Raw genomic sequence first — 144,179 nt, forward strand, 5'->3', positions numbered from 1 at the left:
AGAGAAAATTTTATTGAGATGTTTCATAGTGGGGGAATCTCGGAACATATAGACAATGATTAATGTGCCGTAAAAAAGACAAACCACCACGAGATGAGAGGAGCAGGTTGAAAAAGCTTTTTGCCTTCCAAGGGTAGATTGAGTTGTTATGATGCTGCCAATGATGAAAATGTAAGAACTGAAGGTCAGTAAAAATGGAGGAATGGTAAAAATGAAGGACAAGAGAAGAACAATGAGTTTAAATAGTGTCGGGTCCCTGCAAGTCAGTTTTTCCAATGGAGTTAAGTCACAAATGTAATGATCTATTATATTGGATCCACAGAAAGAAAGTTGGGCTAGCAGAAACACAACAATGCTATTAACTATCAAACCATTTATCCATGCCCCAGCCATAAGCTGGAAACAAAACTTCCTGCTCATAATAGAAGCATAAAATAAAGGTCTACAAATTGCCAAGTAACGGTCATAAGACATTGCTGCAAGGAGAAATGTTTCTGTTGCTATGCAACAGCTAAAGAAAAAATACTGGGTTAGACAACAACTTACAGTTATTATTCTGTCTCCAGTAAACAAAGTGGCCAACATTTTTGGCAAGATAGTTGAGGAATAGCAGGTTTCAAGGCAAGACAAATTCCCCAGAAAGAAGTACATGGGGCTGTGAAGGTGTTGGTCAGCTACAACTAACATAATGATGAGAAGATTCCCAGTTACTGTCACAAGATAAATCACCAAGAAAAGCATGAAAAGAAAAGGCTGTAGTTCACCAGGATTTCCCAAACCTAAGAAGATAAATTCGGTGATGGCTGTCTCATTTTCTTTTTCTGCAACTAACATTTTTTTCAGTTCAGCAAATATCCAAAAATAAGAACATAATCAGGAAATCATGCAATTGTATCCTCCGCTGGATCAGTTATAATTAGAAATCCCAACTTTATTATTCAGAGTGACCTTACTCCATTTAGAACCAACAGTCTCATCCAAAATGAACCACCAGGGCTGTGTTATCTCTCCCTTTTTATCTAATGAATGAAAATTTCACAAGGATTGGTATAGGAAGGAAGCACTTTCCAACAGGTTTTGTCCAGCTATCAGTCTTGTTACCAGAAGCTCCATCTTGTGGTGAAACATAGATTACAAGAACTATTCTATCCATCTCTTTTAAAGTCTGAAACACCTGGAGACCCTGCCAGTAAGTGCATACTGCTTTGTACAAGGGATTATTATGTTATTATGAATTTACTTGTCACAAGTGATTTTCAACTCATAGGTATCCAGCTATCACTAACCTTAACACTAGCATTCTCCACAATAAACAGATGTGTCCCTAAAGTGACTTCCCCAGGCATTTCAGTGACCCACTGAGATTGCTTGCTGTTGATTATCTGACTTTCTATAAAGCTTTAATCTACAAACAAATTGCTAGCCTCAAAAAAGATTTCTCCATTAATTATTTTCCCCTGAATTGTTTCTTTTGCTTGTAGTTTATTACTTTGGAAGAATAATGTCCCCTCCCCCAAGAAAATAAATCCTGAAAATCTGCAGGATCACGCTTAGATACAGATGACACCAAGTGACCTATACTATCGGCTATATTTTTTATGTCCTTCTTTCTATATCAGGGGTGTCAAACTGAATTTCATTGAGGGCCACATCAGCATTGCGGTTATCCTTGGGAGGCTGGGTGGGTGCGGCCTACTGGGTGGGCGTGGATGGAGTGGGTGTGGCCTACTGGGTGGGCATGGCCAGCTCTACATCATTCACATCAAGGATGCCTGTGGGGGCCTGGGCAGGAGTGGGACAGATCTGAGGGTCTCTGGCAGAAAGGAGTGGGACCAGGGCAGAGCCCATCAAGTCGGATATGTGAAGTAAGCGAGGGCCATTTTCTGGCCACTTCCAGGCAATGGTGCATTTCTTCATTCCTCATAAAGGGGGACACCTCCCCAGCATGCACCCAGGGGGTGGGGCTGACGCGGCAGGGGCTGGTTCCTCGCTGTTTCCAGATGGTCTTGTGGAGCTAAGACTGAATGTATTTCAGCATAGATGGCCACCACAAAATTGTACATTGGCGCCCAGCCGGCCTAGGCCAGGGCCAAGACAGCGGGGGCCATTCCCTCACTGTTTCCAGGATGGCTTCGTGGGCCACATGAAACCATTTTGCGGGCCACATCTGGCCCCCGGGCCTTGTGTTTAACATGTCTGTTCTATATGTTCACTCTCCACCTCTTGGTCCTGGATTATCTTGAAGTTACTTCCAGTTATTGTAATTATCTTTTTTTTTAAAAAAAAAAAATCACAATTATTTATTTTTAAAAATCACTTTTTTTAAAGGCATGTGGATATATTCAGCAACTTATCGAGGCAGGTTTATTTGATTATATTTATTATTAACTCAGTGATTGATCATTTAGTTTTTGTGGAATTCAGGACATAATGTGGATTATAACTTCATTTTTGCACAAATAGGCTTAATCGTTTTAGGATTGTCACTGATGCTTCTTAACTAATAAGTGTTTTTGAACTTACATTAATTATTTAATATAGGGTGTTTAAATAAAGGGGGGGAAATATAATCATTTATCCTTTCATCATTCACCCCAAAAGAGATACAAGATATTATCAGTTAATTTTTTGTTTTGTTAATAAACCTGTTAGTAAACCAGACCCTCAAAAATGTTTTTTTTAAAGGCAACTGGGTTTTGGTTTTTTTCTTTGCAGACATTTCGCTTCTCATCCAAGAAGCTTCTTCAGTTCTCAGATGTGCTGAAGAAGCTTATTCTTCTGGATTAATCGCTTTTTTATTTTCTGATGCAACTCAATTATCAATTTTAAAGGAGATCTTATAATAATATTTCATCATGAGATTGTTGTGATGTTCAGAGTTTATTGTTGGAGGACTGATTGTTCTGTTTGCATTATTTTGTTAATTCTTCTTAAAAGTCATAGGGCGTTCATTGTCATGGATCTGCCTCCGGACCCTTCTCTGGACACAAGTTCAGAGGAGGAGAGTGAGTTTGAGTTGGCAGAGGGAAAGCATAGAGCTGAGTGTTGGTCAGGATCAGGGCTCAGAGAGTGCTAGCCTGATAGAGCAGCCTCACCTGGGTCAATTGGATGAGCAAAAGACTGAGGCAAGCCACAGCTGCAGCAAGGAGGCTCCAGAGAAGAATAGGAACAGCTGTCAACAGGAGAAGGAAGTAAAATCCACACCTCCTCCTGATCCAAGCACATGTAGAGCAGAGAGAAGACAGGCAGGACACTGGTCAGCTAGACTACTCACAAGAAGGCAACCTGACTTTTCATGAAGGGCTGCACTAATATCGCCTACTTAATGCCATTGTGAGGACTTGAGCATTGCTGGAGCAATGTGTGCTCATGTTGTGTATCCTGACCTGTTCGAATAGTGGACTGCCTTCCTAGACTTTGTGTGTGCCTGTTGGACTCAATTACCCAGTGATTCTTGCCACGTTGAGCTTGGAATCAGCACCTGTGCAATGGGGGTGCTTTCTGAGGACCTGTTGGGGGGGGGTTGAATAAACACCTGTAGAATTCTTGCAGTATGTGGGGGGGGGGAGTGGAGCAACACATTCATAGATAGTAAACATGCTATGTTTTGAAAACTCTATTAGCAGATGGAAAATTCATCTTTATTCATTATTTATTAGACTTTTCATTTCCTTCATTAACCAGAGGTCATATAAATTCAAATATTAAACTCTAAACAATATTTTTTATATGTTCTTATTTTCTCCAGAATTTTGTACTGCTCTCTTGGAAATCACAGAGAATTGGAAACGTCCTTATTTTTTCTTGGAATATCACTGAAGCTTTGAGCCATCATTCAGCAACAAATGATGTCATAATAACTCTTAATTAATTATACACCCTTCAAGATGGCTGCTGAGCAGTAGGAACTTTTCTTTTTCCTGGCGATGATCTGTTCATTTTGCTGCCAGAGCTGGTTTTCTGGCAATGCTGCTCCCTGGATTTGAATGGGAGCATCAAGGAATGATCCAGATGACTTTTGGATGGCCATAAACCCATCTAGGAAGGGGAGCAGTCGGAAAGTCAGGCCATCCATCTTCCTTTTAGCATTTCATTTTCTAAGCAAGCATGTATTTTCTCATCTGAAGGAAACAAGATATCTCCCCTTTACATTTTGTTAGAGAAAGACTGAATGAACTGTCAGTTATACTACCACAATACCCAAATCTCCATTTTCCATCTCCACATTCAAAATGAAGGCAAAACATTTCTTCTTGATTTTCAGATTTGTGAATAATGCAATTTTAACTAAATTGTGTAACATTTTATCATTAAGAAATATATTAATCTCAAATGGATGTCTTTATATCATTTGTGTAAGTCTTATGTTCCAAAACCACTCAATTTCTCAAGCTGTATTTTTTATTTTCTATTAATTCCTTTATTTGTAATAAAACTGAGGAGAAAAGTTAAGTTATTTGAAATGTTAATGTCATTATGAATATTGAGATCCTGTATCTTATTACTGTTCTTGTTAACATGCTATTTAATTTTTTTTCTGAAATTATGCAGCTTTTTTTTTTAAAAAAAGTGCTGTTGTGGTCTTTTTTTAACAGGCTAATATGAAGAATAAATGTTGGAATCAGTTGATCTCACATTTAGAAAACATTTCTGTATCATTTGTGTGTATATTTTTGTTTAATAGGGCATAAAGGATATTGGATCTTTATAACATCCCCTCAAATTCTGGAAGATAGCTTTCATGTTCCCCTTTATCCTTCTCTTTGATAGGCTGGACCTATCAACTGTTTGTCATACTATTTAATCTCCAGACCTTTATCATCTTTGTTATTCTGCTTTGTACACTTTCCAGAGTCTCATTTGGGGGGTGGGGGTGGAATCATGGTGACCAGAACTGGATGCAGTATTTGAAGTGTGGTTTCATCAGTATGATGTAAAGCAGTACTATCACTATAACAGTGCTATAATGGTTGCTGGCATCCAACAAGTGAATAGCTGAAGCAGAATAAAGCAGAACAGGTGAAATTGTTCCCACAGTCAAGAAATTCAGTGCTGTGACATGCTTGTGGTCATATCCAATAATAGTATGTTATGTATTTGTAGCAACTGCAAGATTGTAGTTGTATTTTGAGAAAAAGTCTGAGTACTGGAGGAACCATGATTCAATTCATAGCAGATAATAAACATTTATTAGAGTAAGGATATTATGATGTCATAATATCTTGCCTTGCGATGTTGGCTAAATTTCAAAAATAGAGAAATAATGAAAGTTTACTATTACTATTTTTTGTAATATTGTACAATTTAGTTTATAGCAATTTGGCATCTGTATTGGTTCTATCTGCCCTTATCTTTCAAGCCAATATTCAAGCTGGAGTGGAAGACATACCTCAGTGGCCTGATATAATATTATCCCATGGAAGATCAGGCATTAATTTCCAATTTGACCCATGATTCTTGGATAGAAATATCCTTAGTGTGGTGTTTTTGATAATGGTATTTATTATTACTTTACATTTTTTTCTAAAGAAAGCAGATGGATTCAGTAGCTACCTTGTTTATTTATTTGCATGTTTGAATCATTGTTGGTTTCTGGCAACTCTCTGAGTAATCCCTCCAGTTTTCCTGGCAAGATTTCAGTGGTTTAGTATTGCTTTCTTCCTAGGGTTGAGAAAGAATGAATTGCTAAAGTTCACCCAGCTGGCTATGTACCTAAAGTGGGACTAAAAGTTCTCCAATTTGCCAGCCTGGTGCCTTAACCAAAATGGCTTTTCTTCTATTAGTTTGCACTATGAAAACATATAGAAAACATAATAAAATGAGAGACACATGTACCCAGGCAATAGGTACCCATACAAATTAGCCCAGAGTAAACATTTGCAGTGTATTATAACAGTGTATGGGTAGAGGCACTCCTGTTAGCGGAAATATTATCAGTGATTGTTGATCAAAGGATGCTTCTGGATCCTTCAACATTTATGGAGGAAGACTTCATGCTAGAAAGAGAAAATGCTGTTGATGTGGCCAATAATGGGCAAATATCATTTAGTTTTAATCCTATTTATTTTAAATGTGCTTATATTTCTGACCTATTTTATATTTTTTACTTGCTCAGTGTTGAATGTTATAATTTGAAGGTGCTTTTGACACAAATGAAGGAAAGGATTGCTGAAAGAAATTTTTCAAAATCTTTCAAGGCAAATGATCTCTGATACTTATAGCTTATTAGAGATCGATAGTAGTTGGCATAGTAGTAAATTTAAGCCTCCAAGGCTTTATTAAAGATGGTTTTAGTGAATCATTTATTTTAGGATTACATGAAAAATCCAAGGTAAGTCAATAATATTAAAACAGCACACATAAATATAAAATTTGAGATAAGATATTACAGAGAAATGTGTACTTTCTAGTACTAATACAATACAACCTATGACTGTAAATGAGCCCAGCATTACAGTCCTGAGTCATGGCAATTGTTAAATGGGCCATCAGGTAACCATACCTAATGTTACATGCTTTTTTGCGATGGTTATTCAGTGAACACCACAATTATTAAGCAAACACTATGATTGTTAAATGAAGCCATTTTCTGCAATGGGCATTTTTTTTCCTGAAAAGTAGAAGTAAACATTGGAAACTGGCAAAAATGCTAAAAATCTTGGTCATGTGTCTGTGGGGTGCTGCAAATGGATGTAAATGTGAGCTAGTTGCCAACTGCATAAAATGCAATCACATGACCCACGAGAGTGTGTGGCCATCTGAACACTGAAACCAGGTCATATGTCGCTCTGGGAGGTCCCTTATAACTTCAAACAGCTGCTAAGCAACTAGTCATTGAGGACTATCTGTATAAACAAGTGCTATGCTGAAAGAATAAGCGCAGATGTAGTCAGAAAACAGGAAAGGTCAATAGGATATGGATTTTGTCATGAAGAAAAGCTACTAAACTTTGTATGGATTATGACCTCGCTCTGAATCCTTGGGCAATATAGCTAAACAAATTACATACCAGAGTTCTACTACACTTATATTCAAAAATATGAACTGAATGAACTGAAAATAAATGTACAGTTTTGGGTGATTCATGCCAAAAATTTACACTTTATTAAAAAGTCGTCCTAGGGCTTTGTGAATATCTTTGTTTCTTAAAGAATAGATAAGTGGATTAAGCAGAGGAGTTACAACAGTATAGAAAACAGAGATGATTTTGTTGAGGTGTTTTAGGAAGGAGGTGTCTGGCAATGTATAGACAATGACTGATGTGCCATAAAAAAGGCAGACTACCAAGAGATGAGAAGAGCAGGTTGAGAAAGCTTTTTGCCTTCCAATGGTGGAATTTATTTTGATGATACTGACAATGATGCAGATGTAAGAGGTGAGGGTCAAAAGAAATGGAGGAACTGTGAAAATGATGGTCATGCAAAAAGTAAAGAGTTCAAAAAGAGTTGTGTCACTACAAGACATTTTTGTCAGTGGATGTAAATCACAAAAATAATGGTCTATGACATTTGGTCCACAAAAAGATAACTGAGCCACCAGAGCCACCAGAACAGCATTAAATATCATACTACTTATCCAAGTCCCAGCAATAAGCTGGAAACAAAAATTCTTATTCATAATAGTAGGGTAGGACAGAGGTCTACAAATTGCTGAATAGCGATCATATGACATTGCAGCCAAAAGATACGCTTCTGTAGCTCCACTAAGACAGAAGAAATGATATTGGGCTAGACATCCATTCACAGTAATTGTTTTCTCAGCACTCAGAAAGTTTGCCAACATTTTAGGCAGCAAGGTAGAACTATAACAGGTATCCAGAAATGACAAATTTGCCAGGAAGAAGTACATTGGAGTATGAAGGAGCTGATCAGCCATAACAAGCAGGAAGATGAGGATATTTCCAATTATTGTCATCAGATAAATCACCAAGAAGAAGCAGAAAAGGAGAGGCTGCAGTTCCTGGAGATTCCCAAAACCCAGAAGGATAAATTCTGTGACACTTGTCTGATTTTCTTTTTTTGTATCCAAAATGTTTTCCATGCATCACATGTCAATCAGACCTACAATAAATAGCAATATAGCAGATGTACAATATATAGTAAGAAGCAGGTAACGAAAGAGTTAAGAAATATTATTTTCTTATTAGTTTCATGAAATTTTAGTAGCATCTTGAAAAGGTTAGTAGCTTTTATGTACCCTTATTTCATGCAGGATTTTAGCTATAGTTGAAATATTGCTGGTGCAAAATTATCCTTTCCCCTCATATCTGTTTTGGAAAAATAGGAGACACAGAACATGCAAATAATGCAGAACAGTTTGTGGGTTCAAGCATTTCCTTTTATTTTTCCACTCCCAAACATATCTCCTATCGATCCTACATAGATTTCTAAACTGTGCTCAAGATGAAATAAGTAATTCTATAATTCTAGGATCCCTTTCCTTGAAAGCCATATTCCTATATCCCAATAATAGTTCTGTCTCCATTCAAAAAATTAGCTAGCAGTTTTGATAAGATACTTGAGGAACAGCAGGTTTCTAAGCAGAACAAATTCTCCATGATAATTTTTTTTCATGTTGTGAAGATATGAGTCAGTCACAACCAGCACAATGATTAGAAGATTCCCAATTATTGTCACAAGACAATTCACCACAAAGAGGAAGAAACTCAAGAGACTGCAGTTCAACAGGATTCCTCAAACCTGAGGATGAATGCTGTGACAAGTGCTTGATTTCTTTCTCTGCAGCCAGCATTCTTTCAGTTCACCAGATCTCATGCAGAAGCAGAATATAAACAGAAAATCATGAATCTGAATTCTTAGCTAGATACTTATAATACCAATTCTACTTCAAAAAGCAGTTTGCAACTTAAATCAGAATGTCATCCTAAGTGAACCATCCAAACTTTCTACCTGCCTTTCTGGCTATTAGATAATAAATGAAATTATAAAAATGACTGAACTCAGAAGGCATCCTTTGTTCATCTTTTTTTTCTCCTGTGGGTATCTAAAGGCCTGAAAAAATGAACATTACATAAATATATTAATAGTTGTAATGATATAACTTCCACAAATCCTTCCAAGATAAAACAGAACTTCATATGCAGTGGATAGTGACAATGGTGATAATAGGGAAAAGTAATTCAGCTACAATTAGTTAAATAGGATTTTTTTAAAAAAAAATTGTACTCAAATGTTACTGCATTTTTTATAAAATAACACAAAGGTTGATTAAATGAACTAAATGTCTTGGGAACAGGGTGCTGTCCATCTCTCTCTCTCTCTCTCTCTCTCTCTCTCTCTCTCTCTCTCTCTCTCTCTCTCTCTCTCTCTCTCTCTCTCTCTCTCTCTCTCTTGTAGACACAACCTTTGGATTAAGTTTCTTAGTGAATCTAGTGCAACATGAAGACTAGCCTAACCCATGGTTTTATACAAATAGCATTCGTCCATATAGTCAAATTCACATAAACCAGTTTTCAAGATCCTCTTCCAAAAAGATATAGGGATCCAGGAGGACTACACTCAGTTGTTGTCATATGTATTTGTCCCATTTTTGGAAATAAGGTAATATAATGAACATGGACTGAATTCATACATGACAGTAAACCAAAACAATACAAATCATATTATTATTTAATGAATTATATAAGCCCATTTGATGTTTTCACATTCTAATTTCAGAAATAGTCCTGAAGTATCTGAGGATGTAACTTACCTGCCTCAAGTAAATATCAACTTCATAGCAGTTGTAGTCCTCGCTATTGCTATATCTCTAAATTATTGCAGAAAACGTGGCACACTGGAACATTCCCTAAGCACTTAAATAAGTGATGAGAGAGATTGGAAGATACAGAAGAAGTTATAAATGCAACAGTCTCCGAAACCCAAATGTGATTCTTGTGTTAATTAATTGTCCATGGGATTTCTGTCTTGCTTAGAACCTATTATTTTGGAAAATAATCAAAATCTTTTACAATAAATGCATCTTGTATGCAAAATAACATCATGCACACATGATAGCAAGTGACCTGTAGATACAAACTGGAAACTGTATTTGCAGATACAGTTAGATTTCATCAGATTTATATATTTACATATATACTTCTCTTTTTGATCCATGTTACACTAAAATCATTTTTAGATTGAAATGATCATTCTTTAACTCATTGATGACCCTATATATTGTCATAAAATCAGCCCAAAAGAAAAAATGTTCCCAGCCTTTGAATTCATATGTCCTGGATTGACTTTATGCATTGCATGAATGCTTTATTTGTTTGAATTGATTTCTTGAAGAAATCACAGTGTCTGAACTTACTGATAAGAGTAAACTATATCATTGTTATCAACCATTCAGTTGTGTCCAACTTCAGCCACTCTACTGATCAGCACTCTCCATACCCTTCTGTCTCACACCGCCTCCTTCACATCTACCATGGTCATCCTGGTATCAGCCTTTATAGTGTCCAGCCAATGGGTAGTAGGGCAACCCCTTCTTTTTCTGCTGATCACTCTCAGCATGATTGACTTTTTGAATGAATCAGCTCACATGATATGGCCCAAGTATGATAGCCTTTGTTTGGCAATTTTGGCTTCGAATGATATTTTTTGATAAAGCTCAGTCTAAGACCTTGTGATTTTTGTAATCCATGAGATATGTAATAGTCATCTCTAGTACCATAATTCAAAAGTGTCCTTCCCTCTCCTATCTGCCTTTTTCAGAGTCCAGGCTTCATAGCTATAAGTAGCAATTTTAAAAAATCATTGCATTGACTAATCTGCAATTGGTTAGGAGGATAGTATCTTCTGGATGTTATTCATACTGGACATTACAGGTCTTCCAAGTGCCACATGCCTTTTGATCTCAGGATTGCCATGATTATGCTGGTTGATTTTAGAGCCCAGGAAGTTGAACTCCTTTACTATTTCAATGTTCTCACTGTTAATGTGCACTCTGATCTGTGTGTTCTCTGCAGTCATCATTATCTTGGTTTTCTTGATGTTAAGATGTAATCCAAATTTTTCACTTTTATCTTTGACTTTCAAAATTAACCATTCCAGATCTATCTTGCTTTCTGCAAGCAATGTTGTATCATCTACATATCAGAGGTTGTTGATATTGCCTGCATCTTTGAGGCAATTCATAACATTTTTTGGCAAAGAAAACTGAAGTAGGTCACCAACTCTTTCTCCAGCCAGAGCCATGTTGGTCAGTATAATAGGCTTATATTGTTCAACCCCCTCTCTTCACTGTGAAATATGGTTGAACTTCGGAATGGAAACTATACAAATCACACAGACTATCTTCCTAAATGAAGTTGAAATAAAATGAATCCATATTATGGCTTAGTACAATCTGTAAAGCAGTCTAATCTTCTAATGGGAAAGAATGCCATGACAGAAGGCATCATCCTTCTACAAGTATAATTGTGTTTGATAGATTCTCCAAGAAATCAGTAATGTTGATCTCCAAATTATTGCTTGTTCATTAGTTAACTTGTCTGATAGAGATGCAAGAACCACAAAACTTGCATTTACTTCCCAACAGATCAGAGGAGAAGTAAATGCAAGATCTGAAGAAGCTGGCGACCCCCAGGGGGAGAGCCTTCTCTGTCGGAGCACCCACCCTCTGGAACGAGATGCCCCCAGAGATCCGGGTGATTCCGGATCTCCCCTCCTTCCGCCGCGCCCTCAAGACTTGGTTATTTCAGCGGGCAGGACTGGCCTAGGGGTATTTTAATTGGTTTTAAAATTTTAGTAGAAGCGGCCTATTCAAATATTTATTTTTAATCATTTTTAAATTTGTATGGTATTGTATTATTGTTTTTTAAACTGGCTGTAAGCCGCCCTGAGTCCTCCGGGAGAAGGGCGGGGTATAAATTTAATAATAAAATGAAAGCTTATGGTGATAAACTAGATTGAAATTGGGAAATAACTAAAAATAATTAATGTTTCTTTTCTGTTTGTGTGGCTCTAAAAATAGTGGTGATAAAATATAGGAATGTCAGCATTTTTTGAAACCAGACATTATCCCCAAAAGTGTGGTTGGAATGGGTAGAAGAGGAGATTCATATTATTTAAAAATATCTACATACAGGCTTCATGGAAAAAAATATCCAGGAACAAACATTTTACCTTGAATGAAACAAGATTTTTATGGTTGTTATGATTGCAGAAATGATAAATTAGCACACCACCATCTCTTCAAATGTATAGTATTGTTCAGGTAATAAGTAGTTAGACATCTAATAGTGCTTTTAAATGGATGAAAAGCCCATTAAAGAGATGTATTAGTGGTGGGAAAGAGAGAACACACTGCAAGCCAATGAGTTGTAGGGATCTACTAGAAGGCATACAAACAAGCAATGACTGATATGCTGGGTCGTAAATGATGGGCCAGAAAGACCCAGTTAGGTTTAGTGATTAAGATGCTGGCCTACAAACCAGTAAACTGTGATTTCTAAGTCTCCCTTAGGCATGAAAAGCCAATTGGTTAACCTTGGCTCAGTCACTTTCTCTCTTTTAGCCCAATCGACCTCATTGGATTGTTGCTGAGAAAATAGGAGACAAGAGAAGTAGGTATATTGACTAACTTGACATACTGTATATATTACAAAGGCAGGAAATATGGAAGAGGACAGGAAAGGGAAGGAGTTAAACTTAGTAACAAGAAAGAGGTGAAGTCTGTAAACTGGTTAGATCTCAGGGATGAAGCAGTCCCCTGTGAACAAATCACACGATATCTCTTGAGTGTGATTGCAACAAAGATAATATATTTGCATATTTTTTCCCAGGAAGGATGTTTTTCCTTTTTATATCTTGAATTGTTCATGAACCCAATATGAAATAAACACAACAAAAGCAGGAATGAATGAATTGGCTTGTCTGATGAACTGAAACATTTATGGCAAACAGACTGCTGTTTCCTTTTAGGAAGACAGTCATCAAAGAAATAGGAATAATTTTCCTTTTGCTCCTCACATTCTGTTGGTCCATAGGAACCATTAATAAGAGTATATTGATAATTCAGCTTCATAAAAACAAGGAATCTATTGATTTCTTGGAATAAAGGGAGCCCATTTTTCCTATATATACTTACCTGGAGATTAATAACAAGGTATTAATCAAGTTTTCTGTAGATATTTTACCCTCAATTCCAGCAAGCCTTCCTCAATTCATTATACACTACATCATTAAAATTAAAAAAAAAATCTGGCAAAATGGGAAAGCAGAAAGAACACAGCCAGAGCCTTAAAAAGGTGCCTATTTTGATATGGGGATTAAACAGAGCTTGGATTTTGGAACTGAGGATAGTTCATTTGATTTAATGGGCCATCATTAGATCAGTTACATAAAAAAAAATAAAAGCAAGTTTAAATCAGCTGTGAGCATAGCAACACAGCAGTTGAAATGACTAAAAAGACAGTGACCAATAGCTCAAGGTGAAAGGACTTTTCAAGTCCTGTAGCCAATCATAGCCATGACTTTAATTTATTGGGACAAAGCAGTGGAGTATATCCACTCTGAAAGGCACAGGTCAGAAAACAGAACTTTTGAATCAGTGCTTGAAAACAGGGACTGGGAAACTATTTGCAATGAGTTAGAAGGAAATTGGCATGTCTATTTTAATGAAAAGAAATACTAGGGTGGACATGATAGCAGTGTTTCAATATCTCAGGGGATGCCACAGAAAAGAGGGTGTCAACCTATTCTCCAAAGCACCTGAAGGCAGGACAAGAAGCAATGGATGGAAACTAAACAAGGAGAGAAGCAACCTAGAACTAAGGACAAATTTCCTGATGGTTAGAACAATTAATCAGTGGAATGACTTGCCTCCAGAAGTTGTGGGTGCTCCAACATTAGAAGTTTTTAAGAGATTGGACAACCATTTGTCTGAAATGGTATAGGGTTTCCTGCCTGAGTAGAGGGCTGGACTAGAAGACCATCAAGGTCTCCTCCAATTCTGTTGTTTTCCATTCCTGCCCTGAATGGCACCCGTGGTGGCGAACCTATGGCACATGTGCCACAGGTGGCACGCAGAGCCCTCTCTGTGGGCACGCGTGCTGTCGCCCCAGTCCTAGGCCTTCAGCTGGGTATTATAAAACCTTTTTGCTTTAGGCCTCCGCTGCCATGAGCAAAAAAAAAGGTTCAATCAATCAATCAATTTTAACTTCTCATGGGAAAAAAAAGATCTCACAAAGTTGGAATTGATTGATTGAACTTTTTAGTCCCACCCAGTCTGCTGTTACCACTGCAGCCGCACCCACCCAATAGGCCACACCCACTCAATGGGCCACGCCCACCCAGCACCTGATGATATATAAGTGGGTTTTGGGTTGCAGTTTGGGCACTCGGTCTCTAAAATGTTCACCATCACCGATATAGGCAATTAGTTAAATATAAATCTGGCTATACCAAAGAGAATAATTTTGATATTCTGTGACTTATCAATATACATGACACGTAAATGTGCACTGATTGGACTATCATATCATGAAATAGGCCCTCCACTGTGAATATTAATTACCAATTTGATAAAGCACCTTTGAACATTCAAGACCATTACTATTAAAATCTTTATTATTCTTTTGAGAAAGTATGAAATCAACAATGTTACATGAGGCAGATAATAAGCATCAATTATCAGTAAGAAGACAACACTATTATTAGAACAATTTTATTATTTTTATGAAAATATGTCACTGACATTTCTTTTTACATTTTCAATTTCCATTAAATTCCATGAGCTTAATAATAAATTTATTCTTATTAATACACATATATGAATAAATGAATGTATGAATATATACATTCAAGTTGTATGGATTGTAAAGGTCATAGGCTAGGCAGTAGGTCCAAATCCACTCTAGTGGTGACTTATCACTTATCCATTTTAAATTTCTGTTATGAATTATCAATAGGCTTGTGTAATATTAGAAGTTCTTTTATAACAAATGATAAACTAGATTACTAAAATTTTCAACAATATGAAATATTTTCAGTGAAAACTCCAAGGCAACCAATATTATAGGATACATTGGAAACAACAGTAAACCCATATGAAGAATATTAGAATGGTACTTTGGACATACAAAAGCCAAGGACTGGCTGAAACAGAGAGAAGCTAGGCTGAACTAGAATGTAATCTCTTTGCAAGCTTGCCCAGCAAATAACTCTAGTGATCAAAATGGGTATTGAGATTAATGAACACTATAAGGAACATTCAGTCTAAGACAATACATAGAGCCCACCTGACTGCATAACTACATAAAAGTGTAATTGTCTGATGTATAATCACAACAATGATCTGCCATAGATTAGGGGGTGGAAATCTAATATGACTGAAAGATAAGAGCAAGACATGAACTTCCAGGATCAAGAGCAACACATGAACAATTAACAACTCCCCAAAGTGGTTTTTGAATAGTAATAATATTTTATGACAATATTAATAAGATTTGTCTGGTTACTTTTGGATAAAAAGAAAGGAAAATCAGAAAATCAGGTTATAGATTGTAAGGGCTTCTCTATTCTACAATCAGCTACTATTTTATTTTCTCCACTTCTACTTTTCTCATTCCTTTTTCTATACTATTACTAAAATCAAGGAGCAACAAGACAACTTTTGGGAACTATCTAACTAGATACTAATTTAAGTAATCTCTCTGCAATAGACAGAAAGTCAGTTTAATCATGTGTTTGTATGAGTAGGAGAGACAGAGACAGACACAGACACAGAGACACAGAGACACAGAGACACAGACACAGACACAGACACACACACACACACACAGAGAGAGAGAGAGAGAGAGAGAGAGAGAGAGAGAGAGAGAGAGATTAGTTGTGTTGGAATTGAGAACAACAATAAAGGGATAACTGTATTCATATTTTTATACAACAAACTATGCAATTGTTGTACATGAACTGTTATTTTCTGGAGTGATTGTTTCAACAAGGAACAAAGATCACAACAGAATCGGAAATAAATTTTATGTATTTTCTTCAACAAGGAATTTAGATACAGAAAATAAATTAGTAAAAACAAATGCTGTGTGATGATCAAAACTATCAGAACTTGATAAGCCAAATAGCTAATTTTCTGCTCTCTGTTCTTCAAACTTATGGCTAACTTGCAGTGTTAAGCTTAAAATACAGTAATTATATGATAAGGCCCTTCAAACCTTGCAAAACACTTATGAGAAAAAATCAAGCTCTCTCTATAGATTAATTCATCTACTCCAATTATGTTGCTCTCTCACCAGCCACAGCCCTGCTATCCTATAAGAAGGAAAAACAGTCAAAATTGTATGGCAGCAAAAAAGATATCTTCTCTACTTTAGAAGCTCTTTTACAGATGTTGTGTCTGTAAACAAAAGAAATAACTTCTTCCAAAAATTCTCAATTTCTTTTGAACCCATCCTAAAGCTTTGTGAATATCTTTATTTCTTAAAGTATAAATGATGGGATTGAGCAAGGGAGTCAAAATTGTGTAAAATATGGAGAAAAATTTATTGAGATGTCTCAGAGCGGGGGTATCTGGCAACATATAGACAATGATAATGGTGCCATAAAAAAGACAAACCACCATGAGATGAGAGGAGCAGTTTGAGAAAGCCTTTTGTCTTCCAATGCTGGATTTGATTTTTATTATGACAATGATGATGCATATATAAGATGTGAATGTCAGAATAAATGGAATGACAGCATCAATGATGGAAAGAAGAGAGACAATGAGGTCAAGAAAACTTGTATCAGTACAGGATAGTTTTTCTACTGGAGTCAAGTCACAAAAGTAATGATCAATGACATTTGGGCCACAAAAGGATAGCTGAGCAAGGAGAAGCAAAGTGATGCCATTAGCTAGTAACCCATTTAGCCATGACCCAGCCATAAGATAAACACACAGCTTCCTACTCATAATCAAATTATAAAGGAAAGGTCTACATATAGCCAGATAGCGGTCATAAGACATTGCTGCAAGGAGATATGTTTCTACAGTTGCAAAAGAGCCAAAAAAATAATATTGGGCCAGACATTGACTCACAGTAATAGTTGCCTTTCCAGTTAACAAATTAGTCAACATTTTTGGCGATATACTTGAAGTATAGCATGTCTCCAGACAGGACAAATTCCCCAGAAAAAAGTACATGGGGGTGTGAAGACATGGGTCAGCCAAAACTAGCATAATAATGAGGAGGTTTCCAGTTATTGTCACAAGATAAATCAACAAGAAAAGTAAGAAAAGCAGAAATTGTAGCTGAACAGAATTCCCAAAACCCAAGAGAATGAATTCTACGATGTCTGATTGGTTCCCTTTCTCTGAAGCCAGCATTTTTTTTTAGTTGATTGCATCACATTCAAAAGTACAGTGTAATCAGAAAATCATGAGTCTGAGATTTCCACTGAATCCCTGAATCCACACTTCCAAAAGGTAGCCTGTATTGTGGGTGAAATCAAAGATATTGTCTACAATGAATCACTAAAACTCTCCATCTGTCTATGAAATTCTTAGTGATCGGTGGTATCGTTTCAATAATTAACCTCAGAAGGTTCTTCTACCTCAGAGTTCACCTATATTTTTCTCTGAATATCAAAAGACCTGAAAAATTGAGAATTACAAGAAACAAGACAACAATGAATGTTAGTGTTAGTCCCATCAACTACCTCCCCCAGCAAAAATTACAGCAAGAATAGAGAGACTTGATCTTTTGCAATTGTCCCTGATAATGATAATGTTAAAAAAAGATACTAACCAATTTTCTTAACACCATTGCATTATTTGTCTAGGATCCTTCCTCGTTCATATTTTCATTTTCTAATGCATAAATTGTACATCAACAGAAACAAGTTTATTATTAGAATAAACATAAAAGATTTTATCAAAGAACTAAGCAGAGGAAAGATAATCCTGAGTTATATTTTCTGTATGCAGGGACTAATATTTTTCATATTTTGCTACAGAATCCATTTTATTACAATCATGAATTCACTTAAAGCTTCTGTTGATTAACCATGTTGGCAAATGAAATAATGCAAATTCAACATATTCTTGAGTTGGTCAAAATTTGTCTGATTGACATTATTATAAGGGAACTATGGTTTAGCTAGTTTGGCTAGCTAGGAATGTATTCTGATTTGTGATCAAGTTTTAGATTAGATTTGGTTGAGAACTTATAAATTTCATCTTATTTTTATAATATTTTTCTTCTTATCTTGCTTGCTGAGTAAATTGAATTATATGTTGAGTAGATATTTATACATATTTATACATATGTAAAGATATAGGTAACTATCCTGCTCTGCTTACTGTTGGACTTTCTGCAAAAAGGATATTGTATTGCTTTGTATAAAATATTGCATTGTTATGTTTAATTAGCTACTTATCACCCCTCAATTTATTTCATCTTAATTTAAGAGGACTGAAATATTGTTTTATTAAAGTATTATCATTGATATGTTAAAATATCATTATTGGTCATCACCATAAATAATCATAGTCATTTTTAATTCTAAGTAGCATCTTTGGCAAACATCATTTGCCAAGATGAATAAGCCCAAATAGTAGACCAGATCATCTTCCAAAAATTCAAAGATAGGCAGGATAGCTTTGCTACCTAAATGCTAACTGAACACATTTCTTAATCATCAACTCAACATTTTTTTATTGAGAATCAGAATTTAGACAGTATTAATATGAAAATAATTTGAAATTGAATGAAGTTTAGATTATTGACATTTTGTTATACTTGTTTCTCCCAATTATGACCTTTAAAGAAATAAATTTAGAAAAAATACTTGGTCCTGAATCATAGCACAAACAAGCAAGAAGCATTGTTTATAAATCACAGTATACAAAAATGATCAAATTATACATACACACATATACATATTACATATACATATATATGAGTTAATTTGATGTCTTCATTTTCTAATTATAAGTCTTGAAGTCTGAGACTAAAACTTACCTGCCTTGAATGAGTATAAAATTCATAGATATTCTAACCTTCACTAGTGCTATATCTTTAAATTGTAGGGTAAAAAAAAAACACTTGGTATATACTGGAACATTATCCATTATTTAAAAAAAGCATCCTTAGAACTTCAAATGAGTACACTGGGGCATTTGAAATTAATCTGCGGGTTTTCTGGAAAACTATAAAATGCAACCAGTCTCCTAAATCCAAAAGGGATTTTACATTAATTATTTTCTCTTAAGATTTCTATCTTGTACACAGCTTATTATTTGAAAAAGTAATTTAAGTCTTTCTCAGGTAACACTTCTTGAGAGTCTGCAGTTGTATTGTCAGACATATAATAACAATTGAATTATAGCATAAGCCAAAGAAACTTTTGTCAGCCTTTTAAGCTAGTCCAGATAAGAAGCACACATAAAAGTATGAGCTGTGCTTTATTGTAAGGTTATTAAAAGAAACTTATAAACCTGAAATTACATTTTTCTACTGTCATCTTTATAGCTCAAGAAACTAGGGAGGGTGTCTTCTGAGATATTTGCCATGTCCACATTATCTGACTATTGCCCTCACTGCACTCTTCCCCCTGTCTCCCAAGGTCCTTTCCACATACATTACAGATTTCATCCAATCCATATATGTATTTACTCCCCCCTCTTTGGTTCTATGTTACAGCCTCCTAGAATATCACCAAATAATTATAATGATAATTCTTATACAATAGCCACACATTTCAATTTCCAAGGATAGAAGCTACTGGAAGGTGTTTATTTGACTTCAATATTACAAAATGTGCACTCACACAAGACCAGACCATTAATTTTGGGTGATAATACATCTTCCCACTATGTGGTCAAATTAAATTCACATTTATGTGATTCATATTCAAAGAGAATGTAATATTCAAGTCTCAATTCTGAAGTCCTAATGAAGATAAATATTTTCTGTTTTAGATAGACAATACCCACTACAAAAATCATACTGGACAATTCCTCATTAGAAGAGAAATTGACAGAGCCTCCCATTTTATTCTGGTGGGGAGCATCAAGACTCAGTGGTTAGTTTGGAATTAATCCCAGCCTCAGTCTCAGGAATTAATAGAATATTGTGATAGACAAAGAGACAGTGATTCCATTAGTGAAGAATGACTCAAAGACTGAATCAATAAAGTCCCAAGTCCTCAATGCAAATTCCTTTATTTAATAAATATGTACAAAATTATATTCCTGAAAAATCTAAATGATGGAACTCACTGAAATAATTATATGTGATAGTATCATATTATAATAATAATGACATAAATAATATCTCAAGGCTAAGAGACTGTAAAGAAGTTTCTACATCCTGGTGACAAAAGATGTAAAATATCAACAACTTTTAATAAATGTCCACTTATTTACATCAGATTTTAAAATCTACAATTAAAATTTTGTAAACTAATGAAATGAAGAGATATTGTAAATTTCAGATGATTCATGTGATGCATTATTTTTTTATTAAAAAGCCTTTTTATGGCTTTGTGAACTTCTTTGTTTCTCAAAGTATAGATAAGAGGATTGAACAAGGATGTCATAACCGTATAGAAAATGGAGAAGATTTTATTCAAGGGTCTGAGGGAGGGAGTGTCTGGCAGCACATACACAATTATTAATGTGCTATAAAAGAGGGAAACCACCAAGAGATGAGAAGAGCATGTTGAAAAGGCTTTTTGCCTTCCAGTGGCAGATTTTATTTTGATGATGGTTCCAATTATGCAAACATAGGAGGTGATGGTCAATAGAAATGGAACAATTATGAAAATAACAGCTTCACAAAAAGCAATTAATTCAATGAGACTTGTGTCAGTACATGATAATTTCTGCAATGGGCGAAAGTCACAAAAGTAATCATCTATGATGTTAGGTCCACAGAAGAATAACTGAGTGGTAAAACCCACCAGAATCACATCAAATATCAAACTATTTATCCATGCCCCAGCCATAAGCTGGAAACAGAGTTTCTTATTCATAATAGAAGCATAGTGTAAAGGTCTACAAATTGCCAAATAGCGATCATAAGACATTGCAGCCAAAATATATGTTTCTGTAGTTCCACAAAGGCACACAAAATGATATTGTATTAGGCATCCATGGATAGAAATGGTTCTTTCACCAGTCAGCAAGCTGACCAACATTTTAGGCAGCAAGATACAGCTATAGCAAGTGTCCAGGAAAGACAAATTTGCCAGGAAGAAGTACATTGGTGTGTGAAGTTGCTGATCAACCAGAACTAGCAGAAAGATGAAGATGTTTCCAGTTATTGTGATCAGATAAATTACCAAGAAGAATGTGAAAAGGAAAGGCTGCAGTTGAGGGGAATTGCCAAAACCCAGAAGGATAAATTCTTTGACACTCGTCTCATTTCCACTTTCAATATGCAGAATTTCTTCCATGTATCAAATGTCAATCAAATCTAGAACATATATCAAGCAGGCATGTTTAAAGGCAGAGTTATGCTAAATTTCCTTATGACTTCTTAAATTTTGCTAAAAGTATTTTGTAAATTTTATTAGCTGATATTCATTATTATTTCACTCAAATAGCAGAGTGACTGGGATTTTACACTACAAGTAGCAAAATCGTACTTCTATCTCAGGCCTATGATTGAGGACAATATAATTGGATCAAACATTTCCATTTCTCTTTCCTTTCCGAAATTCTAAATTCTAAAATGTGATCAATTTGAAATAAATAATTCTATAACATTGGGATCGCTTTCTTTGAAAGCTACATTTTTTTCTAGAGTATTTGTTGTGATATGCACATAATTCTGGTTATAGATATAGTTGTCTCCAAACGAGTCACAATCTTTCTATTTTTTGTAGTAATTTGATCTTGGAATTTAAAAAAACAGATAGATTATTGACCAAGAAAAGTACCAAAGGAAAGATGACTGGACTTAATGACATACCTAATATATTTCAGAAGATATGTGGAACATTAACACATTGTAATTATGTTTATTTGAAAAAGGGAAAACTGTGCAACATAATTACAGTATATAATGTAGTATTAATGAAATAATATTGTATTTACCACAATAATAATATTGTATTTACCACAAATAAAACTTTTTAATAGGAATTCACTCAAGCAGTAACCATGAGTCAAGACTGAATCAAAGACATAAAGAATATAATGTAATACTCACAGAATATTTATTTTTCAACTCTTATTCTCGAAAAATCTGCATTGTATTACCACACTATCTCATAATTTCCTTATCAATAATCAAACTTTAGACAGGAATGAAAATGACAAACTAATCTCTTACTATATGAAGAATAAATATTTTTCTTCAGTCATTCCTGAAATAAATTCTACATTATGCTATCAATCCAGAAGTTGAAACTGCATAGTAAATCATATCTAAAGTCAGCTGTAGCACAAGAAATTATCTTTTTAAGCACTAGAAGTTATTTTCTCCAAAGAAAAATATCATATATTTTCACAAAGAGAAAAAGAGTCCCAATGATTTGTATTCTTTTTTCCCTGGGATGGCTTTATACATTGCATGAATGCATGTTGCGTTTTAACAGAAGGTGGGCTTACACATGTGGTAAAAGTTTACAAACCACAAAGACCAAAATTAAAATATATTATGATTTAGTGCAATCTGCTAAGCTGCTCAAGCAGCTAATGGAAAAGACTGCTATGAAAAAGTGCATCAGTCTTCTCCAATGTATAATTGCTTTGAAACTGGAATTTCTCTCCACTATATTAATGACTGATTGTCCAAATATTTGGTATAGATTTTTATCCTAATGACTTGTGAAGGACCTGTTCTCTGGGCAAGCTGGAGCTTTTCTTGCTATAAATAGAAGTGTTTCTACCAATATATAATTAATTAATCCTGGGAGATTTGGCATTGATTTTCTGGTTTACTGATGCAACTCAGTTACACATCCAAAAGGAGATTTCTCTGCTAATTTTTCTTCCCTGGGATTTCTGTGTTATTTAGCACTTCCTGGTTTTGAGGATTGATTGACTCATTTGAAATCTTTTTTAGACATGCCTTCCTGAAGTATAAAGTGTCATATTTATTCATGAAAATAAAACCCTTTATATTTCTGCCCTCAGTATGTTGAAAAATTGATTTATTCATTAGTCATCCTGTGCCATGGGAAAGGTAAGGACCATAGATCTTGCACAGACTCATTAATTGAAGTCCTTGCCCCCCCCAAAATAGCATGAAATCAAATGCAATATGGAGGATAGTACAATAAGAATTCTGCAAATTCAATATATGCATTTGGATGTTTCTTCTACTGAAAGTAGAGATTCAATACTGATTTTTCTCTAAATAAATTGGACAAGCTGGAGGCTTTTCTGCTATGCTTCAGAAATGTTTCTAAGTATATATAATTAATTAATTTGTTGTTGATTTTCTGGTTTACTGAGGCAACTCAGTAAACACCGCAAAGGAGATATCTCCGTTAATTTTTCATCCCTGGGATTGCTGTGTTATTTAGAGCTTCCTGCTTCTGAACATTTGAAAATTTTCAGGCAGCTCATTCTGAGAGTACAAAGAATTCAGGTCATCCTGAGAGTACAAAGACTGAATTCACATTCAGTCAAAAAAATAAAATCCATCTATACTTTCTGTCATCAGCATTTTGAAAATTTGGCTTGTCATTAGTCATCCTGTATCAAGGAAAAGGCAAGCACAATAGATATTGCATTTATTTTCCTCAGTTAGATTATACACTATCCACAGAGACCATATTGTTTGTGCTATAATTCAATTTTAGAAATTATTGCTGATTTTTCTCTCCAAATTTTCTTATATATTACATTTTGAGCTTCCTGTATTTTTCTATAGATCATGTTTTTTTTTAAAAAGTATTTTTATTTGGAATTTTCACTGAAACTTTGAATCATTAACCTGATGTAGTGTATAGTGACTGGAGCTGTAGTAAGAACTCACTTTTTTAAAAAAAAAATTATCAAGCACACTTTCACTTATTTTTCTTAAAATTATTAAAACTACTAAAGCACATTTAAACCAGGAGATACATATATTATACAATGAAAAACTGAATATAGGAAAAATATCTGTATATTGGCAACAAAAGAAGATGAAAACTAACAACAATTTTTCAAATCAAGCGTCCATTGAAAAATAAATTTCTCAAATAGAAGACTTTGGTGAAGGCATGGTGAATTAAATGAGACTCTGGAGAATAGGGACAACAAAGACCAAAGAACCAGTGAGTAGACTGGTTCTTTGGAAACTTTAAGAACTTTGGAGAGGATGGGAAATCACTTACATGTGCTCTGGACAGCTGTTCCTCATTCTATCAGTTTTGAGTGCTAGGAAACAAAGGGATTAATCAGCAAGCTCTCAACAACAGCAGAGTCATTTAAAGGACACTATGTTTGCTAGCTTCACTTCTAATCATTTTTAGAAATTGTTTATCTAACACAAGGGTGTCAAACTACTGGCGGCCGGTTACATCATGCTGAGACCGCACCCACCCCAGCGCTGGCAATGTAAAAAAGTTGTGATATGTTGCGACACATCATGTGACGCAGCGAGTTTGGCACCTGTGATCTAACATCTTAAAATTAGAAGAGTTTTTCAAAAATGACAAGTTTGAAAAACCACAGTGAATTCATCTTCATCTTCATTCTTCATTTCTGAACAAAAAAATATCAACTATAAGTGTCCAGACAAATTTGGAATACTGAAATTTTTACTGTAAATTGCGCTAGCTAATAAATAAACTATATAAAATAAACAGCTTTTCATGCAATCATATTATTTTGTCTATTAGAAACCTTATGATTTAAATCAGACACTAGAGGGGACTAAAGATGACAGCAAAAAGAGGGGGGGAAATCACTCCTTTTGAGTTTTACAAATGAACAAAGCACTGTAACAGTTGCTCCAAAGGTGCTTTTCAAAAGGCAATTGGACTTTGTTTTTTCCTTGAAGACATTTGCTTCTCATCCAAGAAGCTTCTTCAGTTTGTGAAATGTCTTCAAACAAAAAACAAAGAACATCCAGTTGCCTTCTTAAAAGCATCCTTGGGACAACTAAGAGGTGGATGACAGAATCTCCATAGACACTGTAACTGTTGAAATATTAAAGGAGATCTTTGAAGAACTGAACCAAAAATTAATAGCCATAATATAGCAATAGCAACAGCACATAAATTTAATACCACTCCATAGTTCTTTATAACACTCTCTCAGCAGTTTGCCCCTCATCAATCTGGATTCTCATTTTACTGACCGCTGAAGGATGGAAGGCTGAGTCAACCTCAAGCCCGTCAGGATCGTGTCTGTAGGCAGAGTTAGCCTGCAATACTGCATTCAAAGAACTGTGGTGATGGAATGGTTAGAATGCAGTATTGAAGGCTTATTCTGTCAAATGCCAGCAGTTCAATTCTCACTGGCTCAGGGTTGATTCAGCCTTTCATCCTTCCAAGGTTGGTAAAATGAGGACCCAGATTGTTGGGGGCAATATGCTGACTCTGTAAACAACTTAGAGAGGGCTGTAAAGCACTGTGAAACAGTATATAAGTGTAAGGGCTATTGATATTGATACTGATACTGATACTGATAACCACTGTGCCATCACAGCTCATGTTTCTATGTATTAATAATGTTTAAAAAATGTTAATGAAAAATGGCACAAACCTTGTTTGACACAGAAGTAGTAGAAACAAATATTGGATTTAAAAAACTATGGATTACAAAACAGAAGGTATTATATAATATGGAAACAGTACTTGCAAATCAAAAGAGTAACCCAGATACGATTTTTTATTGGATATACAAGCAAAGCTAGGTGAAGTTTTAAAAATAAAAAGGAAAATACAAATGATAAACCAAGAGAAAGACCTGAATAATGTCTTTTTACTGGATTTACAAAAGAGGTTTGTTAAAGCCTTAAAAAGAGATCAGTTCCCACGAGAATATTTTAATGAACTAAAGATTAAGATTTTCAAAGGTAAAGCAATATAAAGCAGGTTAATAATAATAATAATAATAATAATAATAATAATAATAATAATAATAATAATAATAATAATAATAATAATAATAATAATAATAATAATAATAAAAAGTTGGAAGGTACCCTGGAAGTCATCTAGTCAAACCCCCTGCTCAGGCAGGAAACCCGATACCATTTCAGACAAATGGCTGTCCAGTCTCTTCTTAAAAACTTCCAGTATTGGAGCATTCACAGCTTCTGGGGGCAGGTTGTTCCACTGGTTAATTGTTCTAACTGTCAGGAAGTTTCTCCTTAGTTCTAGGTTGCTTTTCTCCTTGATTAGTTTCCATCCGTTGCTTCTTGTTCTGCCTTCAGGCGCTTTGGAGAATAGTTTGACTCACTCTTCTTTGTGGCAGCCCCTGAGATATTGGAACACTGCTATCATGTCCCTCCTCAACCTTCTCTTCATTAAACTAGACATACCTAATTCCAGCAACCATTCCTCATATGTTTTAGCCTCCAGTCCTCTAATCATCTTTGTTGCTCTTCTCTGTATTCTCTTTATTTGATCAAGGTTAAAATAAGACACCTGTTAATGAAATTTGGGCAACCATTTACAGAATTTTTGCTGGCACTTATGTCTTATGAAGTTGCTTATAGATAAGAAATGGGTTTTGAGAAGACGAGATATCTGTTTGTAACCATATAGTGATGAAGAGCTGTCATATTTGTTTATACTTGTGATAAAGATTGGAAGTGACTTCTTTATTGTTCCTTTCTTGTTCCTTTCTTGTTCCTTTTTCCTTTTCTTTGTGTTCTTTTTTGTTCTTTCTTTTTCCTTTCCTTTTCCTTTTACTCTCTTTTTAGTTATCTTTCTCTCTTTGAGTCCAATCTGTATTAGTTTTCATTACTGTAATTAAAACCATATACATAGATACACACATAAACATATACATGCACACTGTCTGTCTGTCTGTCTGTCTGTCTATCTATCTATCTATCTATCTATCTATTATCTGTCTATACAAACATATATACATATAAATATACATGGAAATACATGGAAAGGCAACAGGAGTTAAAGCAGAATTACCTCAGAAATATGGAGAGAACAGCAATCTCACATAAAACAATCTTGTCCCTCCATAATCTACTCTGAATTCTCAAATAATACTGCTAAACAGAATATACATCACCCTATTGTTGACATCAAATTTTCATTTCCCCAGTAAAATTTTGGCTACCTAAAGAAGTGAAAAGAAATACCAAGGATTATAATTTTATCAAAAAATCGTATTAGGGCTTTGTGAACTTCCTTGTTTCTCGAAGTATAGATAAGGGGATTGAACAAAGGTGTCATCATTGTATAGAAAATAGAAAATATTTTGTTGAATTGTCGGAGAGAAGGTATGTCTGGCAATGTATAGACAATGATTAATGTGCCATAAAAGAGGGAAATCACCATAAGATGAGAGGAGCAGGTTGAAAAGGCCTTTTGCCTTCCAATGGTGGATTGAATTTTGATGATGGTAGCTATGATGTAAATGTAGGAAATGATGCTCAAGAGGAATGGAATAACAACAAAAATAATGGATATGCAAAAAGAGAAGTATTCAGCGAGAACAGTATCTGTACAGGACAGTTTCACCAGTGGACGAAAATCACAAAAGTAATGGTCTATGACATTAGGCCCACAAAAAGAAAATTGAGTCATGAGAGCTATAAAAACTACATTAAATATTAAACTGCTTACCAATGCTCCTATCATAAGCTGGAAACAAAATTTCATATTCATAATAGAACCATAGTGCAAGGGTCTACAAATTGCCAGATAGCGATCATAAGACATTGCAGTCAAAATATATGTTTCTGTGGTTCCACATAGACAGAAAAAATGATATTGAGCTAGGCACCCAATAACAGTCATAGTTTTCTCACCAGTTAGCAAACTGGCCAGCATTTTAGGCAGCAAATTACAGCTATAGAAAGTGTCTATGCAAGACAAATTGGCCAGGAATAAATACATTGGGGTGTGGAGGTGTTTATCAGTCACAATTAAAATAAAGATAAGAAGGTTTCCTGTTATTGTCGTCAGATAAATCACCAAGAAGAAACAGAAAAGGAAAGGCTGCAGTTCAGGAAGATTCCCAAAACCCAGAAGGATAAATTCTTTGATGCTTGTCTGATTTCCTTTTTCTGAATCCAAAATTTCTTCCATTTGTCATATACTAATCATATCTAGAATACAAACCAAGAGGCAGACAGCTTCAAAGGCAGTTACAGTAAATGAAACATTCCTTTCTTATCAGTTTCTTAAACATTCAAAATTATCCTCAGAATACTGGTATCTGTTATTAGTGCTCAACATGGGGCTGCCCTTGAAAAACATCTGGAAGCTCCAATTGGGTCAAAATACAGTGGCTCCATGGTTTTGTGCAGACCTAAGTGTACACATGTATTATCTCTTCTCTGGGAGCTGCATTGGCTTCCAATTTACTTCTGGGTGCAGTTCAAGGTGCTGGTTGTCACCTTTAAAGCCCAACATAGCTTGGAACCAAGGAATGTGAAGGACCATCTCTTGCTGATTACATCCACCCAACCCATCAGAGCAGGGAGGCAGGGAATGTTGTAGGTTAGTTCTCCTAAGAAGGTACATCTGGCAGGACCCAGAAGAAGGGCCTTCTTTGTGGTGACTTCTTCCCTTTGCAATATTATTATTATCTTTGACACTCTTTTGCAAGGCTCTGAAGATCTAGCTTTGCCAACAGGCCTGGAGAACCAGAATAGGACGGAGTCCATCAAGCAGCTTGTTTGATTGCTTGTTGTCACTGGGGTGGGTGGGTGGAGTGGGAAGTTATTGTTTTTACTGTTTTTATATTGGGATGTCTATTTTTTGTAAGCTGCGTAGAGTCAGTGAAAGTGAGTGGGCAGTCATATATGTTCTCTAAATAAACAAATAAAATTAGTTCACCGAAAATCCCCAGGTTAGAAAGCACAGACTTTGAATTAAAGGCCTTAGCCATGAAAGCCAACTGAGTGACCTTGGGCCATTCACTCTCCCTTAGTCCAACCTACCTCAGAGGGTTGTTATGAGGAAAATAGGAGAAAGGTGTGTTGAATATGTTCACTGCCTTGAGATATTTCAAAAAATAATAATGCTGTCATAAAAATAAATATATAGCAGGATAACTCAGATTTCTGTGTAAAAGTAGTAACACTTTTTTCTTCATGTCTACTTTGGGAAGCAGTATAGTTCAGGCAATCAGGCATTTATATTTCTTTTCTCCTTGCCAACCATACCTTCTATTCAGCTTCTGCAGATTTTTAAGTTGTGATCAGGGTGATATAAGTAATTCTAAAGTGTTGGGTCACTTTTCTGGAAAGCAATATGAAACTCTCAATAACCTTAAAAGATATATTAGATATGTACATTCTGGGTGCAATTGTACATCTAGTTATACACTCCACAACATATTCTAATTTTTAGAATAAATTGATCTTGGAATCCCACCACCAAAAATAAAACATTTATTTACCATGGGATGGATGCATCTGCAGAAAGATGGTATGGAAGATAACATGCCAAAAGAATTGCAAAAGTGATGTGGAAGGTTTAACACATTGGAATTACAGCTGTTTGAGAAATAAAAAGAGAGTTACATAGTTATTCTTTATAACAAATTAGGAAAGCTATCACTAATCACTTTTAAATCATCAAAAGCTGATACATAATTTTCTAAACATTCCAATAGTAAGGTTGCAAGTATCCACAGAAGTATGCTTTATTAATTTGTCTATTAAAGAAATCACATGATTTACCATCCAGAAAAACTATCTTCCCAGATGGAGCTGAAATAAAATATTATGAGTTAGTACAAAGTAAAAAGCCATCTAAACTTTGAATGGAAAAGAAAGAGGACTTTCCTCAACATAAATTATGTGTGAAATAGGATTTTTTTTCCAGCAATATTTTAATGAAAGATTGTTGAAGAATTCAACATTGATGTTTTGTCTACATCACTGCTGGAAGATCTGTTCTCTGGGCAAGTTACAGCTCTTTCTACTGTTAAGTGCTTTTAAGTATGTGTAATTAATTAATCCTGGGAGATTTGTAGCTGATTTTCTCAGGCAACTCAATTAGACATCAAACGGACATTCCCATGTTCATTCTTCTTCCTTGGGATTGTAATGTTATTTAGAGTTAAATAATTCTGAAGATTGGTTGACTCATTTAAAATATTTTTCATAGAATGCATCCTGCTAGGTCACATTTATGCACAAATGATAAAACACATCTACACTTTCTATCATCAGCATGCTGAAAAATTGGCTTGTGTAAGGGAAGAAGTGGCAGAACTTGGGGATTAGCCTAGAATTTCAACATAGCCACAAACAAACTAAACCCAATGCTATTGTCTTGAATTCCATTGATCCTTACCTAATTCCTAACAGGTGATAACTATTAGTTGGGAATATTCCAGTGTATAAGCATGAGTAACAATAAATCACTTTTATTCAACCTTCACATGTGGATCTGATCTATCATGCCTGACAATTTGCACATTAGTCACTTTGATGCATAGACAGTAAAAAAAAACCATAGATCTTTCATTTAATCCCCTCAGTGTGTGAATGGGCTACTCTTATAAAACAGGTTATGAATAATAGAAAGTAAAATTTGAGAAAATATTTATTTTCTTTTTTTCTTTTTTCTTATATTATATTTTCTCTTGACATTTGGGTCATATAATTTTTTTACTTTCCCCTAGATTCTTCACTGAAATTTGAAGTCATCAATCCTTTCCAATGAAACATAATGATCCAGGGAGTGAATTTTAACAATATATTCCAAGCTATTGAAAGGTTATTCTGAAAAAAAGAGTAAGATCTCAGATGGTTGTGGGCTCCAGTTGATGCTGCTAAATGACAAGTCAGCCTCTGTAAAGGCTCACCTCATCCAGGTAGGTATGTATTACTGAGGCCTGTCTGGGCAAAGAAAAGGGAATGCCCCTTTCTAGAAATGTGTCTAGAAGAATTTCAGTTTGGCACCAACCACAAGTCCATAACAAAGAAAAGGGTGCTGCTATTGTCTATAGGAGGATGTCAGGGGCTCTGCCCTGCAGATCGTCAGGTGTGAGACTTTACAGGTAAGGTTAAGAATCACTTGGCAGCCTTCCTGCCCAAGTTGTCATCAAGTTGATGACAAAGATTCCCATACTTCGTTTGGGGGGATTTCAGTCTACCATCATTAGAGACTCAATGCATGAATTCATAATCACCTTTACAACCATGGAGCTGACTCGACTTTTCATGAGACCCCTCCACAGGAAAGATCACACACTATCTCAGGGTAATGGCTATGTGATCTGGAGTTGGGATATGTTGCCATCTATCCCTTGTCACTATCTAGTTTATATTGATATTTCCATAGTACTCTCCTCCATTTGAAGGGGAATAGGATCTATTTGATTAGCCTGCTTTCAACATCTAATGTCCGTATGGAATTTCAGGGGAGCTTGGGGCTTTCCCTGGGTTTGTTACACAGTTTTATTAAGACCTTTGTTGCTGCCTGGTATGAAGCAGCAGGAGCACTTTCTATTGTATCAGACTCACAACTGGTATACAAGGTATCTTGTGCAGAATTTCATTTTGTGTCCCCTTTAAAAAGATTTTATTAATATTGTTGTAATCATTTTATGCATTCATCTATCTTCATGCCCAAGACCGGTGTCCATACTTATGTTTCAGATGAATCATGATTTGTTTTTATTTGCATCTCTTCCTCCCCTCCCCCAACAAATTTAGCATTATTGCATGGCACACAATTTTCATATCAGGTTGTGGCAGCTGTGGACTCTGATGATTCCGTTGCTCTTGACTTGTTCTTAAGACAACTTCGGAAAGCCCAGCCTGTATTGCAGTGAGCTGCTAATGCTATAATTGTGAAAACAGGAATAATTTGTTTTTCTATTTTACACTATTTTTTGATTCATGGATCTGTGTATGTAATGGTAAGTAAGAAAGATCTTAGAAGAATGGGCAAAGATATGCTGCCAATAGACCAGTAGGATAAGAGACAGCATAGACCAGGGGTAGTCAACCTTGGCGCTTTTATGACTCGTGGACTTCAACTCCCAGAATTCCTGAGCCAGCTGACCGTCATAGACCATAGCTGGACCGGGGAGGGAGGAGAGGCAAGAGGTTCAAAAGGAACCCTCCCTAGGTTCTTGGACTGTATAGAAGGGAGAGAATTCTGCTTCCAGACTTTCAAGATATTATCAACATAGCTTTAAAATAAAGTAGAATTAGCTCACCTGATTGTAATTCCTATCTGATTTGCCTAGCAAGGCCAACAATATAATAAAAATACTGGTAGCTGTTTCATACACAGAAGTATCAATGCTTTAATTCTCAAGACCCTTAAGCTAACCAATTTGGGAAATAAGAACCCTTTGGATTTCAGAAAGAAACTTGCTAATTGGAGTAATATTTAACAAGTCTAAAAATATATAGCAAACCAATTAGTACAGGTTATTCTCAACCTCCTTCTTTTCATACATTTAATCCTGCAGGACTAAGTAATCTCATCTCCAGCCACCCTGTCTTCTCATTCTGGTTTCCATTCCATCACATGTACATTGTAAGGATATTGGAAAATAAGAATAAAGGAAAGAGAAAGGGACAGAGGAGAATGTCTATTGAGATGAGGAGACATTAATGTCTCCAGATTGAAGCCATGTTATCTAGGCATTGCACCTTCATCTGTTGAGTCATTATTTATTATTTGTTTGTTTTTTGTTTGTTTATACCTTTGTTTCTTCATGTTTCCATATATTAGACTTGTAGAATGTTCAGGGTTCTGGGCATTTCTTTGGTTGGGGCAGACTGGCTCTGCATACCAGTACAGATACTTTCCTACAGACCTCCAATCACTTTGGTTCTTTAAAGTGCATAACGTTAGCACAACATTATGTCATGCTTTTCACCTTCCATTATTTCTCAGAGAAAATCACAATGAAAAAACATCAGTATTTAGACTTTCAGTATGTTTGCACTTTTCACTGTTAAATGAATGTCTGTCCTTACACATTTTTGAGATTGTTCCTTTTCCTTGAGAAAAATCAAAATCTAGTACTAACTTCAAGCTTCCTTAGTTTTATTAATTGAATCACTTATTTCACAGATTAATAGAGGATTCTGCAGAGCTTGAAGACCAAACATAAGGTAGTAAACATTCCTGAAATAAGCCCTACAGTGAGTCAACAGAAAAAATTATGTATGTATGCATCTATGTGTGTATTTTTTTTATTTGTCTCACATATGTCACTCTGAACTAATTATAATACAAATAAATAAAAAGCCAAACAAAACATATACAATATAGAAAAACAAAACTCAGAGAAGCCAGAATCATGATACAACAATTAACATAGCCACCAGATGGCCTCTGATAAATATCCAGAACCCAGATCAGGCACAAAACTATACTTTCAAGACCAGTGGGGCTGGGCCATTTTGGATGATATTTCAGAGGAAATTCCATTGTCAACTCCAGCTTGAAAATGGTGCTTAATAGAAGAATTGTAGAAGCTGTAGGCTTTTAAAAGATCTTTCCAACTGGACAGTTCATAACTTCTAAGAATTGGACAGGGGGGGAGAGAAGAGATTTTGTGCTGCTAGAAGCAGAATTTAAAATAAACATACAAGATTCTTCAGTCAATATCTCCAATAATTGGCACACATATTTGAATTAGACAGAAAAAAACATAATTCATCCAGAGAATATTTAACATGTGATTTCTGAAATCATATTAGAAAGAGGACCAAAAATTTTAATAGGGAAAGGATTGCATAATACTGAGTATCATATTATGTAAGTGTTGTATAAGTAAAGGAAGACATGACAATAAAGTATCCAAATCACTGTGATTTATCAGAAAAAAAAATCTTCTTCCAATTTCATGTAAAACTAAAGACAAAGGTTCAATGCAATTCCTCTACTCTCAGTCAGACATTAAGCATGAAGCAGGGTTTTCTTCTCATATCTTCTTAAATTGAAAGGAATACCATAAACCTATATGTGTATGTGAAGTATTACTTGCTGTCATAAATATTACTTATTTGCTATAGCTGATCTTCTGAGATAAAGTGTATAATAATACTATCGCTTTTCCTGCCTAAGAAACTGTCCCAGTGAGAAGAACTGATAAACGACAATATAAAATCAAAATACAAAATAAGAATTACAAGATTATCAACTTGTAATGCTATTCATGTATCTATTCCAAAATATTAAGGAAATAATGATGACACTTCTAAAAAGATATGAAAATATCATTTTGATTTAATATCATAATGCTAAAAAGAGGAAACTTAAATGATTCCATAATTCAATTGTTCTATTATTTAGAATGTCATAGGAAATAAGAAATAATTGAATCTGGTATTGTGATTATCATGAACTTGCCCTTCTCCTTGGCCTTTCATGTCAAATATATATGGAAAAAAATTACTTGAATTTGAACAACTACAGTATACATCTTTATTTATTTATTTATTTATTTATTTATTTATTTATTTATTTATTTATTTATTTATTTATTTATTTATTTATTTATTTATTTATTTATTTATTTATTTATTTATTTATTCCCAAGGTTAAAATCCAAAATAGGGGGGAAAAATAAAAAAATTACAATACAAAAACAAAGGAAGATATTTTGTATAAAACAAAATATCAAGCCTATACACAAAATGTCTCCCAGTTGGACACTGATAAAAATATTTCAGCAACAATTATTTCCTCCCCCTTGCGAAACAAGTCCATAATTTATAAACTTCTACATCTATATTTGCAAAATTGCTGTATAACATTTAAAAATATCACAATTTTAGAAATCTATTGCCAATCAAGCCATTTGACCTACCATCTATCTACTAAAGAAAAAACAGTTAATAGGTTGTCCTAATCACAAAGCTAAATCTCAAAACCCTCTGTTAACAATCTAATATGTTTAACCTACAAGAAGTTTACAAGCGGCTTCTATTGTTTCATAAATACACTATCTTTGTCTCTGATCTGGCCAGGTTCAAATACCATGAACTGATTCTTGACAATAGTTTAATGAAGAGAAGGATGAGGGGGGACATGATAGCAGTGTTCTAATATCTCAGGGGGTGCCACAAAGAAGAGGGAGTCAAGCTATTCTCCAAAGCACCTGAAGGCAAGACAAGAAGCAATGGATGGAAACTAACCAAAAAGAGAAGCAACCTAGAACTAAGGAGAAACATCCTAACAGTTAGAACAATTAATCAGTGGAACAATCTGCCTCCAGAAGTTGTGAATGCTCCAACACTGGAAGTCTTTGAGAAGAGATTGGACAGCCATTTGTCTGAAATGGTATAGGGTTTCCTGCCTGGACAACATCCCTTCTAACATCATCATCATCATCATCATCATCATCATCATCATCATCATCATCATCATCATCATCATCGTCGTCGTCGTCGTCGTCGTTGTTGTTATTATTATTATTATTATTATTATTATTATTATTATTATTATTATTATTATTATTATTATTATTATTATTATTATTATTATAAAAACAGCTCCCAGTATATCATCTTTGCTTTTCTTTGAATTTATGAATGGAATATTCCAAACAACTGCTTCTCATTCTTCAAAAAAGAAGGACTTCATTAATAATATCTCCATAATACTTGCTGTTCAACCATTTTTTCCAGTTATAATCCAATGTTTCTTGACAATCATCCTCTAACTGCATTTTATGCAACAGAGAGTGTCGGAAGTCAATACCTTTTGTTTCTTCACATCCCTTTCTTCACATTCTTTTGTTTTCCCTTTCTCTACCATTGTCCCTTACTATTTGCTTTTGTATTTTCACATTTTACATTATAAATGAATAAAACTTTTAAAAAGTTCATTAATGTCTCTCTAACAAATCTCCAGTTTTCAAACAAATCATCTCTTTAGAATCTGTTAGCAGCAGATTAACTTCCAATTCATCCAATTGCATGCCTGATTTAGCTACTGTTGCCTGTGTCTATATATCTTCTTTAGATTGATTTACAATTGTAATAAATTCATCAACACTTTTATTCAATTTCTCATTTAAAATTTGTAAATTAGTAAAGATTTTTTTCAAAAATTTCCAAAAAGGCTTTAGCATTAAAATTATCTGAGTTTGTTTTGAGTTTCATTTTGAAAACAACATACCTATATTTTACATAAAAGATTCCAATTTTCTACAATCAATTAACCAGTATCAACATCACAAGAGATTTGGAGGTTAATGCCATTTCTAACCTAGTGGCATGAAGTGATGCTATTCAGTGTTATAACCATCGTGATCTCAATCAGAAACTTCAGCCATTACAGCTAAATAGAATAGGGACCAATTATTGACCTTACTAATTCACACTTAAATTCAAAATATAATAGCCAATAAAATTAAAAATAAATTTATAGTTTCAAATTATTTCTACTGACAATTATAATTTTACCATAAAGTAATCTGAGAGCTTTGTGGACTTCTTTGTTTCTTAAAGTATAAATTAGGGGGTTTGCCAAAGAGGTCATCATTGTATAGAAAATAGAGAAGACTTTATTGAGGTATCTCAGGGTGGGATAATCTGGCAACACATAGACAATGATTAATGTGCCATAAAAGAGGCAAACTACGACGAGATGAGAAGAACAAGTTGAAAAAGCTTTTTGCCTTCCAGTGTTGGATTTGATTTTTATGATAGTGCCAATAATCCAAATATAGGAGAGGAAGGTCAACAGAAAGGGAACAATTACAAAACTAATGCTTATGAATAGAAGGACGAGATCAAGGAGATTTGTGTCAGAACAGGATAATTTCTCCAGTGGATGGAAATCACAAAAGTAATGGTCTATGACATTAGGGCCACAGAAGGATAATTGAGCCACAAAACCCACTAGAATAATATTAGCTATCATGCTATTAATCCATGTTCCAACTATTAGTAGAAAACAGAACTTCCTATTCATAATAGAAGCATAAAGCAAAGGTCTACAAATTGCCAAATAGCGATCATAAGACATAGCAGCCAAAAGATAAGTTTCTACACCTGCACAAAGACAGAAGAAATGATATTGGGCTAGACATCCACTCAGAGTTATTGTTTTCTTAACTCTTAGCAAGTTTACCAGCATTTTAGGCAGCAAAGTAGAGCTATAGCAAGTATCCAGAAAAGACAAATTTGCCAGGAAGAAGTACATTGGGGTATGAAGATGCTGGTCAGTCACAACTAGCAGAAAGATGAGAAGATTTCCTGTTATTGTTGTCAAATAAATCACCAAGAAGAAACAGAAAAGAAGAGGCTCCATCTTAGGGGAAGTCCCAAAACCCAGAAGGATGAATTCTGTAGTTCCTGTTTGATTTCCTTTTTCTGTATCTAGCATCTCAAAATGACACTTCAGATCTAGAATATATAAGAAAAAGAAAACAAATTCAAATCTAAATTTCTGAAGCACTCTCTTTCTCACTCACACTATAAATAAATATTTGGAGAATTTGGGTAACTAATGTCCAATCATATATCAGGAAGGGTAGATTAAGCTAAAATAACATGGGTAAAAACTGAATACCCCCTTATTGTCTTAGTTGTTTTATAAAAGAGATGATATGGTTATGAAATCTTTGCATGATGACTCATGGCTCAGTTATTGTCCGTTCTCTTGACCCTCCTAAATATAATTCTATTCAATTCTCTATTGTTTACTTAGATTAACTATAATTCCAAGGCAAAATAAGGAAATCAACAACACTGGGATCCTGTTACTAGAAATATTAGAGTATTGCCTATAACTATTGGTTATAGGTGTTGTATTTAATTCAACCAAAACTGTTGATTTTAAAATCAATTGAAAGATAAAATTTTTGAGTAATCAACTGCCTACAAAAGGACGATCCTAAACTTATCATGCTTTATATCTTCTGTATCACCAATTTAACAATATATTCCCATTAATCTTAAGTAAACCTATTTTGTCCTGTTAAGAATAAACTCTTGTAATCTAAACATTGCCTCTGTGTTCAGTAAATTTCTTAGAACTTTCTTGATCATATAAGGAAACATTCATTAGGGAAACAAGAAGGGAGAATGCTGGGCTTATTATTTCCTAAATTTATTGAAAATATTCAGTAAATTACATAGTATTAGATAAATTCTTGAAATGTTTTCTTGCTGTATATATCAGCCCCAGAGTATCTATCAAGCCCCTATGGAAAATTTGTCCCTTTCCTAAATGTAATAAAACCATCAAGATATATAATGCATTCAAAAATCCATATTAAGCAGCTGGTATAATTACATGTTGAAATCTGAGGTCCCTAGGCCCCTTTATCTTTTAAAATTTGTAAATTGTTGAATTTAAAGCCTGATCTTTTGTGAGACCATGTAAACCATTACTTGTGCCAGCCATTTACTATCTTATTCTCATTAAGAACTGTAATCATTTGCAACAATTTTCAATCCTGGTAACATGTTAATTATTCCTGTGGCATTCTTCCTGACTGAGAAAAATTAAAGATTTACTAAACAAATTAATGAGATTCAGTTTGGTGAAGTAATCTAAGGCTAACTGTTAGCTTTTGGATTTGTCTGCATGGAATTTCAGTTTCAAAAATAAGCTTATGTGTTCCTCTGATATTCCATAATGATCACTTATCTATGTTTGATCTACTGAACTTGTAACTGATGGAACAGGATAGCAACAGGTAGGCCATAACCTTTGTTAAAAATGACATAAAAGAAAACATTTGGCAGGTCTTCATAGCTTCACATCACAGGTCTAAGGCATGTTTGGAATAGTGACTAAAGCAGTTGGCTAGAAATTAGGAACTTGCAAGTTCTAGTCCTGCCTTAACCACAAAACCAGCTGGGTGATCTTGGGCCAGTCACTCTCCTTCATCCCTAGGAAGAAGACAATAAGAAACTATTTCCAAATTTTTTGCCAAGAAAACTGCAAGAATCAAAAGAAAAATAGGAATTGGTTTATATATTTAATAAAATGTTGACAAGTAACCTTATATTTGTCTTGTCTATATCTGATAATTACCATAAGCAATCATTCTTTTGATGAGACTCTGCTCTTGTATTAAGGAGAAATATTTTACTTCATTTGTTCTTTAATCAACTTGCTCTGTAAATCATAATGTATTATTCAAGAGGACCAAGATTGCATAATTCATAATATTCCAGGATCATATGAGAAAGATCTCCCTTTGGAAGTTTTAAGGTTACTTTCCTCAAAGGACAAAAGCACTTTGCCATAGGCTTTCAAAAATGAGCTAAAGAGAAGAACTTAGCTTCTCTCTTAGCTTTTTTAAATTTATAACATCTGGGCTAGATTTACTCATGGTTCAAATGCATGTTCTATTTTAAAAAGGATTGTTAAATAAATCACAATGGTTGGGTTCCTTGATAAATCATGATTTACTAAGCACAGAAATAACCCCTCCCAGATTGTGTTAAATCACAATGAAAATGTGTTATAGTTTGGTACAATCTGTGAATTCATCAATGTTTGAAAATAGAATTTACCTGGACAAAATACCTGTTATAGGTGTTCCGAGATTGAATGTCACTATTTCTCAAAGCGATTGCAGAAAAAATTGCACTCTGGGCAAATTTTAAACACTGCCTAGATCTTATGAGACAGTTTCAAAAATAGCTTTCTGTAAACAATTAAATTAATCTTGAGAGATTAAGATTATTGATTTTCTGGTATTCTCTCACAAGAGGATTATGAATCCCAGAGGAGGTCCTTTATTAATATTTGCTCATTCTAACATAAAATGTGCAAGAAGTCATCATAACAGAAAGAAATCATAACATTGTTCTTTTACATAAAGTTTAAATTATTCATACTAATTTATTTTCTGAAACAAAATATAATAATAGTGTTATGGTTCCGATAGATGAGACCAACTAAAACAGAATTCTGAGGCTTGAGGTTTCCTTTAAGAACATGTTTATTGGTTACAAAGTATCAGCACTGTCAAAAGTGAAACCAAGACTAAAGTTCTCTCCAAAAAGTTACAGTATACAGAGTAAACTTCCCACCCCAGTACTATGCAATCAACTATATTTCCCAATAGGATAGTTTGGCAGGCTTTCTAACAGAAGGCTCACCCACCCCCACCCCCAGTCTAATGAACAGAAATTACCTTGGTTCTCATGAAACAGAGAATTGTTTAAGCTAGCAGAAAAATTCCAAAACTACCCTCCCATTCTGGTGGCAACCGAAAACAAGCCAAATGGCTTAATTCAGGTTTGTTGCACAGTTAACAGTCAGACCCACCCCCCAAAGAAAAAACAGATCGTGTAGAGAAATAAACAGAGAAGTTAGGAATCTCCCTGAAGTTTCTGGGGATGCTTATCATAATTTTTTTTATCAACCGATCTGCCTTGATATCTGTATTTTTCACCCATGTTGCCTCTGACAATGGATATCCCTTCCACTGTACTAAGTACTTTAATCTCCCCTTGTATAATCTAGAGTCAAGGATTCATTTTATTTCATAATGAGTCTCCCCCTCAACCAAAAGGGGACCAGGTACTTTATTATATATTAGTCTTAAGGACGACTCTCTGAGAGGTTTTACCAAACTACAATGGAAACAGGGTGAATCTTCCCCAACAAGTGAGGAAGTTTTAACTCCACTGTCACAGGATTTATAATTCTAACTATAGAAAAAGGACCAAGAAATTTCGGTCCCAATGTCTTGCTAGATAATTTGAGTCTTAAATATTTAGTTGAAAGATAGACTTCTGGTTTTCCACCCATAGCGCATGGCCATGTGAGAGCAGACCTCCACTCCCCACGACTAGTTTCGTCCTGCCAGGGAGACCCTAGATGGCTCCAAAGTCACCCTGAAAAGGTGACTGTGAAGGAGGGGTGCCCCGTTGATCACGAAGTGATGGCAATCACTTTGTTTGATTCAGGGGAAGCCCTCTGAACCTGACAGGAGAAAGGCTAGCATGAGATCAGTGTCTAGCCCAAGCTACTTACAGCCAAAGTCCCAGAGCACGAACCTGAACATCGGTTATTGGAATTAATGAGAGTACTGATCTTCTTTCTTCTATCTAGAAATTGAATCCTTGAGAAAGATCCCCAAAGCAAGAAAACCTCCAGAAGTGAAAGGAAGGGACTATATCCCCATTCTCTTACAGATGGAAGCGGCGAATTAATATTAAGGAGGAAAGAGATATACTAAAATGTTGAATATAAAGGGGCTTTATAACAAGAAGGATAAGAGATTTAAGTAATATAGTATGTTCTATAAAATATGAAATGTAAAAATAGCAGGCTGATGTAACTTTTATTAATATAAGTGAAATATAAACTGATTAAAAAGGATTTATATCTAGATACTATAAGATAGATAAAAAGTATAGTATTTTTATAATGCATGACATAAAATATTGGGATGATGTACCTAAATGGGAAAATTTGGACAGTTAGATGACTAACATATGAAGAAATTATGACTGATAAGAATTGGATTGAATATAAGGGAAATTAAGCGTAAACAAAAATTATGAAAATGGGATGCATGCTGAACTAATGAGATGATGGTTATAAGAATAATATAAACTGAAATAAATGTTACACATAGAGATTATCATTATTTGTAAAAATATAAAAAATGCCTATATCTAATCATTTATCTATTAAAAATATTAAGAATTAGATTTTGGTTAAGGTTGAAGAAGGAGAATATAAATGGGAGAAGGGAAGATCAAAGAAATATATCATTAATTAATATATTAATTATGGAATTATCAAATTTAATCATTATTGATTGTTAATTAATTATTATTGTCATTTTTTTCTTGTTAAAATATAAACCAAGACAACATATATACACTACCCAGAACAGTCTCTGGGGGTATCGCTTCTTATCAACTTGTTTCTTGTATGTTTTTGCATCTTGTGTTAGAGCTTTTTTTATATTAGTTCAAACAGTCTACCATGATGTCACCCATTGATCTAAAGTTTGTGAGGCGGGTAGTTCTTGGGGGTATTCAGGCATAAGAACAAACTCTCGGCCAGTGGCTATTTTAAATGGAGTAAGCCCACTACTGCTGTGCACAGTATTATTGTAAGTCACTTCTGCAAAAGGCAGGAGGTCAGCCCAGTCAGTCTGTTGGTAGTCAATGTAGCATCTGATGTTTTGTTCTACCATCGTGTTAGCTCATTCAGCTGATCCATTTATGCTCAGATGAAAAGCCAACAAAAGTTTTTAAGTGGACCCAATTAGTTTGAGAAAGTGTCTCCAAAACCTTAACAGTAAATTGAACTCTCCTGTCTGATATAATCCTCTTTGGAGCTCCATGGAGGTGTTTCAGAAACATCCTGCTAATGTCTTCGCAGAGGGAAGCCCAGAGCAGGCTATAAAATGAGCCTGCTTTGAAAAGAGATCAATGACAGTCCATATTACCAGATTTCCCCTCCTTTTATGTAATTCAATAATAAAGTCCATTGCTATCTCCTCCCAGGGTTGAGAAGGGTCAGCCACCTGCTACAACAATCTAGGGGGTTTTCCAGGTTGCTTTTTCACAGCGGCACAGTTTTTTACATAGCTTTCAATGTCCTTTTTTATCCCTGGCCACCAAAATTGCCTCCGGACCAAATGTAATATCTTTAGAAACCCAAAGTGGCCAACTTGCTTGGTGTGACTGCGTTGAAGTGCCTGGAGGCTGAGGTATCAGGCAGGTACAATTTAGAGCCCTTCCAGGCTAAACCATCCAGTTTGGCTCAATAGGATCTTATTTGCCTGGAACCAAGTGTCAGTTTTTAATTCTTCCCTAAGTTTTTTGTCAAAGGCCTATCTGGCTCAGTAGACTACATGTGGGCTTGGCCCCTAGTGGTAACTTGTGACACTGATTGTGGCAGCAGAATAGTAGAATTTACAATCTCCTCTTGGTGGCTTTTGCACTGGGGCATCCTAGACAAGGCATCAGCTAAGAAATTTCACCTCCCCCCGGAATTATTTCAGAGTGAAATACAACATCAGTTTCATTTCTTTTTGGTCCAAATTGTCCATAATACCCAATAAAAATAACTGCGGTGTAAATTTTATCTTTTTCTTAAAAATCTGTTGAATATTCCACCAAATCTTAATCCAAAAGGCTTTAACATCCCTACATGTCCACCAAATATGATAATAAGTAGCATCCATACTATCACATCTCCAACATTTTGGTTGCAAATTCAGATACATGCAAGACAATTTTTGAGGGTCCAAATGCCATCTATAAAACATTTTATAAAAATTTTCCCTTAAATTCTGTGCTTGAGTGAACTTGACATTTCTTACCCAAATTTTTTCCCAAGTTTCTAACTTTATTGGTTCTTGAATATTTTGAACCCATTTAATCATACAATCTTTAACCAATTCTACTTCCGAATCAAGTTCTATCAAACCACTATATATTCTCCTAATATGGGCTCTACTTTGAACAAAAATATGTATATTAAATATTGATATATTTTAAAAATTTTGTATGTATTTTAATGTTATTTTAGAGTCATAGCAAGTTTATACTAGTGTGTAGTAATAATGAGTAGTTTTGAATAGATTTGGATTATTGTGTGTTTATTTCCTAGATTAGCTTTGGGAAGTCCTGGGGGGGGGAGGGAGGAAAAGGGTAGGTTTGTATTATAGATTTATTACATACTAAAAAATTCCTCCACGGGCCACTATGGGGTTGACGTGTTCTGCCCTACCAACTCACTCCTTCCCTTCATCCTTTCTCCCTCCTTCCTCCTCACCACCATCTTACCCTCCTCCTTCCTCACCATTCACCTTCTCCCACCACGTCCTCCCCCTGTGGCCTGTCGTCCGTGAATGTTTTGTTTAGTTTTATTCTTTTTGGTTGATATTGTGATAAAAGATTTATGTTTCTGTTTTTTAAATGAAAAATAATAAAAATTTATTTAAAAAAAAAAGAAATAGAATATACTTGTGACATAAAGTAAGAATGTAATTAACTGAATAATATGTGTATTTTAGATATGATAACAACTTAAAAACAGGACTTGGAAATGTATAAGTAAAATTATATTGACAAATGTATTGATTGATTGAGCTATAATTAGAAACGTATTAACTTGAATGTGATACAATAATTAAGGGAAATAGGGAACTTTTAATGACGCAACCTGAGACTTGTACAAAAGATTTTGTTACTGGACTATTGATTACCCAACCACCATGCTGCTTCCTAAATACTTGGATGTAAAATTGAAAAATTAATAAAACTTGTTAAAAAAAATTCAAGGAGTCTTGGTTTAATGTCATGGTTCCTATAGATGAGACCAACTAAAACAGAACTCTGAGGCTTGAGGTTTCCTTTAAGAACATGTTTATTGGTTGCAAAGTATCAGCACTATCAAAAGTGAAACCAAGACTAAAGTTCCCTCCAAAAAGTTACAGTATACAGAGTTAAACTTCCCACCCCAGTATTATGCAATCAACTACATTTCCAATAAGATAGTTTGGAGGGTTTTCTAACAGAAGGCTCAGCCCCCCAGTCTATCTTGGTTCTCATGGGATAAAGAATTGTTTAAGCTAGCAGAAAAATTCCACCACCACCCTCCCATTCTGGTGGCAACCAAAAACAAGCCAAATGACTTCATTCAGGTTCATTGCAGAGTTGACAGATAGTTTTTGTTGTTGTTTCTAAAGAGGGAATAATGAAATATAGATGAAAAATTCCAAAATTATTCCCAACATGAACTCATTCAACAATATCTCATATAACAATTAATAGAAGAGAGATCTGTTGTTGAGATACAGTTTTAATATTAGTTAACGAATTAAGAACCAACTGATAGTTTGGGGTGACTTTGGCCCTAAATAATCACTTTGCTGTAAAGTTGTCTTAGAATTTTATGAACTTCCTTGTTTCTTAAAGAATAGATTAGGGGATTCACCAAAGGCGTCATTACTGTATAAAAAATGGAGAAGATTTTATTGAGAGGTCTCAGAGTGGGAGAGTCTGGCAACATATAGACAAAGATTAATGCCCCATAATAGAGACCAACTACCATGAGATGAGAAGAGCAAGTTGAAAAGGCTTTTTGCCTTCCAATGGTGGATTTGATTTTTATGATGGTGCCAATAATACAGATATAAGAGATGACAGTCAATAGAAATGGGGCAATTGTGAAAATAATTGCCAGGAAGAAAACAAGGAGTTCAAGAAGATTTCTATCACTGCAGGACAATTTCTCCAGTGGGAGAAAATCACAAAAATAATGGTCTATGACATTAGAGCCACAGAAGGGCAATGGATCTATGAGAGCCACCAGAATGCCAGTGAATATTAAACTATTTACCCATGTCCCAGCTATTAGCTGGAAACAGAATTTTATATTCATAACAGAAGTGTAGAGCAAAGGTCTACAAATTGCCACAAAGCGATCATAAGACATTGCAGCCAAAAGATAGGTTTCTACACCTGCACAAATCCCAAATATATGACATTGGGCAAGGCATCCATGTAGAGTTATAGTTCTGTCACCAGTCAACAAATTGGCCAACAGTTTGGGTAAGATGGTGGAGCTATAACAAGCATCCAGCCAAGACAAATTTGCCAAGAAAAAATACATTGGGGTATGAAGATGCTGATTTGCCACAACTAGCAGAAAGATGAGAAGGTTTCCAGTTATTGTTATCAGATAAATCACCAAGAAGAACCAGAAAAGAAGAATCTGCAGCTCCGGAAAAGTCTCTAAACCCAGAAGGATGAATTCTTGAATGGCTGTCTGGTTTCCCTTTTCTGTATCTGACATTTCCTTAATTCAGGAAATGTCTCATCAGATCTAGAATACATATAGACATTGTTAAATCCAAAATATTGAAACATTCTTTTCCTCTTTCTCTCTATGTACATATCTGTGTAATAAATATTTATTTTAGGAGTATGGAAATGAATATTCACAATTATTCCACTCATATATCTAGAAGAAACATTTTGAATGGAAGAATATGACTAAAAGCAGCACAATAATGTGTCCTATTTATTTCATAGAAGAGATACAACCTAGGCCTTTACTATCTAGTTCAGTAGATCAATAAGTACCCTGTTTCCTGCCCCTCTCAAATATATTTCTTTTTAATCCTCTGCTGTTTTCTAAAATGTTTTTAGCTATGATTTCAAGTCATTTTAAATAAGTCATTCGAATTAAGTCATTCTAAAGCATGGATCCCTATCCTAAAAGATCACATGTTGAAGTGAAGGTTATTAATGCTTTGTTAGATAGATAGACTACAATATGTGTTTGTGCATTTGGTTGTCTTTCGGTATCCAAAATCTTTTCCTGATTTTTGTTAATGTGTATACATTTTATGATAAACATGTCCATTAAAGCGGGTCATAGAATTCTTGAGCAAGATTTTTTAGACAAGAATTCTTGAGCGAGAAATAGCTAAGGAAAACTGACCCTAGAATTGATTTGAATATATTTAGTATCTACAAAAATTGTTGCCAGTCTGACTGAATCATTATACTTAGTACATTATACTTAATACATATATAAATTGAAAGCAAGATCAAGTTAGCATCATATTATATAAAACACGATGGCAATGGGATAATCATTCCTTACCACATATTTTATATCTCATAAATTAGTATGTAACCATTCATATATTTAAAAGCCTGGAAAGTAAATGTTATTTGAGTTGCACTTATAGAGTACAGTAGATGCCAATACTGTATACATTACTATATATTTTTCATATATTTAAATAGAAAGCAAGTACTCAAAAAACTTTTGTTCATTTCTCTACAGTATGTTTGAAAACATATAAATTTGCTATACCATTTCAGACAAACATTTGTCCAGTCTCTTCTTAAATTTTCCAGTGTAGGAGCATTCACAATTTTGGAGGCAGGTTGTTCCACTGATTAATTGTGGTTTTTTTTTAAGTTTTTTATTAATAAAACAATTAAAACAAAAAAGGACATGACATGACGTTCCAGTATATATAATCCTAACAATTCGTTCCTTATCATACTTAAAGTTCTATATATACATCTCTCTCTATGAATGCTCTCTCTCTCTCTATATATATATATATATATATATTCCCCTATATAATACAATATTATACAATCTCGAGCTTGTTAGAGACATATAATTGTATATTAAAATATATGGTGTCTGAATTTGAAATTGAGTTTTGGGCTTGTCAAGAAGAACTGAGCATGGTCGTCATTTTAAACAGGGTCTAAGGTTTTATCAGGCAAAGACAGAACAGGAAATCAAGGTATCTTAGCCTGTCCATGTCCGCACACAATAAAATTTTATGTAGAATCTCTTCTTCAATAGGGATTTCTTTGTTTCTCCAATTTTGTGCGTAGGTCAGTCTGGCAGCCGTGAAAATGTGTAGCATTAGGTAAAGTGTCCCTTTATCATATTTTTGTATGGTAATACCTAGTAGGAAGAGTTCTGGTTTTAGTTCTACTTCTGTTGTTAATATTTCTTCTAACCATTTTTTAACCTTGTTCCAAAAAACACGGGCTTTCGGGCACTCCCACCACATATGATAATATGCCCCTCTTGCCAAATTACATTTCCAACATGTAGGGGAAATGTTAGGGGCCATTTTAGCTAGTCTTGTGGGCGGGTAGTGCCACCTGTAAAACATTTTGTACAGGTTTTCTTTGTAGGATGTAGCCAAAGTGAGCTTCCTATTTCGTGCCCATAGTTCTTGCCAGATATGCAGATCAAGATTAAGATCAAAGTCCCTGCTCCATGCTAACATGGTCTCTTTTACCTGTTCTTCGTATAAGGCCTGCTCTAACAAATAATGATATAGCTTTTTAATCATTTTATCCTCAGTACCTAGTAATATTTTATCCAGCCCTGTCAATTCTGTTTTTATACCTAATTCTTTTTTATCTTTCCGACATCTTGCCTGCAATTGAAGGTATGCCCACCATTCTAATTTTAATCGTTTGTCTTGCAGGGTTTTCCTAGATTTCAATTCCCCTTTCTCATCTAATACGTTTTTATATGTTATAATCTTCCCTAATTGAATAAATTTTGGATGTACGTATATTTCTAGCGGTGAAACCCAGCCGGAGACTTGAGTGTAATTCGGTTTCCAGGTTTTGGGCCATATATCAATTAGAGCCCGTCTAATATAGTGCCTACGAAAATATTTATGTGACCTATATTTTTGGTCCCATAGCATGGCATAGCATGCCATCCTATTTCTAAATCATGGCCTTCTAAACATAGTAATCTCCTGTTTTTTAAGAGTATCCAATCTCGTACCCATATTAAAACTATGGCCTGATAGTATTTTTCCATATCAGGGAGGCCAAACCCCCCCCCCCTTTCTTTTGAATCCTGCAGTAATTTTAATCTAATCCTTGCCTTCCTTCCCTGCCAAATAAATTTGAGAACAATTTTATTAAGATTTTGAAAAAATTTCTTGTCCAATTTTATGGGTATGCATTGAAACAGAAATAAAATTTTCGGCAACACATTCATTTTAATTACTGCTATTCTGCCCATGAAAGAAAGTTGTAAGTTGGTCCAGATATCCAAATCAGCTTTGATTTTTTCAACTAATTTGTCGTAATTATCTCTCTTTAATGTAATGCATCTAGCAGTTAATTGTATTCCTAAATATCTTATTTTATTCATAATTTGAATACCCAATCTATCAGCCAAATCATGTTTCTGTACTTTAGTCATGTTTTTGACAAGGATTTTAGTTTTTTCTTTATTTATCTTCAAACCTGCAATTTCCCCGTACTTGCTCAAGACCTCCATCAATTTTATCCCTGATTGCAATGGCTCTTCAATTATAAAAACTAAATCATCTGCAAAAGCTTGCGTTTTGAACGTTTCTTCCTTGATCTCTAAACCTTTGATCTGCCTATCTTTCCGAGTTACTCTGGCCAATACCTCTAGGGATAAAATAAACAACAGTAGTGATAACGGGCAACCTTGTCTCGTACCTTTTTGAATTGAAAAGCTATCAGTCATTTCTCCATTAATTATTACTTTCGCAACCTGATTAGAATAAACTGATTTAAACATGTTTATAAAATTTACCATTTCAGACAAACATTTGTCCAGTCTCTTCTTAAATTTTCCAGTGTTGGAGCACTCACAATTTTGGAGGCACGTTGTTCCATTGATTAATTGTTTAAACTGTCAGGAAATTTCTCCTTATTTCTAGGTTGCTTTCCTCCCTGGTTGGTTTCCATCTGTTGCTTCTTGTCCTTTCTTCAGGTGCTTTGGAGAATAGCTTGACTCCCTCTTCTTTGTGGCAACCCCTGAGATATTGGAACACTGCTATCATGTCATCCCTAGTTCTTCTCTTCATTAAACTAGACATACCCAATTAAATTACTTGAATGAGGGGATAGATGGGGAACTCATCAAATTTGCAGATGAAACCAAGCTGGCAGGAATAGCCGACCCTCCAGAAGACAGGCTTAAGATACAGAAGGATCTTGACAACTTGAATGTTGGGCGCTATCTAACAAAATGAAATTCAGTGATGAAAAAAGTAAGGTTCCACATTTAGGCAACAAAATCCAAATGTACTGTACATATATAGTATAGGTGGTACCTCGCTCAATAGTAGTAACTGTGAGAGGGATCTCGGAATCCTAGTGGACAATCACTTAAATATGAGCCAACAGTGTGCTGCAGCTGCCAAAAAAGCCAACACGGTGCTAGGCTGCATTAATAGAGGGATAGAATCAAGATCATATGAAGTGTTAATACAATTTTACAATGCCTTGGTAAGGCCACACTTGGAATAGTGCACCCAGTTTTGGTCACCACAATGTAAAAAAGATGTTGAGATTTTAGAAAGTGTACAGAGAAAAGCAACAAAGATGATTAGGGGACTGGAGGCTAAAATATACAAAGAACGGTAGGATCGAAACTCACCTGGCATAGTCATAGATGTTCCAGAACTTATTGCTGCTATTTCTCCAAATTATTACTGAATAATTTGCATGCTGAACAAATTTGAACATTTCCTTCTATAAGACAGAAATATTTCTTCAAATACTTTCCATAAACATTTTAAATAATTAACCATGGGAGATTTGCTTACTAATTTTCTCATTTTCTGATGCAACTAGTGAATCCCAAAGGGTATCCAATATTAAGAACTTTTTCCTTAGATTGCTGTGTTGTTAAGAGATTAATAATTTGTTGATCCATTTGAATATTTCTCAGCAAATCCCAAGAGTTCATATGGTCACACTTATACACAGATTTTTTTTAAAAAACGATATGTGTTATTTACTAACTGGATTCTGGATATGGCCTGCTTGTTCCAGGGCATCCAGAAGAGGATGAAAACCATCAAGATGAGCATCCTGACCCCTTTTTTTCAGTGTTATAGCAGACATAAAATAGGTCAGGACTTCAATTATCTGATCCCAATAGAAATCTTGATTTTTCAAGGTCTCTTGTAACAGCTCTGGTTGCAGAATACATAAAAATATCCCATGCTGCCAGGCCACAACTGCTAAATAGTATAGTTTCTAGGATTATTTCTTATTATTTGTTTATTGAAAACCTTTATATAACTGCCTATCTTTTATTCAAACCTGGGTGCCTCCCAATCAAAGATAAAAATACATACAAATCATATTAAAACTATAACATTAAATCAATTAAACATTAGGAAAACAAAAACTTAGTGCCAAACCAAACTTATAATATGCAGTAATCTAGTCTTCTCTCTTGAGAGAAAAGCCAGCTCTTCAAAGCCTCATAGAAGGCTAAAAGATGGAGACCTGTTGAACTTCAGGGACAGTGTGGTACTGCAAATGGATGGACCTGTTCCATAAAGGATTTTAAAAGTGATAACCAGCACCTTTAATTGAACCCAGAAAGAAAATATAAGTCAGTGCAGCTGGATAAGACAGAAGTCACATGGGCACCTATGGACCCCCCATTACTGCGCGTGTTGCTGCATTTTGAAGTTTCTGGGTATTCTTCAAGGGCAGCCCCATGTAGAACACATTGCAATAATTCAGGCCAAGGCATGAGTGACTATGAGTCAAGCCTCTTGGGCCAGGAAAATGTGCATTGATGCACCAGACAAACCTGTTCAAAGCATGTACCAGTGGAACAGCTTATCTTCAGACATTGTGGGTGCTTCATCACTCAAGGTTTTTAAGAAGAGACTGGACAGCCATGTGTCTGAAATGATATAGGTGTTCTGTTTCAAGAAAAGAGGCATTGAGACGAAGCAACGAGTTCCAACAGTTCTCCTTTATTGCAACACCAACAGAACAGGTTTTAAAATGGTGTGGGCCCCTTTTATAGACCCCCTGCACAATACCTTGCTGGCCAATCATTGCAAAGGCTGGGAGCAACCTTTCTTGTCCTGGGCATCCACATGGTCTGCCCGGGCCAATCGCTGCAGCCTGTGCCTGCTGGCCCAGGACATAACACCCCTTCCCCCTTGGCTAAAATAATAAGGCACACTTATTATTTTAAATACTCCAACACTCCATTACATTGCTTACGTTGCATCTATATATACACAACACTACAGTCTTGCTACCGCCATGCTCCCCATTCCCCTTGAGCTGCATTACTTAACCCAGACTATAGGCCTGCTCATGAACTGACAAGGACCATACATAGTCTTGTAAGTATTTAGGAGGACTTCTGGCCCGCCCTGATCTTCTCATGGCTGGTGTGTGTGCCTGGCCTGCCAGCTCGCCTGCCAGGCTAGGCAGACCAGGACTTTGTTGCCCCAAAGACCCAGTGGACCCACCCAGCTGCTGACTGGCTGGATCTGCTAAATCCAAGCCAGGGTTCCTTGGGGGGGGTGGAATTCACCAAGTCCCCAATGGACTCCTCTTGGGAGCCCTGTCCCTCGAGCCCTAGACCAGCAGCTGGAGTGGCCTGGGTGCCAGAGGCTGGAGCTGCCTCCATGGTGAACCCTCTTTCTGCAGACTCCCTGTTTGGAGCAATAGCTGAAGCCTGGAGATGTTGGAGAGACCGTGGTCCACAATCGTAATTGTGGTCCTCCTCCCCCCCGAGAGCAGAGCTAGGAGCGGAAGAGTTGCTGGGAAGCCTCCAGCACAGTTGGTCAATGTGACGTCGGATCACATGACCATCGTCCAAGGCCACTTCGTATGACAGCGGCCCAGAGATCTTGCATACCACTGCTGTGACCCAGAGATGTCCTGGTCCATAGTTCCTTGCCCAGACCGGATCTCCCACTTGTAGTCTCCTAGGTGCCTGCAGCTGTGACACCTGTGAAGCCACCCGGTCTGGGTGCAATCTGTCCAGTTTCGTGATGAGGCGGCGATCCCAGCAGAGTTCAGCTGGGCTCTTTCCAGTAGCTGTGCAAGGTGTGGTGCGGTGGCAAAGAAGAAAGTCCGCTAACCTGTGATGCCAGGTCCCATGCGTGATCCTCTTTAAGGCACCCTTGGTTGTGTGCACCATTCATTCAGCCTGGCCGTTGGAACCTAGATGGAACGGTGCAGATGTGGCATGCCAGATCATGTTGGCCTGGAGGAACGCCTTGAACTCAAACGATGTGAATTGGGGCCCATTGTCAGAGACAATGACATCTGGAAGTCTATGTGCGGCGAAGATCCCTCTCAGCACCTGGATGGTCCTAGCAGTGGTAGTGGAGGAGACAGGCATGACCTCTAGCCACTTGGAATGGCTGTCCACAAGAATTAAGAAGAATTGCCCCTGAAAGGGCCCAGCGAAGTCGATATGAACCCTCGACCATGGGGTATGAGTCTCCTCCCACCTATGAACTGGGGCCTGGGGCATCTCCGGCCTTGACTGTTGACAAACAGTGCACCCGTGGACCTGGGCCTCGACATCTTTGTCGAGCCCAGGCCACCAAAGATGGCTGCACGCTAACGCCTTCATCCGGACTATTCCCGGATATCCCTCATGCAGAGACTGTAGGACTCTAGTCCTCAATGAAGTTGGGATTACTACCCGGCTACCCCATAGGACACACCCCTTGAAGGTGGAAATCTCGTGCTTCCTCTGCCAGAAGCTCTGGAATTCTGAGCCTGGACATGTGTCAGGCCATCCAGACAACACCCAGGTCAGCACACGTGTTAGTGTGTGATTGGTGGCTGTTTCTGCAGCCACGTCCCTAGCACTGAGGGGAGATTCAGGCAAGTCCTGAATAGACAGGATGCTGGATCTGCCTCCATCTGCTGTAATGGCAACCTGCTGAGACCATCTGCATGACCCATTTCTTTGCCTGGCTTGTGAACCAGTGTATGGTCATATGCAGACAGGAAGATAGACCACCTCAGCATTTGTGGGGATATTATGTGTAGGGTTTGTTTGTCCATTGTGCAGTGGCTTATGGTCTGTAAAGACCGTGAAGTGGTGGCCATATACAAAGTCATGGAACTTCTTTATGCCAGCCACTATGGCTAAGGCTTCCCTATCTATCTGTGCATAATTGCATTCAGCTGATGATAGGGTTCTAGAGTAGTATGCTGTTGGGACTTGTGTTCCATCAGCCTTCAAGTGACTTAACACAGCCCCAATCCCATAAGGGGACACATCACAGGCGATGCACACTGGCAAGTTCTCATTGAAGTGCGCGAGGACCGCATTTGAAGAGAGCAAGGCCTTGACCTCTTTGAAGCTCTTTTCATGTGCTTGTGTTCACTGCCAAGGGGCCTGTTTGTCCAAGAGCCGGTGTAACAGCTCAGCCACTGCAGCCTTGTGAGGAAGGAATGAGTGGTAAAAATTTAGCAGTCCCAGAAAGACCTGAAGTTCGCCCTTGGATTTTGGACTTGGGGCCTGCTGAATTGCTTGCAACTTGGATTCAGCAGGGTGGATGCCCTGAGCATCAATGTGGAATCCTAGAAACTCCATGGAGGTAACCCTGATCTTGCACTTGTCTTGCTTAAGCTTCAGCCCACTTGGCGGAAACGTAGCAAAACGTTTCTCAGCCTTTTGGCTAAATTGTCAGCTGAGTCCCCAGAGATGAGGACATCGTCAAAGTACGGGCAAACACCAGGCACATTTCGGAGCGTTCGCTCCATTACACTCTGGAAGATGCCAGGGGCCACGTTTACTCCAAATTGCAATCTTTTTACCTTGAATGCCCCCCTGTGAGTCACTATAGTTTGGGCCTCGGCCGTTTCCTCATCAACTGGCAATTGTTGATAGGCCTGAGCCAGGTCAAGCTTAGCAAAGATCTGGCCCCCTTGAGGGAGGCTAGAATGTGACTGACCACTGGTACTGAGTACGAATGCTGCTGCAGCGCTTTGTTAAGCGTGCACTTGTAGTCTGCACAGATTCGGACTTCACTATTGGTGTTCAGTGGCATAACTATGGGCATTTCCCATGGACTACTGTCCACAGGCTCTAAGATACCCTGCTGAATCAGTTTATCCAGCTCTGCATCTATTTTACCCTTTAAGGCAAAGGGCACCCTGCGTGGCTTGATTCTAATGGGGGCTATGGCTGGGTCTAGCCTCAGAGAAATAGGAGGGCCTTTGTAGGAGCCAAGTTCTGGATTAAACACATCTGCAAACTCATTGCAGACACCAGCCAGGCCTGTTGTTTGCACGCTGTGTATTCCAGTCACCTGAATTCCCAGGGCCTCAAACCAGTCGAGTCCAATGAGACTCGTACGGTCTCCCCCAACCACAACTACATCCAGTAGCCCCTCAAAATTCCTATGCTGCACCTTGAGTGTGGCCTCCCCCCTCACGTTCTGGAATTTTGGAAATCTGTGAGGATGAGGTTTGACGGCCTGAGTTTCACCCGTAGGCCACTTCTGCTGCAGACCTTGTTAAAGGTGTCTAGGGAGATGATCGATAGAGCAGATACAGTGTCCAGCTCCATCGACAAGGGGACCCCTTGCAACTTCACATCAATGTGAAGCTTCTTCCTAAGTGGCCTGTGGACCCCCGTTCTGAAAACGCTCCTACATGATGCGCAGAAACCCAGCCTGTTCTGGCTGGGGACCCTGGTACCTTTCTGAGGCAATTCTTCTGGGTAACGTTCCTTCTGGCGACCCAAACAGACAGAGGCAATGTGGCCTTGCCTCCCACAGGCCCTGCAGATGGCGGACTGAAAACGGCAGTCTGCGCGGCAATGACGGCCTCCACACCCGATGCACCGAGGGGATGATGCTGGCTGGGCCTTCCCTCCATGAGGCCTTCTCCCTGGAGTCTGATGCAGCCGGTCCACTTCCAATTCTGGATCCTGTTCGGATTCTTCATGAGCAACCTCTTGATGGATGGTGGCTGGAACTTGAGGGGGCTTGGAGAGCCGCAAGGCCTTCACAGCTCCGCCTGCTGCTTCTTTGGCTGAAACTTCCCTCAGGGCATCTTGGAACGTGAGGCCTTCCTTCACGAAGAGCTTCTGCTGCAACTCCCGGCTTCGCAGGCCACAGACCAGCCGGTCCCTCAGTCTGTCCTCCAAGTCTTTGAATTCGCAGGGCCTAGCTGCTTGTCGCAAGGCCGCAACAAACTCTGCTGCAGACTCACCAGGCCTCTGGTCCCTCTGCTCGAATGCGTGTCGCCAGGCAATCACTGAGAGCTTGGGTTCAAAATGCTCCTAAAGCATCCTCTTCAAGTTTGTGTAGGTGATTGATTCCAGTGGTGCTGGGGAGACCAGATTCTCCGCAATCTCAAAGGTCTCTTGCCCACACACACACAGCAGTGTGGCAGCTTTGAGGTCATCTTCACGAATTTGATTCACCCGGAGGTAGTTCTTTACCCAGGCCACGTACAAACTCCAGCGTTCGGGGTGAGCTGTGTCAAATTCTGAAAGCCAGCCTATCTTTGCCATCGTTTCAGTCCAGGAACTTCGTCCACGCCTCCTGCTACAAAGATTGAGAAGGGGCCCCCTTTTCTGAGCTCACCTCCAGCGTCTCAGTGCTGGCAGGCTGAGTCAATCTCCAGGAGCCACACTTCTCCGAGCTGCAAGCCCCCCTATGGTGAGTCAGCTTGGCTTCTTAATCTGTTTGCCTTGCAGGCATCCCATCCTCGTCGCCAATGTTCTGTTTCAGGAAAAGAGGCATTGAGATGAAGCAACGAGTTCCAACAGTTCTCCTTTATTGCAACACCAACAGAACAGGTTTTAAAATGGTGCGGGCCCCTTTTATAGTACCCCTGCACAATACCTTGCTGGCCAATCATTGCAAAGGCTGGGAGCAGCCTTTCTTGTCCCGGGCATCCACATGGTCTGCCCGGGCCAATCGCTGCAGCCTGTGCCTGCTGGCCCAGAATACCTTGCTGGCCAATAATTGCAAAGGCTGGGAGCAGCCTTTCTTGTCCCGGGCATCCACATGGTCTGCCCGGGCCAATCGCTGTAGCCTGTGCCTGCTGACCCAGGACATAACAATAGGGACTCTTGCTTGAGCAGGGGGATGGAGTGGAAGACCCCCAAGGTCCCTTCCAGCTCTATTCTGATTGATTGATTGGCCTTCACAAAACAGAATTTAAGATGGATACACAAGATTCTGCAGTCAAGAATAGAAATTGTTTGGTGCGTATAATTGGAGATAAACTCTGATAAACACAATTCATCCAGGAAATGTTTAGTTTTTGAAAGTTCTGACATGCTGAAAAGAGAATCAACTATTCTTGATCAATCAAGAGGGAGAATTTAGTTGATTAAGAGGAGTTAGCAGAAACATTGATGGAAAGTGACTATGATATCTTGCATTTTTTCATATTAAAAACCATTGAAACTGAGCAGTGAAATGTGGAATTATAGAACACATTTAAGTAGTTTACAGTTACATTAAAATGTTCTATTCCTATATTAGTGGAATAAAGCAGTTGTGAATTAAGCTTCACAATTATCTCCAAACCAAATATATATGAACTTTACACCTGATTTTTATTCTCAGAATAGATATGAGAGATAAGGGAAAAACACAAGAAAAATGGTAATGAATGAACATGTTCTAGTTGTATAGAATATTTTCAAAAGCTCACTGAACCATTTTTATACATATACAACGTCCAGAATACATAATTGTATGAAAACACTTTGAAAAACACAGTAATAAATAAGAAAAATAAGTTTGCATACAACTTTATACTTCCTAGTATCCATAATAAAAAATATGCTAAAAGGAATCATCATGCAAATTCATGCAGTGAAAAGAAAGAATTGCAAGAAAGAGATGGAAGTCAAAGTGTATTTCAATCTTGGTACCTATAAGTATTCCCACTATGATCATATTCAGAATCCTTCCCTTTAAATAAGAAAACATTTAAATATCTTTTATTTAATATATTTTATTGAGATTCAACATTAATACTAGCTAATGAATTAAGCACCAACAGATAGTTTGGGATAACTTTGGCCCAAAATGATCACTTTGTTGTAAAGTTGTCTTAGGGCTTTATGAATTTCTTTGTTTCTTAAAGAGTAAATTAGGGGATTCACCAAAGGTGTCATCACTGTATAAAAAATGGAGATGATTTTATTGAGGGGTCTGAGAGTGGGAGAGTCTGGCAGCACGTAGACAATGATTAATGTGCCATAATAGAGGCAAACTACGATGAGATGAGAAGAACAAGTTGAAAAGGCTTTTTGCCTTCCAATAGTGGATTTGATTTTTATAATAGTGCCAATAATGCAGATATAAGAGATGAGAGTCAATAGAAAAGGGGCAACTGTAAAAATAATGGAAATGAAGAAGGCAATGGGTTCAAGAAAATTTCTATTACTGCAGGACAATTTCTCCAGTGGGAGAAAATCACAAAAATAATGGTCTATGACATTAGAGCCGCAGAAGGGCAATGGATCCATGAGACCCATCAGAATGCCATTGAATATCAAACTATTTATCCATATTCCAGCTATAAGCTGGAAACAAAATTTTGTATTCATGATAGAAGTGTAGAGCAAAGGTCTACAAATTGCCACAAAGCGGTCATAAGACATTGCAGATAAAAGATAGGTTTCTATAGCTGCACAAATTCCAAATAAATGATATTGGGCAAGGCATCCATGTAGCGTTATAGTTCTATCACCAGTCAACAAATTGGCCAACAGTTTGGGCAAGATAGTGGAGCTATAGCAAGCATCCAGCCAAGACAAATTTGCCAAGAAAAAATACATTGGGGTATGAAGATGCTGATTTGCCACAACTAGCAGAAAGATGAGAAGGTTTCCAGTTATTGTCATCAGATAAATCACCAAGAAGAACCAGAAAAGAAGAATCTGCAGCTCCGGAAAAGTCTCTAAACCCAGAAGGATGAATTCTTGAATGGCTGTCTGGTTTCCCTTTTCTGTATCTGACATTTCCTTAATTCAGGAAATGTCTCATCAGATCTAGAATACATATAGACATTGTTAAATCCAAAATATTGAAACATTCTTTTCCTCTTTCTCTCTATGTACATATCTGTGTAATAAATATTTATTTTAGGAGTATGGAAATGAATATTCACAATTATTCCACTCATATATCTAGAAGAAACATTTTGAATGGAAGAATATGACTAAAAGCAGCACAATATTGTGTCCTATTTATTTCATAGAAGAGATACAACCTAGGCCTTTACTATCTAGTTCAGTAGATCAATAAGTACCCTGTTTCCTGCCCCTCTCAAATATATTTCCTTTTAATCCTCTGCTGTTTTCTAAAATGTTTTTAGCTATGATTTCAAGTCATTTTAAATAAGTCATTCGAACTAAGTCATTCTAAAGCATGGATCCCTATCCTAAAAGATCACATGTTGAGGTGAAGGTTATTAATGCTTTGTTAGATAGATAGACTACAATATGTGTTTGTGCATTTGGTTGTCTTTCGGTATCCAAAATCTTTTCCTGATTTTTGTTAATGTGTATACATTTTATGATAAACATGTCCATTAAAGCGGGTCATAGAATTCTTGAGCAAGATTTTTTAGACAAGAATTCTTGAGCGAGAAATAGCTAAGGAAAACTGACCCTAGAATTGATTTGAATATATTTAGTATCTACAAAAATTGTTGCCAGTCTGACTGAATCATTATACTTAATACATATATAAATTGAAAGCAAGATCAAGTTAGCATCGTATTATATAAAACACAATGGCAATGGAATAATCATTTCTTACCACATATTTTATATCTCATAAATGAGTATGTAACCATTTATATATTTAAAAACCTGGAAAGTGAATGTTATTAGAGTTGCATTTATAGAGTACAATAGATGTCAGTACTGTATAAATTATTTTATATTTTTCATACATTTAAATAGAAAGTAAGTACTCAAAAAACTTTTGTTCATTTCTCTACAGTATGTTTGAAAACATATACATTTGCTATCATGGTTTCTGATGGTTATTGCAAGCAAAATTCAATTATTTGCGGGAATGAAACTTAAATACAACTTTCTTATCGTATAAAATAAATGGTTTTCCTCTACTCAGTCCTTAATCAACTTATCTTGTAAGCAATACTATTTTAAAAGACCAAGGTGCACTATTTATAATATCTCCATAGGCAATTTATAGTTATAGATATTCTAGTTAATTTTATCTGGTTAAAAAACAACTCCACATTTCACTATTAATTCTTTGAGTTAATTCTACTGGGATTTTTTTCAGCAGTTTGTTTAAAGAAAAAACATATATTTTGATGGTGTGTGAAACAGCCCACTATTAACTCTTTGGTTAATAGTGGGCTGGTTTCATACATTATCCAAATATATGTTTAGTTGTTTTTAAATGGATTGCTGAAAAAATCCCAGTGGCTGGGCCCATGCTAAAACATGATTTCCACCAATAAATATTATCTCCCCAAATCAAAATGAACCAAAATGAACTCATGTTACATTTTAAGCACAATTTGGGAAACCTTCTAATGTTTTTATGCAAAATTGTGTAATAATAATAATAATGGTGGTGGTGGTGGTGGTGGAAGGAAGGGATCTTGGAAGTCTTCTAGTACAACCCCCTGCTCAGGCAGGAAATCCTATACCATTTCAGACAAACATTTGTCCAGTCTCTTCTTAAATTTTCCAGTGTTGGAGCATTCACAATTTTGGAGGCAGGTTGTTCCATTGATTAATTGTTTTAACTGTCAGGAAATTTCTCCTTATTTCTAGGTTGCTTTCCTCCCTGGTTGGTTTCCAACTGTTGCTTCTTGTCCTTTTTTCAGGTGCTTTGGAGAATAGCTTGACTCCCTCTTCTTTGTGGCAACCCCTGAGATATTGGAACACTGCTATCATGTCATCCCTCGTTCTTCTCTTCATTAAACTAGACATACCCAATTAAATTACTTGAATGAGGGGATAGATGGGGAACTCATCAAATTTGCAGATGAAACCAAGCTGGCAAGAATAGCCAACCCTCCAGAAGACAGGCTTAAGATACAGAAAGATCTTGACAGACCTGAACATTGGGCACTATCTAACAAAATGAAATTCAATGAAGAAAAAAGTAAGGTTCTACATTTAGGCAAGAAAAACCAAATGTACCGTACATGTATAGTACAGGTGGTACCACACTCAATAGTAGTAACTGTGAGAGGGATCTCAGAATCCTAGTGGACAATCACTTAAATATGAGCCAACAGTGTGCTGCAGCTGCCAAAAAAGCCAACACGGTGCTAGGCTGCATTAATAGAGGGATAGAATCAAGATCATATGAAGTGTTAATACAATTTTACAATGCCTTGGTAAGGCCACACTTGGAATAGTGCACCCAGTTTTGATCACCACAATGTAAAAAAGATGTTGAGACTCTAGAAAGAGTACAGAGAAGAGCAACAAAAATGATTAGGGGACTGGAGGCTAAAGCATATAAGGAACGGTTGGAACGAAACTCACCTGGCATAGTCATAGATGTTCCAGAACTTATTGCTGCTATTTCTCCAAATTATTACTGAATAATTTGCATGCTGAACAAATTTGAACATTTCCTTCTATAAGACAGAAATATTTCTTCAAATACTTTCCATAAACATTTTAAATAATTAACCATGGGAGATTTGCTTACTAATTTTCTCATTTTCTGATGCAACTAGTGAATCCCAAAGAGTATCTAATATTAAGAACTTTCTCCTTAGATTGCCGTGTTGTTAAGAGATTAATAATTTGTTGATCCATTTGAATATTTCTCAGCAAGTCCCAAGAGTTCATATGGTCACACTCATACACAGATTTTTTTAAAAAAGCATATGTGTTATTTACTAACTGGATTCTGGATATGGCCTGTTTGTTCCAGGGCATCCAGAAGAGGATGAAAACCATCAAAATAGGTCAGGACTTCAATTGTCTGATCTCAATAGAAATCTTGATTTTTCAAGGTGTCTTGTAACAGCACATAAAAACATTCCATGCTGCCAGGCCACAACTCTAAATAGTATACTTTCTAGGATTCTTCCTTATTATTTGTTTATTGAAAACCTTTATATAACTACCTATCTTTTATTCAAACCTGGGTGCTTCCCAATCAAAGATAAAAATACATACAAATCATATTAAAACTATAACATTAAATCAATTAAACATTAGGAAAACAAAAACTTAGTGCCAAACCAAACTTGTAATATGCAATAATCTAGTCTTCTCTCTTGAGGAAAAAGCCAGCTCTTCAAAGCCTCATAGAAGGCTAAAAGATGGAGACCTGTTGAACCTCAGGGAGTGTTCCATAAAGAAGGGGCAGTCATGGAAAAGGCACATTTCCTACCTAATATCAGATGGCAATATTTAGGGAAGCGACTACGAGGATACCTTCTATCTGAACTGATAGGACATGTAGATGGTTTTAGGAAAAGGTGGTCCTGCAAATGGATAGACCTGTTCCATAAACAATTCTAAAAGTGATAACCAGCACCTTTAACTGAACCCAGAAAGAAAATGTAAGTCAGTGCAGCTGGCATAAGACAAAGGTCACATGGGCACCTATGGACTCACTCTTACTGTGCATGTTGCCGCATTTTGAAGTTTCTGGGTATTCTTCAAGGGCAGCCCCAGGTAGAACATATTGCAATAATTCAGGCCAAGGCATGAGTGACTACGAATCAAGCCTCTCGGGCCAGGAAAATGTGCATTGATGCACCAGACAAACCTGTTCACCTTCAGCCATGGCTGCCACTTGCTCATTAAGCGAGGGCCATGAGTCCAGAAAGACTTCCAAATTGCACAGCAACTCAGTCCATGGAAGTAGCACCCCATTCCAGAGTCAAAGATGAAGAATCATCTGGCCCTGTGGGCCCAAAAACCTTTAGAAACTCTATCTTACCAGTTGAAATTGGTTCCTCCCGATGCAAATCTGGATCAGGAGCAATAGAGCATTGTGACAGAAAATAGAAAACCTCTGAGGCAGATGAGGAAAATGGTAAACTGGATGTCATTTTTCTAATAATCTTTGGAATTGTAATTATTGTACAGTAAAAGACATCTTCCCCCAAAAAATTGAAAAACTACCTTTTATTCTAAGTAAGATAACAAAACATCATCCCAAGTGTTAACTAGCAATTTAAAGAACTTAAGAAATATAAAACAAATTACAAAAGATGAATAAAAATTATTGTAAAAGTTTTAAACAGACTAAGGAATGAGACAAATTTAGAACATTAGGATTTTTGTTAAACTTTTTGAAATTTTTTTAAAAAGTAGCATTTCTATAGGAATACAAATTTATTCCACAAGAAGAGATTATAGGCTAAAAATTGAAAAAAAAGAGGAATGAAACCTGAAACTTCAGAACGTAGAAATAGGCCACTGGAAGGAACATAAATTTTAAGCAGGAAAAAGAAAATAATAATCTGCCAAATGACATATAAAGATATTTCACTAAAAGCATTTTGGCAGAACCAGAAGAAAAGCTTATAACCAGGGCTTTTTTTCCTCATAGAACGCCCAGAACGGAGGTCCGGCACCTTTTTTGGATGGAACCTTGCAGGGAGTTCCGGCACCTTTTTTTTTTTTTTTTTTTTTACAAAAAAAGCACTGCTTATAATCAATCTGAAAGCAGTAATCTCTGTACCAGAAATGTATTTTTGAAGATTATAAAAAGAAGTGATTGATTTAATAGACAAAATATAAAGAAAAAATTATAGATACGAGTAAGAAGAGGGATATAAAGTTTTATCAATCTTAAGCAACTATATCCAACAAGTCCCTTCTTGTTTTTAAACATACAGTAATAAGATACAACCATAATCTCCTAGGTAAGAATGCTAGAATGTGCACATTCTTTATAATGAATAATATTCAATTTTACAAATCATGCTGCTTTACAACAACCCAGGAACCCCATATATTCCTTCTTCATGATTTAGAGAATATCAAAATCTTGCAAGATTATCAAAGGCATTCATTTCTCATTTGTCCCATAAATGTTAATGCAAGCAGCCTTAGATGTATAGTTTTTTGGACAATTCATTATGATTTATGCACTTTATTTTTAATATTTCTAGGAAAAAGTAAACCAGCAACCGGAACAAATAGAAGTAAACAAGTTAATCAAAGCTGTGTTATAAGAGAAAATATCAAAACAGATCCATTAACAATAGAAAATTATTTTTAAAAGATCATTATTTCATAGACATTTTATGTTGATTATTTAAGGGATTATAACATAAATTACATTTAAAGTTTTTTAAAAATTAAAAGCCTATAATGAGAAAAAAAACTTAATAAGATTTTTTTAAAAAAAATAATAAATGGTAATTAAATATAAACTATTGGAAATGTACTAACAAAACTATTCAGATTGTACACATACATTAGCAAAAGTTTTAGAATCCACATAAAATGATAGGAGACAGCAGAAAAAAATTTAGAAACTGGAAGCCTGTGAAATTTGACAAGCTGTAGAAATAAATTTACATGGTGATGGATGGCCATAAAAGAAATGGCAAAATTAATTTAATATTAGTTATAAAGATCCTTTTCAATGACTCTTTCAGCATTTCTACATTTATCAGCTCTAGTCAAGATATTCTATATTAAAAAAAGAATCCTACTGGTTACCACTTCCAAAAATATGTCAATTTATTTTGAAGACGACTGAGGGTTTTGTGAACTTCTTTATTTCTTAATGTGTAGATAATAGGATTAACCAAAGGAGTCAGAATTGTATAAAAGATAGAGAAGATTTTACTGAGATGTCTCAGAGTGGGTGTGTCTGGCAACATGTAGACAATCATAATGGTGCCATAAAAAAGACAAACCACCGTGAGATGAGATGAACAGCTTGAAAAAGCTTTTTGCCTTCCAATGTTGGATTTGATTTTCACGATGGTGGTGATAATGGAAAAATAAGAAGTGAGTGTTAGAACAAATGGAGTAGCAGTCAAAAGAAAGGTCAAAAGAAAGGTAGCAAGTTCAATACGGCTTGTTTCAGTACAGGAAAGCTTTTGTAGAGGAGTTAGTTCACAAAAGTAATGGTCAATGATATTGGGGCCACAAAAAAATAGCTCATTAATCAGAAACATCATGATGCCATTAACTAGCAATCCATTCATCCATGCCCCAGCGATAAGCTGGAAACATAATTTCCTACTCATAATAGAAGCATAGAGCAAAGGTTTACATATAGCCAGATAACGGTCATAAGACATTGCTGCAAGGAGATACGTTTCGGTAGCTGCACAAGAGCCAAAGAAATAATATTGGGCTAGGCATCCACCCATAGTAATAATTCTGTCTCCGGTTAACAAACTGGTTAACATTTTTGGCAAGATATTTGAGGAATAGCAGGTTTCCAGGAAGGACAAATTCCCCAGGAAGAAGTACATGGGGATGTGAAGGTGTTGGTCAGCTACAACCAGCACAATAATAAGGAGGTTCCCAATTATTGTCACAAGATAAATTATCAGGAAAAGGAAGAAAAGAAGAGGTTGCGGCTCAGAGGTGTTCCCCAATCCCAAGAGGATAAATTCTGTGACGCCAGTCTGGTTTCTTTTCTCTCCATCCAACATTTCTTCATTCTCGGAAATGTCCTGCCAAGCCTGGAATATAATAAGAAAATCATGTGGTCTGAATGCTCCACTGGATAAGTCATTTTCCCCAAATCCCAACATGCTTTGAAAAAGTACACTAAATTCTAATTTGGATCAAATATCTGGTCCAGCATTCTGTACTTTCCTATCAGATTTGTTGCTAATGAATATTATTATAGCAATGATAATAAAGAGCCATGGTGGTGCAGTGGTTAAAATGAAGTAGTGCAGACTAATTCTGCTTACTGCCAGCTGCCAGCAGTTCAGAAGTCTGATTCTTACCGGCTCAAGGTTGACTCAGCCTTCCATCCTTCTACGGTCAGTAAAATGAGGACCTAGATTGTTGGGGGCAATATGCTGATTCTGTAAACCCCTTAGAGAGGGCTGTAAAGCCTGGTGAAGCGGTATATAAGTCTAAGTGTGATTGCTAATGATTGACATAAAAAAATTGCTTCTGCCCCAGTGTTCACCCAACTTTTTCTGAAAAGGTCAGAAAAAAAAATCAAGGATTAGAAAAAAACAGAAGAAATAGGCTAAAAGTGAGCTGATTGTAAATTTTTTAACACCCCTACAATGCAAAAATAATAAAAAATGAGTTTTATGTTGCATGGTAACAAACATAACATTCTTAAAATTCCATCATTGTTTGACTCTGATGCTCCTTAATTCCCATTTCTGTATTCTAAATTATAAAATTGTGTAGCAATATAAGCATCAGTGGTCAATAAGATGTGAATGTTTTTGATTTGATTGAAACAATGATGCCATCACATGTTTTAAATGAAAAGTTTCATTTGAATTCAAAATACGGAGAAATTATCACAGGGAAATAATTTTTCCCAGATGAAATAATTTCAGACATTCTTAAAAGATGAAGAAAAGAAATGTGTCTTCACACGGCATAGAGGATAACAATAAAACTCAAAAACAAAAAGAAAGGATGCTGCTCACAAATTTCTGAAATTTTAAAAGAGAGAATTGTATTAATAGCCACACATAATAATGGCTATTGATCACCTTAAAGGTAAGAACTGTCATGATCATTGATTTCACATTCTGGGAAACACAAATGGGAGAGAATTGCTGCAACCAGGTTTTGCTGTCAGATTCCACAGAGGTGCCTCTTTTAAACTGGAAAGGAGAATCAGATTAGCTTTGACCCAACCCATCATGGCATGGCATTAAATCTCTATTAAGATTTACCCTGGCAGCAAATAAAATATGCACACAGGTAGTCCTCAACTTACAGATGTTCATTTAGGGACAGTTCAAAGTTACAATAGCACTGAAAAAACCTATTATGATTATTTTTCATACTTATGGCCATTGAAGAATCTCCATGGATACATGATCAAAATTTGGACGCTTGGCAACGGGCATGTATTTATGACAGTTGTGCTGTCCCAGGGTGATGTGATCACCTTTTGCAACCTTCTGACAAGTAAAATCAATGGGGAAACCAGAATCACTTAAAAACCGTGTTACTAACTTAACAACTGCAGCGATTCATTTATCAACTGTGGCAAGAAAGATCATAAAATGGGAGGAAACTCATTTAGCAATTGTCTTGCTTAGCAATGGAATTTTTGGGCTCAATTGTGGTCATTAGTTGAGGACTACCTATAGTAAAAATGGGGCAGTAGTACGTAATTTTTATGCTTTTGGTATTCAAAACTTTTAGAAAGCTAAAAGAAAATTTAACAGATATAATCCAGTGAAGTTTATTTGGTCATAAACTTCTAGTCTAACTTTATCCAACTTTTTGAAATTCAGAATTAATTTGTTTTAATTCGAGAGATTTGCTTTACATAATGGATCTATGGGAAATAGTAATGGAAATCTTGGAGGGAAAGATTTTAATAAGGAGCCATCTGATGTTTTACATATGATTCATTGGCTGTGAAATTATTACCATTTTCCCCCTCCTCTCCCTGTGTCATTCTCTCTTTTTATATTTGGCTGGAGATTTTGCGTAAGATTGTATCCTCGTATTACCCTACTATTATAACATATAGTAGTTTCATCATGCAATAACATTCTGTATTTAAAAAAAACTTAACCTATACAACCCTATAGTTAATTATTTTGCTCTTGGTAGATTAATAAGAAATCTAGAGTTTTTTTAAAGAGATTCTACACTATCTTAGTCCTTTTATTTTATTTTATTTTCCTGTTCAAGCTAAACTTATCTGAAGGTATAGAATCTGTTTAAAAGATAGCATTCTATATTGCTGCTGCTGAAAATATTAGCAATTAAATGACTCAGCTTTATTTTATCAGCATTACTACTATATTCCTGTTACCTCTTCCTTAATTTGTGTGCTTTGTTCAGATATTGTTTTTCACAAGAGCCTTGCATAAACAATTACACCATTTTATATGAATGGAATATTGTTTAAAGACTGAAAAAATATAGAATATCATAATAGAAAAGCAAGGTGAGAAAATGAGTTAATTTTGAAAGCACAGCCTCAGTTTTTGTTGGGAGCTATTTGCCCAACAATATTTGGATTTAAAATGTTATGGAATGATGAACTAATTGTACTCAATCACATTGCCGATCCATAATCACTATACTGATTGAATTCAGATGCCACGGTTACCCATATTATGGTAGGAGCCTATTCCTATATTTTAATGAACTAATTATCAAATTCATCTCATGTATAACTTACTTGCTAACATATTATTCTCTGATTCTTAGATGTCGAAGCAATCAACATAGCTGTTTCTTCATGTTCTTCCAAAAAAATAGCAACACTTTGTATACCTTCTCCACAATAAATACTCTCTATAAGCTCTGAAAATAAGAGCTGTTGATGTAACCCATCTCTTAACCCCAAAGGAAATGACAACATTACATAATTTCCCATATGAATTTTTATCTTATTTAGGTCATATTAGGTTTTAAGTGTACTTGATTGATCAGAGGTTTGTTTTTTTTCCAGAAGTGTATTTTGTAAGTTTTGGGGTACAAACATGGCCAGCTGATAACAAGTGATTTGTACTATCTACTGATATAATTACAATTTCAATATATTGCTATGCTATATAATATGTTTAGCATTGACAGTCTGCTTCTATGCTGCCTTGGAATTTCTTCCAGACAAATGAATAGGATCCCCACTGAAAGCACATCAGAACTCTTCTTCAACAACAAGATTTTTAAGATGCTGTTAGTGGGGATCCTATATGAAAAGACTGCACATTTGATTCTTGCTCATGAAACTTTGCTTACCCCTTCCAGCAGAATGGCAGTTCTGCTTCCTGCTTTACAACAGCCCCTGCAATTTTCTGATAGCCAAAAAAGACAGCATCAAGTTCCCAATAGCATTGCTGTATACAGGTAGTCCTTGAGATATGACTGTAATGGAACCTGTTATGTCCTGGGCCTGCTGAATGACTCAGCAGGCTCAGGAGGCTGCAAAAGGCCTGGGACCAGACAGGCTGTCTCCAGCCTTGTGAGCATGTGCAAGGTGGGAGACTAGCCTTGCATTGATAGGCTGATGCTGTCTCTGCAAGGGAAGTATAAAAGAGCCAGCGCCATTTTGTTTGCTGTTCTGTTCTGTTTGTGATCTCAATAAAGAAGTTGTGTTTGTTACTCCTGCCTCGCTTCGATGTCTCTGATTCTAAAACAAAACAGAACCTGTCCGTTATAGTCACATCTTGTGGCAATCATTAGATGAAACATTCACTTAATGACCCTGATATCCCTGCTCTCCCCAATGAATTGTAAAATGAACATGTGAATTATTAAGTGGAGCCTGGGTTGCCTCATGGGTGGAAGAAGCCATTGGAGGTCCAATACAGGCTCACATGCCCTGCCCATCCTGATGGCCAAATCTGGTCCTAGGTTCTGCCTCAACATACTTTTTAATAAGTAACTGATTCAGAACATCATTTAAAAGCAATTTATTTAAGTAGTCTGATAAAGCGAGGTGTTCTTGTGAAAAGGGGGACCCTGGAAAAATGGCTTACATTTATTTTTATAGTTAGCACAACAAAGAACTTCAAAGTAAACGTTGATTGGTTTAGAAATAGCCACCTATCCAGTTACATCACAAGAATTAAAGCATCCATTATACGTGAGCATAGCCATAGAAAAGAGCATTATATTCTGAATAATAATAAAAGAAAAAATTGCAAAAGAAAAACATCAGAATGGGTATGGGTATGATACATTCTTAGTGTTTCCCAAGGTTAGGCTTGAAGATTTGCTTTGTTCATGGACGCTTGAGAACAGCTGAAAATTTACAATTTATAGAAAGCTCTCCTGCCCGGCTACCTCTCAGCTTGGTCACCTCTCAGCTGGGCTACCTCTCGCCTGTTTGTTCAAGGAGTTCAAGTTCTCTTTTTAATCCCTCCTGTAGCTAGCACATACTCTCCCCTTCACCAATCATTCTTAGGTATTCAAGTTAGGAATACACCTGATCACAAATTAGATATGTAACTGTAAGGCCTATTTCTTAAGTTCTCCTAATGAACACCATAGTTAAATTTCAGTTAGCTCTCCCTTTTCTGTCATGCAATTGCCTTATCCTTGGATTCTTACTACTTTAAATACATTTTCATGTTTTGCAATAGCTTCTACTTACCCTATAAAATCAGATAGCTCGAATCTGCAAATATGAAGTCAGGAAAGCGAACACTCAGAATGAACAAAGACTTGCAACAGAAGTCAAAGATAATAAAAAAAAGTTTCTTTCAATATATAAGTAACAAAAAAAAAGACAAGGAAACAGTCGGTCCACTAAAGAGAGAAGATGGCAAGGAAGTAATAGGAAGTAGAGAGAAAGCAGAGTTACTTAACTCATTCTTTGCATCAGTCTTCACACAAACTATAGACCAAATTACCAAAAACATAACTGTAAAAGCTGGACTGAAATAAAAATTAAAATGAGCAAGAAATGGTAAGAGAACACTTGTCTGACTTTGATGAATATAAATCACTGGGATCTGATGGATTACATCCCAGAGTTCTGAAGGAGCTGGCAGATGTTATCTCAGAAACTTTGTATCATATCTTTAAAAAATCTTGGAGCAGTGGGGAACTACCAGAGGATTGGAAAAGAGATGATGTGGTTCCCATCTTCAAAAAAGGGGAAAAAACAGATCCAGGAAACTACAGACCAGTTGGCCTGACATCAATACCTGGGAAGATACTGGAAAAAATAGATCTGTGAACAGCTAGAAACAAAGAAAGTTATAACTAGTAGCTAGCATGGATTTGTTAAAATCAGATCATGTCAAACCAATCTTATGTCATTCTTTGACAAAGTGACTAAATTAGTAGACCGGCAAAGTGCTGTGGACATAGTATATTTAGACTTCAACAAGGTATTTGACCACAAACTACTCCTTGGTAAGCTAGAAAAAGGTGGAATAGACAACATCACCATCATATGGATTTGTAACTGGATGACAAACTGTACTCAATGAGTAGTCCTTAATGGTACTCCATTTACATGGAGGGAAGTAACAGTGTGGTACTACAGTACCCTTCAATATTTTTATAAATGACTTAGATGAAGGAATAGAAGGGGATCTCATCAAATTTGCAGATGACACTAAGTTGGCAGGAATAGCCAACACCCCAGAAGACAAGTTCAGAATTCAAAAAGATCTTGATAGACTTGAACAATGAGCTCTATCTAACAAAATGATATTTAATGTGGAGAAAAGCAAGGTTTTACACTCAGGCAGATAAAACCAAAGGTATAAGTACAGATTAGATGAAACCTGGCTCAACAACAGTAATTGTGAAAGGGACCTTGGAGTCCTAGTGGATGATCACTTAAACATGAATTAGCAATGTACGGCAGTGGCCAAAAAAGCTAATACAGTCCTTGGTTGTATAAACAGAGGCATAAAATCAAAATCATGTGAATTATTAGTACTGCTTTATAAAGCCTTAATAAGGCCACATCTGAAATACCGCATCCAGTTTTGGTCACCACATTACAAAAAAGATGTTGAGACTTTGGAAAAACTACAAAGAAGAGCAAGTAAGATGATTAAAGGCCTGAAGACTAAAACATATGAAGAATGATTGTAGGATTTGGAAATGGCCAGTCTAGAGAAAAGAAGGACTAGGGGGACATGATAGCAGTATTCCAGTATTTGACAGGCTGACACAAGGAGGAGGAGGTCAATTTATTTTCCAAAGCATCAGAAGGCAAGACAAAAAACAACGGATGGAAACTAATCAAGGAAACAAGCAACCTGGAATTAAGGAAAAACCTCCTAATACTGAGGACAATTAACCAGTGGAACAGCTTATCTTCAGACATTGTGGGTGCTTCATCACTCAAAGTTTTTAAGAAGAGACTGGACAGCCACGTGTCTGAAATGATATAGGGCAGTGGTGGCAAACCTATGGCACTCAGAGCCCTCTCTGTGGGCACTCATGCCATTGCCCCAGTCCTAGGTCTTTAGCTGGGTTTTATAAATCCTTTTCGCTTTAGGCCTCTGCTGCCATGTGCAAAAAAAAAAAAAAAAGGTTCAATCAATCAATCAATTTCAACTTCTTGGGGGAAAAAAAGATCTTGCAAAGTTGGACTTGATTGATTGAACTTTTTAGTCCCACCCAGTCTGCCATTACCACCACACCCATGCCCACCCAATGGGCCACACCCACCCAATGGGCCACACCCACCCGGCACCCGACAATGTGTAAGTGGGTTTTGGGTTGCAGTTTGGGCACTCGGTCTCTAAAGGGTTCGCCATCACTGATATAGAGACTCTTGCTTGAGCAGGGGGGTGGACTGGAAGATCTCCAAGGTCTCTTCCAGCTCTATTCTGATTGATTGATTGATTGATTGATTAATGGGCCTTCACAAAACAGAATTTAAGATGGTTCCCAAGATTCTGCAGTCAAGAATAGAAATTGTTTGGTATGTATAATTGGAGATAAACTCTGATAAACACAATTCATCCAGGAAATATTTAGTTTTTGAAAGTTCTGACATGCTGAAAAGAGAATCAACTATTCTTGATCAATCAAGAGGGAGAATTTAGCTGATTAAGAGGAGTTAGCAGAAACATTGATGGAAAGTGACTATGATATGTTGCATTTTTTTATATTAAAAACCATTGAAACTGAGCAGTGAAATGTGGAATTATAGAACACATTTAAGTAGTTTACAGTTACATTAAAATGTTCTATTCCTATATTAGTGGAATAAAGCAGTTGTGAATTAAGCTTCACAATTATCTCCAAACCAAATATATATGAACTTTACACCTGATTTTTATTCTCAGAATAGATATGAGAGATAAGGGAAAACACAAGAAAAATGGTAATGAATGAACATGTTCTAGTTGTATAGAATATTTTCAAAAACTCACTGAACCATTTTTATACATATACAACATCCAGAATACATAATTGTATGAAAACACTTTGAAAAACACAGTAATAAATAAGAAAAATAAGTTTGCATACAACTTTATACTTCCTAGTATCCATAATAAAAAATATGCTAAAAGGAATCATCATGCAAATTCATGCAGTGAAAAGAAAGAATTGCAAGAAAGAGATGGAAGTCAAAGTGTATTTCAATCCTGGTACCTATAAGCATTCCCACCATGATCATATTCAGAATCCTCCCCTTTAAATAAGAAAACATTTAAATATCTTTTATTTAATATATTTTATTGAGATTCAACATTCATACTAGCTAATGAATTAAGCACCAACAGATAGTTTGGGATAACTTTGGCCCAAAATGATCACTTTGCTGTAAAGTTGTTTTAGGGCTTTATGAACTTCTTTGTTTCTTAAAGAGTAAATTAGGGGATTCACCAAAGGTGTCATCACTGTATAAAAAATGGAGAAGATTTTATTGAGGGGTCTCAGAATGGGAGAGTCTGGCAGCACGTAGACAATGATTAATGTGCCATAATAGAGGCAAACTACGATGAGATGAGAAGAACAAGTTGAAAAGGCTTTTTGCCTTCCAATAGTGGATTTGATTTTTATAATAGTGCCAATAATGCAGATATAAGAGATGAGAGTCAATAGAAAAGGGGCAACTGTAAAAATAACAGTCATGAAGAAGGCAATGGGTTCAAGAAAATTTCTATTACTGCAGGACAATTTCTCCAGTGGGAGAAAATCACAAAAATAATGGTCTATGACATTAGAGCCGCAGAAGGGCAATGGATCCATGAGACCCATCAGAATGCCATTGAATATCAAACTATTTATCCATATTCCAGCTATAAGCTGGAAACAAAATTTTGTATTCATGATAGAAGTGTAGAGCAAAGGTCTACAAATTGCCACAAAGCGATCATAAGACATTGCAGATAAAAGATAGGTTTCTATAGCTGCACAAATTCCAAATAAATGACATTGGGCAAGACATCCATGTAGAGTTATAGTTCTATCACCAGTCAACAAATTGGCCAACAGTTTGGGCAAGATGCTGGAGCTATAGCAAGCATCCAGCCAAGACAAATTTGCCAAGAAAAAATACATTGGGGTATGAAGATGCTGATTTGCCACAACTAGCAAAAAGATGAGAAGATTTCCAGTTATTGTCATCAGATAAATCACCAAGAAGAACCAGAAAAGAAGAATCTGCAGCTCCGGAAAAGTCTCTAAACCCAGAAGGATGAATTCTTGAATGGCTGTCTGGTTTCTCTTTTCTATATCTGGCATTTCCTTAATTCATGAAATGTCTCATCAGATCTAAAATATAAGTTTTTAAAAAGGCGTGTTTAAATCCAAAATATTGAAAACTCTCTTATTTCTCTGTCTCTGTATCTGTTTAATAAATACTTATTTCAGGAGTAGTGGATAACTAATGTTCACAAGTGTTCCACTCTTATACTGTATCTAGAAAAAAAAATTAGTTGGGAGGTTATATGATTAAAAGATAAGTATTATTAGTCAAGTGTTCACACAATTGTGTTTTCTCCTGTTTTCTATGTTGGAAATCATGATTTATGATGGTTATGATAAGCAAAATCCAATTTTTTTAGGGAATGAAACTGAAGCATAGCTCTGTTACAACATTCATAAAAATGTTTCCCTTTGGTCGGTCCTCAAACAACTTGTTTTGCAAATCATATTGTTGAAAATGCCCCTGTAGTACATATAATATATAAATCCCATAGCTATTCTAGTCAATTTCATCTGATTACAACGTCCACATTTCATTGTTTCTTAAGAGACTTCTTAGAAATAATAGCTATACAGAGCAGATCCACTGAAAGAGAGGAGTATTCTTATCATAGTACACAGTGGCCAATTGCTGTAGAGATGATTCCCACAATAAAATGAACCATGAGGAGAGAGTTGCATCATGTACCCCAACATAAGTTAGAAAGCACACTTTTCATTGTGTATCAGGAAAGGACAGGTGGAGGCATTCACCCGGATAGGCCAGGGGCAAGTAAAACAAATGATGTCATGTATTTCTATCCTCAAAAGCTGATCGGTGGCTCATGCTGAATCATGAGCAAGCTGGTTGCTTGGGTAGCTCAAGGATCTTTATTTTCTGTCTCCACTACTACTTCTTGATCACTTTTTCTCAAGAATGACAGTAAGACTCTTAGTTGACCTGTGTCAATATGGCTTTTCTATCTACTCTTTGCTTCCTCTAGAACGAGAGAATGTGAAAGCCAAGAATTTTCAATATTGCATGGAATAGTCTAACTTTGGAAATATAAGCTCTGTGCTGACTCTATTCCTGCATAAAGGAAAATAGTTTCCCTTTAATCCTTCATTAATCACCTTGTTCTGCAAATGTTTTTCTTTAAACAATAATATATTCCATTAATATTATTATATATTATTATAATATATCCATCCATATAATTATTTGTGACTCAGAGAAAGAGAGATATTCCTTTGCAAGTATCCAAAAGGTTACCTTCCCTAAAAGACAGAACTTGTCCTTTAGTTGCCAAGAATGAGCTAAAGAGGAAACCTTTATTCTGTATCCAAAATTCTTTGGAGGGATAATGCTAGGGCTGGAGTCACAAATTACCAACATCTATGGGTTTTTTTAAAAAAATATGGATTATTGAATAAATCACAGTGGCTGGACCCACACTAAAATCATGATTCCCAGCTATAATCATTGTCTTCTCAAAGCATGATGAACCAAAATAATCAAAATAAACCCATATTACAGTTTAGCACAATTTGGGAAGCCTGCCAATGTCTTTATGCAAAACTATATCATGAAAGAGGACTTTATCTTCCCAAAACATACAATAATACTGAAGTTGGATTGAAACTTACCTGTAACAAGTAACTGGCCTAGTAACTGATATTCTACGACTTAGTGTTACTATTTCTTCAAATTATTTATAAATAATTTCCATGCTGGATAAATTTGAACATTTCGTACTATGAGACAGAAATGTTTTTTAAATACTTTTCATAAACATTTAAAATAATTAATCCTGGGAGATTTGCTGCTAATTTGTTCATTTTTGATGCAAATGAATAGTGAATCCCAAAGGATATCCAGCATTAACAACTTTCCCTTTAGATTTCTGTGTTGTTTAGATATTAATAATTTGTTGATCCATTTGAATATTTTTCAATAAATTCACCCCAAATATTCATCTGGCCAAATTCATACATATTTTTTTAAGTTGTATATGTTATTTACTGATTGGAGGCTGGATATGGACTGCTTGTTCCAGAGCATCCAGATGGGGATGAAAGCAATCATAATGAGCATCCTGACCCCTTTTTTAGTGTCATGACACATATAAAATGGGTCAGGGTTTCAATTGTCTGGTTCCAGCAGTATCTTGATTTTTCAAGTTCTTTTGCAGACACCAGTGGTTGCAGAATAGAACTATAGGCCTATATAAGAATCTCTACCTACTACACAAAAATAATTCATGCTACCACATATGACTGCTAAGCAGTATACTTTCTTTGATGATCTCTTATTATTCTCTTGAGATGTTCTTATATTCTATTTTCTGTAAATCAGAAACTTAATTATTTTCTCTTGCAATCCTCATGGAAGATTGGTGTTATCTATCAGGAGCAGTAAAACAAGATGACCAAAGACAGAAAAATTTTGAGTCTCTATTTCCAATGAGAAAAATTCTGAACTAGACCTCTTTGAAACAGCTGAAATAATTAAGTCTACACAAAATTATTTCTACTGGTTTAAATGTTAAAAAGAAGATTAAAAACATCTCTTCACAAAGAATGGGATTACTACAGAATTCAAAAACAAAACAAAAAACTGTGAGACTGCCCTCCAAATAGAAATTACTCTAGGGAAAATATTTTTTTTCTAAAATTCTTTTAAACATATTAATGGCTATACATAATAATGTCTACTGATTATCTTAAATATAAAACATGGCATTCCATTTCAGGCCCTGGGAATGACATTCCATTTCAGGTCCTGAGAAACATAAATAACAGGGCATCATTGCAACCATCTTTTGTTTTTCAGATGGTACATAAGTGCCTGGCACTTTGCTTTAAAATGGAAAGGAGGATTTGATCAGCATGAAACTATCCATCATGGTATTAAGTTAAATCATCATTTGACAGAAATTAAAATATCACTAGTACAGAGATCCAAACTTTATACTTTTGTATAGAAATAGTCCTAACGGAAACATAGTCAGATTTAATAGTCAGTTCATCCTAATCCTTTATTTATTAATATACAATTTTAGCATCTACAGTAGTAGTTTCTTAGCTCTCTGCACTATGGCAGACTCAACATGCAACCTGTTTAAAATTCATCATTCTATATTTGTTCTTCACATGCTGAGCATATTAGCTAAGTAACCTATTTTTTTTTAGTATTTTTCAGCTTCAACATTACCTTAGCATTTGTATTTATATTATATTTTAGCTAAAATTACTTTAAAATGTAATCTGTTTAGAAGTCAACATTTTGAATTTCATGTAATAAAAACATAAGCAATTAAGTAACTTAATTTTTTGGCATTTCATCCTCACCATTAGTACCTTAGGCAGTTCCTTCTTAATCTCTCTAATCTTTTCAAACTTTTTCTTTTTACAGTAGAAACTTTCTAACTTGAGTAAAGAAGTTATAGAATTAAGCAAATGAGTACTTCATTATTTAAAGATAGGCAAAATATGGAAGATAGTGCTATAAAAATAATTTGGTTTCATTTAAAAGTATAGACTCAGTTTTTGTTGTTAGTCCTTTGTCTCAAAACGTTTGAATTAAGGAAATTGCAAAATGATGCAGCCATTGTGCTGGATTACATTGCTAAACCATAATTAGATACTGAATACACAATAAAACACATCATGTGAGTCTCTCTGTTATTCTAATGTATTAATTTTAAAATGTCTTCCCAAGTACAGATGTTTCTAAAAGTAAAACTTACTAGCCACAAGTTACTCTCAGATTCACTGATGTTCTAAAACTCAGCAGAGATGTTTTTTCAAGTTCTTGTAGGAAGCAGTAGCGCACTTTATAGATTCTCCATGATAAAAATAATTGTCCTTAAAATATTTCCCCTTAGTTCTTAAATTAAAGGAGATTTGCTGGCAATCTTTGGTTTTCTGAGGAAACTATGAGGTAATCTGTGTCCGAATCCCAAAGATGCCTTTATCAATCAGTTCTCCTGGGGATATTTGTCTTATTCAATGTTCATTCATTTCAAAGATTAGTTGACGCATTTGAAATCTTTTTCACATTTTAAGAGTCTGCAAAGTACAATCATACACAAATAAAAACTGATTTGCTGTACTGTATTTGCTTATAGAATATACCCATATATTTACCATCCACACTCTGTAATATCTTGGAATCTCTCCCAGGCAATTGTAAAAATAATTGTTTTACTCTATTGATCATTCATTTTGATCTGTGAGGGGAGTAATATCTTGGACCAGAGGTCCCCAACCTTTTGAGCACCAGGGACTGGTTCCATGAAGTGAGGTTTTTCTGCGGACAGAGGGAGCGTGGTTTCATGTACTACCTGCATCCTGCAGATGGGGCTTTGCTTGTTTGCGCGGCCCAGTTTCTGGCGTGCTGCAGCCTGATGCCAATCCATGGACCGGGGGTTGGGGACCCCTGCCTTGGACTGTAAAATGTTCTTTGTCCTAAACATTAGAATACATTAATTTCTGGGTGCTAATGCACTGATTCCATTATTCTATAAGGGCGAATTTTAAATAACTTAAGTTTAACTTAATAGGAAAGAAATCTTCTATTCCATTCTGAAATTCTAATCAAGAAAGTTTTTTGAAAAATAGATAGATACTATAACTCATACTGTACAATTTTCACCCAAGGTAAGAAAGATCAGTTTGAAACTGAGAGTTACGCACTGTAAGACAGCCAACATAAAGTCACAAGGGTCATTTTCCCTTACTCAGATAGTAACCTCATGATAACATCACAATGACCATGATTTCTTTTTCTGACAGGCACCATCAGGCAAAGTGATCGGTCTCTCCTTTTCAGATGAGACATATCAGCCTCGGACTGTACTTAATTATTACTGAAGTAAGCAAGACTCTCCCACACAAATTTCCTTTCTAATCAGGCAAAGTCCTTACCTTCATAATTTTTTTCAACGGAAGATGATATATATACAAGCTCATCTCTGTCCAGTATGGAATAGGTGCACATATGTACATAGCTATCCACAGTTGAGAGTGGGAGATGGAAACAGGTCCTTTGTGAATCTAAGAGACTACTAGAAGATTTTAGATACATATTTTAAGATACATATTTTGTTTTTAAGCTAGTTATTATGCAATGAGTTTTTCTGATTCCAGATTGAATTTGGTATTTTTAGTTCACAACAATGTCCGTATTTTTTACCTAAGCTTGTTTTGATGGCTCATTTTAGTGCTTTGGCTGCTGTAGAGGCATCTGAGATGCTCTCTTATTTGATGTGTTGTGTTTGATGATCAATGAGGCATTGATGAAGCAGCAGGTGCAACAATAACTCTTTATATAAGGTTTAAACAGAAGCCTGGATAACTGCCGCTTTACCCCTATTTATACACTCAGCAACTAGGCGGCAGCCAATAGGATTCAAGTATTAGTTCTCACAAGTTAATGAGCATGTAGACAGAAAGTCTGGCACTTAACTGACAGAGTCTTATGACCGTTTTTTCAACATTTCCAAGTAATTCATATCAATACATTACATGATGGATTACGGATTAGTTATTCATGACAGAAGGAAAACCATTACTTATTTCCATTAAACCTAAGAATAATTTAAAAATGTATATTTCTGAGATATTTCAGACATCTTCTAAAGAATGACCAGTGGCTTCATGTTATTATGGTATCAATGAATTTGAATTTAAAATTGATTTATTTGTTTATTTAATACATTTATGTCCTGTCCATTTCACTCTCCAAAGTGATTTTGGGCAGCTTACAATAATTTGTAACATCTATAAATTGTAATTTGAATGTTTTGGATTTCCCAAAGAATGTATTTGTAGATTTATGGAAACATTCAATATTAAAACTATGTTAATATTATATTGAAATATATACCAGAACCTTGGAATTTGACTGTTAGAAAATATGGGTGTAACATACATGGAGAATACGGCCTAAAAGAACTGTATTGAGAAATTGGAGAAGTGTTGCATTTCAGATGCTAAAAACTGGCTTTGGAAATGTATAATTCTTCCTGGAAAAAGCAACCTTTTCTACTAACCAAAGTATAAAGCAATATGTGTTATACTGGCAGACATTTTATATTTACAATAATATTTTATGACTAATTGTCCTATTTAGGTAGTTCTTGACTTACGATGGACTACCCAAAAGCTACTTAAGACCCAGTTTCAAAGTTCCAATATCAGGTCCTTCTCATGATCATGTGATCACATGTGGGCACTTGCTGTAAAAACTGATGTGTCTTCAGAGCTTTTCAATTTTTTGACCCATTTTAAATCCTTTTCAAAAAAATTATCCTGAAAGCTGATAGGGTCAAATTAATAAAGAAATCAAAATAATTTATTGTATTTACTGTTCTAATGCTGGATGCTGAAAATGAAAACAGCTTGTTTCAAGGCATTCACGGAAATAGTGAAGGAGATGATTCAAGATGTAGCAGCAACAGAATGATAAAATCCCTGCTTATTGTTTGTGTGATGTGAGACAGATGTAAAAAGGCGTGGCACTTTGGCTGTATGGTCTTAGCCAGCATCTTGCCTAACTGAGCAGACACACCTCTTGCAAATACTACTATTTTGCTCATTCTCTCTGGAAAAAGCAAAAACTGCAGATGTGGTTTCACACTCAACCTAGATCCTGGGCATGTGCAGATGAAGCTTCACTCATTTGCCTGCCAGTTGTGTGGCCCAGTTCCTAACAGACCTCTGCAGCTCAGGGTTTGGAAACCCTGGTCTACCTGTGACTGATGAGCATCTTCATACCCCAATGTATTTCTTCCTGGGAAATTTGTCTTGCCTACACACATATCATAGTTCTGTCTTACTGCCAAAACTATTGGCAAACTTGCTGACTGGTGAGAGAACCTTCATTATCCATGGGTGTCTAGCACAATATTTTTGCACAATAAATTCAAAAATTTTGCATTTTGTGCAACTTTAGAAACATATTTTTTTACTGTCATGATATATGATTGGCAATTTGTAGTCCATCCATGCTAATATTATGAATAGGAAATTTTGTATTCTGTGGACCTCTGGGGAGCCATGATATCATCAGAGGAGGTCCATGAAGGCTTGAATAAATATTATGATTTAAATCTTAAGTCTTAGGGATCTGTGGCCATGGTCCATGGCCACAAAAAGCATTTAGAGGAGGTCTGTGGTGAAGAAAAGATTGAGAATCACTGAATACATAACCAAGGGCTCAGTCCATCAGTGTTCTGATGAGGTTTAATCAACTTTTTACCTGGGGAAAGGCATTTTTTTTTTACTTTTCAGGATGGGCACTCTCATTCAGAATTTGGGGTTCTGTATGTTTCCTTCTGACTAAAGAAAAGTCTTTCAGAATAATTTTCTCTATGACCATCAAGCTGAGGAGAAGATATTGAAAGTTATTAGTCTCTGGGTAGAGAGAGGGAGTGTGGAAATGTGTTAACTGTGTTTTTAACTGCTGTAAAGGTGATCAGAAATCATTTCTTTAATTTTTTTTTCTCTCTCTTTTCTTAATCTATTTATCTTTCTTTTTCCTTTTCCTTTTTCTTATATCTTTCTATCTCTTTTATTTTTTAAAATCTTGTTGTTTGGAGCTTTATTATTTAGTACACAATAATCTAAGCACATTCTGAATTTTAATTATATTAGGAATTTAGTTACTTTTTTAGCAGTGGAATGGTTATACCTAAGCCTAATTGGTAGAATAAAAGAACGCATCTAACAATAATTTTACTAGAGAACATGGGCTCAAAATGGAATCAATAATATCAATTAGTCATATTGATTGATTGAAATAATACCTAAAACCTATTGATTACTAGGGGCAATAGATCTACAGAAAGTTCCCAAAATATATTTTATTTCCTTTGTGTGTATACAAATTTTACTTTGCATATTTCTATGTAATCTGTCTACTGTTCATCTCTTGTGTCCTTCCTCAGTTAATACTATTTTATATTCTGATTTTAAGCTGCTGTTTATGTTCTCCACTGGTTCACCTGCTCTACAAAATAGAGAAGACTCTTAGCTGTAGAGATTTAAATAATTCAGGCTTTCCTACCAGTGTGTTATTTATCCAATAAAGCTTATCTTTATTTCCTTTTAGATAAATAGCTTCCAGAATAAAAATGCCCATATATGAAGCAAAAAACTGCATTAAATATATTACCCAGAAAAAAATGCTCACACATATAGAATTCGACTATAAATTGCTTGGAAAGATGCACAAAGGTCTGCAGAAAGCATTCAAAAACATTTCCTTAGATAAAATGCAAATGAATTTTCATGAATTATTTTTTTAATTCACAACCTTGGGAAAGGAACTGAAAGTCAACTAGACAGATTGTCCCTCTGCTTGCTGTAATAGTGCTGGCTCCTGCTTCTAGCCCAATAAACCCTTGATTATGCATTTTAAGAGGCAGGTAGGTATCTTGCCAGCATTTAGTTGAACATGACTGATATCAGAACTAAGTCAGGATAGGTTTGGTTAATATTTGGATGGGACACCATTTGGAAATTCAAAAGTTATTGCATAAATTAAACTAAAAATCACAGAAGAAAACAAATTAGGTCTATAACCCTGCTAAGTGTGCTATATAGATAAAATAATCAAGACTCAAATTGATTGAGAGAAATCTTTATTTTAGCATGTTCCAAACATCATCAGTAAAACACATTTCTTTTGGTTCTGTTCCACAAATTAGTCAATTCTTTCTTCTTGACTGTCACTCCAATTTAAAGGGGTGTAAAATGGAACATTGTAGTATTGAATTATATTGGTCCATCAAGCACATCAATCCAACAAATTCTGTAAGCTGAGCGACATATATTCAGTGTTTTTTGTAACATTAAAATGTATAGTCTCATACTTTTCCTAATTCATAATCTCCTTTCTATCCTGTGCAAATTTCTCTTTGAAGGGAATGAGAGATTGAAGAGAGATATAGTATCTTCTAGAACCAATCTAGAACCAAGGAGAAATTTCCTGACAATTAGAACAATTAATCAATGGAATGACTTGCCTACAGAAGTTGTGGGTTCTCCAAAACTGAAGGTTTTTAAGAAAACATTAGACAATCATTTGTTTGAAATGGTACAGGATTTCCTGCTTGAGGAGGGGGTTGGACTACTCTGTTATTGGGTTATTTCTTCTTTATTCTTTGGATGGGAAAAACTAATGTCCTTTTTGAATAAAGCAGTTTGACACCCCTGCAATAAAGACTTTTACAAGACTGCAGTGCTACCTGGTGGTTATTTTATTCAGCTGGTTCATATTCCTGCCTTTCCCTTTGTATAGCTACAGAACTTCCAAAAGTATATGTCACTCATTTAAAATCCACAACAATGTATTTCTTAAAAAAAATATACCAGAGACACATTCCTGGTGTGTCTAATCACACTTGGCCACACTGGTTGAGACTTTAACATTGCTTCCTCCCATTGAGTCCTTTTCATCGACAGCATACTGAGTGAAGAGCCTTATCCTCATCTGTCTCTCTCCATTTGCCCTAGCAGTCAAAAATCCTCAAATGTGCAAAGAGATGATTCAATCCCCAGCATTACTTCTCACTGTCTTAGAGACTCATGATACCAATCTTCTACTGAAGAAGCTGCAACTGATTTCATGGCAGTAACTTTCTCAGCACATGAAATTTTTCTGCCCTGCTAACCTTTAGCAGTTTCTAATTCCTCATGGTTTCATCAGCTGAATGTAATTTTGATGGAGAAAAGTATCATAAGGTCCTCCTTCTGCTAGTCCAAATGAGTAGTCTATGGCCAGGAGCAAAATAGGACAGGTGAGAAACAGATACAAGGACAGCATTTGAAGATTCTTCTTGTTATGTCCTGGGCCTGTGATTGACAGAGCAGGTGCAGGAAACTGCAGAGACACCCGGGCAGACCACGTGGTTGCCCGGGCCAGACAGGCTGTCTCCAGCCTATTGCACACGCGCAAAGCAGGAAAATATGTTGCATTTATTGGCTGACGTTGATCCCTGCAAAAGGTTATATAAGGGATCCGCACCATTTTGTGTTGGTTCTGTTGAAGCTTGAATAAAGAAGCAACTGTTGTTACACTGCCTCGTCTCAATGCCTTACCAACGCACAGAACAGAACACTTCTATCATTGTACCACTTACTCTACTGGTCAAATGGGATCATAGATGCTAAGAGATGATACAGTTACATCTAGTCTTCCCAAATTGTATTTTCAGGGCCACACCTCTAACAATTTCCAATGGCTAAGAATTCTGACAGCTGTAAACCCCAAACATCTGGAAACATCTGTTTGGGAAACAGAATTTAGAATCACAACTGTAGGGTATTTTGGCTGAGTGATAACCAAAACAAAATGTAAATATTTTCTTCCCTCAGTTATTTAGGAGCACTGAAGACAAAAGATGCACCCTAAATGTGTGTGTCTGTATAAATTAAAACAACAAAATTTCCTGTATTAAATAATATATTATTTATTCTCAACAATTTATTCTTATACAATATCACTAAGATATTAGAATGGATAATTACAGCTATACAATATTGTTAATGGATATTAGTACTTTGCATTGGATTGCACATATTCTATTAGAAAGAAAAATAAATTGTTACATAATTCTGAAATACAGTACAATCAAACTAAATGTAAAGTAAAAAAAATTACCAATATTATTGGCCCTATTGACAAATAAAATAAAATGTAAACAACATGGGGATTTGATTGGGGGAAGGTTTTATTCATTTATTTTATTTATAGAGACTTTTTATTCTAACTTTTATTATTTTTTATAAATAACTCCCAGAAGTGAACATATCTACTACTACTACTCTCATTTTCCCCACAACAAAACCTGTGAGATGAGTTGGGCTGAGAGAGAGTGACTGTTCCAAAGTCATTCTGCTGGCCCTTATGCTTAAAGCAAGACTTGAACTCAAGCTTCCTGTATTCTAGTCTCATACTTTAACAACTAGACCATATTGGCTCTCTTATAATCTCTGTTGAACTAAATCACGTATTTCATTAGAAACAGATTTTGAAATGACACGAAGTAACAGAGTGACAGACATAGATTTTTTCTATCTCTTTTTTCAAACTGTTTCCTGAAAAGGCCAGACAATTAATTGGGGAGGGACTGTAGCTCAGCACTGGCAAATCCAAGAGCAATTCTGCCTCTTTCTTTGTCTCTCCCTCCCAAAATACCATCTTTTGATACAGCCATGATCTTATTTCAAATATAACCAAATAGGTACTCCTGGAAGTGTTTCTTTTCTTTTAAATATGTTGCATTTCTTAAAGTTCTAAGATTGAAAAGAATTTCCAAGATACTGCATACATTTAACAAAATCCATTGCTACCTACCAGAGCTTTCTTTTTTACAGTACAATGAACACTAACAACATTCACTTCTGTGTATCAATCCTTCCTTTGAGTTTCTTAGGTAAAGCGGCCACGTACATGGCAGAATTCTTTAATGTCCCTAATCTCTTACATGCTATTTTAGAGAAAAATACAAATGTAATCGTGTCCTCAAAGAACTCTAAATTAGGAGTTTATTAGAGAATAAGACAATCATCTAAAAATAGTCAAATTACATGACAGTGGTGTGGTCTTCCAATTATGTTCAATTTAGTAACTGTTTTTATCCTTTAAAATATTTTTTATTTAAAAAGTACATATACGATAAAATATATTAAAGAGAATATATAGTAAATCTTAGAGGAAAAGAAAGAAAAGAAAGGAAGAGATAAAGAAAAAAGGAGATAGAAAAAAGAAAATAAAAGAACAGAAAACATGAAAAAATAAGAAAAGGCACCTGAAAATTTGTGAAAGAATTTCCTCCCAGCAATACATTTTTAAAAAAATAGTTTAGTAAAAACAAAATTACATATATTATAGGAAATGCATTCAAAAGAAAGATACCAAAGAAAATGACATGTTAAAGAAAAAGGTATAATTTTTCAACTGCTTTTCTAAGCGCTTCTTTTACCTCTCTGTTTCTTAGACTGTATATCAGGGGATTGAACAAAGGGGTCACAATTGTATAAAACAGAGACAAGACTTTGTTGACATTTTGCAATACATCTGTTTTGGGCAACACGTAGACAATGATCATTGTGCTGTAAAAAATAGACACCACAATGAGGTGTGAGGAGCAAGTTGAGAAAGCCTTCTTCCTCCCCCTGACAGATGACATTCTCATGATGGTGGAAATAATGAAAATATAAGAAGCCAAAGTTAAGAAGAAAGGAAACAAGATACACAAAGCAGATAATGAAATAGTTACAAGTTCAATCAGATGAGTATCACTGCACGCTATCTTTAATATTGGATGTAATTCACAAAAGAAATGATTGATTTCACTAGGGCCACAGAACTTTAACTGACACATTAAATATAAAATTATGCTCATGATAAATAAACTATGAATCCACGATCCAGCTATAAGCTGGAAGCAAACTCTATTGTTCATTAGCATTGTGTAATGCAATGGTTTACAGATTGCTACATACCTATCGTAGGACATTGTCACTAGGAGACAACATTCAGAAGCTGCCAAAAGACCAAAAAGACAATGTTGCAATATGCAGCCAATTACAGATACTGTTCTCCGCCCACCATATAAGACGTTAGCCAGTATCATTGGAAGGATGTTAGAACTATAACAGATCTCCAGGCAAGAGAGATTACCCAGGAAGAAATACATGGGGGTGTGAAGTTGGGGATCAGTAACAACTAACAAAATGATGAGGATATTCCCAACCACAGTAACAAGGTAGATAAGTAAGAAGAGGCAGAAGACTGGAACTTGCAGATCTCCAAGTCCTACAAATCCTATTAAATGAAATTCTGTGATTTCTGTTTGGTTGTCTTGTTTTGTCACTACCATGCCTGCAAATATGATACAAAATTCATTTAAATTGTTCAGAATTTATTTTTGCACTTCTTAGCTTTTAACTTAGAACTAAGGAACACAGTTATAAAGCAGTACATAAGCATGAGATACGTAGTAGTGCATGAAAGTGTTTTTTATTTTAATAATTTCATACTTACAAGCTACAATAGCACAACTTTGGAGGGCATGAGGAAAAAGTCATTTGAGAACATATCAATGAACATAACAAGACCAGAGAAAGATCAGATGTTGTATTTAGAAAACATCTTTGTTGGCTTTTGGCTTTTGTTTATTTCTGGAAAATGTCACTGAAGAGAAATTCAGTCAAGTAGAAACATAGTGTTTATTTCACCATTCAATTAACTAATATTCATTCTAAAAATGAACAAAAATCTTTCATAATTTATTCATTTCCTCTACTAACAAAAATTAGAAAATGAGATTCAAAGTAAATTCCTTACTCTTCTTTTTTTCTTAGCTGATGTTTTGTTCCCAACACTTACTTAGTTTAGAGAATTTCCCATCTGAAGATGTATCCCTACTTTATTTATTCAAATCAGCCAAGAGTGATTAGGAGCTATCATATAGCTAAGCAATGGAATATTTACTTCTTCAGAAAATGTCCAGTCCCATTTGGAATTTTTGTGCAGTCTGTTCATCCCAATCATATTCTGCAAATATACATCCTGTTGTGGGATTATCCAATATGATAATTGACTTTCGGTTTTGCATGGTAGTGACCAGTCGCGGGCTTGAGGATTCTCTGCACCCCCATTGCTAATTTCACCCTGACAGGGGGCCCTAAATTGGTCTAAGTCATCCCGGAGAGGCAGCAAAAAAAGAAGGGTGCTCCAGCGATTCTGGAACGGTGGCGGCCATTCCATTCAACTTGGGGAAAGCCTTCTAACCCGACAGGAGAAAGGCTGGCTGTATTGCATTGACCAGCCCAAGCTACTACCAACCAAAGTCCAAAAGTACTAACCAGCACAACTGGTTAGTTGTGCTTGAAACTGGGTGAGGAATTCGATCTTCTCTTTTCTGTTCTATATTTAATTTCCTGGAAAAGATCCCCAAGAAGCAAAATACCTCTGAAAGGGAAGGGGGGGATTTTTGCCCCACCCTTATACTAACAGAAGCGGTGAATTAATCTTTTTACGGAGGGTCAAAATATATGGAACTGAAATGAATATAAAACCTGAAATTTAAAACTTAAATCTGGATAGATCTAAAATTGTTTGAATGGTTAAGACTCTCATTCTAAAGATCATTTTGGAAATTGAAAAACAAATAGTTGCTGACACCTAGTGGTGGATGAAGATTATGACAGCTATGAGTTTAATATAAGACTTGGCAAAACCTGGGAAAAGCTAATCTGTGTTTGTCACCTTCAAATCTTTAACAACAAAGAACAACTGTGACAAAAAAGAAAATAATCTGGGCTCTAGACAAAGAGAGAATTATAAATTTCAGAAAAAAATCTTTTTTGAACTATTTGGATTACAAATATCTATTTAATTGGGCTCTAAAACTATTTGCAGAGAAAAGAAAGGAAAAGAAAAACTCAAATTCTTGGCCATCATGGATCAGAGACATGTAGAAAAAACATATTAAGAAAACATAAATTCTTCACAGGAGGAGATATATAGTATACTGCAACTAATTCAAACAACAATTACTTTAAACCACAAAGAAATACAAAATAACTTTGAAAATATAAATCAATCTATATCCAAGTAAACATTACAATAAAAAAATTCCCGAAAACCACAATAGAAAAGGAGCAGATAAAACAGATAAATGGATATAGAATTGAGAATAGAGACTTAAAGATGGAACTTAACAAAACAAGGAAACATGATTTAATCCTAGTGGGGAAAAATTCAAGAATTGGAAAAAGCAACTTATCCCTTAAGACTACAAAATAAATCTGAGAACAAGAAAACAGATTGGATTAAATGGACTTTAGAGATGTCAGGAACACTGGAGAGAAAGGAAATGATAAGAGAAGCAGAAAGAACGAAAAAGAAAAAGATTTTCAACAAACATGGAAAGGCAGAAGCCCCGTACAAAGACACTTCACCTGATTTACTTTTTATATCTACAGTAACATTTACGAACATACAGAAAAAATATTTTGATTCAGCAAAATACATTGATTAAGAAAGATACTGGGCAAAGGAAAAAGACTAAAGTGGAAACTAAGAAAATAGACGATGGGACTTACCAGAGAGAATACTTTAAAAAGAAACATTTGTTTGAATATGATTAAAGAAATAGAAAAAATTTGGAATATATGTCATTCTAAGAGGGATGAATTTCCTAAATAATATAGTATGTTTTTTTCCCTTTTTTATTCTCTTTCTTGATATGAGTAATATAAAAAAGTTGAAATGATTTAAATAAAGGAAATGTTTTAGATATTTAAATGTGATTGAATTTAAGAAAATTATAATGGATAAAAATGTTTTGAATAAGAGTTAAAGGACTAGATGACTAGATGTATTAAATGGAATATTTAAAGATTAAACATATATTTAATTATGGTTAAAAAGAATAAGAAATTTTGGAAACAAATATATATTAGCTTAGAAGGGATATATATTTTAAGTAATATGTTATTTTTTATGTTTCTTTACTCTTGCTCTCCTATCTTTTTTTTCAATGTTTTATCTATTCCTTAAGAAATGGAAAAGTATGAGATGGTTCATATGGAAAAAAATAGAGTTAAATTTTAAAATGTAATTATTTTTTGAGAAAATCTTAGTTAGTAAGAATACCTAGAATTTGGTGGGAGAAACAAATTAAAATAAGGACTGTATGTCAAAAACAGATCATGCCAGACAAATCTTATTGCATTCTTTGACCAAGTGACAAAATTAGTGGACCAGAGGAATGCTGTGGATATAATTTACTTGGACTTCAGTAAGGCATTTGACAAAGTAGATCACAACTTACTACTTGATAAGATAGAAAAATGCGGGTTAGACAGCATCACCACCAGATGGATCCGTAGCTGGCTGACCGGCCGTACTCAGCGTGTGGTCTCAATGGAGCCACATCTACATGGAGGGAAGTGTGTAGTGGGGTGCCCCAGGGCTCTGTTCTGGGCCCAGTGCTCTTCAACATCTTCATCAACGGATTATTGTGAGAAGTATGGCCAGCAAAATCATTGACAGGAACAACAATGTTGTTGTTGGAATTCACTTTATACACACCAGACATTCAGTGAGCAACTTTTGAGCTTCGCTCATCTTCAACATTTCTAAAAGAATCTTACCTTGATTTCTAGATTTCATTCAGGATTGGTGTAAATGAAAGGAGCAATTGAAGCAAAGTCTAAATGAATTTATGAAATGTAAAAAAGACATCATCCTATGGATTTATTTTATATTAAAGAGCACATAGTCCCTACTGTGCAAATTAACTGGGTTTATCCTAGAGGAAGAAGAAAAATCTCTAGGTGAGTAGGCCCAGGAGAATATGAAAAGTGCCAGAAAAACACAGCTTCTCTCCACACACTGTCACTACCCTTAAACTGCAGCAAAAAATATTAAAAATATTTCTCAAGAGTACAAGAAAGCATCAAAATAATGCCTGAGTAGCTGAATTTGAAAAATAAAACAAATGTGCTAAGCTTGTGCTAAGCTTTACATGCATATTATCCTAAACATCTGAAACCAAAAATAACATAATGATATCATTGCTATATTAAATGCAAAGTTTTGCTGCTGAAAAAAATATTAGAGAGAAATATGTATCTGCCAAGCCACAAGAAGATAGGTTCTTCTTCTCCTGTACATTTGGGGCATATTATCCTTAAACTGGGATCCAGATTCATTCCCTTCAATTACTTTGGTGCAAAGTGCAACTCTAGCTCTCCAGGGTCTCCTTCCCAGGATCTCAGAAACAAAGTCCGCTATCTTTCCTCCTATACCTAATCCCATCAGACTTGAGTAGACATTGCTGCATTAAAACAAAGAATTTTAATCCTGTAGAGCGAGAAGAAAGGTAGCATTTTTTTTTCTTGCTATCATTTTTCACACAGGTGAAGAGTCTGTTTTTGGGGGGTTGGGGTTGGGGGGGGTTGGGGGGGTCAACAAAATGATGATCCATTGGCTGCTAAAGAAATTGACTGGCCAGTTTGTTACCATACCAAATAGAGGCTGTGGATTCACACTTGCAACTTCCACAAAGGAGCCCACCAAGAAATTTGTAACAGTGTAGCTTAGCAAAAAAAATCACAGACTCATAATCATAATCATAGAGTTTAATGAAGAATTCTTTATCTCTTATAGATATTTTTAGATAAATCCTCATATGTAGTGGAGAAAGAACCAATGTAAAGGAATCAATGTTTTCGTTTATTAGAGATCAAACCACCTTTTTAAAAATTTTCATAATAATTATACTGGATTTTTTAAATTTTGTACCATTTAACAACTGCTCTCCTGTGGGCCTCTTTCACCTCCCTGTTTCGTAAACTGTATATCAAGGGATTGAACAAAGGGGTAAGGACTGTATAAAACAGAGACAACACTTTGTTAATGTTTCGTAGGCCATCTGTTTTGGGCAAAATGTAGACAATCATTAAGGTGCTATAGAAAATGGACACCACCATGAGGTGTGAGGAGCAGGTTGAGAAAGCCTTTTTCCTCCCACTCACAGATGACATTCTCATTATAGTGGAAATAATGTAACTATATGACAACAAGGTTAAGAAGAAAGGAGGCAAGATACATATAACAGATATCAAAATAGTGACAAGTTCAATCAAGCGGGTATCACTGCACGCTAGCTTTAATATTGGATTCAATTCACAAAAGAAATGATTGATCTCACTGGGGCCACAGAACTTTAACTGACACATTAAATATAAAACTATGTCCATAACAAGTAAACCATTTATCCATGATCCAGCTATAAGTTGGATGCACACTCTACTGTTCATTAGTATTGTGTAATGCAGTGGTTTACAGATTGCTACATATCTATCATAGGACATTGCTGCTAGGAGGCAACATTCTGAAGATCCAAAAAGACCAAAAAGATAATGTTGCATTATGCAGCCAGTGACAGAAATTGTTCTCCGCCCACCATACAAGACATTAGTCAGCATCATTGGAAGGATATTGGAACTGTAGCAGATCTCCAGGCAAGAGAGATTACTCAGGAAGTAATACATGGGGGTGTGAAGTTGAGGGTCAGCAACAACCAGCAAAATAATGAGGATATTCCCGGCCATGGTAGCAACATAGATAAGTAAGAAGAGGCAGAAGAGCGGAACCTGCAGATTGCCAAGTCCTACAAATCCTACCAAATGGAATTCCGTGATATCTGTTAAGTTTCTTTGTTCCCTTTTTTCCATATTTACTGACTCATACCTGTAAAGAAAATGCAACATTCATTTTAGATTTTCAAAGTGTTACCCATTTCTTATGAACAAGGGACATATTTGTAAAGCAAATGTCAAACAATAGATTCATGGCTAAGGTGAGTGTAAGTAATTTTTCCATGAACAATTCCATACCTATAAAGCACAACTACTGTCCAGTTTTGGAAGGCTCAAGAAATAGTCACTTGAAGACCAGATGATGAATGTAAATAAGCAAGAGAAAGATCATCTATTGTTCTTAGACATTTCCAGATTCTTTGTGGAAATTCCTAGATGCATGCCCATATAATGGGTGATGGCATCTAAAATAATCATCATGGACATACAGTATTTCATTGGTAAAATTTTAGCCTTCTTCGTAGATGTTCATAATTTCAACTATAATAAGTCACTAACATGCTCTCTCCATTTTCTTCCTGTTTTTATATGGATTTAAAAACAGTATGTGAGTGCATGCGTATATGTGTGTGTGTGGAAAGAGGGGGAGAAAGAGAGAGATGATAGATAGTTACACTCTTAAGATAGGGCATAAATCAAAGATAGAAAATCAAACACCCAACTTCACACTTACATATTTATATGAGAGAAGACTTGCTGAATTCAGTATAATTTAATTTTTGATAGATATGCATAGAACTTATTAACTTCATTCCGAGTATTGACTATCTTCTGCATTAACTACAACTATGGAATAGGATAAATAATTACTTATTTCAGCTCATATATTATAAAGTTATCAGAAGTTAATCATTGCTTATATCAATTTTCCAAATGTCAGTTTCAAATGATTAAATAGTTTTTTCATCTGAGGTTAATCTCTTTTTTCCATATTTGAAAGACACATTTAAAAACATTAAAAATAAACCATACAAAGACTTTTTAAAATCCAAGAAATTGGTATTTATTGTACCAAGCTGAAATGGCTTTTAGTATAAGGCATAGCTGGCTTGAACTATGAACAAAGACACTGCTAAGGTTTTTTATGTTATGCTAGTTGGATCTGTGAAAGTTTATCACACTTTTACTTACAATTCTAAACGAGGGGGGGAAATAGCTTACCTTTAAAAGCAGCTTCTCTGTGTAGTGAGCAGCTTTACAACTTCTATCACCATCAATGCCAAAGTCAAAATAATATTAAAAAATCTTTTCTAATCAATATCATTAAATCTGTCCGAATAATTAATCTAAATCCTGACTGTACATTGTTTCTCTGAAACTGCATCATCCTTATTTGGCATTTATTTATAAAACAGCATATAAACTGTACTGTACATTAGTCTTTTGTTTTCCTCAGGGAAGATAATATCTCTCCAGATGCCAGTGCCAAATGAAATTGTAGAATCACAACTACATTGAGCGTATAACACCAATTTATTAAAAGCAATTAATTCCCCATCTTAAAGATGAGTAAAATTCTTTGGCAATCCATTTATTTCTTCTGTACTATTTAATATTATGAAATGAGGTTCAGAAGATATTAATTTCCAAATTCTGCTTACTTTCCTGAAAACCTCTCATCTAATGTCTAACATGGGTCTTTACTTCATTTTTTGTTTTTTTAGATCAGCCACGATTAACTAGATATTACCATTTGCTTCTTTAGAAAAATTCTTATTGTTTTTTTGGAAAATTTGATCCATATTTTTCATTTTGATCTAAGTTTCCACAAACTTCATATTTTTCAATGAACTGAGGTAGTGTTTTCTTCCTATCTCTCTGTAGAAAAAGCATGACATCGTTTGCAATAGAAATACAAAATTAGAAATTTCTAGTTCCATTTCACAGCTTTATCTTGCAAATTTAGTGGTACAAAGAGGAGAAAATTTGAGAAGCAATTTAGTTTTTTTTATATCCTAGATTATAAATTAAAGTCAAAAGGTCAGTTTTATGGATCCTTAGTTGTAAATAATGGTACGGTACCTAGCAATATTAATTTAGCTACCTTCCAGAAAAGGTTTGAGTCATGCCAGCTAGAAATTTTTAAAAGTGGTCTAGCAAACAAGGGAGCACCATTTCAGTAAATATATGAGCACAAGAAAATGTGAAATGGAGGACTTCCGCTGGTTTGGCACCATGGCATACGGCCAAGGGATTGAGAATCTCTGCACCCCATGAAGAAGGAGGGGCCCCCGTGGATCATGGAAAGACGGCTGTCCATCTGTTTGATCTGGGGGAAGCTCTCCAACCCAACAGGAGAAAGGCTAGCTGCACACCAGTGACTAGCCCAAGCTACCAGCAGCCAAAATCCAAAAGACTAACTAGAACAACTATGAACAGTATGCTTGGAACTGGGTGAGAATATCAATCTTTTCTCTTCTATTTTGTAACTGATTTCCTGGAAAAGATCTTCAAGAAGCAAAAAAATCCTCCAAAAGTGAGAAGGGAAGAGACTACATCCCCACCCTTCAATAAATAGAAGTGGTGACTTAATTTTTATGGGGGACAGAAATATATTGAAATGAACTTAATAGTACTACAGTCTGGATAAATCTGAAAATCATGAAAACTGTTAAGACTTTACACTTGAAAGATTATTGATGAAATTACAAGAAAATATTTTTTTTTATTTTAAAGTTGGAAAATGAATGGCTACTGACATCTAGTGGAGGATTAGACCATAGAAGAGCAGCTGCATTGACTCAGAAATTGGCAAGATGCCCAGAAATAAAGAACAACTTGTTTCTTTGAACCTCAGTGACTTCTAGCCAAATAGAAAACAACTGGGTACAGAGGAAAGAAAACACACTGGGCCACCTACTACAGAGTGAGAACTATATTTGTTTTAAAAACTGCTGACAATCTGGAATTATAAATACTTACTGAGCTGTGATTTCTAAGCTCAAGAATTGTTTGCAGAGAAATAAAAACCTTGACTTTTGGCTAATCTTCTAGGGGGAAATTTACTGGAAAGCTCCTAGATAGTGAAACATTCTAGATTCTAAATCTGACTGGCTGATAATTGTGAGACTCTGAATAGAAGAGCTATTATAAAATACTGCTTTTAACAGTGCTTTGATAGTTGGAAATGCATTGGATTATAAAAACCATATATAAAGATAAAAACTATATAAGATTTGATTGTTTAGACTTTAAGATTGGCTGGTTTGACAAGGCTAATTACAGAGACTACAGTACTGGTGAAAGACTATCTGGAGGAGGGAGACAAAATGGATGTTGCATACCTATCAAAAAGTGTCAGGAAACCTCATCTAATATCTCCTTCTGAAGGCCCCATCCTGGAACATCAAAGATCTGCAGGAGCAATACTTCAAGGCAAGGTAAATATTTTCTAGGAGGAAATGTATGTATTGCTGTGACAGATTCAAATGACAATGGTTTCAAATCATAATGAGATTAAAAACAACTTTAATGACATAAAGGCTGAGAAGTGAATGGAGAAACAGAATGCAGCTGAAAGGCAGGTTAGTAAAAAAAAAAATGCTTGGGAAAGATGAGGGCATCTGGGTGGGGGCAGCCATGGCAACCTTACCCTGCATGGTGGTGGGAGGGTGGAGCGCATGCCCTTCTCGTGCCAGGCCAGCCCCTGCAGCCCTGGGGTGGCTGTGCTGGGTGGCGGTGGGCAGGGCATTCAGGTGGGGGCTGGCAGGCGGACCAAAGCAGCAGGTGGAGTACCGAAGGCTCGGGAAGGGAGGGTGATAAAGTGGGCAGTCAGGCCATTGGCAAAAACAACGTGTCTGAGTGGAAAGTGGCCTCGGAACAAGTGGGGCAAGTAAGGAAAGAAATCCTCATGCCCCCCCCCCAGAAATTGCCTTTCTTTCATTACCTGACTCCCAGCTCCGTGCCATTTCTCCTTCGCAATCTGCTGACACTGCCATATGCAAGGAAACAAAGAAAGTCAATCAATTCCAACTTCTTGTGAAAGATCGCAAAGTTGGAATTGATTGATTGACCTTTTTCCCCCCAAAAAAAACCCCTTCCTTTGTTTCCTACAGAGCCAACAAAGCTGTAGCTCAAGGATCCTCAAATTATGGCCCGACCTTTCTTTTTATCCGGCCTGCCTCAACCTCCTGGGCAAGCCATCCAATCATGAGGAGCGTGTGTATGGATAGTGGCGAGGGCCCCAGCCAGTGGTGGGATGGCGAGTTGGTGGGAGAAGTTGTTTTTTTCCCAGTTTCTCCCTCGCACACCCAAGGACGCACTTGTGCTTTGGCCACATCCCCTTCCTCTCCTCCTCTCACCTATTTGCATTTTTACCTCAGGGCTGGGCTGAAAGGTTTAGGCCTCGCTTGCAGCCTCGGCCTTGCTTAGGGCAGCCAAGCCTGATGATGACGATGCCACTGCTGCTGCTTCTGAGTCAGGTCCCTTGCTAGGTGCTACAGAATGCGAGCCCCAGCCTCCACCATTGCTGTCACTGCTGCCATGCCAGCCAAAAGGAAACTGGTGCCGCCAGCCCTCAACATCACCCCCACCATAGCCAAGGGACCCAGCTCCACTGGTGGTTGGAGTGGGGTTGCTGGAATATGGCATCAGTTATGGGTCTGAGGGGAATGGGCGAAGGGCAAGGTATTTATGAGGGGCAGCCAGGGTAGGTGAGAAAAAGGAGGAGAATTTGCTCCTGGAAGGTTATTTTGGGGTTGTGTGGGGTTGTGTGGAGCTGAGGTGATGAAAGGTCGGGGGAGCCACTGGGCAGGAGGATGCGGTCAGCCTTTGGAGGAGCATCCCAATCCACGAGCGGGGGTGGTGGTGCTGCATCCAAATGAAGCCCCAAGAGATAGGCAAAGCTGGAGGTGGTGGAGAAGCTTGGAGAAACCAGGAATGCTGGTGCTGGTGGTTGAGAGAAACTTCATTGGCCTTTAAGGTACAGGAAATGGTGGAGGAAGGATGGGGGCATTGGGATGTGCCCCATGGGAAAGAGGAATGAAGTCCTGCCAGGCAGGTTCTTCTTCCCTGAGACGGTCCGGAATGCCAATCAAGAAGAATATTTCTGGCTCAGAGTTAAATGAAAGGTTCTTAAGGGGGTGTCTCTGAGGATGGTGGTTTTCTTGCAGACATTTCAGGACCCAAAATGGGATAATAAGCGAACTAATGATGTTACCTAGTTTGGGTTATGAGACGTCTACAAGAAAGCCACAAAGCTCAGAGATGACCAAGGAACTCACAACCGCCCTTCTCCTCCTCTTCTTTTCTTCTCCTCCACTCCACAAACCCCATTCTCTTCTGCCACTGCTGATGTTACCTAATTTGGGTCATGAGACATCTGCACGCTAGCCTTAATATTGGATTTAATTCATAAAAGAAATAATTAATTTCATTGGGGCCACTGAACTTTAACTGAAGTATTAGATATATAATTATGTTCATAACAAGGAAACCACAGATCCATTATCTAGCTATAAGCTGGGAGGGAAACTTCATAATTCATTAGTGCTCTGTAATGCAGTGGCTTATAGATTGCTACATACCTTTCATAAGACACAGCTGCTAGACAATAGCATTCCATAAAATCAAAAAAAATGTATCATACAACCAGTTACAGAAATTGTTTTCCCTCCACCATACAAGAGATTAGCCAGCATTATTGGAGGATGGTAGAATCAGTAGCAGGTCTCCAGGAATCTTCATAACAAATAAAATATTGATCTGTGATCCCACTAACAGCTATTGAGCTTAATGTATTATATAAAATATTGGTGTTATAGTGTAGGAAATAAAAATTGAGCAACACTGTTCTTACTGGATGAGAACTAATTGACTAATGGTCAAATAGATAAAAAAGGATTGTGCAATTTACAATATCTAATCTCCCCAATCTATTTTAGGATTACTCTTCTAAGAATTTCCAAAACCCAAGCTGGTTGGAATGATGACAGCTATAATGAACAATTATCCAGAGACATCTGCTTGGGGAATGACATTTACAGTTCACAACTGTAAGGTGATTTGGTTGGGTGTTATCAAAAAAAAAAAAATAGATGTAAAGATTTCCTTCCCTCAGTTATTTAGGAGCACTGAAGACAAAAGATATACCCTAAATGTGAATGTCTCTATAAATTAAAACAATGAGGTTTCCAGTGAAATAATATATCATTAATTCTCAAAAGTTTATTGTTACACAATGTTGTTAAAATACTAGAATCCATAGTTATGATTGTACAATATTGTTAATATTACGTAACCATGGTGATGTATACACGTACCTTATACTAAATTGCATATATTCTATTACAATGAAAAATAAATTGTTAGATAGTTCTGAATTACTGTACAATAAGATCTAAATATAAAATACAGAATACAATATATCTAGATTTTAAAAAACCAATATCATTTGCTCTATCAACAACAAAATATGTGTTGAACGATGTGGAAAATTGATTGGGGAGAATGTATTTTTTTTTTTTTTTATTAAATTTACATTTATAAATTTATATTTCTAACAAGGAGCCTCTGTTGAGCAGAATCACTGCTTCCATTAGAAACAGCTTTAAATCTGACATGAAGTGACAGAGTCACAGACAGAATTTTTCTGTCCCTTCTTCCAACTGTTTCCTAAAAAGGCCAGACAATCAACTGGGGAGGGGATGTAATTTAGCATTGGCAGATTCAATAGCAATTCCACCTCTCTTTTTGTCTCTCCATCCCAAATTACCATATATTTTGATACAGTCATAATCTTATTTTACAATGTAGCCAAGTGGATACTCCTGGAAGAGTTTCTTCTAAATGTAATGCATTTCTTAAAGTGTAAGATTGAAGAATTGTCCAAAATACCTCATAAGTTTAATATAACCATTTGCAACCACCACGAAAACTAACAACATTCACTTGTGTGTAACAATCACCCTCCTTTAACTTTCTTTGGTAAGGAGGCCAAGTATATGACAGAATTCTTTAATGTCATAATCTCTAATATGCCGTTTTTGACAAATATACAAATGTAATGTTGTCCTTAAGGAACTCTAAATTTGGGGATTACTAGAGAATAACACAAGCATTTAAAAAAAACCTGTTCAACTTCACCCTGTTCAAATCACATTACAGTGCTGCATTCTTCCAACTGTAAACAATTTAACAAATGCTTTTCTATATTTTTAAAATAATTCCTATAAAAAGTATATATGTATATAATAAAAATATATTTTAAAAAAATATAGTAAATGTAATAAAAAAGAAAAAAAGAAAGAGAAGAGACAAAGATAAAAGGAGATAAAAAATAAAAACATGAAAAAAATCTAGAAATGTTTCTAGACAATTCTTGGCAATTCCTCTCAGTGATTACACTTTAAAAAAATAGTTTACAAAAATCAAAGAAAAAGATATAATTTAGCAATTCCTTTTCTAAGGGCCTCTGTTACCTCTCTATTTCGTAGGCTGTATATCAGGGGATTGAACAAAGGGGTCACAATTGTATAAAACAGACACAAGATTTTGTTGATTTCTCGCAGCCCATCTGTTTTGGGCAAAATGTAGACAATGATTAAGGTGCTAAAATAAATGGACACCACTGTGAGGTGTGATGAACAAGTTGAAAAAGCTTTTTTTCTCCCACTGACAGATGACATTCTCATGATGGTTGAAATAATGAAAATGTAAGATACCACAATCAAGAAGAAAGGAAACAAGATGCTCAGAACAGACAATGAAATAGTGACAAGTTCTATCAAGCGGATATCACTGCATGCTAGTTTTAATATTGGATTTAATTCACAAAAGAAATGATGGATTTCATTTGGGCCACAAAATTTTAACTGGCACATTAGATATAAAACTATGCTCATAACAAGTAAACTATGGATCCATGACCCAACTATAAGTTGGATGCAAACTTTATCATTCATTAGTATTGTGTAACGGAGCGGTTTGCAGATTGCTACATACCTATCATAGGACATTGCCAGTAAGAGGCAACATTCATAAATTACCAAAAGACAAAAAAGGCAATGTTGCATTATGCAACCAGTTACAGAGACTGTTGTCTGCCCACCATAAAAGAGATTAGCCAGCATCATTGGAAGGATGTTACAACTGTAGCATGCCTCCAGACAAGACAGATTAATCAGGAAGAAATACATGGGGGTGTGAAGGTGGGGATCAGTAACAACCAGCAAAATAATGAGGATATTCCCCACCATGGTAGCAATGTAGATAACTAAGAAAAGGCAGAAGAGTGGAACCTGCAGATCTCCAAGTCCTACAAATCCCATCAAATGGAATTCTGTGATTTCTGTTTGATTCTCTTCTTTTATTTCTGCCATGCCTGCTAATACAATACTAAATTTATTTAAAGTACACAGAAATTATTAATGCAGTCGTTATGTTTAGAAGGATCTCATTGAACTATGAGCACATTAAGTCAAGTAGGTAGAAATAGTGTTTATGCTATCATTCTATTAATTAACATTTGTTCTGAACATGAACAAAAAGTCTTGGGCAATCCATGTTTTGTTCTGCACTAAAATTATGAAGTAAAGAAGAAAATTTCTGAAAATGTAAATATCCCCTTGATTTGTCACTGTCCCACTCTCCTTAGTTTTCTGAGAGCCTCCGATCTGATATCCAACCAGATTGACTCAGCTGGTTGTTGTTTTTTCCAGCTAAGTCATGATCACTTAGCTGGGCAAGGGAATATTTACATTTTCAGAAATTTTCTGTTTGGATGCGATCCATATTTTCTTGACTATTGACCATGTGTCTACAAATATCATATATACACATGAACTGAGATAATACTTTGTTGGAAGGAAGGAAGGAAGGAAGGAAGGAAGGAAGGAAGGAAGGAAGGAAGGAAGGAAGGAAGGAAGGAAGGAAGGAAGGAAGGAAGGAAAAGGAAAGATGGAAGGAAGGAAAGAAGGAAGGAAAAAGAAAGAAAGAAGTTGTCAATAAATAATAATTTATTATTCTAACGAATGAGAAAGAACCACTTGGTAAATATATGAGCAAAGAAAAGTTTGAAATTGTACTCTGTTTCTCATCAGTAGTGTTTTCATAATGTGCTCACTGTTCACCTGCCCAGTTAACCCAATTATATTCTTCTAGTAAACATCCCAATGAAGATTTTCTCATGTGATAATGGTTCTGCTTGTCTTTTTGCTATTTGTTTGTTTCAGAAAGTTATGCAAAGTACGGTATTTATTCCAAGATAAATTTATTTCTAACTTGGAATCAAGTTCCCACACTTTTCCTATTGTTAAGTAAACCGTCTTAAATGTTAGTAATCAAACAACATCTCACATGTATATTATATGACTTTTTTTCTCTCAGTTTGCAAAGAAATCATTCAGGCTTACATTCTTGGAATGTGCAATAATCAGTAGCTGTACATCTGGGTGAAACTATACCCAGATGTCCCCATTCCTTTTCACATTTTATATAGAAAGTCCTAAATATTTAAGCAGTAAGCTCCATTAGATAGACACTGCTTCTAAGAAGCAGGATTCTTTCCCTTTGTGGAGGTTGGGGTGGAGAGGTGGGAGAAGAATAGGTACATTTGCCCCAGGCCTTCTGGGGCTAACTTCAGAGTTAATAAACTGCACAGCATATCTGAGAAAAATAAGAAATAAAATTTTAAAAGTATCTTAGAAATTTAATCTTAAACTTTATAGAAGCATAATTCTTGGTTACTACTTCTTTTTCCCAAGAACCATCATCTGTCAGAGTAGCTCTCTCTAACTCAGCATCCTCCAGATATTTTGGAATGGCTGCTCCCGGAATTTCCAGCCAGAGTACCAACCTATGAACCATTACTATATATTCATAGCTCATCCATTCTCAGAGTGAATCTTCTATTTTTTTAATGCTGGTTTTCTATTAACAGAACAGAGCAGTCAGTTTTGGTTCACTGATTTTGGAAAATAATAACAAATATTGGCCTTTTTTAAATTAAAAGCTAACCTCAATGAGATTGACTAGAGATCTAAATCACAATTCATTTTGTGTTTAGGATGAAATGGATCATTCTGAGAGAAGATTTGTTTGACCAATATTAGACCCAGGAATAATATTCCTGCTATATAGTGTGGAATTAACTACTAGTGTCTGACATTCAGTGAGGAATTTTTCTTGCTGCAGCACCGTGCTCTATATGGAATCTTACCTTGATCTCTATATTTGGTTCAGGACTGATGTAAACAAAAGGAGTAATTGAAATGAAACCCAGCTGAACACTGTGTCTAAAAAAGACACTGTCCTAGCTTTGGATTTATCTTATATGCAAAAGCATATAAGTCCCTGCTGTGCAAATTAAGTCAGTTTATTCTAAAGGGGGGTTAATAAAAACATGTCTCTAGATGATGATGATGATGCACAGGGACTTCTGAAAAATTCCAGACAAGACATCTGTATGAATGCACTATTGCTATAGTTAAAGAGTAGCAAAAATGCCAAAAATGCCTCTCAAGAATAAGAGAAAGAATCAAATAATACTTGGGAGAAAAACTTGAACATTAAAACAAATGTGATATGTTTGTGATAGGCTTTACACCATATTTTACCAAACCACCTAAAAACAGGAAAACTATGGATGTTATGTTGAAGGTTTGGTACCATGTTAGCTTGCTTCTGTGAGTCTAAATGACTGTTCCATGGTCAGGAGTAGTAAGACAAGTGAGAAATAGACACATGAACTGCATCTGAAGATCTTTCTATCACTGCACCATTTGACTTAGTGCTCAAATAGGTGAAAATAAATTATACACTTTCCAACATCTAGTATTCCCAGATTGTGGCCTTCTCAATGTTTTAGTACTGCATTTCTAAGTATTTCCAAGGACCAAGCTGGCTGGAGTTTGGAAGCTGTAAATCCCCAAAAGTTGGAAGTTTCAGTTGGAGGAAAATATTTTGAGTCCCACAACTAACAACTACAGGACATATGGTCTGGCTAGTGATGAAAATTAAAAATTTGAAGGTTTGCTATTCTCACTTATCTAGGAACATTAAAAACAAAAGTTGTACCCTACAATTGACTGTAAATTAAAACAATGAAGTTAATATTAAAATCTATCATTATTATCAAAAAATTAAGTAGTACTGCAGGCTAACTCACTGCTCACTGGAGTTCAATTCTGATTGTCTCAAGGTTGGCTCAACCTTCCATCCTTCCAAGGTGGATAAAATGAGGAGCCAGATTGTTGGGAGCAATATGCTGACTCTGTAAACTACTTAGAGAGGGCTGTAAAGCACTGTGAAGCAGTATATAAGTCTAAGCACTATTGCTATTGCTATGTTAATATAATGTAACTATATTTATGCATATGGGGAAATATATTATTAAAGAAAAGAAAACATACTTTGAAATACAATTTGAATAGACTAAAATATGAAATATAGATGATGATGATGATGATGATGATGATGATGATGATGATGATGATGATGATGATGATGATGATGATGGTGATGGTGATGATGGTGGTGATGATATTGCTGTTGTTGTTTTGCAGGTACACAGAGCTTCTGCACCAGAAACAAATTCCTTGTTTCTGTAATCACACTTGGCCAAATAACATATTCCGTTCCGTTCCGTTCCGTTCCATTCCATTCTGTTCTATTCTATTCTATTCTATTCTATTCTTTCTGTTCTATTATTCTTAAACCCAGACTTCCTCTTTCTTTAGCATCTTGCAATAATTTGTACTTAAGTCTTGTTTTTTCCCTTGCCTTATGAACTTAGAAATATCCATCTGCCATTGTTTAAATGGAATGTCATAAGTATCAATAAAGTCTGAAATAAAAATAATATCTTTGGTAAGATATTCATGTTAATTATAGAGATTCTACCTAACAAAGATAATTGCAAGTTGTCCCATCTTAATAGGTCTTTTTTGATATCATTCCACACAGCTACAAAGTTGTTTTGAAACAATTTAGAATTTGTATTTGTCAATGTAGCCCCAAGTTACTTTTTCTCCACCTTGAAGCCAAACTTTTTTGTCAATATTTCTTAGTTGTGAGAAGTTGTATTCTTAACAAGCATTGTAGTTTTCTGTTTATTTATTTTGAAGCCCACTAAAAATCATTTAGTTTCTTCATCAAGAATTCTTAGCCAGCTTTTTGGGTCTCTCTTTCTCTCTTCTTTCAAGCATTTCTTTGAAAAGGCCAGATGCTTATGTGGGAGGGATCATGGCTCAGTATTGGATGGACTAGTGGTCTAGTCTCTCTTCAAAATATCATGTCTTTGAATGAAACCATTAGTTTATTTCATAATATAGTTGTCAACACTGCTAATATTGAATATTCTTGCTTTGATAAAATATACAGAACTGCCTGGTATTTTTAGAATTAATTCAGATGATGGTGGGAAGGAGGAGAAAGATAGGACGGAGCACGGGAAGAGAACAGAAGAGAACCTTTGCCCTTCCACCTGATAGGAGAACGTGATATATGACAGCAAATTTAGGGAGGGAACCTGCTGGCAAATTAATTGCTCAGGGGAAGAGAATTTCAGATCTTAGCATCCCTTCGGTCGTGCCAACAAGTTGTAACATAAATAAAAGACTTTTTAGGAAAATAATGCCTGGAAGTTCTTTGAAGTGTTTCATTAGTCGGAACACGACAATAGTATTTTCATTAGTTCAGAAAGTGTTGCAGGAAGGAAAAAAAACTATTTAACAAATGTTCACATTAAATTACACAGGTCCATTTTTTCACTTTTACACAATTTATTAATTACATTTTTAAAAGTGTCTTTTACCTCCCTATTTCATAGGCTACATTGTATATCAGGGGATTGAACAAAGGGGTCAGGATTGTTTAAAACAAAGACAAGACTTTGTTGATTGCTTCATCTGTTTTGGGCAGCACATATACAATCATTATTGTGCCGTAGAATATCGACACCACCATAAGGAGTGAGAAGCAAACTCACAAAGCCTTTTTTTTGTCCACTGATAAATGACATTCTCATAATGATGGAAATAATGAAAATATAAGAGGCAAAAGTAAAAAAAAAGGAAGCAAGAGACACATCACAGATAATAAAATAGAGACAAGTTCAATCAAGTGGGTATCACTGCACATTAATTTTACTCTTGGATTTAATTCACAGAAAAAATGATTGATTCCACAGAACTTTAACTGACACATTAGATATAAATGTAGCAGGAAGAGCTGGACAGCTGCCCGGTGGTTGGTGACCCCCGATCGCTGCAGAACTGCTTGCCCCAATCTGGTGCATGGTAGCTACTCAGTGCTCAGGCAGCCCCAAACACCAAAGAGTGCCTCAGGCAGCTCCGATCTGGTACACAGGAGACTCCACTCACCCTGAGGTGGCTCAGGTGGCCTCAATTCAGAAATGCAGCACTCAGCCCCAATCACTGTGGGGTGGTTTGGGCAGCCATGATCCCATTACACAGCACTTGTCTGGGTGGGAAATAAGCCAGAAATTACAGGGGAAGAGGTAGCCCAGGAAAAGGGGATATAAAGAGGGGAGATGTATGGCATGAAGGGAAGAACAAAGGAGGAGAGAATTGAAGAAGGAGGGGAGATGGAGAATGAGAGAGTGTGAAGAAAGGAGAGAAGGAGCATGGGGGGAAATAAACAAAGGAGATCAGCATAGAAGGAGGCAAAGCAAGCAGAGGAGGAGGTGAAGAGAGAGAGAGTCATGGGAGAATACAGTACAGAGCCAGAAAGGGGAAGAAGGGCCTCGTTGCATGGTCCCTGCTTGGAAGGCTGCATGGGAGGCAATAGAGGCCTGAGAGAGTGAGAGAGAAAGCACCAGACACACCAAACATCTGCAGAGGCAAACTGATCAAGGTGAGTATATGAGTCAGTGACCAAAGGGGACGTTAGACATATCAAAAGAAAGCAGAGGTGAGCTGATCCAAGTGAGTGGTCAAGCCAGTGACCAGAGGGGGCACCAGACACACCAAAAGGAATTGGTGGTGAGGTGATCCAGACGAGTGGGTGAGCCGTGACCAGATACATCATAAGAAAGTGGAGGCAAGCTGATGAGACAGTGATGGGATTCAGCCAGTTCACATCACTTCAGCAGAACTGGTAGCTAATTTTTTGTTGCCCAGGCCCAGAATGGACTTCCGGAAGCTGCATCCACACAGAGAACTGGTTGTTCACATATTTGAATCCTACCATTGACCAGAGGATAGTGGAGGTGATATGATCTGGGTCAGGGGTATCAAACTGCTGGCCCATGGGCCAGATATATCATGCCAAAACTGTGCCCACCCCACTGTCGGCAATGGAAAAAAAGTCATGATATGTCATGACTCATCACATGACATTGCGAGTTTGACATCCCTGATCTGGGTGAATGGAGGCAAGTTACCAGAATAGGCTGATGGCTAGGACAAGTGACAGAGCGAGAAACCCCAAAACATAAGGCAATGACTGAGAGGGGGGGACACCAAATTGCCTGGGGGAAAGAGACAGAGGGATCCAGACTTTTGTGGCCATTTTGGAGGTAGTGCTACATAATGTTATCTTCATAATAAATACACCATTGATTCATGATCCTGCAATAAGCTGGAAACAAACTCTATGGTTAATTATTATTATATAATGCAATGGCTTACAGTTCTGCTTACTTTCCTGAGAGACTCCCATTTCAGGTCTAATTTGATGTGTCTCTACTTCAGGTTTTCTTTTTTTCAAACCAGCCAGATCATTTACTTCAGAAAATATCTTATTTTGGAAAATTTGATCCATACTTTGAATATTGATTTAAGTTTTCACAAATCATATTTACCAATGGATTGAGGTGCTGTTTTCTTCCTATTTCTCCCTGTAGGAAAAACATGACCTTATTTGCAATAGAAAGGCAAAATTAGAAGTTGCTAGCTTCACTTAACAGTTTTGCCTGCAAGTTGTGTAATACACAGAAGTGAGAATTTGGGAGGCAATTTATTTCATACCACATATTATAAATTAAAATCAAAAGATAAGCTTCATGACCCTTAACTGGAAATACTGGGGATCTACAATTCAGAAGTCCACAGTCCACATTATGAACTTGATGAATGTTTAGCAGAATCAATATTGCTGTTATCCAGAAAAGGTTTGAGGTTGAAAATTTTGGGAATTGTTGATCTAGCAAATAAGATAATATCACTTTGGTGAATATTTGAACCTAATAAATTGTGACATAGCACTCTTCCCTGAAATCACTTTGAAAATATTAGCTGAATGGCCAAAATCGCATCACATGGTGAGATAAGTAGCTTTTCTCCCCTATGCATGCTTGATTTGAATCCAATCCACTCACACATTCCAGTCTGTTTAGAAATGTGATTTGAAGAATTTCAGCTGTTCCATTCCCAAAACATCCAGAAAGTTCCGAGTTGGGAAAGAGTGACCTAGAACAGGACACCAGACTGTCTCCTAAAGCTATGTATCTGTTGTTAGTAAGACATGTTTTCTGCCTTTGCTGTATATCCAATAAAAGTAATGTGGAATTTGAAATTATTGTTTTGTGACCAGTTGACTGTTTTTCTGGATTGAATGAATGTCAATGGTTTCAGATTGCAACAAACAAATGGGCAAGGAAGAAAAAGGATAAAAACAAAATAGTTGAGGGCAGAGGTGTCCAGACTTTTCTTCTAACCATACATTTTCTTTTTTTTTATTTTCCCTACTTATGTTCTCACATTTCTCTCTAATATGTTTCATAGCACTTCTATTCTCCATTTGAATATTTAGTATTTCAATGGCAATTTTCTTTTAACAAAACAAGATAAGTTAATATTGGTTTATTAAGTTTGTCAAATACTTATGAAAATGCATTTTAAAAAATTAAAATCTGAATTAAGAAAGCTCAATAACACTTTAAATCCAAATTCAATCTCTGCTAAATATAGAACGGAGTGTATACCTACCATTTAAAGGTATGGATACAATCCATTCTATATTTAACAGAGAATGAATTTTGAATTTAAAAATATGGCTGGCCAATAGCATAAAAAGGAATAACAATCCAACAGTATAGTATGTAATTATCTCTGTAGAAGCTTTCAATTTTCTCTCACCATGATCATCAAATTTTCTATAGAATCTTATCTTGATGTCTAGATTTCACTCATGACTAATCTCAATATAAGAACTTACTAAAATAAAATCTAACTGACTGGATTAAAAAAAAATCCTAACTTAGCATTTATCCTGTATGAAAGGACACAATCCCTGCTATAAAAATTTATATTATCCCAGAGGAAGAGAACAAGTCTCTGGATGATAATGGCCAGGGGAATCTGAAAACTCCCAGATATTTAAAACTTCTCTCAATATACAATTGCTACTTTAAAGACTAAAAAAAAGTCAGTAATACTATTTAAGTATAGGAGTGTATATGTGCGTGTCATCAAGTGATGCTGAAGTCCTGAAGTTTTCTTGGCAAGATTTTGGAAGTGATTTGCCATTGTCTTTTTCCTTACTATTTCATGTAATATTTCATTTCCTACCTGATTGCAACACCCTAATGTGAGGTGAAGCTGGTGTTGGGGAAAGAACTGGATGGTATTACAGAACACTATCAAATTTTATAAGTGTGGAACTAGTTTACCCCTTGTGGTGCACTCTAGATAGTTCATGGGTGTGAACAGAAGGGATTGGCAAATGTCAGCAGCCAAATAACTACTTTGTGAATTACATCTTGAAGAGAAGTTCCATTTGACTTTTAAACACATGGATTTAACTAATAGGATTATAACTGAAAAACAATTGTAATGAAACATACTGAGTGAGAATCATTGCCATTTGGTGTTTCACCATTTGCTCTGATGGTCAAAAGAACTTACAGGTGCAAAGTGATGGCCCACCTTCTCTTTTTATTGTCTTGGTTACTCCTTACACCAATCTTCTTTTGAAGTAGCTGCAACTAATTTCAGGGGAGTGCCTTAGTCAGTATATCAGACAGTTCTAATCCCCAAACAACTGGAAACATCAGTTTAAGGAACAGCATTGATAGTTTGATAATAACTAGAGGGCAGAATGATTGGGTAATGACAAAAACAAAAAAATGAAGATTTGCTTCTCTTACTTTTTTAGGAGGATTGGAGACAGAACATGAATATCTCTGTCAATTAAAACAGTGATCTTGCTATTAAATATTTTATCATTATTTCTAATACTTTATAGCTAATATTGCATATCCATATTAGTAATTATCACAGGGTGACACATAGAATCATAAAAATAGCTATATAATTTATCAAATGTATATGCTTGCCTATCTCATAAGCTGTGACTCTGGGTGAAATACATTAAATAAATGTATTATTTATTAAATAAATTAAAAAAACAAATATGTAAACAAATAATGAAATCAGAAGGCACAAGATGAATTAGACCAGAAAGCATATTTCCAAGTGAATAACATTTAATATTTTTAAATGAAAAATTGTCAACTATGGAAAGTTTGCATGCTCCAACACTGAAAGTTTTTAAGAAGAGACTGGACAGCCATTTGGTAGAAATGGTATAGGGTTTCCTGCCTGAGCAGGGGGTTGGACTAGATGACCTCCAAGGTCCCTTCCAACATCATTATTATTATTATTATTATTATTATTATTATTATTATTATTATTATTATTATTATAGTCATGATCAATCACTTCAATAAAAGCAGCTTTAGGATTGGTATGAAATTCCCTACTGCTCCTTCCAAACTCCTCCTTGTAAAGGTCAGATGTTTAATGGGGAAGGGTCAAAACTCGGCACTGTCAAAGTCACCAGCAATACTACCTCTGCTTCCACTCTTTGAAGCAGCCATGAATGTATTTGCTAAGAATCAAGTGGTTAATCCAGAGAAAAAAAGCCTTTTCTAAATGTGCTGGATTTTAAGCTGCCGCTTTAAAAATAATGAATACATCCCATCAGAATCTTCATTTCTCAAATTAGAATGAACGCTAACAAAATTCACTTAGGTATGCCATTTACCCTGCTTTGGCGGCCTCAGGTGAGGAGGACATAATCATGGCAAAATTCTTTAATGTCCCTAATACAGTTTTAGAGAAATCCATCAATGTGATTATATTCTCGAGAAGCCCAAATCTTCATTTCATTGACGAATAATATAACATGAAAAAAATGTTCATGCTAGATTATGGTGGTACATCCTTCCAATTGTGCACAATTTAGCAACCACTTTTCTAAGGGACTCTTTCACTTCCCTGTTTCGTAGGCTGTATATTAGGGGGTTGAACAAAGGAGTCAGGATTGTATAAAACAGAGACAACACTTTGTTAATATTACGCAGGCCATCTGTTTTGGGCAAAATGTAGACAATCATTAAGGTGCTATAGAAAATGGACACCACCATGAGATGTGAGGAGCAGGTTGAGAAAGCCTTTTTCCTTCCCCTCACAGATGACATTCTCATTATAGCGGAAATAATGAAGATATAAGATGCCAAAGTCAAGAAGAAAGGAAGCAGGATACACATAGCAGATATGAAAAAAGTTACTACTTCAATAACGTGAGTGTCACTGCATGCTAGCTTTAATATTGGATTCAGTTCACAAAAGAAATGATTGATTTCACTGGGGCCACAGAATTTCAATTGATGCATCAGATATAAAACTATGCTCATAACAAATAAGCCATTGATCCATGATCCAATTATAAACTGGAGGCAAATTCTGCCATTCATAAGTATTGTGTAATGCAGAGGCTTACAAATTGCTACACACCTATCATATGACATTGCCCCTAGTAGACAACATTCAGCAACTCCTAAAATAGCAAAAAAGTAATATTGCATCATGCAACCAGTTACAGAAATGGATCTTTTCCTACCATATAAGAGATTAGCCAGCATCATTGGAAGGATGTTAGAACTGTAACAGATTTCCAGGCAAGAGAGATTGCTCAGAAAGAAATACATGGGGGTGTGAAGATGGGAATCAGTAATAACAAGCAAAATGATCAGGATGTTCCCCACTATGGTAATAATGTAGATAACTAAGAAAAGGCAGAAGAGTAGAACTTGTAGATTTCCAAGTCCAACAAATCCCAGCAGATGGAAAGCTACAATATCTGTTTGGTTCTCTTGTTCTGTTTTTGCCATGCCAGCAGGTATGATGCAAAAAATATTTGAGCTGCTTAGAAATTACTTATGCAGTTCTTAAAAGCCACAGTCACAGCTATGAAGCAGTTTTCCTTTTTTACAATTCTGTAGTTACCAGCCACAGCAGCACAACATATGAGGATCTGAAAAACAAGTCATTTGAGAACAAACAGGTGAACGTCATGAGGTCAGGAAAACTAAGTCAAATATTGTGCTAGAAAACAGAAGCTTGTTGAGTTTTCATTTTTATTTGGGGAACATTTCACTGAATTCAGTGAAGGTTAAGTCAAGTGTTCAATGAAATAACTTTCATTTGAAGATGAACAAAAGTCTTTTGCAATCCATTCATTTTTTTCTACACTAACTAAACCTAGTGAGAATCAGAGGAAATTCATTCTTCTTTTTTTTTACTGAAGGCCTTCCATCTGAAATCCAAGTAACAAATAGCTTTGCTTACTTTTTTCAGATCAGCCAAGATTAACTTGATATTATCACTTAGCTCAGTAAGAGGATATTTACTTCTTTAAAAGTTCCCATCCGAGTTGGAAATATGATGCATACTTTTTTTTATTCCTGATTTAAGCTTCCACAAATATTATGTTTACAGATAAATTGAGGCTGTGTTTCCTTTCTCTGTGGGTTTTAAATAGGAAAACGTGCTAGATTGCAATAGAAACATGAAATTAGAACTTTTTGGCTCCATTTCAGTTTTTCTTGCACATTACTTTACAAATTGAAATTTCCAGAAGCATTAGATTGTATGGATTAAAGACAACTATTCATTTTTGTAGTTTTTTAAAGTTACTATGCCATAGTTCCAAGAATTTCTACCAAAGAAATAACTTATGAACTATCGCTATATATTAATATTTCACCTATTGTCTCACTATCTCTTCTATATTTCAGTGACAGCTTTCTTTTATGAAAACAGAATAATCAATGCTAGTTCAAAGGCTTTGTAAAATGATAATAAAAATATAACTTTTCAAAAAAATTTAAAATGAACCTCAGGAAGACTCAAAAGAGTCTTAAATAAAGTTTCATTTTGTGGTAATAATGGAATTAAATGGACTGGATCATTGTGAGAGAAGGTCTAGTTGGTCAGAATTAGAAACAGGAAAATGCAATGCTGCAACATAGTGTTCCCTGTCATGTTGAAGAAGAAAACTGAAGAAAAGCTGTGGCATGAAAAGTTATTGTCTGGAAATGTACCACATCTTTCTTATGGTTCTCTAAATCAGAGGCATCAGTGACTGGTTCTGTGGAGAAAGGTTTTTCCACAGACCGGAAGGGACGTGGTTTTGTGTGCTGCCTGCATCCCATGGATGGGGCTTTGCTTGTTTACACAGCCTGGTTTCTGGCGTGCCGCAGCCCAGTGCCAGTCCATGGACCAGGGGTTGGGGACCCCTGCTCTAAATAGATGTGAAAAAAATTGAATTACCTTTGCAGGAGTCTGTTATTCAGTAAGAAGGTATAAGAAAATAAACTTTTCTCATCCTTAGTGCCAGGTTGTCTATGGAATCTTACCTTGATATCTAGATTTAGCCCAGGACTGATGTAAATAAAAGGAGTAATTGAAGAAAACCTAATTAAACACTGCCTTCAAAAAAGACATATTCCAGCTTTATATTAGTCTTATATGAAAGGCCACAGTCTCTGCTGAGCAAATTAACTCGGTTTATCCTAAAGGGGAAAAAAACAGGTCTCTAGATGGTGATGCATGTGGGAATCCAAAAACTTTCAAACACAGCTCCTAGGAAAATACTAGTGCTTCAGATGAAAAGTAGGAAAAATTCAAAAAATGCTCCTTAAGACTGTAAGAATGAAAACAAGTATGGTATATTTATGATAGCCTTGCATACATAACTTATGAAAATATACAAAAACAAGGAAAGCAGGATCATTATTTTGGTATGGTAACATCATTGTTATTTCTTGTGCAAGTTTCATTGCTGAAACACATTAGAGAAAAATGTGAACGGCACAAGGAAATTTGAACTACTGGTTTTGAACTGAGATCCAAAATGCTCCCTCAAATCATTTCTGGCAACCTGTCATTCAGCAGGTCTTCAATTTTCAGCAAACTTCAAAGGAAAAAAAGAGCTTGAGAAAAATGAGTAGAGAGAAATCAAGTTCTGGAAGAGAAGGGGACAGGTTTAATAAAAAAAACCAAAAGATATGTTTTTTTATTAGCCATACCTTAAGCATTAATCTATTCTGGTCAACCAACTCCTGTCCCTTTTGATTACATTCATTTTCCTTTTTCTTCTAACAAGTTTCAACAAATTTCATATGACACGCATGATATCCTTGAAAAATGAACACAGCAGGTCATTCCTTAACTATCCATGAACCATTCAAATATAATAATTTCAAATTCTACTTTACTTTTATTGGGTATACACAAGAAGCAGAATATTTGGCAATTTTCTTTCACACTAACATGCAAGAAGCACTAGAATACATATATCAGATCATAGTCTAGCTTCACCATCAGGTTTAATCCTGCCTGAGCAGGGGGTTGAACTAGAAGATCTCCAAGGTCTCTTCCAATTCTATTATTATTATTATTATTATTATTATTATTATTATTATTATTATTATTATTATTATTATTATTATTATTGTTGTTGTTGTTGTTGTTGTTGTTGTTGTTATTATTATATTTACATAAACATAAATGGGAAACGCTATAGGCTCTTCACCTCTTCAGACTTTCCAGATTCTGTTACAAAGCTATTACAATAAAAGTAGTACTAATTTATATAGCACTGAATTCTTAGTCTGATCAATCTTATAAGACCAACATCCAATAGATGAATAATTAATGGCACAATACCAATGGCCTCGGATCATAATCTGGGTTTTCCAGAATATGGTTCAATGCATATAAGTTGTCTTGGCCTTATAGGTTTGTGCACTGTGGAAGAAATATTTTATTAAACTGCTTATGATAGGCCATCTTTTGAGTTTATCAGAAAATCTTTTAGAAGAGTTTTAGAAGTAACCCCACACCTTAAAAACAATTAAAATAAACATTGCAACTTAAAATTTATAGAGACTTCCTCAACACCTATTAAAAAGACAAGTATATCTAAAGTACTGAAGCTTCCGTGAACTGACATGTGATGTACTGAATGAAGGGAACCATCATAAAGACATTATTAGTAAAATTGGTATGTATTTGACTATGTGCGTATATATGAATAAATGTATTTAAAAGTATTTAAAAGAAGATAGAACTTAAAACCAAACTTCCTTTGATAGAAACTTGAAGGTTATGAGTTCTAATCCTAGCTGAGTGACTTTGGGACAGTTACTTTCTCTCAGTTCTAAATAAGAGGCAATAGTAAACCTTTCTGAAAAACCTTGCCAAGAAAACTGCAGACTTGAGAATTGGGCACAATTGAAAGGAAGAAAATGATAACACTTAACTCATCAACTCATGAAAAAGAATGATTGCATATTCCTTTAATATTTAACCACTATGTTGTCCCCACTTCTGTCTCCACAGGAAGAAGATTATACTTTTACATTACATAAGTAGAAATCAAGTTTCTGTCAAGCAGCCATGAAATTTGTATATGTGTTTATGGAGGCAAAACAGAGAGTTGGTGTCCACTTAAATTGGCAGGAGTGTAAGGGAGAGGCAGGAACAGAATCCTAAATGAGAGATGAGGAACTATGGGGAAATTTCAAAGAAGTAGTAAAAACTATGACAAAAATAGAAAGATTTTGCCAGAAGACAAGTGTCTAATATATTTCACTATTCATCTGAATCATCCATGAGAGTAGCTCTCCACATTCTCCTAAGTGCATTTTCATGGGTTTGTTTTTCCATAGATCTCCAGTTTACCAAGTCAATTCTTAAAATTATAATAGTAGTTTATATACAATTTGATGTAGCTTTCAGTTTTTCAATTCATAAACATCTGTCACTTGTTTCTTATAATATGTATTTGAAGTAGTCTTCAAACAGAAGAAGATCCATTAAGGTGGATGCCACAGCAGCCAGCCAAAATGAGTTCCTTAACAGACAGGATCCACAGCTTGTTTCTTCTGCTAGATCTAATGAGATGGATGGCTGTAATCAGGCAGTCCTAACTAGGCTGTATGCCATGAAGAGGTTTAAAAGTCTAAAACAGCACTTGAATTTTTGTGGAAAATAATTTTCCTATACTGCAATATTATGTTTTATTTATTTTTTTAATTTATGCACATATCTTCTTATTCTGAAAAGTTTAATATATATAGTGGATAAATAAATGCAAAGTAGCAAAAGACTGACAAAAAGTGTGTTTTGTTTTGTTTTGTTGGAGTGCAGTCAGAGTTTCCACTTGACTATGCAATTGTAAGAAAAAAATGTTTTGTAGATTCTAATTACTGGTTTGAAGGTTAAGAAATTATGACAATTGCCTATAACTAGTTATGTTGAGCATAATGATTGCAAAGGGACTTATTTTATTTTTCCTCATAGGAATTTTGACAGTCCAAATGAGAATCAAAGCAAATAAATGAAAGCTAGACCATTGGTTCAGAAATTAGAAGGAGGCTATTTTGTAAAGTCTTCAAAAATAAAAGCATAAAACTTTGTTCATAAACCACCTTTGTCTAAAGATGAAAAAAAAATATTGTCATAGGAATCCTGCAGGACAGAAAACCTTGTCAGTATCATTAAGATCCTCCTTTACATCATCCACATCCACAGTATTTCCAGCAGTAAAGGCTGCAATATTTGAAAGAATTGGGATATAAGTACAATTCTGAAGTATTTCACTGACACTTAAGCTTTCAGATAAGCCCAGTTTGAAAAGAGCATGTCTGTTTTAAATTATTAATTAATTATTAATACTCAAAGTCAGCTGGTTGCCAATCAAGTTTTTAAACCATTTTAATTACCACAGGAGTAATTGGGATTGCCTAAAAATGCAGATTGTACATCCATTGAAAGCACCTTTTGATTTCACAATGTGGTCCAAGTGCATCAGCTTATTTGAAAGCCTTAATTACAATCAACATTATAATGTTTCCTAGATGATTCTAAAACTATAGTTTGTTGAGGTGGCTATCAGTTGTTTATAATAACATTTGAGCAGACCATTGGAATATTTCATGCCTAGGTATCCATTCCTAACCATGCTGACTTCAAAATGATAACATTAAAATGCAAACTTTGTCCTCTCATACTTGCAGTATACTGACATACATAAGTATGTGAGGAACATGGTTTGCATTGCAGCACATGCTTCATCACATTCTCCTTGATCCCCAACCCTTTACTAACAAATCAGGGGTTAAGAATAATTAAGTATAGTACTTATGTATATGAATATGCTTTTGTATGAATGCAAACATAAAACCCCAGGCCCATACTCTGGTGCCAAAAGACAAAGAATGAATTTCAGAAAATGTTGAAATAATTGAGTTAACATTTTAGTTGATTATTTGTACTGCCTTGGATGAAAACTACTGATGTATTTGTTTATTTAAAATGTTGAGCCATTCTTTGGATGATAGCTTTTATGGAGAGGCAATGTTTGTTTGCTTGTTTGGGCCTTTGGGTCAATCTTGACTCCTGGCAACTGCCTGAAAAAAGCTCCTGCAATTTTCAGGGCAAGATTTTTGGAAGTGGTTTGCCACTGCTTCCTTTCAAAGGCTGAGAGAGAATGACTTGCCCAAGGTCACTAAGGTTTTCGTCTAAGGCAGGACTAGAGTTCTCAGTTTCCAACCTGATGTCTTACCCACCATATTGTAAGAGGTAAATATATATATATACAAATATATAGTTTAGAAATTGCTTAATGACATTTAATCTTAATAACTAAAATTTAAGGAATGAGTTTATAAAATGGAGTAACTTAGGTGTTTAACTTTAGGGGCTTTGACACATACAAGATAAGCTGTTGTGGTTTATATAAGTAGGTTAACACAACATAACCGCAAGCAGAGGAAACACAAAAATAAAGATAGAGCTTATGCTAAGCTAAAGGTCATGGTTAAACAGTTAAACAATGCAGGTACAACAGGTGCAAGGGGCCTTTTTCCTGGGAGGGTATGAACAAAATTTATTATGTATAGGCCACAGGTTGGCAACCTGCGGCTCCAGAACTGCATGTGGCTCTTTGAGCCTTCCCCTGTGGCTCTCAGCTTCCTCTGCCATTTACAGAGAGAGAGAGACAGAGACACAGAGAGGCACTTGCACTTCCCTTCTAACTCCTCTCTCTCTCTCTCTCTCTCTCTCTCTCTCTCTCTCTCTCTCTCTCTCTCTCTCTCTCTCTCTCTCTCTCTGTGTGTGTGTGTGTGTGTGTGTGTGTGTGTGTGTGTGTGTGTAAAAGAGAGTGGACTCACCGTGTTCTTCGATGAGCTGACAAGCTTATTGGGTGGGGCTCCTGCCTTGGCTGCATCTCTGCAGGAAGCAGGAAACAGGAAGGGCAGGAGAGAGACAGCCTGTTGGAGAACAGCTTGAAGCTAGCTTGCCAGGTGAGCAGAAGATCAGAGAGATGGAGAGAGAGGGGGGACAGAGAAAGAGAGAGGCGGGAGAGAAAGAAAGAGAGAAAGAGTGAGAGGGAGAGAGAAAAAAGAGAGAGGGAGAGAGACAGAGGGAGAGAGAAAGAGAGAGAGAGGGAGAGGAGAGAGAGGGAGAGAGGGAGAAAGAGAGGGAGGAGAGGAGAGAGAGAGAGAGAAAGAGAGGGAGAGAGAGAGAGGAGAGAGAGAGAGAAAGAGAAAGAGGGAGAGAAAAGAGAGAAAGAGAAAGAGAGAGAGAGGGAGAGGAAAAAGAGAAAGAGAGAGAAAGAGAGAGAGAGAGAACTCATGCACAGCAGCCTCTATTTCTTTTTAATTAAATTCTTCAATCAAGCTCCTCCCCCTCACGTCCATGTGCATGCACAGGTTTTGCAGCTCCCAGTGTTTTTCTTTCCTCTGGGAGACGGGTGCAAGTGGCTCTTTGAGTGTTTAAGGTTGCAGACCCCTGGTATAGACATTTCAGATTAGCTTATCCGGGGAGAAGTAGGTGGGCTTGAGTGTGATAGGGGTGAGGGAAAACCAGCGTCGTGAAAAGGGTATAAAAATGTGATTTTAACAATTATTTTTGTGGCTTGATCTCCTGTGAAAGACTAAGACCACCAACTATTGCAGAAGTTTTAATCTCAATAAAATTCTGTTCCTGGAATCCCAAGTGAGTATTTGAATTTATTTATTTTTAAAATTCTGAGCCAAAATGCTCCAAACAACACCAAACTGACTCTCAATATAATTGCTTCCCCTTGAAGGAGAAGGAGAAGCATGTACTGAGACCATTGCCATACTTACCATTCATTTCTTTACATTTAATTTTGGAAATATCTGGAAAATATGCAATTATACATCCATCACCAGTTTCATTCTTTTGGCTTTCAAAATTTACATCAACTTCAAGTTTTACTCTTTCTGTTGTTTTGGCAAATATATTGTAACTATAATTGATAATGTTCTTATAGTGATTCTAGTTGTGACTGATCAGCGCCTTCACACTCCCATGTATTTCTTTCTAGCTAACCTTTCCTTCTTGGAGACATTTTATAGTTCTGTCATCACTCCAAAAGATATTGGCCAACTGTGTGGTAGAAAACAGAACTATTTCCTTTAGTAAATGTATCGCCAATTATTTCTTTATATCAGTTTGGGTATCACAGAATGCTTTCTTCTTGCAATCATGGTATTTGATTGCTATTTAGCCATATAACTCTTCTACAACATCATCATAAACTTCAAGCTTTGCCTTCAGCTAGCAACTTTCTCCTGGTTCTCAGGCTTTTGTCTCTCTACTGTCTCAGTTGGGAGTGTTTCCAGGTTATACTTTTATAGCACAAATGAAATGGACCGATTTGTTTGTGATGTGGTAGAGCTGATAAAACTATCCTGCAAGAAAAGCAAGTTGACAGAAGTAACTGTGTTTCTCTCTTCTATCATTGCCACACTAAGTCCCTTTCTATTCATCATCATTTCCTATGCATATCTTATCTCAGCTGTCTTCAGCATAGTTTCCTCTGTTGGGAGACAGAAAGCCTTTTCAACATATGTCTGCCACATTATAGTGGTGAGTTTGTATTATGGGACTATCATTATCTTGTATGTCATTCCCCGAAGAGGTCAAACTCCAGAATTCCACAAGGGATTATCTGTTATATACACTGTTGTGATGCCTATGCTCAATCCCATTGTATATAGCCTCCGGAACAAGGATGTAAAGGAGGCTTTTAAGAAATTAGTAGCACTAAATTTAGGTATAATTTAAGTTGAAAACTTCAGTAAGGGGTTCAGAAGGGCTCACCTACATTCCATTTTCTATGAAGTAGAAGGAATCAAAGAAGATGGAGGAACTTGAGAGTAGATTTTCTATGGCTACTATTATCTACCCACTACTAAGTCTGCACTAAGAAGGCAGAACAGCAGAGAAGTTGTCCTTTCATTGACATTGTCTGCTATGCATAAAGTTTCTCTTGTGTTTCTTGGATAGTAAATCAGTCTTTAGATCAGTGGTTCTCAACCTGTGGGTCGGGACCCCTTTGGGGGTCGAATGACCCTTTCACAGGGGTCACCTAAGACCATCGGAAAACACTTATTTCCGATGGTCTTAGGAACCGAGACACCGCTCCTCTATCTCCTTGCTCTCCTCTTCCTCCTCCCCTTCTTCCTCCTGCTGCCCCCTGGGCGGCTCGGGCAAGTGCCAGGGCAAGAGGGGTACCTGGGGCAAGTGCCAGGGCAAGAGGGGTACCTCTGCCAGCTGGGCTGGCGGAGGGGCTGGCAGGGGCCACACGGCACCAGCCCCCACCGCGGCTCCATCAATGGGCAGAGGGCGAGGCCAGGCAGCGCGGAGTCCCATCTGGGGTGGCTGCTTCCTCACCCTCTTCCTCTCCTTCCTCCTGCTGCCCCCCAGGTGGCTCAGGTGGGTGCTGTCCCCACCGCGGCTCCATCGATGGGCAAAGGGCGAAGCCGGGCAGCGCAGAGTCCTGGCGGGGGCGGCGGGGACCCCCGACGATGCAGCCGTAAGAGAGAGAGAGAAAGAGAGAGGGGAAAGAGAGAGAAACAGAGGAAAAGAGAGAGGAAAGAGAGAGAGAGAGAGAGAGAAAGAGGGAGGAAACAGAAAGGAAGAGAGAGAAAAAGAGACAGGAAAGAGAAAAAGAGGAAAGAGAAAGAGAAAGGGGGAGAGAAAAGAGAAAAGGAGGAAAGAGAGAGAGGGAGAGGAAAGAGAAAAAAGAGAGGAAAGAGAAGGAGAGAGGAAAGAGAGAGAGGAAAGAGGGAGGGGAGAGAGGAAAGAGAAAGGAAAGAGAGGAAAGAGAGAGACCGTTTTGACATCTAAAATGAAGATAACACTGCATATATCCTTGTTTACCTTTATTTTATATATACACACACAAACACAGATACATACATACATACATACATACATACATACATACATACATACATACATATATACATTAAAGGTAAAAAAGGATATATGCAGTGTTATCTTCATTTTAGATATCAAAAGGGTTTTGCGGCTCCCAGTGTTTTGTTTTCAGTGGGAAACGTGTTCAAGTGGCTCTTTGAGTGTTTTGGGTTGCCTACCCCTGTCCTAAGGGAGGCTGCGCTGCTTCACGGCCCTTTCCGTGGAGGAGGCTGAACTAAGCTCTGCTGGCACTGTCTCCCTCTTGGCGCTCTCTCTCTCTCTCTCTCTCTCTCTCTCTCTCTCTCTCTCTCTCTCTCTCTCTCTCTCTCTCTCCCTCTCCCCACCTGGGCGCTTCTCCAACCAGGCTGGGTGGAGCTGGTGGAATGGCCTTCCTGCCCCCCTCCCTGGCCAGCTGGATGGGGGGTTGGGGGTCACCACAACATGAGGAACTGTATTAAAGAGTCCCGGCATTAGGAAGGTTGAGAACCACTGCTTTAGATAATAAGTCTTTACTATCACTATTCTGTTACAGCATTGCACAGATAGGAATTAGTCATTAGTGAAGCAATGAAGCAATAGTGGCTAAATAAGATAGTTAACTAAACCTAGCATATCATGGTCTCTGGGAGATAAGAACAAAATGATAAAAGCTCCAATATTGATCATCTGGATGTTCAAAATAATAATTGAAGTGAGTGCTAAGTATCATTGCTCTTTGCCAAACCTTGAAGCAATGATTCAGCTTCAGAAACATTCCTGTGTCATTTTGATTTAGTTGCTCTTTGGTGGTCAGGAACCTAATCTTTGTTAATAAAGTGCTTTGATCCATTTTCTGCCACTGCCAATAGAGAAACATTTAAAGTTTCCAAACAAGAGAGCCTGGTTCTGAATTCTGATAGATGGGAAGGGTATTCATATGGCAGAAACCCAAAGTTAGTGACTGTAAACAACAGTCAGAAATAAATTCATGTAAAGGCAGAAAAATATATAGGTAATCTTATAACCATTTTAGAGGAATTTAAGAGCCAGATCCAGTGCTTTCAGTGCTAGGTGACAGGCTGTGTTTCCTTACCTTACAATGCCACATGAACTCAGTTCTTGCAAATACTTTTTGACAGCAAATTAGAACTGGGACTGAGGTTGTACACAACTCAGTCAATTTGGGGATCAGAGATTAACATTATCTCAGAAATAAGTATCTCTAAAAAACTAAAAAATCTTAAAAGTGTTATGTATTGAGGTTTATTACTTGGAAACTCTTGGAAACGGTCAAATGGCTGCACCTGTTTAAGCTCCAGACTGACTATATACACGTTAATTAGCTTGTCTTTAAGCAGGAAAAACTGCTTCAATTCTATTGCTTGCTGCCTAGTGGTGAGCTGTATAAATACTGGTTAAGCAGCAGTTAGTTGTAAACTGAATAAAGAGTTGTTGCTTGCACCATTTGCCTCGTCAATGCCTCACCAAACTAGAAACATAACAGTGGTGATGAGGATGGGATGTGCTGTGAAGAGGGAAAGGGCCAAAAGTCACTAGGGGTAGACCAGGCCTCAGCGCCCTGGTAGGAACTATGTTCCCTCCTCTGTCTGCCAGCAAGCAACGCTGGAGGCCAATGCCCTGAAGGACCTGTCCCCATGACAACAACAGAAGCCTTAGCAGCACAAGGCATTGCGAGGTCGGAGACAACTCACCATGGCCAAGCTCGGAAAATTGTCGGAGTTCGATGTGTTGCATCCCGAGAGGTGGAGCTCTTACATTTCATGCATTGAGAACTACGTGAGAGCTAACCAAGTTAGTGAAGATGGCTTAAAGGCCGCAACGCTGCTGTGCGTGTGCGGCCAGGCGACGTTCGATATCGTCAAAAACCTGGTCGCACCAGCCACACTTGAATCAGTCACCTACGCTGAGCTCAAGAAAATGCTCAAGGATCATTTTGAACCAAAGCTCTCAGTCATTGCCTGGAGACATGCCTTCAAACAAAGAGAGCCACAACCAGGTGAGTCTGCCGCCAAATTCATAGCTGCCCAATGACAGGCGTCTCGGCTCTGCAATTTTCAAGACCTCGAAGAGAGACTGAGAGACCGTTTAGTTTGGGGGTTGAGGAACAGGTATCTTCAGCAGAAGTTGTTCGTGAAAGAGACTTTGTCGTTCCAAGATGCTCTAAAGGAAATCATGGCCTAAGAAGCTGCCGGGGGAGTCGTAAAAGCCTTACGGCCCTCCAAGAACACTCCCAGCCCAGAAACCATCCACCATGAGGCGAGGTCCCCGACATGGACCATGAAATCGATCTGCTGCAGAAGCCATCAGCAAGAGTTCAACGGCCACTTGAGAAGGAAATTCCCTTCACTCGATGCATGGGCTGTGGAGGCTGACATAGACACTCGGAGTGCAGGTTCTGCACAGCAATGTGCCAGGTGTGCGGCAAGCAAGGCCACATTGCCACCATCTGTAAAGGTCACAGAGGGACATTCCATAAGAAGAATTTCTCAGGAAAGGTACCAGGACCCCGGGGCAACACAGAGTGAGTTTTTGTGCCAGCAGAAGGAGTGTGTTTAGAACAGGTGCCCATCGCCCCATGAAGGAGAAGCTGAGACTCAAAGTCAAGCTTCATGGAGTCCCATGCAACATGGAACTAGACATGGGGTCAGCCCTGTCTATAATTTCCCAAGGAACTTTTAACCACATTTGCAGTCGCAGTGGCAAACGAGTCAAACTCAAGCCTATTAACTCCTATTAACTGATTTCCAAAACTCCCGCATAGCGGTTAAAGGAGAAGCCACACTCAAAATGCAGTTCAAAGAGTTTGAGGGTCCCCTGGATGTTGTAGTTGTTGAAGGCAACCACACAAGCCTCATTGGGCTAGACTGGTTTGATGCATTGGGCATCCATGTGACTGGCATACACAGAATGCAAGCAGTGGACCTGTCATTAGTTTGCCAAGAGTTTGCTGATGTATTCACCCAAGACCTAGGGAAGTACAAGAGTCCTCCAATTACCCTCCACCTCGATCCTACCATAATCCAAGTAAAGATCAAGCCTCTTAGAATGCCTTTTGCCCTCAAACCCAAAATCGGCGCAGAGCTGAATAAGCTGGTGCAACAAGGTGTGTTGCAGCCAGTAGACAGCAGTAGGTGGAAAACCCCCATAGTTACACCACTTAAGGCCAATAGTGAGATGCGCATATGCGCAGATTATAAGTGCACTATTAATAGAGCACTTCAACAACATTCATATCCAGTGCCTATAATCAGCCACATTTTGCCGTCAATACAGGGAGGTCACATATTCGCCAAATTGGATTTGGCTCAAGCCTACCAGCAACTGCCCATGGACGATGCCACAGCAGAAGCTCAAACTATAGTTACCCACAGGGGAGCTTTCAGGGTGAAGCATCTACAATTCAGTGTCGCCCCAGGACTTTTCCAGGGCGTGATGGAGCGCACACTCAAAGGTATTCCAGGCATGTGTCCATATTTCAATGACATCCTCATAGCTGGGGAGTCAGTAGAGAAATTGGCAGAATGGCTCAGGGTTGTCCTTCAGCATTTCCGCGAAGCGGGCCTGAAACTGAAAAAGGAGAAATGTAAAATTGGGTAGCTTCGACCGAATTCCTTGGTTTCCGCATAAATGCCAAAGGCATTCACCCTGCTGAATCCAAGCTCAAAGCAATTCAGCAGGCCCCAAGTCCAAAATCAAAGGGGGAGCTTCAAGCATTTTTGGGACTGCTCAATTTTTATCATGCCTTTCTACCACATAAGGCTGCAGTTGCAGAGCCATTACACCAGCTCTTGGACAAGAAGGCACAGTGGCAGTGGACAAACATCCACAAAAGGAGTTTTTCAGCAGTCATATCACTGTTGTCTTCAAACTCAGTATTGACGTATTTTAACAAAAAGCTGCCTGTCTGCATTGCTTGTGATGCGTCCCTGTACAGGGTGGGGGCTGTGCTGAGTCATTTAATGGCTGATGGAAGACAAATTCCAATAGCCTATTATTCAAGGACTCTGTCCTGTCAGAACATAACTACACCCAAATAGATAAAGAGGCACTGGCCATTGTGGCCGGTATTAAGAAATTTCATGACTACTTGTATGGTCAGCCATTCACACTCTTTACAGACCATAAGTCACTTCTGGGTCTGTTCACAATGGAGAAACAAACACCTCAGATTCTCTCTCCAAGGATGCTGAGGTGGTCCATTTTTCTCTCAGCTTATAATTGCAGTCTGATTCACAAACTGGGCAGGGAAATGGGCCACGCAGATAGCCTTAGCAGACTGCCGCACTTAGAGCCAGACCCCACTCCAGTGGCTTGCATTCTGGCTATCCAGGATTTGCCGGAATCTCCCCTGAACACAAGGGGTGTGGCTGCCAAAAAAGCTTTGGAAAAGACACTGAGCCTCGTGTTGAATCGGGTGCTCACAGGATGGCTGGACATAAGTCCGGGACCTAGCTTTCAGAGTTTCAGTAGGAGGAAGGACGAGCTTTCAGCTCACAAAGGCTGCATTTTGTGGGGGAGTTGGGCCATAGTCCCACACTCCTTGAGGTCCAGGGTACTTGAGTCTCTGCATGAGGGACATCCGGGAATAGTCCGGATGAAGGCACTCACAAGAAGCTACCTGTGGTAACCAGGGTTAGATAAAGATATAGAGACCCAAGTACACAGCTGCTACATTTGCCAGCAATCCCGGCCAGAAATACCGCAAGCCCCCGTCCATCGATGGGAAACCACACAAGCCCTGTGGTCAAGAATCCACATTGATTTTGTGGGACCTTTTCAGGGAAACTGTTCCTCATTGTCGTGAACAGTCACTCTAAGTGGTTAGAGGTCGCACCTGTCTCAACTATGAGTACTGCCAGGACCATCCAGGAACTGCACAGGATCTTTGCCACACACGAGTTACCCAATGTGATAGTCTCAGACAATGGGGCTCAATTTACCGCTACAGGATTCCGATCCTTTTTGAGGGCTAATATGATCAGGTACACCACTTCGGCCCCTTTTCACCCACCCTCAAATGGCCAAGTGGAGCGCAAGGTCCGGACGACCAAAGACTCCTTAAAAAGGATCATAACCGGCAACTGGCAGCATAGGCTAGCCGACTTTTTACTCTGCCAATGCACGACTCCCTGCACTTCCATGGGCAGAAGCCCAGCAGAACTCAGATGGGGCCATCGCTTAATAACTAAGCTAGATCATCTGCATCCAGCCCAAGTTGCCTTGGAATCAGCATAGCCAAGGCCAGCACGGAGCCTAAAAGTGGGTGATCCTGTTTGGGCTCAGAACTATGGGCAACGGGCACTGTGGGTGGTAGCTGTGGTGGGTAAGGTGTCTGGGCCACTCTCTTATGAAGTGGTCCTGGAAGACAGTCGCATGCTATGAAGGCACATCGACCAGCTGCGCAGAAGGCTAGCAAACCAGCCGCTGGCTCATGACTCTCACGAAAGCCAAATCCAGGGGAGCCCGACAGCAGCCGTGCATCGGAGTCTTCGAGTGAGGGCAAGACTCCCAGGGGAGGGGCACTAGTGGACAGCGAGTTGGCTCCGAACACAGAGACTGCACCCACTGAGCAATCTTGGCAGTCGGCTCCAAGTTTCATAGATGGAAACTGTTCCACCTATGGACACTGGCTCGGGACTACCCAGACAGACCAGCCACAGAGACTCAAGTCTACCCATAGCAAATGGATCCCAAAACCCTGGTCTACCCAGCCTGGCAGGCGAGCTAGTAGACTGGGGTCTTATAGCAGTGCTGAGGCACTCGGAATGGTCAAGAAAGCCACCTACATATTTACAGGGCTATGTTCAATATTTGTCATTATGAACTATCTAGGGGGGTGTTATGTATTGAGGTTTATTACTTGGAAACTGTTGGAAACAGTCAAATGGCTGCACCTGTTTAAGCTCCAGACTGACTGTCTACATGTTAATTAGCTTGTCTTTAAGCGGGAAAAACTGCTTCAATTCTATTGGCTTCCACCTAGTGGTGAGGTGTATAAATACTGGTTAAGCAGCAGTTAGGGCTGCTTCTGTTGTGAACTGAATAAAGAGTTGTTGTTTGCACCATTCACCTCATCAATGCCTCACTGAACTAGAAACATAACACAAAGAATTGCACCTACTGGAAAATGTATGAATGGAGAAAAGACTGGACTTGGGGAGAAGAGAACACTATGGGAAAGTCTTGTCAGGACTCTTTGCTGGGACCAGAGAAGCCCTTCACTTTGTTTTGCTGAAGAGAGAGGAGACAAGGCACAGAAACTCTGCATTTACTATTTCTTGTTTTATAGAAACTGCAAATTTATGTCTATAAATTTACTCTTTTAATTTTTTTCAATATTAATTGCAATGCTTTTTTCAACATTAAGTACTGCATACTTTTAAGGATTATACTTGGTGAAATGAATTGAGTCTCCACCTGGCAGTTATGGCCTTAATGGCTGCAGATCTATTTTAGACTTCTGCAATTATGGTAAAAGAAAACCTAAGTAACAATCTGAAAAAAAAAACCAGGAACTAAGGAAGGCTGCATTTCTAGAAAGGTAATTTCCAAGATTAAGGATAATTTAATCAGGACAGAAGCAAGGAGGGTAGAAGATTGCCTTTATCTGATACATGTTAGGAAAGGCACTTGGATAGGTATCAATACCTATCAATACCAACTGCAAATTTGTGTGTATAAATTTACTCTTTTCTCTTTTTTTAAATAGATTTTTAAAATATTAACTGCAAAGTTCTTTAACATTAAATGCTGCTTATTTTTAATCTATGAAATGAACTGAATGTAATGTGTGAATGCAAAGTATTTTTTGCTCAACATTAATCCTACATATAACTGAATCATCGTGAACAAAGTATGTATGAATTTCTATGCAATTAAAGATCCTGATTGAAATGAAAGATCATTTATAGAACATTTGTGTTACAGTGATTAACAAGGTTTTATTTGCACTAACTACAAAGCTGCAAAGCAAGATTCTGTTTACACTAACCACAAAGCAAAACTGCAAAGATCTACTTCAACACTAGCTACAAGAGGAACCAAAAGATTAATATTTAAGAAATAAAAAATTTAAATTTCTAAAAAAAACTTTTTTTGAAGTTTTTTATTTTTATTTTTATTTTAATAAATACAAGACATTATATTTATTAAAGAGAAAGCTTCTCTTTCTCTATATTTATTTTTCTATTTCCCTATTAGGACTACAAACTGTTTCCTGTAACCCAAATGCTACATCTTTGGATTGCAAACTATATCTAGAGGGCAACTTGTTTTGCATTCAACACTAGCCACAAGGGGGACCAAAAGATTACATTTCAGAATTGAAATGTTTATAATTAATTTTTAAAAACAAATTTAAAAAGTTTTGGAAATTTTTGAATTTTTTATATGTGATGTGCACTTTTGGATTTTTTTTAAAAGAGTAATTGCAAGAAAAAAACATAGTCTTAAAAATATAGTCATGGATTTGCAAAATCTGTTCCATAAATATATTCATACAAATGAATAAAAGCCAAATTTAGCACAATATACTGAAAAAGAAAAGAAAATATCCAAGAAGAAACCAGCATGGATGCATAAAGAACTCTCTGATAAACTGAAAGTTAAAAAGACAGTGGAAAAATGAAAAGAGGGGCACATAATTAAGGCAGAATAGTAGCATGTAACCCAATCTGCAAAGATGAAGTCAAGAAAGGTAAGATTCAGAATGAACTAAGACTTGCAACAAATGTCAAATATAACAAAAAGAAGCTTCTTTCAGCATGTAAAAAACAAGAAAAAGTCAAGGAGACAATCGGTCATGTAATAGGAGAAGATGGAAAAGAGCTGATGGACAGCAGGAGAAAGCAGAACTGCTTAATTCATTCTTTGTATCTGTCTTTACAGAAAAGGAAAAAACAGTCCAACCTACCAAAAGAAGTATCATAAAAGACAGAGAAGGAATCCAAGTCAAAATAGGCAATAAAATGGAAAGGCAACATATATTCACTCTAGATGACTTCAAATTACCAAGACCAGATGAATTACATCACAGAGTTCTGAAGGATCTGGCAGACATGATCTCAGAACCATGGATGTATGTCTTTCAAAGTTCCTGGAGCACCAGGGAACTACCAGAGAACTAGTAAGAAAATAGTAAGGTTTTATGCTTAGGCAAGAAAACCTAAATGCACAGGTATAGAATAGGTGATGTGTGGCCCAACAGCAGTAACTGTGAGAGGGATCTAGGAGTTCTAGTGAACAACCTCTTAAATATGAGCCAGAAGAGTGCTGCAGCTACCAAAAAAAAAACAATGCAGTCCTAGGCTACATCAACAAGGGATAGTATCAAGGTCACATGAAGTGTTAATACCATCTTATACTGCTTTTTTGATCACCATGGTACAAAAAAGATATTGAGATTGTAGAAACAGCGCAGAGAAGAGCAAGATAATGGGACTAAAAATATGATGAATGGTTGCAGGAACAGTGTGTTAAGTCTAACAAAGAGAAGTTATATGATAACAATTTTCCAATATTTGAGGGACTGTCACAGAGGAGGTCCAAAGCATCTGAGGACAAGGCAAGAAGTAATTGATGGAAATGTATCAAAGAGGATCCAACATGGAACAAAGTAGAAATTTCCTGACAATGAGAACCATTGATCAGTGAAATGGCTTCCCTCTAGGGCAGGGGTCTCAAACTGCCGGCCCGAGGGCCGGACGTGTCATCCGGAAGCCACGCCCACCCCATTGCCGGCAATGGCAAAACCATCCCGATATGTTGTGCGACGTCACATGACGTTGCAAGTTTGACATGTCTGCTCTAGAGATTCTGGGTGCTCCATCAATAGAGGCTGATAAAAGAGATTGGATAGCCTTTATCCAGAAAGCTATAGGGTCTCCTGCCTGACCAGGGGGTTAGACTAGAAGAGCTCTAAGGTCTCTTCCAGCTCTGTTATTCTATATTTTGTTCTGTATTCTTAGTGCTTCTAAATAAGAGGAAGCAAAGGTCAGGAAGGCAAGTAACACATCAGACTTGTTTGTATATGCTACGGGTGACTAATACATTCTGGTCATGAAAGCAGATCTGCACTAGCTTGTTGACTTAAAATTTGATCCATTTGTTTAATAGGAAGCTATTTAGTGTAATTGCTCTGCCATTAGTTGCTCTTGCATACATATTACGCACTGGAGGACTCTGCCATTGAAAAAAACTATGCAAATCAACCAGTCTATGAGAAAGTTAATCTCTTTAATGTGCTATTGCAGCTCAGCGTATCCAGTTGGCTTGCAATAAAATAGGTTCATGTTGTATCTCAAGCAGATGAAAACTCAATAGCTCAATAGCTGTTTGCATTTATAAGTTCCTATATTTAGCATTATGGTGTAAAACTGTGCAGGAGCTGCAGTTTGGAGGTTAGTTTCACAAGCAATCTGATCAAATCCCCCAACGGAATTGATTTTACAAATCAGAATGATAGTTCAGATCAAATAGCTAAATAGAATCATGTACTTCCAAATCAATTCGACAATTTGAAAAATCAATTCATTTTTCTGATTAATTCAAAATGTAAAAGGACAGCAGATCAACTATCAGACATGAATCAATTAATCTGTTTGTGGAGTCTGTGTAAACCAATCCATGCAATGCAAAAGAATACGCTCTAGTTTGCTGCTAAAAATATTTATTACAAAGAAACAGACATTTAGAAATGATCAGGAGCCATCTAGCAATTCAAAGCAAAAACAAGATATCATAATCACACATATTTCTATAAGAGTGGGCAAGTGCCGTTGGAAAATGGGCATTCAGACTGATTGATCAGCAATTTAAACATGATCTATAAAATATTTCAAGGGCCAGTATGCTTTTTTCTGCTATACCTTACAATATTGAATGCCATAATGAAAAAAGCAACATAAGAAATATATTTTACTAGCTTTTTAAACATTAAACATTACAAGGAAACTCAATTAAAAAGTATCTTTTAAGCCTACAATATTCTAAAGATAAAAATTTTAAAGTAGACTTAAAATGGTGGGAAATTAATTGATTACTTACAAATTCTGATGGTAAAAATAAAGGTGCCTTGGAATATACTAAAAAGTGGCACAGCAAGCAAATGGAGTCTAGGAACTGGCCATATCTGGCAATAAAATAATTTCTTGGGTGATTCTTTCATGCATAATTATGAATACAGAAGGGTCTCAGTAAAACAATGCAAAGTGTGATAGCTTCTAGCAAACCTAGATATGTCTTTTCTGCAGTAATAAGTTTGCATAGGTAAAGTGAAAGACAGCACATAACCATAACCCATTCAAAAATTATCATCCCTGGAACCACAAACATCCAATATTGTCTTGATTTTTGTGATCTGGGGAGAAAACGGAAATGATGCAGTTACAATGTTCAAGAGAGTTCAATATTTCCACTTACAAGAGTCAGGAAGTTATTGTAAGTTAAAATAAGTTTAAAATCTATTTGTGTTCTGTTTTATATTGTAGACATCAAAAATATAGACAATTCATTCAGAAGTGATAAATATTCTACATAGGTTGCATTTAGAAAAAAAGAAAGAAACCATGAGCATCCAGTATTATTCAGACCACTCTTCAATGTCACATATAATTTAGGGACAAAAACATATTTATCTTTTCTGAAACTTAAGAAATCAAAACATGTTCTTTGAATATTATTCTCTAAAATAATTAAAGATTTCAGAGTGTTCAGATTAAAGCATGTAGACATAAATCTACACTTTTTCCTCCCTCTGTCCCACCTCAGCATTTTCTTGATTTTTTTTTAAATTATTAATTTATCAGAATATAAAATACAAAGAAAATGAAAATAATGGGAAACCAGGAGAGGAAAAAAGGAGAAAACATGAAGTAGAAGGGCGGAAAAAATCCTATGAAGATGGCCATCCTAAGGAGGCTTATCTCTTTTTCAGCTTACTAATGGAATGAAAAGACATTCCTTTAGTTTATATTATTCTCCTGGGTCAGGGAGATCCTCCATACAGCAGCAGTCTTCAGGAAGCCTCAGGAGCTGTGCTTTGGATAAGTTCATGAGTTGTTCAGCTAAGGGATGGGGCTGCAATCATTTCATTGCTGAAAAAGCCGCCATTTTGGAATTTATTTTTCAGATGGACAATAAGCCAAGAATTTTACTTCTTAGTCATTTAATGGAGTTATTCTCTTCACTAGCTAAAAGAGGTTCTTTTTCAATATGAAGATTTGTGCCATTTTTGAGACTCCTTTATTGTTAAATGATAAGGAAAAGAATTGCTGCAGGCAAGCTAAAAAAAAAAAACCCCATGGAAAATCTTTTTTTAAACTTTGATGATAAACTATTATGAAGATGGTTTAAATACAACCCTCCCAGAGAAGAGCTCCAAGCGAATCTATAATTCTCAAGAGGACGAGTTTGGGGTTTTAATTCATAGATAATAAGAAGGTTGAGAATTCTTTGAGAAAATGAGACTTCATAGACATTCAAGGGAAAAAGATATTTTCTATCAGGATAAGCTGGAGGGAGTGACTTAAATTTAACTAGTTAATTGAAGTTAGGATGGATTTATGCAAGTCTGATATATGTTCTTGAAAGAAAGCTTTAATGTAATCTTTTGTTTATAAAAGTGAGTTTGAATTTTTTTTCATATACAATGCTTGAGTAATTCCTAAAGCTTGTAAAATATTATTGAAAGTGAATTTGAATATATTAATTTAAAAAAAATAAAAAGATGAATTAGAATTTAGAATTCATTGATTTTAGAAATATTTTTAAAGAAAAATTTAGAGTTTTAAAATAAATGTTAAAAATGTTTTTTCCCTTTAAGGTTAAAGAATCTGAAATAGTATAATGAATGATGTTAACATCAATGATGATAGTCTATAAAGATTAATAAGTGTAAACAGAAACATATATTATTTCCCACAGCAAGAAAAAAGAATGATTTAAATTCTGTGTTATTCACAGAAAAGAATATATCTAATTTTGTTTCCATTTGGAAACTGCTTCTGGATTTTGTGCTTGTAATAGAAAAAAATTAAACTTTGAGTTTGGTTTTGCTAATTAGATAAGTCTGTTGTTATAGAAAAGGCTAGTATGTGTTATTGTGTAAAAGTAAAAAGTTGAGGTTGTAGTGTTATTATTTTCTATTGTGCTAAAAAGAAGTCAATTCCTACCTTGGTATTTTCCTGTATCAAGAGCATGGGAAAAATATATTGTTTTCCACAGGCAGAATTTGTGAACATTCCCTCACCAGGATTTGCATCATTATCCGACCATCACTGCAGAAGTATTAAGCAAGGTCACCATGATGCAAAGTACAAATTGGGCACAACATAATGGTTTTATAAAGCAGGGGTACCAGTTGCAATTTTTTTTTGTATTTTTTATTTTTTAAGGCAGATAAGTGTATTTGCATGTGCTGGAAGTGAATATAATCTTTAATAAATTTTGAATATCTAAAAAAATAAAATAATTGGATGGCACTAAATGGAATTCTACTCAGGGCAGTGCTATAAATTGCACTTCTTGTACAAATGTCAAGAGATGTTTCAAATTGCTATGGCCTCAAACAGAATCTGAATTATATTTCTGCTATTATGTAGGACAAGAACTGGCCTGTGAATAGACATGAAAAATGCAGGTAAATATTTTTATTATGTTCTGGGCTAAGCTGATCAGATGCATAAATTACTATTTAGTGTTTTCATCAGCTGCAATCTTGAGGAGTTTTGGTATCTGCAAAAGAAGACTAGAAACTTGAACAAGCAAGCAGTTACCCATCATATGAAGAAAGAATTGTAGGAGAATATTAGAAAAGTTCCAATAGGATATATCTATTTTTAAGACTCTATAATCATCTGAAAAAATTTCCACGACCAGATGCTTTTCCCACCTAACCTTAGCATCTCAAGCATTTTGTCCCCATTTTTACATTTTTGTCCTACCTGAGGAATTACACATATTGTCTGACAGGCCTTCCTGGTCTATAGTCCTAGAAGGAATGGTAGATGGTCAGTTCTGTAATATACATAGATACAGTTCAACTATTTTCAAAGGGGAAAAAAACATAATAGGTTATCAAATGGCATATAGCCTGGATACCTACAGGATCACACCTTTCTCCTGTAACTGTCCAGCCATTAAAATTTGATAAAGTTGGCAAACTCCAAATCCCAGATATAGAACAGTGTCACCTTGCAGGACCTAGGAGATGGCCCTCCCCTGCAGCTGCAGCTGCAGCTGCTCTGCAAAACAGCATTCTTCCTATACAGCCTTGACTCTGCTGCAATTTCATACATCTTTAAGGACCTGGTTCTTCCGTCAGGCCTTAGGACAAAGTGCTTCATAATCTACTCTTTAGTATTGGATTTATATTACATAATGAATAACTGGATTCTTTTTTATTATTGCTTTTCTCTGATTTGCCATTGGTATCATTAATTATTCTTTATATTATTAAATTGTTGATTTTAAATCTAACATGTAAGATGCTTAAAGTTGCCTAGAACTGACATACAAGTTGATTAAACAAATAAAGAGCTACCCTAGATCTCTAACCAAATAGGATAATGATATCAATAAATTAATGATTTACTTCCATCCAATTCAGAGATACCTTTTTCTTCTCTTTTAGTTTGCAATAATCACTATGGCACATTTATTTTCCTACATTATATAGACATTATTCCTAGGTATGTCAACTAAAAATTTGTACCCAGATATTTTAAGGGACTTCCACTTTCTGACTTCTGATTCTTAATACAGCTTCTGATTTATCTTACTTGTATCATCACAATAGCTCCATTGACGGTCTGCGTCATAGTTCCTTGTGACAGAACACCAAAATCTTCCATTGTCTGAATTTTGATTGGTGCAAGAATTGAATGTGTTCCCATTGTAGATGAATGGAAAGAAACAGCGCTTGCCTTTAGAGTTACCTTCATATTCTGTAGATATTGAAAACACAAAAATAAAAAAGGAGGTAGCCTTTGTATTGGGGTGAACTTTAATCTTATCCATAAACATTTCAGTTCCCTGAAATCCTATTCTTTGTCCTATCAAGGACTGAAGGCCTAGGACCTCAAACTCCATTTTTCCAAACTACATCTTTAACCTCTCTTCTTGCAAAATAGTGTATTTCCTGCGCTCCCCCCCCCCTACATTATTTTTCTGACCCAATTCTTTGGATATTTAGAAAAAAGATTTTGAATCATAGGTGGAGATTAAATGAATCTATTCAACAAAAGAAGATAATTATAAAGGGCTGTAAAAAAGAAATTAAATGGATATTTTGACAATAACCCAAATAAAGGGACGAATTTGATGACTGCTTAAGATGCCAGTAAAGTGGTCCTGGGGGCCATTTTGTACAACATAATTGTCTAGAGAAGAAAAGTGTCAGTGGGAAAAGATAAAATCAAGAACTTATATGAAAATACCAGCATGGATTTCAACAATGGAGGCGTTTGTACATACAAACCAGTTGGCAGCCGTGACCAGGGGGGCGTTCTATCAGGTACGCCTGATCCACCAGTTGTGACCTTTTCTGGACCGGGACGCCTTGCGCACAGTCACTCATGCCCTGGTCACCTCCCGCCTGGACTACTGCAACGCTCTCTACATGGGGCTCCCCTTGAGGAGCACCCGGAGGCTCCAGCTAGTCCAAAATGCGGCCGCACGGGCGGTGTTGGGAGGGACTCGTCGCTCCCATGTAACACCGCTGCTGCGCGAGCTGCANGCCGGCGGCCAGACAGTGCCGGCTGGCGACCCCAAGGGGGAGGGCCTTCTCTGTGGGAGCTCCCACCCTCTGGAATGAACTACCCCCAGAGATCAGGGTGATCCCTGATCTCCCTTCCTTCCGCCGCGCCCTTAAGACATGGTTATTCCAGCTTGCAGGACTGGCCTAGGGAAAAGTTTTTAATGGGGGTTTTAAAGTAATTTTAAATTAATTAGACCAATTAGTAATATTTGTTTTTAATTATGTTTTAATCTGTAGTTTTGGGATTTGCATTTTTATCTGGTTGTTAGCCGCCCTGAGTCCGCAAGGAGAAGGGCGGGATATAAATATAAACAATAAATAAATAAATAAATAAAATAATTATGAGAAACTTGTGACTTATAAAGATATCTTGAATACTGATGGGAAACTAGAAACTAAACAAGAATTGGAAGAACAGGGCATTGAGCTAGCATGGTGGCCACATCTGCAAATGCAAATGAGATATGAGAAAGATGCAAAAATATATGGTTTTTACAAAGACCAGACAGTGTTAGACCAGATACTATTGTCATCAGATGACAAATTGATTAAGAAACTGTAGAGCTTTCTGTTAAATTTAAAGATGGAAGATGAACAAGTTAAAGAAACAATGATAACTAGGGCAAAAAGCTTTGGGCACAATGTAGAGTTAGAAAAATGGCAAACCTTATAGGAAAGAAACTACAAAATAACAAGGGCAGCTACTTATAAAGAAAATTTATATAAAATGTTCTATAGATGGCATTTACCACCTGCAAGACTAGCAACAATGTTTTAAAATATGTCTAGCAATTGTTGGAAATGCAGACAAAATCCAGGCACATATTATCATCTTTGGTGGACATGCCCTAAAGCCAGTGGTGGGATTCAGCCGGTTTGCACCACTTCGGCAGAACCGGTAGCTATTTTTTTGTTGCCCAGGCCCAGAATGGACTTCCAGAAGCAGCATCCACACAGAGAACCGGTTGTTCACATATTTGAATCCCACCACTGCCTAAAGCAAAGAACTATTGGTCAAAAATACATAGATAGCTAGAAAAGATGATAGGAGCACATGTAGACTATAAACCGGAATTATTTCTTTTAGGTATAATTTCAGAAAATTATGATAAAAAATGTGTATACTTAATATTACATATATTAACAGCAGCGAGAATTACATTTGCTCAATACTGGAAAAATGAAGAAATACCATCTGAAGAAGACATAATTAAGAAAATGTTGGACTGTGCAGAAATGGATAGGCTCACATTGAAAGTGAAGGAGAAGCAAGATTCAGAATACTTTCAAACATGGGAATTTTTTTTATAAATGGTTAGACAAATGGAATAAAGGGTAGGAATGGAAATTGTATGATTTTTGGAAGGCTGAGGGGGTCTGGCGGGACTACCAGATTGACTCTTTATTTTCTCTTCTTGACGTAGTTGTCCTGAATCTTTTCTTCCATCTGTTTCTCTTCTTTATCTTCAAATTCCTTCTGATTTATATAGCAGGTTTTTTCCTCCATCCATGTTGTCAGATTTTTTTCTGAATTTTCTATTGTCTGTATTTGTTGGACAGTTAATAGTCCTAGTACTTAATTGTTCATAGTACTTAATTGTTCAATTTTTCCTATTGTATTCTGTATAGATAGGTTTTTAGTTATAGTCAAAGTTTGAGTTTGCATATCTAAGACACTTTCTGGTTTTTCCCCGAATGCTCTTATTTCATTGCCAGCTTTAAGAAGACTTTGGTAAGTTTGGTAAGTTATTTTCAACATAGCAAAATTTTGTTTTTGCATTTCTTCCATAGAAAAGGTCTGTTCCTGGATTTCCATAGTGGTGAGTTGAATTGAAAACTTTCACAGTTCCCCCCCCCCTAAATAAGAAACAGAGCTAAAACTCTCAAGGTTGTTGATGTTCAAGGTTACCAGATAAATCTTATCTTGTTTTCTAAACTGTCAGCCAGGTCTCTTTTCTTTAAGAATAATAAATTGCAATTTCAGGTTTAGCCACAAGATGTCACCCCATTGTTTAGGGAATTCCTTTAAATCTCAAAGTTATTGTAATCCTTTTGGGGGGGGGATTCTTCTATTTTAAGAGGAAAAACCCAGTCTTTCGAATAAAAGTAAAAAGTAAAAAGTAGATAATCAAAAATCTTTTAATCCACAAGTTTTAAGAAATAAAGTTCCAATTGGGATCCATTTATTTTTTCAACATTTTCAAAAAAAAACAACCCTCCCTTGTGTATTCAATTGCCGCTGTTTCTGGAGGGAGGGCTAAAATCACCCTTCCCTCTCCACAGGGGGGAAATTACTTTAGCAGCTTATGCAGATAATTAAGTAAGTAGGATGTAAGAGAGGTAGTTCTCAGCCAGTTCTTCTCATGCTGCTTTGAAGTTGCTAGATCAGGGGTGTCAAACTCAATTTCATTGAGGCCGCATCAGCATTGTGGTTGCCCTCAGGGGGCTGGGTGGGTGTGGCCAGGGTAGGTGTGGCCTATTGGGTGTGGCCACCTCTACATCGTTCGTGTTAAAGGTGCCTGTGGGGGCCTGGGCAGGAGTGGGACAGATCTGAGGGTCTCTGGCAGAAGGGGGTGGGACCAGGGCAAGTGCCAAGGCATGGTCCACTGGAGGAGCCTCTCTGTTCCTCTCAGGCCATGCAGGAGGAGCTTATGGAGCTAAGACTGAATGCGTTTCAGCATAGATGGCCACCACAAAATTGTACATTGACTCCCGGCTGGCTTGGGCCAGGGCCAAGGCAGAGGGGGCCGTTCCCTCACTCTTTCCAGGATGGCTTCATGTGCCACATGAAACCACTTCACGGGCCACATCCGGCCCCCGGGCCTTGTGTTTGACATGTCTGTGCTAGATGGTAAGTGTGACTTCGGCTGTTAGCAGCCTAGGGATGAGCCATATTTCTAGGCTGGTCCTTTCGTCTGCCGGTTTGGAGGGATCGCCTGCTCTAATGGGAGAGTTGCTGCTCTCCCGCGATCCAGCGAAAGCCTCTCCAAAAGTCACCTCTTTGGGGTGACTTTTGGCCCTTTTCAGGGGCCCCCAGGGATGCAAAACTGAACAGGGGAGAGAGAGAGAGCAAGTCTCCCAGCCGTCAATGGTGGCCACCTGGCAAACCGGAAGCTGGATGGATGGTCATCTCAATATGACATAATATATACAATAATACAAGAAATCTTTGAGGGTCCTGAAGCAAGGACATGGAAAATGATTTGGCAAAGAAAAAAAGCCAGAATAAGATTGAAGAAGAATGGAGTGTGGGCATATTTAGGAGGTTTAAAATAGAATATACTTAAGTAGACAAGACCCGTATTTTGAATACGAGATATTGTTATGATATGAAGATAAAGAAAAATGTTGGCTAATTAAAACCTAGATGCATAAATATCAATAGTTAAATTGAAATATTGAAGTGTTTATAAATGTTAGATAAAGATGATTAAGACATATATAGATTAAGAGTGATGTAACGTAATTAACATGTTTTGATGTAGTGATAAGAATAAAAATTATAAGCTTAAATATGAGAAAGTGAATATAAGGAGGAATGCTGAAATGAGAGAAATTTTGGTTATTGAATTTATAATATTTGGAAATTATAATGAAAATAAGAATGTTATATTGTATTACTAATTTGTTGATATAGAAGTGAGATATATATTCGGAATAATAGATGTTGGGGGGAATTGTGACAAAGGAAATTGGGGTCATTTAAAAATTTGAAAATGATAAATATTAAATGTTTAATTTAAATATCAACGCAAAATTAAAGCTGGGAAAATTCATAAGGTTATTGATGGTCCAAAAGATGGAATGTTAAAATAAATAAGACATATAAAATTATTGATAAATGTAAGAAAGCTATTAAGTAGCTGATGGATAGAATAAGAAGTATACTAATTTAAACAAGAGACAGTATGTATTAAGGGGAAAAAAGAGGAAATATTGGCCATAATAGTTGGAGATTTGTATTAATAATACCTGTATGTAATGGAATTATTGTAACTCAGACACCACATTGCTTTTCAAAGATATAATTGTAACATTGGAAAATTGATAAAAAGTTTTTTTTAAAGGAAATTGTATGATATTAATGTCAAACATACAAACCCAGACGTCTTGCTTACTAAATACTAAAGTTTGTTACTGTAAAAATCAATAAAATATACATTTAAAAAGTGTCAGGAAAAGATGGAAAAAATATTGTATGAAATTTGAAAGAAAAAAATTGAATCGTAAAGATGCTAATGATTTAAAGTTTTACATCAAGTTAAACTGTTATGTCAACAGTTGTCCATGTTAACACTTCAGGAAATAGAAACTAAACTGAAATTATGTGAAACAAAAATACTTTTTTAGTTTCTAATAAAACAGGAAGATGGCTGGCATATAAATTAAGAAAGTAAAGACAAAATAAGTATGATAATGAAAATCCATGAAGGCCACAAGGTAATAACAGATAATAATCTCATTATAAAGCCCCTTCACAACTTCTATTGCAACTGTTACAGGAAGCAGGAACTTGACATACAAGAAATAGATTATTATCTGCAGAGACAACACTTACCTATTAGAGACATCCTACAAATGAGGACCACTATAAAGGCTGAAGCTGATAAATCAGGAGTCAAAGAGCCTCAGACCATAAGATAAGCATGGAATGTGTCCTCTCCACATTCCAGCTCCCCGTAAAATTCGCCACAAGGTAATAACAGATAATAATCTCATTATAAAGCCCTTTCACAACTTTTACTGCAACCATTACAGGAAGCAGGAACTTGACATACAAGAAATCGATTAATATCTGCAGAGACAACACTTACCTAAACTTTCACAAGCTCAGAGACATCTTACGAATGAGGACCACTATAAAGGCTGAAGCTGATAAATCAGGAGTCAACGAGCCTCAGACCATAAGATAAGTATGGAATATGTCTTCTCCACATTCCAGCTCCCTGCAAAACTCTTATCTAACCATAGTGAGTCCTTGAAGGTTCTACAAATCAACCTCAATTTACAACCATTCATGTAATAACTGTTTGAAATTATAATGACACTGAAAAGTAATGACTTACAATCGGTCCATGTACTTATGACTATCATATCATCCCTAAATTTGGGCGCTTAGCAACCAGTATGTATTTATGATAGTTGCAGCATCTCTGGATCATGTGATCAGTATTTACAACCTTCCCAGCTGATTTCTGACAAGATCAGTAAATCAAAACTCACAATCACATAATTTCATGTCTAACAAGCATGGGTGATTGATAGTCAGTTAGGAAGGTCACAAACCCATAAACAAAAGCCTATGTGATCCTGATTCACAAACAGCATGCATTTATAATGATTGCAGTGTCCCACTGTGACATAGTTGCTAATTGCGAGCTTCACAAATGGCTTCCAACAAGCAGAAACAATGGAGAAACTGGCACTAAGTTGAAAATCATAGTCTCATGATGTCATGCATAACAACCACATGCAGTTCACTTAACAACCAAACCAGAACTGCTATAAGTCCAGCATGTGATCTTTCACTTAATTACCACATCACTTAGCAACAGAGTTTGGCCCCTATTACAGTTTTTAACTGGGGACTACCTGTATTTCCTTCTCCTCAGATGCCTTGTCAGAATGTGCAATATATAGGTAATGCTCATATCCTATTTTATTTATTTATTTTGTTGTTGTTGCTGCTGTAAAAAAGAGTGGGACTCTGTCCTTTATTGTGCTACTTGTGTAAAAACTGAACAGAATGAAAACAAATTGGGCATGGAAACAGAAGGCAGCAAAAGAAAGATCAAATCTAAAACAGATTGGATGAAGTATGTCAGCAGAAAAAAAATAAATTTGAACTCTCCCTGGAGGAATTCCTATGGTAGAAATAGTTGAGGAGAAGCTTGAAATATGGCTGGTTGCTCCTGTCTAAGCCTCATCCTTCATCATGTAACCCAGCTTATATAGCCCACCTTATATTTTCCTAATTCACACATGCACAGAAACATGTGACCACTGCAGTAAGAGAGTTGGAAAGAATTCCACAAGCCATGCTCTGCATCCTTTCTCTACACTGTTTTTTTTAAAACACTGGAATTTTTACCTCATCAACCACAATATTTGTTGTTTACTCCATTTCAATCTTATTGCTGTCCCTCACCAAGAATGCATCTTTCACTCCAGTGCTTTCATTTTCCCTATTCTTTTTTTTCCGTTTCGACTTTCACATCCATCCACTGCAAATATTTCATTTGACTCACATGGACCTGTTTTCCCATTCTTAATCTGGACTTCATTTTTATCTGTAATTGAAGATCTTGATTTGTAAATCTCATGTTGCATGAAAATTCCCCCCTGACAGGACATTTATTTATTCCATTGAAATATCATTGCAGCCATTCAGAGTCCCTGGATTTTGAGGGGGAAAGGGGAAAACAGGTGCCTATCCCACATTGTAGTTTCTCCTACCTTCAGTGGCACATGCCCTCCATTTTCTGTCCCTTTCATAGTTTGCGGTTGTGGCACACCATAATTGGCCATCATAAGCACCATCTTTTGTGCAATAATGGTAAATTTTGTTGCTGAATGTGAAGGGAAACGTGCAAGGAAGGAGTTCTGAAAAGGAAATATAATGGGGGAAAGAATTAAGCAGGACTCCTAAAATAGGTTCTATGGACTAAGCTCACTTTCATTCAATTATTCCCCCCTTGCCTTCCAAGTTTATTCCCACCTGTCATTACTTCTTCCTAAATCCTCTAACAAAGGAATAACTTAATAGTCGAAGATTAATTCCTACAGTCGCAAAAGGTTATCAGATAGCATTCTGAGGGCATTTTGAGGGAAACACTTTTTTTCCTTGATGAACTCATGGCCACTGAGTTCATCACTCCACAGCTGCTGAGTGTCTCCTCACTCACAATCCTAATAGGGATGGGCAGGGCTTAAATCAAAAGTCAAAAAGATGTTTTAGAGCAGACCTAGGCATGCAGACTGCATATGGCTGCATGCCTGCATTTCTTTAACCCTAAACATGCATTTTCCTCACATTCCAGGGAAATCTGCAGCTTCTTACTTATTCAAAAGCACATTATCAACTTTGGATCCAAAGCACTGCACTTCCTTATGTCCTGATACCTTTGTGAGCTTCACACTACTAAAGACATCATCAAATTGGCCCAGCAAGTACTTTCAATTTAAATAGTTACAATTTGATTTTAATTTGAAATATTAAAACTATTTTTTTCAATTCAATTGATTATTTGCCCAATGGCTCCTACTAATCCTTCCCTATGTAAAGATGGGCTGAGAAAATAAAAATTTACAAACATGTAATACAAATGCAAGCCAAGGTACTATCTAATCACAGTCTTTTCTGTACAGTAACACATAATTTTTCCTTCCATAGGAATTGATGGATCAATCTTCTCTTATCTGACCTTCAGTTGCCCTTTTGCTTTTACCTTCAACTACAACTGTCAACTATTAGACATCTTCTTTCTGCTTCAAATGGCCCAAGTAAATTGTTTACTTAGTGACTTTTTTCAATGCACTTCTACCACTTCTTCTCATTAGAGGTGTGTTAAACTGAACAGGTAGCAGCTCTTGGCCAATGATGAAAAACTAAGCAGATCACTTCTGGCTATCACTGGTGATGGAGGTCAATAAGAAATCTCATGGTTATAGAGAATTAGAAAATATATCCCTGAATGGCAAATCAGTTCTAGTTTGTTGCCAAAAAACCCAACATGGATATGTTCTTGTAGTCCTCAAGAATCAATTTCTAAGACAAAAATGACTATTTACTCTTGTATTGTCTTACTTCAGATATATAACATCTTTCTATGCTTTGTTTGTCAGTGTTATTCCCAGTACACTCCTCAGAGGTAAATTGGATTGATAAATGGTAACTGGTAGAAAGTGTTCCCCAGAGTTTTTGCAACTTAGTGTGGATTTGTACATGATTCTCCTCTCTTCCAGTCTAATCATTAGCAGAGCTAGATAGCAGGAATGTCCAAAGTATTTCCTTCTATCATGAGTTTTTCCATACCTGAGGGTGTACAGTAAGTCCATTTCGGGTGTGCATCATAGTTTCTGCTTAAAGAGCACCAGAGCCTTCCCTCAGAAGACCCAGCTTTTGTGCAAGCTGAGTAGAATTGTCCCTTGTAGATAAAGGGAAACACACATGGCCCCTGTGAATTTGCAGCTAGTCCTGAACAGCATTGAAAAGATGAGTAAGAGAGTCAGTAACCACTATTGAGTTCAGCATTTAAGTTAATGTATTTTGGGCTCAACTGCAGTATATCATAAATTATACTGAAAACAAATCTTTGTGTTTGAAAAGGTGAATCACATTATTTAATCTCATATGACTGTTCAAATTGGAGATACTAGAACTGGGCATTTTATGGCCCCCAATCATATCCATCTCTTTGGCTGTTCCTTCAGGCCTGTGTGAGGTCAATTGGAAATTAAAAATCAAATGTAAATACAGTAAGTGCTCTGCAGGGGCAGGAAAAGAAGTCCATATTAGGCTCTGCACAGTGATCAGGTGCTCTGTTACTTGGCTGGCAGTCACAGGAAGGCAAGGAGGGAAAGCCCTTTTCTGCACCTGCACAGTGCTCAGCCCTCACCTGTAGCAACCTGAAGAGCAGCAGTGATCATCATATGAGGGGACTTGGGCTCAGCCACACACTGCCATATCCTCAAAGCACAACCTTGCAGGTGAGTGGGTGGAGTTCAGTCAGGAGTTATTGGTTTGGTGGTCCACAGCAGCCCCAGTTCCTCAGTGCTCTTTGGGGAAATTAATTGTCCACCCCTAATTCAACCATTATTTGTGTTTTACATTGAACATTATCAGCTTCCATGACCATTAACCTATTTCTCAAGATTTAAGGGACTGAATCAAGGACCTTGGTTATATGCCCTGCCTCTAAACTATTTAGTATCATTTCTTCCTTCCTCCAAAATGTATTCATTTCTGCACCACTCTCAACTTTATTTATCCATTTTTTATCAATTAAAAGGTCTTCTTACTTTCCTTTATGTACAAGTAGCCTAGACATACCAATTACACCAAATAAGCTAACACCACACAGTTATCTTACTGGTATCAGCACAGTAGCTCCATTGTTCATCATTATCATAACTTCCAGTTGTTGCACACCAGAATCTTCCTATTTCTGCATCTTCATTCGTGCAAGTGTAATACGTACGTTTCTTGTACGT

General features: G+C 36.5%; 14 protein-coding genes and 1 pseudogene across 15 annotated transcripts in view; all 15 read right to left on the bottom strand.

The window, feature by feature from the left end:
- LOC114922218 (olfactory receptor 8G1-like) overlaps positions 1-834 on the bottom strand; it is a 960-nt gene extending 126 nt beyond the window's left edge. The window contains exon 1 of the mRNA XM_029283000.1: positions 1-834. This exon is cut by the window's left edge and continues 126 nt beyond it. Within this exon, the coding sequence (XP_029138833.1) occupies positions 1-834 (834 nt within the window).
- A 6,108-nt stretch (positions 835-6,942) lies between these two features.
- Positions 6,943-8,040, bottom strand: LOC107282351 (annotated as a pseudogene).
- Positions 8,041-16,344: 8,304 nt separating this feature from the next.
- On the bottom strand, positions 16,345-17,328 carry LOC107282352 (olfactory receptor 1361-like). The gene has a single exon (XM_015810122.1). It carries the CDS (start codon positions 17,326-17,328, stop codon positions 16,345-16,347), a length of 984 nt encoding a protein of 327 aa, XP_015665608.1.
- A 3,050-nt stretch (positions 17,329-20,378) lies between these two features.
- Positions 20,379-21,401, bottom strand: LOC114922219 (olfactory receptor 10A7-like). Its single transcript, XM_029283001.1, has one exon. The coding sequence runs from the start codon at positions 21,399-21,401 to the stop codon at positions 20,379-20,381; it is 1,023 nt and encodes a 340-aa protein (XP_029138834.1).
- A 3,188-nt stretch (positions 21,402-24,589) lies between these two features.
- Positions 24,590-27,800, bottom strand: LOC114922220 (olfactory receptor 1002-like). The gene is made up of 2 exons (XM_029283002.1): positions 27,218-27,800; positions 24,590-24,648 (listed from the first exon to the last, which is right to left on the bottom strand). Exons 1-2 carry the CDS (start codon positions 27,798-27,800, stop codon positions 24,590-24,592), a joined length of 642 nt encoding a protein of 213 aa, XP_029138835.1.
- An 8,637-nt stretch (positions 27,801-36,437) lies between these two features.
- On the bottom strand, positions 36,438-37,403 carry LOC107282353 (olfactory receptor-like protein OLF1). Its single transcript, XM_015810123.1, has one exon. The coding sequence runs from the start codon at positions 37,401-37,403 to the stop codon at positions 36,438-36,440; it is 966 nt and encodes a 321-aa protein (XP_015665609.1).
- A 7,464-nt stretch (positions 37,404-44,867) lies between these two features.
- Positions 44,868-45,809, bottom strand: LOC107282354 (olfactory receptor 5G3-like). The gene has a single exon (XM_015810125.1). It carries the CDS (start codon positions 45,807-45,809, stop codon positions 44,868-44,870), a length of 942 nt encoding a protein of 313 aa, XP_015665611.1.
- Positions 45,810-57,308: 11,499 nt separating this feature from the next.
- LOC107282355 (olfactory receptor 5G3-like) lies at positions 57,309-58,286 on the bottom strand. The gene has a single exon (XM_015810126.1). It carries the CDS (start codon positions 58,284-58,286, stop codon positions 57,309-57,311), a length of 978 nt encoding a protein of 325 aa, XP_015665612.1.
- Positions 58,287-63,955: 5,669 nt separating this feature from the next.
- LOC107282356 (olfactory receptor 1M1-like) lies at positions 63,956-64,909 on the bottom strand. The gene has a single exon (XM_015810127.2). The coding sequence runs from the start codon at positions 64,907-64,909 to the stop codon at positions 63,956-63,958; it is 954 nt and encodes a 317-aa protein (XP_015665613.2).
- Positions 64,910-72,617: 7,708 nt separating this feature from the next.
- Positions 72,618-73,595, bottom strand: LOC107282357 (olfactory receptor 5G3-like). Its single transcript, XM_015810128.1, has one exon. The coding sequence runs from the start codon at positions 73,593-73,595 to the stop codon at positions 72,618-72,620; it is 978 nt and encodes a 325-aa protein (XP_015665614.1).
- An 11,885-nt stretch (positions 73,596-85,480) lies between these two features.
- On the bottom strand, positions 85,481-86,431 carry LOC107282358 (olfactory receptor 10C1-like). Its single transcript, XM_015810129.1, has one exon. The coding sequence runs from the start codon at positions 86,429-86,431 to the stop codon at positions 85,481-85,483; it is 951 nt and encodes a 316-aa protein (XP_015665615.1).
- Positions 86,432-90,854: 4,423 nt separating this feature from the next.
- Positions 90,855-91,802, bottom strand: LOC107282359 (olfactory receptor 10C1-like). Its single transcript, XM_015810130.1, has one exon. It carries the CDS (start codon positions 91,800-91,802, stop codon positions 90,855-90,857), a length of 948 nt encoding a protein of 315 aa, XP_015665616.1.
- Positions 91,803-99,094: 7,292 nt separating this feature from the next.
- Positions 99,095-100,045, bottom strand: LOC107282360 (olfactory receptor 10AG1-like). The gene has a single exon (XM_015810131.1). It carries the CDS (start codon positions 100,043-100,045, stop codon positions 99,095-99,097), a length of 951 nt encoding a protein of 316 aa, XP_015665617.1.
- Positions 100,046-109,827: 9,782 nt separating this feature from the next.
- Positions 109,828-110,802, bottom strand: LOC107282363 (olfactory receptor 10C1-like). Its single transcript, XM_015810132.1, has one exon. It carries the CDS (start codon positions 110,800-110,802, stop codon positions 109,828-109,830), a length of 975 nt encoding a protein of 324 aa, XP_015665618.1.
- Positions 110,803-129,866: 19,064 nt separating this feature from the next.
- Positions 129,867-144,179, bottom strand: part of LOC107282385 (epididymal sperm-binding protein 1) — a 15,845-nt gene continuing 1,532 nt past the window's right edge. Inside the window, exons 3-8 of one of the 2 annotated variants that reach the window (XM_015810154.2) lie at positions 144,059-144,179; positions 143,002-143,163; positions 141,423-141,569; positions 133,990-134,154; positions 133,153-133,199; positions 129,867-130,568 (exon numbers count right to left, since the gene is read on the bottom strand). The exon at positions 144,059-144,179 is cut by the window's right edge and continues 44 nt beyond it. In XM_015810154.2, coding sequence (XP_015665640.1) covers positions 133,192-133,199; positions 133,990-134,154; positions 141,423-141,569; positions 143,002-143,163; positions 144,059-144,179 — 603 coding nt within the window. In that variant the 3' untranslated portion in view covers positions 129,867-130,568; positions 133,153-133,191. The remainder of the gene's footprint in view (positions 130,569-133,152; positions 133,200-133,989; positions 134,155-141,422; positions 141,570-143,001; positions 143,164-144,058) is intronic. The other variant, XM_015810155.2, reaches the window with a different exon arrangement.

The sequence above is a fragment of the Protobothrops mucrosquamatus genome, unplaced genomic scaffold, assembly GCF_001527695.2.
Source record: "Protobothrops mucrosquamatus isolate PMUCROS unplaced genomic scaffold, P.Mucros_1.0 scaffold7, whole genome shotgun sequence".
NCBI lineage: Eukaryota > Metazoa > Chordata > Lepidosauria > Squamata > Viperidae > Protobothrops > Protobothrops mucrosquamatus.

What these genes read in the sequence shown, in the direction of transcription:
- LOC107282356 (XM_015810127.2), bottom strand. Translation starts at nt 64,909, where the DNA reads ATGTTGGATGGAGAGAAAAGAAACCAGACTGGCGTCACAGAATTTATC.
- LOC107282354 (XM_015810125.1), bottom strand. Translation starts at nt 45,809, where the DNA reads ATGTCAGATACAGAAAAGGGAAACCAGACAGCCATTCAAGAATTCATC.
- LOC107282360 (XM_015810131.1), bottom strand. Translation starts at nt 100,045, where the DNA reads ATGGCAGAAATAAAAGAAGAGAATCAAACAGAAATCACAGAATTCCAT.
- LOC107282359 (XM_015810130.1), bottom strand. Translation starts at nt 91,802, where the DNA reads ATGGAAAAAAGGGAACAAAGAAACTTAACAGATATCACGGAATTCCAT.
- LOC114922219 (XM_029283001.1), bottom strand. Translation starts at nt 21,401, where the DNA reads ATGGAAGAAATTCTGCATATTGAAAGTGGAAATGAGACGAGTGTCAAA.
- LOC107282358 (XM_015810129.1), bottom strand. Translation starts at nt 86,431, where the DNA reads ATGGTAGTGACAAAACAAGACAACCAAACAGAAATCACAGAATTTCAT.
- LOC107282357 (XM_015810128.1), bottom strand. Translation starts at nt 73,595, where the DNA reads ATGCCAGATATAGAAAAGAGAAACCAGACAGCCATTCAAGAATTCATC.
- LOC107282355 (XM_015810126.1), bottom strand. Translation starts at nt 58,286, where the DNA reads ATGTCAGATACAGAAAAGGGAAACCAGACAGCCATTCAAGAATTCATC.
- LOC107282353 (XM_015810123.1), bottom strand. Translation starts at nt 37,403, where the DNA reads ATGCTAGATACAGAAAAAGGAAATCAAACAGGAACTACAGAATTCATC.
- LOC107282363 (XM_015810132.1), bottom strand. Translation starts at nt 110,802, where the DNA reads ATGGCAAAAACAGAACAAGAGAACCAAACAGATATTGTAGCTTTCCAT.
- LOC114922220 (XM_029283002.1), bottom strand. Translation starts at nt 27,800, where the DNA reads ATGTCTTATGATCGCTATCTGGCAATTTGTAGACCCTTGCACTATGGT. An exon ending in TGATAAAATTATAATCCTTG is followed by an intron (nt 24,649 to 27,217) that starts GTATTTCTTTTC and finishes TTTTTTGTTCAG; the next exon opens with AAATGAAGAATGAAGATGAA.
- LOC107282352 (XM_015810122.1), bottom strand. Translation starts at nt 17,328, where the DNA reads ATGCTGGCTTCAGAGAAAGGGAACCAATCAGACATCGTAGAATTCATT.